The 144,179-nt window shown below is 40.5% G+C and overlaps 1 protein-coding gene across 2 annotated transcripts; it reads left to right on the top strand.

Annotated features, from left to right (window-relative positions):
- The first annotated feature begins 43,187 nt into the window (after positions 1-43,187).
- Positions 43,188-132,031, top strand: CACNG2 (calcium voltage-gated channel auxiliary subunit gamma 2). Of its 2 annotated transcripts, none has more exons than XM_075183046.1 (4): positions 43,188-44,376; positions 114,678-114,761; positions 124,471-124,611; positions 125,828-132,031. In XM_075183046.1, exons 1-4 carry the CDS (start codon positions 44,166-44,168, stop codon positions 126,355-126,357), a joined length of 966 nt encoding a protein of 321 aa, XP_075039147.1. In that variant the 5' UTR covers positions 43,188-44,165; the 3' UTR covers positions 126,358-132,031. The 2 variants fall into 2 exon arrangements, with proteins under 2 accessions (XP_075039147.1, XP_075039148.1); XM_075183047.1 differs by lacking the exon at positions 43,188-44,376 and adding an exon at positions 84,507-84,585.
- The last annotated feature ends 12,148 nt before the right edge of the window (positions 132,032-144,179 follow it).

Below are 144,179 nucleotides of genomic sequence, written 5' to 3'. Positions count from 1 at the left end.
TCTGTGGAGTGTTGAGAGCGAAAGCCTGACTGAAGAGGATCCAATAAGTTGTTTACTGTAAGAAAGTGTGTGAGGTGAGTGTAGGCAATTCTCTCGAGAAGCTTGGAGGTGCATGGGAGCTGGGAGATGGGGCGGTAATTTACGAGAGAGTCAGGGTCAGAATTCTGTTTTTTTAAAATGGGAGTAATCACTGCATGCTTGAATAGTGATGGAAAAATACCAGTAGAAAGAGATAGATTACAGATTTTAGTTAGAGAGGGAATGAGAACAGGAGACAGGGACATACCAGTTTGTGAGGGAATGGGATCAAGAGGACAGGAGGTAGAGTAGGAAGATGAGAAGAGAGTAGAAACTTCCTCTTCATTTGTGGGATCAAATGAAGAGAGAGTGTCAGAGGGTGCTACAAAGGAATTGAGCTGATTGCTTGTCCAGGGAGATGATATCATTTCAAGTCCTTGAAATAGAAAGCAAGATCCTGTGCACTGATGGTAGTTGGAGGATTTGGGGCAGGAGGATTCAGAAGAGATTTAAATGTGTTAAAGAGGTGTTTGGGGTTTTGAAGCCTGAGCATAGTTGAGAGATTGGAAATAGGTTTGTTTAACAGTGTCCAGAGCATTTCTATAGGAGTGGTAGATATCAGTATATGTGATGAAATCATAAGAGGTGCAAGATTTACGCCAGTGACGTTCTGCTTTACGAGAAAGTTTTTGTAGAGTTTGTGTTACTGTAGTGTGCCATGGTTGGCAATGAATTCAACGCAAAGTATGTAGTGTCGCTGGAGCCACTTGATCCAGGACAGTTGCTAGGGGTTGATAAAAATGGGGTACTACCCGATCAGGGGAGGAGAATGTAGAAATTGGGGAGAGAAGGTGTTGGAGAGAGGTGGAAAACTCTTGAAAATCAATAGAGTTGAAAGTCCTGTGGCTGTGAGGAGGCTTGGAAGAGTTTGATACTAGGGAGAGTAAAGAACTATGGGTGAGCGAGTAGCTAATAAGGTGCTCCTGTGCTGATCCGAGAGGGAGAAAGGAGTGTTAAGGAAATGAGAAACTGAGCATAGTCTAGAGAAAACAAGATCAAGACAGTGGCCATCCTGATGAGTAGCAGATTCAATCCCCTGGGAGAGGTCAAGTGGGGATGTTAGAGAGAGTAGTTTGGAAGCAGCATTGGAACGTGGATTAGAAATAGGGATGTTGAAATCACCCATGATGATGGTGGGGATGTCAGTAGATAAGAAGCGAGGGAGCCATGCAGAGAAGTATTCAAGAAATTGTTAATATGGACCAGGGGGGCGATAGATGACAGCAACACGCACAGAGAATGGGTTAAAAATCCTAACAGCATGTACTTCAAAAGATGTGAACGTGAGTGATGGGACATTTGGTAGAACTGTAAATGTGCACTGTGTGGAGAGAAGTAGTCCAACCCCCCCTCCTTGTCTGCCTCCCGGTTTGGGGGTGTGGGTGAAATGGAGACCACCATGTGAAAGGGCTGCAGGTGAGGCAGTGTTTGATTGCGTGAGCCATGTTTCTGTTATTTCTAGAAGGTTGAGGTTGTTTGAGAGGAAGAGATCATGAATGGAGGTAAGTTTGTTACAAACAGAATGTGCATACCAAAGGGCACATTTAAAGGATTTTGGAAGAGAGGGGAGACAGGTGATGCGTTTGAGGTTTGCTGGATTTCTGTAGTGTTCAGACATATGCGTGTTTGAGAATTGAGGGGGACCTGGATTAGGTGATATATCACCAGCTAATAGAAGCAGGGAGAAAGAAAGGTAGGAAAGATGATTGGAAGATGTGTGTCTTTTTAGTTTCTGGCGGCAGGGTGAGGCTGTTAAAGTTATTGAATTTAAATAGGAAAACAGTTCATGAGTGTTCACTAGAGGTGAGTGAAGTAATGAAGGGGCAATGTGGACAGAGGTGTGTGTTGCAGGATGGGTGAGGGATGATATAGTTCTAAAGATAATACCATGAAAAGAGAGAAAGAAAAATATTTTGGCAAGCATTGGGATTTATGAGTCTAATAGCAAAAATGAGGGAATTAAAGGAATTACCTAATTGCAATGTCCAGTGTAATCAGATAAGTAGTGCAGAGCTAAGCTGCAGCAAATATAGTTTATCCATGGATGTCTGGATAGTATAGAGTAATGATGTGGGAGCCATGTGGGGGAATGGGTGGAAGTGTTCAATGGAGAGTAATAAAGAGCAGGTGATTGAATAGCTGAGAAAGGAGAGTGGTTTAAATTCAGTATAATTTCTTCCTACTTGTGATGGCAGACAAAGCATTAAGTAGAATTGAAAGCACAATGATGAGATAGGGGACTGAAATAGCTGTAGCATGGGTATGGAGTGGTTGAGCAAGTAGTATAGCAGGTTGATTAAACATAGTGGATTATGCAGTGAAAACAAACTGACAGATAAAACAAACTTTCATGAGATGAGAAGAAAATAAGATCAGAGTCCTAAACAGTCATCATGCTGCATGGAGCTTGTAGCCAGGGTGAGTTGAAAACATCAGAGGTAGAATATGGAGTTTCAAGTGAATACTGACTGTAATCCATGTGTAGCTGAGTTAATAGTGTTAATGTTCTTTTCCTGTTTGCTCCTGTTTAAGTCTGGTATAACTCAGAATTATGCTATTTAAATTTGTTACACTTGTAACTGACACACTTAGAACTAGACACACTAACTATACAGCCATCACTGGCTTGCAGCCATTCTAGAATGAATATAGAATGATCAGTGTTCTTCAATCAAGCCCTCAATAAACTCCCCCAACAAACACTAGCCATAAAAGGTTTAAACAAACAAACAGTGAAAGGACAACTTGCAATAAGGCTGTAGTAATTACCATTATAAATAAAATTGCACTTTCTTAATTTCAGATCAGACTCTGTTGCAATAAGGCTGTAGTAATTGCCAATACACAACACAACAGAAAGCACATCTACAATAAAGGGCATGCAGACTTACAAGACGACTAGCCTGAATGGTTTCACCAGTGTATATTATAAAATGACCCAGCACAACATCACTCCAGCCAATTTTAGAGATTTATCACGTGATTCACAAACAAAACTTACACCACCCCTCTTTTAATGAGGCACACACCATTTTTCTCCCAAAACTCAACAAGGATCCCTAGTTGGTGTCCTCTTATAGGACAATCACTCTATTAAATATTGATTTCAAAATTCTAGCAAAAATTTTTCAACCTGACCTGCTGACTGGCAACCAGCCTGGATTTGTGGGTGGTCTTTACTTGGTTAGAGGTATCAGGGTGGCGGTAGCAGCTACCGTTATTTCCGCCTAAAATCCAAAATCATCTGTGATACGCTTCAGTCTAGAAGCTAATAAGGCATCCAACACTGTATTATGGACACATTTTTACAAAAAGTTTGACGCATAGGGCATTCAGTACTACCATCATTAGTCTCAACCACTATTTTTACAATACATTGAACTCAACATTTCTTTTGAATGGACTACTGGGAGAGAGAGTATAGATGCACAGGGGAATGTGCCAGGGATGTCCACTATCACCCCTGCTATTTAACCTATCATTGGACTCCCTGTTGTATATACTATAGGAGACAGGTTTCCAAGGTACTTAAGTTGGAAACCGTGAAATTAAGATATGAGACTTCACTGATGACATTTTACTGTATTTATGTGACCCAGCTCTCTCACTACACTTACTAATGGACAAAATTAAGGAATATGGTTCAATCTCAGGTATCTCCATTAACACAGATAAATCAATAAGCTCGAGAAGTGTGATTTCAAAGTCAAAGTTACATTCCTGGGGTATGTCATTTCCTCTAGTGGGTTCTCTATTGATCCTTGCAAGATTCAGACAATCCAGAATTGGGTGATTCCTACAAACATAAAGGCCATTTAAAGATTCCTAGGCTTTTTAAACTATTACTGGAGGTTCATCTGTTCTTTCTCTGTATTGGTGACGCCCATTACAGCCCTTACCTGTAAAGCCGCTGACATGGCTAATTGGTCGCCTGCATCTTTGGTTTCCTTCAAGGCCTTCAAAGACACTTTATTTCTGCTTCTGTCCTCAAGCATCCGAATTCTGACTCCCGTTTGTAATTGAAGTGGATGCTTCAGATGTAGGGGCTTGCACAATTCTTTCCCAAAGGGATCCTGAGACCAAAGAACCCAAACCTGTGCATACCTCTTCCAGAAGTTCTCTACTGCAGAGGCTAATAATGCTGTAGGCAACCATGAATTATTGGCTATCAAATGGGCATTTGAAGAGTGGCGACACTGGCTAAAGGGAGCAACTCATCAGATCTCCATCTTTACGGATCATAAAAACCTCCTATATATCCAGTCCACTAAGACCTTGAACTCTAGACAAGCTCAATGGGCCCTCTTCTTCACCCATTTCAGGTTCCTCACCACTTTCCAATCAGGGTCTAAAAACATCAAGGCTGACACCTTGTCTCAGAGTTTTGTATCTTCTCATTCTTCTACGGTCGAGTCCTGTCCGATAATTCCTGCTTCCTCCGTTGCTTCTGGGCTGACTCAAGATTTGGGAACAACTTTTCTTCAACTTCAGCACCTGGCACCTCCCAAGACTCCTGTTGACAGACTGTTTGTTCCCAATCATGACTACAAAACTTGTGGACATCCTGGAGTTTCTAAAACCATTGAAAGTCTGTCCTGTCCAGTGTGGTGACCCTCCTTGCTTGCTGATACCAGAGAGTTTGTGCTTTCCAGTGAAGTCTGTGCCAGGAGCAAATCGTCTCGCAATTGTTCAATTGGACCACTAATCCATTATCCATTCCGGTAAAAACTTGGACACACCTATCCATGGACTTTATTGTCAACCTACCTCGATCTTCTGGGTGTAACACCATCTGGGTAATTGTGGATAGATTCAGTAAAATGTCTCATTTCATTCCACTGGCTGGATTACGTGCGCTAGAACCTTGACCTCCCTGTACACCCAGCATGTCTTCCGGCTTCATGGACTTCCTGTCAATATTGTGTCGGACTGTGGATCCCAATTTTTCGCCACTTTCTGGAAATCTTTTTGCACCTTACTTGGTATTAATCTCTGATTATCCTCAGCCTACCACCCACAATTAAACGGACAATCCGAGAGGGTGAATCAATCCTTAGAACAATTCTTACCTCTATATGTTTTGAAGTTCCATGACAATTGGGCTAACTCTCCCCTAGCATGGGCACAGTTCGCCTACAACAATGCCTGTCATTCCTGTACATGTGTCTCCCCTTCTTTCTGCAATCTCGGTTTTCATCCTTGTGCCAACTCTTTGTCTTCTCAGATACCTTCAAACTTGCCTGGCACCCATAATACTACTATTCACCTCACTCAAATATGGAGGAGGGTTCACATTGCTCTCAAACAAGCCTCATTTAAGTCCAAGCACTTTGGAGACCTGCATTGTAGGCAGTGTATTCTTAAAGTTGGTGACAGGGTCTGGCTCTCAACACAGAATATCAGACTCCGGAAACTTAGTCCCAGATTCAGTGGACCGTTTGTCATCATTAAACAAGTTAACTCCGTGGCCTTCAGATTGGACCTCCCATGCTCTCTCAGAATTCCAAACACATTTCATTATTCACTCCTCAAACCAGTTGTCTTGTCTCGTAAATTCAGGCCTCATCAAACTCACAGACCTCAAGCTTTCAAAGTCAATGAGCATCAGGAATTGATTGTTGAAAAATTTCTTGACACTAAAAGAGTCCAAGGAAAAGTTCACTTCTTGATACACTGGAATGGTTATGGCCTAGAAGAAAGTTCTTGGAATACTCAGAAACCTCTGCATGCAAATAGACTGCTCAAGCAGTTCTTCAAAAAGTTTCCCAAGAAACCTGGATGTTGGGGTTTCTTAATCCCTCCTCAAGGAAGGAGGGTTACTATTACTAGTTGCCACCAATGTGACGGCTCGCCTGCTGCTCCTGCTGTCCACATTCCAGGATGTTGTCCTGACAGCTGGGACGACACTTCTGGCCCGCTCGTCCTGACCATTTCAGGGTAACGGTCGGGATGCTCTAGTGTTAGTGCCGTCTCCCTGCAACTTCTGACAGCCGACTGTGTGCACAGGGTGTGCCCCATTTTTTTAAGCTACACCTGGGGGATAATTGTAGGGGCTGCTGCACTAGCAACCTAGTGGTCATATGCTGTATTTAAAGCAGGGAGAGTCTAGCCTCCCTGCCGGTTATAACATTGTGTATCACATTAGTTGAACTGCTCTCCTTGTCTTGTTTGTTTGTTGAATGATTCTCGTTGTGACCCCTGGCTTGTTTCTGAACCCTGCTAGTACTTCGATTGCCCTGACCTTTTGCTTTGTTTATCGGATATGCCTGCTTGCTGCCAGCCTGACCCAAGGCCGGATTAACCATAGGGCTAACTGGGCTACAGCCCAGGGGCCTCGGGCATCCAGTGGGTCCTTGAAAGTGCTCAGCAGCAGTATTGATCGGATCGGCGCGATCAATGCTGCTGAGCACTTTCACTGCGGTCCTTCCCCGACACGCTGTAGTCTCCTTACTGAGGAGGTGCATTCTTACTGTCTATTTTGATTAGTTGCTAATAGCCATATCTCCACTTTTTCAGAATTGCAGTTTGATAAATTTACCCCTTGGTCTTGAATTAAAACTGAGTGGCAGCCTGAAATCTTCATCTGTTACTTGACGATTTATTTTCTTATTTAATAAGTTAGTGTGAGTATACACTACATGGTTTTCAGACGAATATCGTGCCAATCACACGATAAACGACCGGCCCGATATCTTGTTCCTCGATGGAACAATGTAATTCGAATTTCTGCAGTGTGTATGCACTCATGACATGCAGTGTCCATAGATCTCTATGGAGGGGCAGAGTGTGCAGAGCAGTGGCAGGCTGGGCAGGGGGGCATCTGCCCCCCAGGCCGGTCCCATAATGGGCTACCTTGGGCTGGGTCACTGGGCCACCTGCATTTTCTTCCTTTAAAATAGGCTGCTGAGTCAAGTCTTTCCCCCCAGGCTGAAATTTGCCAGCCCTCCCCTGGTACAGAGTCACAATCTTTTCAGCTGATGGTTATGACTTATGAAGAGCACAGATCTGAAGGTAAATCTTGTAAAACGTTTATAGTGTGTTTACATGAATTGGCATTGCTGATTGGGATTTTTTTTCTTTCGTTAGTAAAATCTTTAGGGAGAAATTTTCTGTAATGTGTACCCAGCCATAGATATTCGGATCCGAGAATGTAATTAGCAGAAAGATCTGTACAGGTTTATTTTACATCCCATTTTTCAGCAGCCTTAAAGTCTCCCTCCTGGAGGGTCATTCAGTTTGTTTGAAGAAGAGCTTCCCCATAGAAGAACTTTCAAAAGATTTCTCTATTGACTATAATATTTTTCAATATTACACTATAACCACTGTTTGTTAGCCTTCAGTGCCATTGATGAGCTTCATTACTGGTGGGTTGATTCTAAATGGTTTCTCTAATTTTTACTGCTCCATTCAAATCAGCGTGAGGTGCCACTGAACATTGCCTCTTTGTTACGGTAAGAAATCTCTGCTCATTTTTCTGTGCATCTCTATGGTACTTGAGGGAAAATGAGTGGAGATTTCTGTAAAAACTCAGGCACAATATGTCTCCTTGGATTGTTATGGAGACACATCGCTTAACCTCGCACTGGATTGAATCTGCCCCTTAGCGTCATAGATTATCATAAGTAAAAAAAAAATATTTTGCAATTAATAATGATTTAAATGCTCTGTTGCTTTGCATGTCCTGGCCTCAAAATTATGCACACACCTTGGACTGGAATTCCAAATATATCCTTTCCTTTTTATTTCAGTAATTACCGGGCTAATGTGATACCCACCCAAACACATATATACATATATATACAAATATCTTCATCTTCTGCTGTTACAGGGTTCTTTTTTGTTGAGAAACAAAACCACTTTCTGATGTCTTACTTTGGTCATTGCTGCCTTACAAAATCACCATAGAATATTGTTATTTCTTTCACTTGATTTCAGCACTTTCCTTCTAGATCAGTAGTTCCTCCATATCCAGTCGTATATTCACTAAACTGCGGGTTTGAAAAAGTGGAGATGTTGCCTATAGCAAACAATCAGATTCTAGCTGTCATTTTGTAGAATGCACTAAATAATAATATACTATAAATATGTGCATCCTTTCGCTTGCTTCTCTCATTAGGGACCATGGGACCACTCAGTGAACCCTACACAAACCACTTGAAAATACAGCACAACACACAGTTTATTAAAAACCACCTTGGTATATTTATCAAAGTGAACAATTTGGACAATGTGTGGGATGCAAATAAAACAGTGGTTGTCAGCATTAAAGGAATATTCACAGTATAACAAATTCACACGGATAATGCACTTGAACAATGGCAACCATGGATTCACAAAAGAATAAACAATAACAATGTTGTAAATCCATGTGGATTCACTAGCATGCCCATACATAACACTAAATCAAGTGTGCAGAGTCATGCCACACTCCTATGACTAACTTTAATTGCTAAACAGGATTATATCACAGACCTATAATGGGTAGCATTGGTGCATGTGTTTAGTTGGTAACCCAGGTTACAGGTGAACTGCAGAATATGAAGTTATAGAGATAACTTTGGTAGGGAGGGTCAAGGCCATGGTTATAGTCTATAGTCTTACTCCTTTCAATTTATAATGGTAGTCACACTCTGAAAAGTGATGTTCTCCAAGATTCTTCAGTTATATATTTTTTTCTCATTAGGCAAGTATTTGGGGAAAGCAAACATGTGTTTTTGTATAGGCTCTGGTGTGACTCATTCTCTAACCTGTGACACCAGACTATGTATTAATGTAGACTAGAGTACAATAATCTGCCCATTATGACACCAAGAAGGAATGGTGTACTGCAGCAACTTCCCTGGATTTCAGTTCTTTCCGCTACAGTCCGTTCCATTTACATGTAATTCACCAAGGTTAGATGGCTGGGGTTACCACTTGCCTCTCATGTCCTGGTGCTCATGCTCTCCAAATGCCCGTTCTACTTGACCGGTACTTTCATGTGCAGCACCAAGTTTATAAATCTGCCATTGGATGAGGAATCCCTTGGGTATATAAAACAGCAGTTTCACCAAACTGCTGGTTATCCGTATGTCTTATCAGCAGTGGATTGAACCCATGTAGCACTGATACTATTGGGAAGAAATGAATCCAATTTTCGAAGTCTGAAACATTTCCATTCCAACAATATTGCAGCTGTATGTGATGTATCTCTCCAAATCTGTAGCCTGGTTACCAAATTTCTGGCAGTGCCCATGACTCTTTTGTGAAAAAGCTGTCATCATAAGACATTAAATTATCACAGAGGCAAAGTGGAGATGCGTGGCTCTTAGGTAATAATGTTTATTTTCTTAAAAATGTTAAATATGAATTTGCCATGTTGTTTGTATTAACCAGAGCGCGTTATAGATGCCACAATGACGCATGTCTGTCTATATAATTAAGCTATGCGTCTAACCCTTGCTGATTCATGCCAATTTTTAACATAATATCACATATTCTGGTAATATATATACAAGTCAAGTATATGTTACCAGAATATTTTTATACACACATATAAATGTGATTCTTTTAATAGACAGTGCATAACCTTTTCGGCCTTGGCTCCTTACTCCAATATTACAGAGCAAATATTTGCATACAACGAACCACATACTTTCACCAGAACAGTCATATTATGGTCTTTCGTGGCTCTTAATCCCAATTCCATTGTTTTGACCGGTCTGAAGATGCCCTTATGTAGGCTTCAGTGTCTCAGACCATGTCAGCTAGCAATTTGTCCTGGGCTTATTAGTTTGGAATTACATCTAGGGCTAAGAAAGTCTAAGGGCTAGATTTACTAAGCTGCGGGTTTGAAAAAGTGGTGATGTTGCCGATAGCAACCAATCAGAGTCTAGCTGTCATTTTGTAGAAGGTACTAAATAAATGATAGCTAGAATCTGATTGGTTGCTATAGGCAACATCCCCACTTTTTCAAACCCGCAGCTTAGTGAATCTAGGCCTAAGTGTATTGATGAGGAATAATGTCAAGCAGGTGCTGGAGCACATACTTGCAGCTACAAGATCTGGTCAGTGTAAGGGTGTTTGCTGGATTATTGATCAGTGTCTCGCACCTGACCTATTTCCCGTGTGACCACAATATGATATGCACCAGGATGCACTATGGGAATAAGGCAAGCCAGCGGGGAAAGTGTGATGCTCTAGGCAATGTTATGCTGGGAATGCTTGAGCCCTGGCATTCATGTGAATGTTACTTTGACACATACTACCTACCTAAACATTGTTGCAGACCAAGTACATCCCTTCATGGCAACGGTATTCTCTGATGGCAGTGGCCTCTTTCAGTGGGATAATGTGTTCTGCCACACTGCAAAAATTATTCAGAAATGGTTTGAGGAACATGACAAAGAGTTCAAGGTGTTGACTTGGCCTCCAAATTCCCCAGATCTCAATAAGATTGAGCATCAGTCAGATGTGCTGGAAAAACAAGTTAGAGCTATGAAGGCCCCACCTCTCAACTTAAAGGATCTGCTGCTAACATCTTGGTGCCAGATACCAGAGGACACCTCCAGAGGTCTTGTGGAGTCCATGCCTCGATTGATCAGAGCTGTTTTGGCGGCACGAGTTGGACCTACCCAAAATTTGGCAGCTGATTGTAATGTTGTGGCTGATCAGTGTGTGTATATATATTCAATATGGAATTAGTCCCCCTTTTGCAGTGATAACAGCTTTCACTCTTCTTGGAAGGCTTTCAACTAGATGATGGAGTGTTCTTGTGGGAATTTGTGCTCATTCCTTCTGTAGAGCATTTATGAGGTCAGGCACTGATGTTGGATGAGAAGGCCTGGATCGCAATCTCTGTTCCAGTTCATTTCAAAGGTGTTCGATGGGGTTGAGGTCAGGGCTCTGTGCGGGCCAGTCAAGTTCTTTAACACCAAACCATACTTTTGTAGTCCTTGGTTTGTGCACTGGGGCACAGTCATGTTAGAATAGAAAAGGGCCTTACCCAAACTGTTGCCACAAAGTTGAAAGCATAACATTGTCCAAAATGATTTAGTATGTTGAAGCATTAAGATTGCCCTTCACTGGATATAAGGAGCCTAGCCCAAACCCTGAAAACAGCCCCATACCATTATCCCTCCTCCACCAATCTTCACAGTTGGCATAATGCAGTCAGGCAACTAACGTTCTCCTGGCATCCCAAAAACCCACACTTGCCCATCTAATTGCCAAACAGAGAAGCATGTTTCGTCACTCCACAGAACACGTTTCCACTGCTCCACAGTCTAGTGTCGGTGTGACAGGATGGACCGCCTATGCCACCCTTTCTGTTGTTGCTGGGAACTGACTGGGTTTACTTTGCCACCGTTCCCTTTCTTTATCCCAATTGCATACGTGCTGCAGTAGGAGGGGCATCCAGAACCGTGTTCCTTCTGGGTAACTGCCGCTGCTAGTGTATCCCCTTGCTGGTGCACCTGGGCTGGTACCTCCGACCTCTTTCTATAGATGATGGTTGTTGTGGATGGATTTCCCCCTGGCAAAAGCTGCTGGGCAGCCGGCAGAGCCGGGGTACTGGAAAGCTGGGTCCAAACCTTAGAACAGCCGGAAGCGTATTAGAATTGAGTCTAATCTGTAGGTCACAGGAAAACAGCAGGGAAGAAGTTGTCAAATCAGGATGTTGAAGCAAGTGATGTCTATTAGCTCCAGTGTCCTGATAAGGACAGTTCCCACTGGTTGAAGGTACCAGTGGCCAGAGAGTCAGATGGAACAATAATGACACATTTTAGTACAAACCAGTGCTGTTTTATACAGTTTTGGACACAGCCTAGCAGGGAGTAAGCCAGCCCCCTGACCTCTTTGCTGGCCCCAAGAAGTCTGAGTTATTTTTAGTGTCAGGATGCAATATGTTCCCACAAACATGGTGTCAGGTGCCATCCGCACAGTGCTCCCTTGTGCTGGGGACGGACACCTGTCTCCTCCGCTGAGCCGCGTCCCGTTGACTAGCAACGGGATGTACTTCTGACTACGTTGCTCGCGCATGAGCAGTAGGTTCGCGTCCCATTGCTAAGCAACGGGATGCTTTGTTCACCGACTAGTCGGCGGTCAGGTGCATCTAACCGCCAAAATCACTCACCTATCAGGGTCCACATCAAAGTATATAAGCTACCTCCTCCATATAGTCTGTGCCAGAGTATTGATTCTCCAGTCTCCAGCGTTCCTATGTCCTTATTCTAGTTCCTGTTTATTGCTTATCGTTCCTGACTTTGGCTTGTTTCTTGATCACCCCTTGGCTTTGTGATTTGGTAACTCATTTGACCAGCAGTTCCTGACCTCGGCTTACTCTGACTTTTGTTCTGGAATTTCCCCTTGTACTTCGCCTCGGCTGTCTTACACCCGCTTATCCTGTGTACACTCCATTGCATTGGTGACTAGTTGGGAGAACCGTGACCTGCACACCTCACGCAGCGAAGCCCATACCTCCTTGCAGGGGTCCCTGGTGAATAACAGGGGTGCTTTAGACACCGCGCCTCTCAATCTAGCTGTGTCAATACCAGTCAGTGGCTACTTCAGTACTACAACCGTGACAGTATACTCTGGCCATGAGTACACAGGATGAACCGTCGGCCCGGGACCTTCTTTTACACTTGTCTAATGAAGCAGTTCTGTCATTTAAGGCTATCAAAGAAGCTTTTTTCTCGGCTCCTATTTTGACCCAACCTGATCTACATAAACCCTTCTTTTTGGAGGTTTACGCCTCTTCTGTAGGCATAGGGGCTGCCCTGTCCCAAAAGAATTCCTCCAGTACTTTCAGACCCTGTGGTTTTTTTCTCCAAAAACATTTCTTCCACTGAATCTAATTACGGTATTGGAGACAAGGAACTCCTAGCTATTAAACTCGCTTTGGAAGACTGGTACTACTTACTGGAGGGTGCTCGCTTTCTGGTCACTGTATTCACTGATCATAAAAACCTCATCTACTTACAATCCACTCAATGTCTAAATTCCCGACAAGCTCGTTGGTCCCTTTTCTTCAGTTGGTTCCAGCTCATTCTGACCTTCCGCCCAGGTTCCAAGAATTTTAGGGCTGAAGCCCTCTCACAATCCTTCAATCCCTCTGACTCTAAAACTTCCATGCCTGCCAAACCCATCATGAATCCTGTGAATATTTTGGCTTTGACACAATCTTCCTTTAAAACTCCTCCTATCGGACGTTCCTTTGTTGATTTCCATTTGCGCAGCAAATTGTTAAATTTGGTACATAGTCCCAAAATCGCAGGACATGCTGGTGTTAAGAAAACAATGACATTTTTCTCCCTCTCACACTGGTGGCCCTCCTTGATCCCTGATGTACAGAAATTTATTCAGACCTGTGAAGTATGTGCCACACATAAAACTCCTAGACAATCCCCTGCAGGACTCCTGCTTCCGCTTTCTGTTGCAGAACATCCTGGTCCAGCATGAGTATGGACTTTATCACCGACCACCCTAGCAGTTATGGTCACACTTGCATATGGTTAATTGTTGACCGATTCTCCAAATTCGCTCATTTCGTCCCTCTCAAGGATCTACATTCTGCATCAGAATTGGCATTCTTATTCATTTTTCACATCTTTCGTTTGCATGGCTGTCCTCGGGAGATCATCTCTGACCGTGGGATGCAGTTTGTTTTTAATTTTTGGAAGGCCTTCTGCAAACTTTTAGGCATTGATTTAAAATTCTCCTTCGGATATCATCCCCAGACGAATGGCCAAACTGAACGGGTCAACCAGGATTTGGCTTGTTTCTTGACCTCCCCTTGGCTTTGTGATTTGGTACCTCATTTGTCCAGCAGTTCCTGACCTCTGCTTACTCTGACCATTCTTCTGAAATTTCCCCTTGTACTTCGCCTCGGCTGTCTTACACCCGCTAATCCTGTGTACACTCGATTGCACTGCTGACTCGTTGGGAGAACCACGACCTGCGTACCTTACACAGCCAAGCCCATACCTTCTTGTGGGGGTCCTTGGTGAATAACGGGAGTGCCTTAGACTCTGCGCCTCTCAATCTAGTTGTGTCAATACCATTCAGTAGCTACTTCAGTACTACAAATGTGACAGATGGATTTAAATGCAATTTATACCTAACAAATTTTACACTTATCTGTGATAACCTAAATCCCATACTGTTTACAATGTTCAGACAGATTCGAACACACTGGACAAAAGGCCACTCATGAACACCAGTAATGACCTCCTGTGGTGTATTTAGACTAAAAAGGACATGTTGGTTACTCATGCGAAGAGACCTAATTAGCCTTAATGAGGACATCCTCTCGAAGCTACACAACAGACTCCTCAAATGCTTATTGCATCAGACATATACCTCAGGAATGAATGTATTTCCTATACAAAGTGCCACACAATACAACAAAACCAGTACATCTGCAATTATATAAATAAGCGCCCTGCGCTATTTCCTTTAAATAAATTCATACAATAAGTTATTTATAAGTGAACCAGCCACAGTTGGTATGCTTTACACCACTCCATCCGACGCTTGGCATTGGCCTTGGTGATGTGAGGCTTGCATGCAGCTGCTCGTCCATGGAAACCGATTCCATTAAGCTCCTCACAGTTTTTATGCTTATATTAATGGCAGTGGATGTTCAGTACTCTTCAGCTATGGAATCAGCAGAGTGCTGGCGACTTTTACGCACCATGTGCCTTAGAAGTCGTTGACCTTGCTCTGTGATTTTACGTGGTCTTCCGCTTCGTGGCTGAGTTGCTGTTGTTCCTAAACGCTTTCACTTTCTAATAATATCACTTACAGTTGACTGTGGAATATCCAGCAGAAATTTCACAAACTGACTTATTGCAAAGGTGGCATCCTATCACAGTACCACTCTTGAAGTCACTGAGCTCTTCAGAATTACCCATTTTGTATCACAAATGTCTGCAAATGAAGACTGCATGGCTAGGTGCTTGAATTTATACACCTCTGGCAATGGGTTTGATTAAAACGCCTCAATTCAATAATTAAAAGGTGTGGCCAAATACTTTTGTCCATATAGTGTATATCGTGAAGTATTTTGTTGAATGTATTTCTGAGTATAGGAGCTTACCAGTCATTGTGGTATGATCCCATATGTATATATTGTAAAAGTCCTTGCAGCCGTATGTTGTTTGCAACATTTTTGCTCTGTGTGCCATATTTCATAATATAGCTACTAGGAGTAATGTGCCTTTTGAGCAGCAGGGTCAGTTTGCTATCCAGGAGGCAGACAGTGTTGAGCTGGAGCCTGGGGACGCACAAAGATATGCCTCCTTCAGCGATTATGTGCTTCAACAATCTTTAGCTGTAAGTGAAATTTCATCATACATAATATACAAATTAAGATTTGATTACTGTACATGGTCCATATTGTCAATGGACCCTTGAATGCCAAAGATCCGAGGAAGAGTCTTAAATCCATGTGCAGCATTTCGAGTACTCCTATTTTACCAAGAGCTGTTTCTGTAAAACAGATTGTACAATGTTAACATTCAGGTCATGGACAAGTCCTTTCTCTTTGGCCAGCAGGTGGGCAGCTTAAACAGAATTTGGAGTTAGATATGTTCTCAACACACTTTGCACTATGCAGCATATATTTAAAAAAAAAAATCTCAACTAAGATTTTATAGCCTGCTGTCATCTATTTACAAAGTAAGATGAATTGAAAAAGATTATCAAAATATGCTCAATATTGTTTACGTTGTCCCTCTCTATCTTCCACCACTTGCTGCCCCCCTCTCCTCCACCACAAGCTGCCCCCCTCTCCTTCATCACACGCTGTCCCCTCTCTCCTCCATCACATGCTGCCCCTCTCTCCTTTAGCCTTAATAGGAATTGCTTTCAAAAGTTGGATGCCAGCAGTATTTTTTGTTGGTGATTTGGCTACCTGGCTCCTGGAATTTTTCCAGTCCTGTTTTAGTGTGACCCATAAAACCAGGGGGTTCGGGACACTGGGGAGACCCTGACACCAAAAGAATGGTCAAAGATTAGAACTAATGTAGTTAAGACATCAATTTTGGTGAGAATAAAGAAAAATTCATGTAAAATTGATTACAGGTGGTATTTAGTCCCCACCCGTCTACATACTATCTTCCCTGCTTCCAGTGATCGATGTTGGAGAGGTTGCGGACTGCGGGGTACTCTGTTGCACGTTTGGTGGAGTTGCCCTAGACTGTATTTTTACTGGCAGCAAATTCATAAACTAATTAAATCTGTGACACAGGTTAGGATGCCTGATTCCCCTCTTTACTCCCTCCTTCCCAGACGGCTCCTTGACATCACCCAACCCGTACAAAAACTCATTGGTCACATGGTAAATGCAGCTAAATGTTTGATTGCAGCTCACTGGAAAAAATACTGCACCCCCCTTCGCTCTCAGCTACCATTAGCAGAATTTGGTCAATTGAAAGAATGGAAAGCATTACAGCTGTTCTTACAGATAAACCAGAGAATATCCAAAATAGATGGTCTCCTTAGACGAGCCATTTCAATGCTGAACCCCCATTAACAACGGTTTGACACTCATCCGCTCCCATAAACTATGATTAATAGAGGCTTGGAATGTCTCATATTTTTAAGTGGTAGGCATAGACAATCTGATTACACCTCCTTATAGCCAAGCATGTCACTATTCTTCTACTTTACCACCTGATATGAGGAGCAATAGGAGATAAACATTTCTTTCCCCCCCCCCCTCTTTTTCTTCCCCAAATCCCTCTTTCCTCATTGTTTGTCTTCCCCCCATGCAACAAAAATAAGAAAAACAACACTCGTTTCTTTACAGTAACATACCAATTTTCTTTGTGGTGTTCGAGTTTTCTTGAATGTGCATTTCTGTTATTCAAAGTGAAGTTTTTCACATATATGTCATATGATGTCTCACTTTCACACCTATGTTGTTTTAAAAAACTTCAATAAAATGTACTTTTCAAAAAAAAAAAAACAGGGGGTTATGTTTTACAGAGGAGGGTGAACAAGAGTTGTATCATTGCTTCCATGGTCCTTCCAGCATTTGCTAAAAGGGCTGTAAATATAATCGCAGCACTTGCCAAATAGATGAATTGTATGACAACTATTTCACAAGCTCTGATTCTGCATTACCTACAAAAACTATTACACTCCTTAGCCGTGGATGCACACATTACAGTAATATCAGAAGAAGGCAAGGGACCCATTACTGAACCAAGACTATTGCCCTATCTCTCTGATGAATGTTGGTACCAAATTGTATTCAAAAATCCTGCCCAACATGTTGTGTAACATTCTCTAATTCTGGATCACGTTGGATATGTCCCTGATTAAAAAAATAAATACATAAATAAAAACTTGATTGCCATTTTTGCAAAAATGTCAATCAGGTTTTTAAACCCGGTGGATTGATAGAAATGAAGAAAATGTATTCTTTGTAATAAGATTTAAATTTTTGCAAATTAGTTTGGTTGTGCCCCCTCCTTCATCACACAGTACCCCCTTATCACACACTGCCCCCCTCTCCTCCACCACATGCTGCCCCCTCTCCTCCACCACACTCTGCCTCCCTCTTCTCCATCACATGCTGCCCCCTCTCCTTATCTACATCGATACCCCCTCTCCTCATTCACATCAATGCCCCCTTTCCTCATCGCTTCCCACACTCCTTATTGCTGCCCCCCTCCTCCTCCACACCGCTGCCCCCTCTCCTTATTCACATCGCTGTCCCCTCTCTTCATCGCTGCCTCCCTCTCCTTATCCTCATCGCTGCCCCCATTTCCTGCATCACTCGCTGCCCCCCCCTTTCCTTCATCACTTGCTGCCCTCTCTCCTCATCTAAATTGCTGCCCCCCTCTCCTTTTTCAACCTTGCTGTCCATTCTGTTGTTTACTTACCTTTCTACGACCTTCTTTCCTTCTCTTCTCTTCTCTTCAGTCTTCTCTTCTTGGCTCGGTGTCCGGCTCCTCTCTGGATCACGTTGGATGTCTCCCTGATTAAAATAATAAATAAATAAAATCTTAATTGCCATTTTTTTTTAAAAAAATGTCAATCAGGTGTTTTACCCGGTGGATTGATATAAATGAAGAATTCATATTCTTTGTAATAATATTTAAAATTTTTGCCAAATTAGTTTGGTTGTGCCCTCTCCTTCATCACACTCTGCCCCCATCTCCTCCACCACATGCTGCCCCCCTCTTTTCCACAACACACTGCCCCCTCTCCTTCATCACACGCTGCCCCCTCTCCTCATTTATATCGCTGCCTCCTCTCCTCTTCCAAATTGCGGCCGCCCCTCTTCTCATCGCTGCCGTCTCTCCTTATCGCTGCCCTCTCTCCTCATCCACATCATTGCCCCCTCTCCTCATCCTCATCGCTGTCACCCTTTCTTCTTCCATCACTTGCTGGCCCCCTTTCCCCATCTACATGCTGCTCCACCTTTCCTCATCTAAATTGCTGCCTTGCTCTCCTCATCTGTATTGCTGCCCCCTCTCCTTTTTCAACCTTGCTGAGCTTCTTTCTTTCCTTCTCTTCTCCTTCTCTTCAGTCTTCTCTTCTTGGCTCGGTGTGCTGCTCCTCTCTGCGCGCTCCTCACTGACAGTGTCAGAACGTAATGACATCACGCCCGACACTGTCAGTGAGAAGGGAGCAGAGAGGAGGGGGAGGAGCAGGTTTTTTCTCTTTTTTTTTGGGTGGACAAGTAGGGGTGGCAGACGGGGCCCCTCAGTCTTGGCACCCCCCGCCTTGTTTACAGCATTCGCCGGCCCTGTCTCTCATGGCAAAGGGGCACAAATCTTGTGAGATCACGGACTGAGACTGAATCACGATATGCACAGAATGAAATATAACTTTTGGCCTTAGTATTTGCCTGTCACAAGTTCCAAGTACAATAGTTATAATGAAATTAAAACAGAAATATTTATATATATATACCGGTATATGTACCTAAATATGCTGATCTTATTAAACACTACATGTATGAGGTAATTTGTATTGTATTGTAACTTTGTTTGTGAATCCGTGTAAAGATTCTTCAATTCAGTCATTAGACATTAGAGAGAATGCTTTCACATTGCTAAACCATATTGTAGTATTAGGTTAGAATAAAACAATAAATAAGACCACTTAGAAATAACAAAAATAGGGGAGAGTTAATATAATTAAAATGAATCCTCTCTCACAAATTCTTTACCTCCTGTACACTCTTCATATACAAATCACCAACACCTGGTTCAACGACTTCTATCGGGCAATACACAATTGTATATGGAAAGGCAGATGGCCACGCTTTAAGCATGACACTTTACAGACACAAACATCTAGGAGGACTGCAGTTACCACACTTCACCACATACTATGATACAGCTATGTTAAACTGGAGTATGGATTGGACGAGGGTTAGAGATGTCAATCACTGGGTGTTGATAGGGAAAATTACGCCCAAGGCTCCGGCCAAGTACTTTCCCTGGATCTCCACGCCCTCTCTCTATAATCTACCCGACAATAACTCCCAAATTAAAGCATTGGTCCACACTTCAAATGCTAGATCATATATCCTCCCTGACTTCTCCCTTGACTCCAATGTTTGACAATCCAGCTTCTCTCCTGGGCAAACCTGTGACAGCTTCTCACCATTGGTCACGGGTAGGGATCTCAGGGGCTGGCCAGCTGGTGGGAGTGTATGGTGTCCTACCATTTGCGGATATCCAAACAAAATCAAACATACCCAATTCTGCACCGGAGATACTCACAGCTAAACCTGTTCCTGTTAACACCGGGGGTGCGCATGATGGCAGAAAGAGAGTTTACCCCGTTTAAAACATTATGCACTACCCTCTCTTTTATATACAAAACTCTGAATGAATAGACCTTTAGCTCATTGCCAAAATTCACTAGAGAGTGGAAGAGGGACATATGGAACATTGTTTCTGATCAAAACTGGCCTAAACTTTTCTTAACTGCACACATATTTTTTAGAGATGAGCGGGTCCGGAATTAGCTAATCAGAACCCCCCTGAACAGTGCCGATCCGAGCCCGGATCCGAGCACTGTTCGGGGGTTCCCGCCGATCACGAACTTCAGAGCGAGGCAAAACCTCGTCATCAAGCCGTCGGATCTCGCAGTTCTCAAACTTCCGGTCTAGCGGTCTAACGCCACGGCTTCCATTCTGATATCGGATAAACATCTAATAAACAACTACAGGATACGTGAGTACTCACGCTGCAGAGTTTTTAATATTGAATGAAAACTTTTCATTCACAATGACATACCTTTTATAAGTGTCACAATTTGACAATTTGAAGGGACTGTCTCATGTTTGTCAAGACGCTGGGAGCTATGTCCCCGCAAGTGTCTCTGGTACACATGGAAATTGATGGATGGTTTTAGGGAAGCAGCCTAATGCTTCGGAAGTGCTGTGCAGACTCCAAGTGGGACCAAGTCCTTTTTGCATGCAAGCTGTTGATTACCTTAGGAAGATTCTTGGGAGGTTTGCAGTGTGAATGTGTGATTTGCCTACATTTGTATTGAAGATTAAATTGAATGTATAGATCTTTTGGGAAGACTGCATTATTGGCTTAAAAATGTGTCTGTCTATAAATATCATCTACCATGTATACGATTATATATTTTATAGTTTTGTGTTGTCTGTAACTGTATAGTAAGGTATGTTTTATCATTATGTCTGACAGTCTAAAGATGTTAGGTACATGTCTGTTAACTCCTAAAAATGTGAAGTACAGGATAACAGAGGGCAGGGATTTGCCCCGGGACATATAAGCACCCAGGTTGTGTTGAAAAGGGTAAAATTGAGCCCTGTAAGTGTTAATTTTACTGAATTTGTTTGTTATAGATTACTACCATTGTTATTTAAAAAGTATTAAAAAGTAAAAAAAAAAAATTATAAAAAAAGTCTATAGAAATTTCTACTGCAATATATGAATAGGTTCACTGTTCTTGCAGTCAAGAAATATTAGTACTGCAATATATAAAAATACGTTCACTGTTGCTGCTGTACCTAAAAACAATATTGTGAGGTGTGAGGTGTTCAGAATAGACTGGAAATTAGTGGAAATGATTGTTATTGAATGTTATTGAGGTTAATAATAGCGTAGAAGTGAAAAAAAAAACAAAAAACTGGATTTTAGCACTTTTTATGCTTTTCTAAAAATAAATCAGAACCCAAAACCCTAAATCAGAACCAAAACTTTTCGTCGGGTGTTTTGGCAAAACAAATCAGAACCCAAAACATCAAGCTAATCAGAACCCAAAACCCAAAACACTAAAAGTGGCCGGTGCACACCCTTAATATTTTTCCAGTTAGCAATAGAGTAATTGAAACACAATACAAAGTTCTGACACAGATGTATCAGTGATCAGCATGTTGACAAAGATGTATCCGAGCTTTACAGACCAATGCTGGAGGTGTAATCTGCCACCCTGCTTTTCTCTACATATTTGGTGGGAATGCTCCAAAATAATCACAGGAATCGCGTTCTCATATTGTCCAAGTTTTTGGCTTTTCAATATTACTTACATACTCATCACGCAATACAAAAAAATCTATACTGAAGTAGTTTAAATGTGCCACGAAGGCTATGCCACTGATTCACTGGAGGTCTTCACTGCTGCTATCCATAAAGGAATTGCTTGTGAGGCTAGACTTTTACATGTCTATGGATGACTTGATTCTATCCTCTGAAGACAAATTTCGACAATTACTGTGCCAAATGGTACAACTGGATCATATTCAAAGAAACTTCTCAGTTTGCTCTATGGAATAATTGATTTATTTATGCTTGTCCATCGTCCTGTTTTAGTCACCAGGATTAGAGTTCCTCCTCCATCGATTGGTCAACGACCTCATCCAGTTTATCTTCCCGGCTTCCTTTTTCCAACCCACTCCTATACCCCCCCCCCCCCATCCTTGCCCCATTATATAATTTAAGTGGTTTATTGTTATCCAGATACTGATATGCTCTACTTTTTTAATCCTATAATACAATATTTATATATAATCACACAGCTCTGCATACCCTGCAGGCTCACCAGAAATGGAGTCTTTGGTTTATTAATAATAACACTACATAAGACTGCTTGTGGCAAGTATCTGAGGCTATTTTACCATCAAATATTGCAAATATCCATTATAAGCCCTACCATGCCCGAGGGAAGCCAGCCAGTGAAGTCATGCTAGGAGATATGCAAGGGAGGAGCTACTGCGCATGCGCAGCAGCTCCATTTCGCGGATGAGGAATTGGACAGCAGCCACGGCGCTGTCAAAGAAGCGTCCGCGACGGTGCTGTATAAAGAAAATGTTTGGCATGTTTAAAACAGACAGTTTGACTGTCACGCCTGGCGTGTCAGTCAAAATGCCTCGGCGTGTGTCATAGGCTAGTCATCACAGCTCTAGGGGCTTCTCAGCTCCACATTACCTCCATTGCAACAGCTGCTGCAGATTCTCGCTCTGCTACCTTCCTGAATCTAGGGGCTTCCCAGCTCTACAGGATCTCCGTGGCAACTACTGCTACTAAACCACACTCCCACTAACATCATTCTTTTCTTGTTCCGGTGTACCAGGTTCTCCTCTTGGTTTCGTCCGTTACCTTCTGAGAGGGCCGCGACCTGCAGTTAGGGAGCCGTTAAGCCCATACTCCTCTGGAGTCCCTGGGGAAAACCTCCCTCTCCATTAGACTCCTCGCCTCCCTGAGGGTAGCGTCAAATCAGGCAAGCCACTCGGGCATCTCCCAGAATCCTCGTAGTATGAAAGTAAGATCTGACCAAAATTCCGATGGAGAACCTACCACTAAAAATATGTTACAGCATCTGGTTGGCAAAGTTGAGCAGCAAGATGCGACCCAGATTCAACTCCTTTAATGTTTACAAGCATTGGCAGCTCCATCAGACTCCCTCCAAGCTGCTCTTTCCGCTCCTGCAGCCGCAGCAGCCCCCACTCCTCCAGCTCCAGTTATGCCGGCAGCTAACTCTAATCTACGATTGCCCTCTCCACAGAAGTTCGATGGGGATCTAAAAACCTGTCGTGGTTTCCTAAACCAGTGCTCGATTCAGTTTGAGCTTTCAAAGTCACCTATATTATCTCCTTGCTTTCTGGACAGGCCTTGACCTGGGCATCCCAATGGGATGATCCCATCCTCCACGATAGTGTGATCTTCAACTCCTTTTGGAAGATCTTTGATGGTCGGCTTTCCTTAGCCACTGCCAGTATACTGAGACTTCGCCAGGGGTCCCAATCCGTTTCCCAGTATGTGATCCAGTTCCGCACTCCATCATCCAAACTTCGCTGGAACGAAGAGGCCCTCATCGCTGCCTTTTGGCAGGGTCTCTCGGATCGCAAAAAAGATGTTCTAGCCTTAATCTCTCTCTGTCACTGCGTGGATATCCGCTTCAGTGAGAGGGCATCTGAAAAAGATGCTGCCCAACATCCTCCCATCATTCTGAGACAACGTCGTTCTTCATCCTGCCTCAAGCCGCCAACCCACTTATCCTGGGCCTTCCCTGACTCCAACAGCACTCCCCTTCTATTGACTTGTTCTCCTCTCAAATCCTTGCCTGGGGGCCTCTCTGCCATTCCCGCTGTATGCTGTGATGTCAATTTCAGAAGCGACTAAACCTTCTTTACCACCCCAGTATGCCTCCTTTGCGGATGTCTTTGACAAAGTCTGCTCGGAGACCTTGCCTCCTCACATGCAAGAGAACCTTCAACGCGCGTTTATCCGACCTCCTACCTCACCAGCTGGCGCAGAGTTTGTCTTTGTAAAAAAGAAAAACGGTTCCCTACGTCCATGCATAGATTATAGGGGATTGAACGCTATCACCATTAAAAATCGGTATCCCATCCCACTTGTGACGGAGCTCTTTGACCTCATCAGAGGCATTCAAATTTTTGCCAAGTTGGACCTTAGGGGGGCTTACAATTTGATTTGCATCCGCAGGGGTGACGAATGGAAGACCACCTTCAACACCAGGGACGGTCACTATGAGTACCTCCTCATGCCCTTCGGGCCCTGTAATGCTCCGGCGGTCTTCCAAACGAGATCTTCAGAGACCTATTATATTCCTGTGTCATAGTATATCCGGACGACATTCTGGTTTTCTCCCGGGACCTGCCCACTCATCATCATCAAGTGGCCAAAGTACTTTCTAGGTTACAGAAGAATCACTTATTCTGCAAGCTTGACAAGTGGTCTTTTGAGACTAATCAGACAACTTTTCTAGGATTCATAGTGTCAGGATTCGACCTGGAAATGGACCCAGAAAAGATTTGTGCCATCCTGGATTGGCCTCTTCCCAGTGGTATCAAGGCAATCCAACATTTTATTGGTTTTGCCAACTACTACAGGCAGTTTATTCAAGGCTATTCTATGCTGGTCTCTCACATTGTAGCTCTCACTCGTAAAGGCGGTGGTACTCACCATCACAATGAAAGAAACTCCGACACTGGTATGGACGACTTGAACAATCTGAAGATGACCTGTCCAATGATTGTCTAATTGTGACTGTTTAAAAAAATTACGTTTGGTAACCGCGACTATGCAACATCCCGGTGCTAGTGAATTACGTCAGGGAAAAACGCAACGCTACTATGAATACTGTTATGGGGGTATACAACAAAACAGCGCCTGTACAATGTAGAAGTCGTTAAAATAAATACTGTACAGGTGCCGCTTTGTTGTATACCCCCTTAACAGTAGTCATAGTAGCGTCGCGTTTATGCATGCAACTCAATATAGACATGTAAAACGTAAGTATGCATTTTTGCATGCTTATGTGTGTACATACTTGTACATACTTGATGCATCTTTATGCTGGAGTCTGTTAAGCTGTTCAGGGCAAAATCATCTTTGAACCCGCCATGCATCTCAATTGGCACAATGGGTTTAAGGAGCAAGATGGCAGTGTTTGCAGAGGAGCAGAAGTTTGAACAGACAAAAAGCAAGGAGAAGGCATTCCTAAGAAACTAGGTTCAGAATAGGAATACAGATGTTGCTCATTTTGCAGAACACTGTAGGAAAAAGGTTGGACTTTGACATGACTTTACAGTATTCCACAGTGCACCCCTGGAGATTTTTGTGCCTTTGTACAAACAAAGGTGTATGATCACAACACACAAGATGATGAACCCCGCTGAAAGCTATCCACACTGAGCTACGAGCACATAGAGCAGGTTTGGGGAAGCTCAACAAAGACCAAAAGCAATATGGAATGATGAATTTGACTTGCAAATTAGATCAACATAAGAGGAGTAGATTATTTTATTGTTTTATAAATCACTTTGATATACAGTGTGATTGATAAGGTAGTTGACACTGGGGGTAAAATAGCAAACATACACTTAACATTTCCACAGGAAGAGATTGTTACATATCCTGTTTAGGCCCAATGTTAATATACTTTTTTAAGGACATAGAAGCACAGATTCTGCACAACAAGGTACCTAACAAGGTGATAGTGAGGTGTAGGGTTGGGAACACAGGGAGGCCAATGATTGAGGCCAGGAAAATGCCCTCAATCGGAGGTGCTGTGTTTGCATCTTAAACAGTCCTTCACCCCAGAAAAGCCTGATGCCTACACCTGCTCCAAGCTCTATATGTCAGGATTCCCAATATGAAGACCACTGAGAGAGCGTAAAGTGGTTTATTTATAACACAGGTTACACAGGTTTAGGATGCAATAGATGGCAAGCCAGCATATACAAGTCAGCAGGCTATGGCAGTTATAGCATGAATAAGTCATGAAGCACAGATGCAGAGAATGGTCAATAGTAATCCAGTTCAAAGAGTCAGTGTTGAGAAACCGGATAACAAGGTCTGGTTCAGAGGCTGGAAAAGTAGGATAAAACACAGGTGTCAGGATACCTTGTTTACTCAAGAGGCATGAGGCACCAGATGAACCATGGATGACTGGACTCCAGGTTACTTAGGTGGCACAAGGCACTGGATGAGTTACGGATGTCAGGACTCCAGGTTACTCAGGAAGCAGGAGGCACCGGATGATCAGCAGCCAAAGAAAGTGTACTGGTCTGCAGGGCAGAGTACTCGGAGGTCCTGGATCAGAAAGGTATGTGTAACAACTGCAGATATAGGAGCTAGATAGCTGGAGATGCTACAGACTGTAGATGCTGGATTGCTAAAGGAGCAATAAAGACAAAGTAGAACAGGAAGGTCAAACAAGCCAGGGGTCAAAGCCAGACGGTCCACCATGATACAAGGGAGAAAGCAAGAGCGAAGTCACAACAATGCTAGGTCAGCGGTCATAGGAAGAGGTGCCAAAACAGAGGGACAAGCAGAGGTCAATACCAGGAAATCAATCCGGAAAACCAGCAGTAGTTAAGGCAACAGATGAACTGAAAAAGACTGCAGAGAGAGGCAGTCTTTTAAAGGCCACAGACAGGTGCTAAGCATCCCGGAGTAACAAGCTAACTCTAGCAGGTAGGAGAGCAGTCCAAGTACCAAAGTGGAACAGCGGTACTCCAGGCTGGATACATATATGACAGAGTCCAGACATATCCCTTGCAGGCAAGATCAGGGGAAGGCACAGCAGCATCTAGATGCAGGGTTGCAGTCAGAGGCAGATTGTGACACTATACTTCTGCTTCTACTGCCATCCCTTGGATCTGCACATTCCTGTATTTGTACGACATTGTATATCAAACAAAAGGCGCTTTTTGAAAAAATAAATGTTATTAAAACTTCATATTAAAAACAATTAAATAAAAGTTGTTGTCAATCATTTTTCATTACTTTCATCTGTTACCAGTTTTTATAGGTGTCTTAAAAAGGAGCCTGAGTTTTAAAAGGAGCTTTAGTTTAAAATGAATGGTACATTAAATCTAAACTTGTTTTTTGAGTGTCCCATTTTCTCTAACGTTCAGGTACATCAGGTGAGGTCCTGTATCTTTCCAGAACAATTTGTAGGATATAAAATAGTGTTGCTTTCATTACAAATGTCTAAAAAATGTATATGGATATTATAAAAGCATTTTAAAATAATGTTTAAAATATTTTCTAACATAATTTTAAAAATAACTTATCTTGCAAAGGATTCATAAGGCCCAAATTATGAACACATGTGCAAATACTGCTTTATCAAATGCCAGGTTCAAACTTCTGGTGCCAGTGTTCTCAGGTACACACTACAGAAATTCTAGAGCGATGTGGAACGATTTTACCAATGACTGAAGCTCTTCTGATCAGCATGCTGATTCATGCGTAAACACTATACATATATTAAACGAATTATACATGATTTAGCGTCCAAGCTGTGATTTTTGTCTGTTGTAACATCGTCTCAATAGATTGTGACTTTGTACACACTGTGCAGATGTATGTCCTCCCAGCAGCAATATGCTAAATAAATTTAAATAAAAGGCTGAACCTCAGCACACACAAAACGCACAAACAAAGATTCCAGGAAAGGAAATACATCATCACCATTTATTCTTGTGTAAACTGTACGTGCATTAACAGAACATATCAACATATTAAAAACAACACAAACAAAATATATACATTTTACAAGCAGTAAGCACTACCACTGTATGCCAGCATGTAGTAGAAGTATTGATTTGGGACTATGGGCGTTCGGGATATGGAACCCATCTCTGCACATCAGAGATGTGTTAATGATGGGATAGCGAGATGAATATTTATTAGATCTGAGGGCAAACATGCGCTTCCACTGTATGGCAGCAAGCAGTGGAAGTGCTGATTTTGGCCTATAGGTGGTCAGTGTATGTAATTCATCTCTGTACATCAGAGATGGGTTGAAGATGGGAAAGCAAAAAGAATATTTAAGTAAAATAGGACACACATAAAACATATAAAAACTTCAGTATAATATAACCATCACAGTTGTCACAGCTGTTCATAATGGTAATGTTCACTATTTTTCTAGTATGATGGACTTTCTGTATATTGTGCGATACTTGTGCTTCCCATAGGTGTTGAAGTCCTGTAGGCAGAGGGGGTACTTGTTTGGCTTCCCATGACAGGATGTTACCTGTGGAGTGGTAGCAGATGGAATTTTTGAGATTGGACCAGCCGAAAATGCCCATGCTCCTGTGTGTAGGGGACTTGTGTCAAAATAGTGTCTTGTGAGAGATCCCCCTCTTTGCCTTATAAATCATATCATTCACCAAACGTTCCATCACCATTTGCATTTCAACAGGCAACCTTCTCATTTTTTTTGCCAGTGTTGCCCCAAGCAGGTCACATTCATCTGGGTCCTTTGACAGTAACTAGGTCACAGACTCTATAACTTTACTAATAAGCACGTTGCTTGTCCATGGTCTCATGCCCTTTTTTTTTCCCCTCCTTCCAGTTTGATCCCTTTGTGACTGGCTGGCTTAACAGATTGGGTACAGCATATCGTTGCTGACTACCCCAACAACACTTACCCCGAAATCTTCACAGTGAACGTCTCCTTTCCGATGCACTATCAATGACGACGGTTGTGAAATGCGAATTGAACCAATCGCGATGTAGGAAGAAGTCTGCGGCACTTAATGACGTCACTGAGAAACGTGACAGTATTATTACTGCTATTAAGGGGGTAATGTAAGTATAGGGCGATGTACAATGTAGTTTACAAAGGCTTCTACATTGTACATCGCAGTTCATACATATATCATAATGTTGTTCAACATAACATAGTATATCAATATAACATTAACCCTAGGTTCACCACCTTTTTCCTTACACTATCCTTGCTTTACATATATATCCTTGAAAAGAATCAGTATTTATAATATTGATTTAACTATCACATATATCAGACTATAGCTACACGGTTATATGTATATAAATAGTTAAATCCACATTACAAACACACATATAGCTTTATAGATATATATTATCAATGATACTTATCAAGTCCTTGTATCCTGGATCCAATTCTTTACCTGCAGTGTACAGTGGCGCACGCAGGGGGGGGTTTCTGGGTCTCCAGAACCCCTCCCCTCCGCTAAAGAAGTGCCCCTGTACTATCCGGCAACTGCGGCGCTGTCCAAGAAGCACTTCCGCGGACGCTTCTTTGACAGCGCCGCGGCTGCTGAATAGTACAGTGTTGTCAAAACGGAGCTGCTGCGCATGCGCGGGCGCATGTGCAGCAGCTTTTGCTTTTTTTTCTTTCTTTTCTTTTTTGGGGGGGGGACCCCCTTAAAAATCCTGCGTGCGCCCCTGGTGTAGGAAACGTTCCTGTAGTATAGAATTCTTTCCTGTAGCTTACTATATGTTTTCTGTAGTATAATGTATTCCTAATGTAGTATAATATAGATCCTTTGCTGTAAAATATATATTTTCCGTAGTGTAGTGTACTCCCCACCATGTATGTGCCGACTTGAGTCAGCACACACAGTGGGGATTCTACTATGCAACTGAGCAGGCACGACTCTCGCATGCGCAGTTGTACCCGATATGTACCCGCAAGCGCCCGTCACGCGCCCATGTACCCCATACGTGTGAGCACCACGCTCGCGCACGCCTGGAACCCGCGGCTCCCCCTTCACACAAATAAATGAAATGTGCTGTGTAGCTACAGAGAAAATAAAAATGGAAGAAGATGCTGTAGCGACTATAAAAAAGAAATCAGTAACATAGAAATTTCACAATAAAAAGAGGAACCAAAAGAAGGTAATTAAACATCATTAAAAGGGTTAAAAACGTAAGCAGTACCCTTTACCATTATATTAACAAATGGCGTCTATATATCAGTTGGTATGTATGGACTAGTACGGCAGCATAGGAGGGACAACAGCATAAAGTGATTTCAGTGTCCAAAGTGAGCAAATGGTAGTAGTACCACTGGTAAAAACCATGTTATGTTCCGTTTCTTTGTTAAACATAAGTAAAATTATTTTCCTTTTTTCATTTAGATACCATCATCATTTCTGAAGAAAGTTCGGAAGGAGAGAAGGAAGACACAAGCACCAACATTTCTTTCATTTACGGTGAAGGAAAAGATGTGGCCAAGAAGATAGAAAAGCTGAACGAATATTTTAAATAATTGAGGACTAACATAATCTCATTAACATAACCTAACATAGTCTCATTACTTTGTACTCCATGTGCATTCCTACAATTCAGCAAATGATCACAAATAGCATTTTTTTGAAGGCCTTGGGCCTGATTCATTAGAGCATGTATTCTGAGTGAAACCCACGCATTTTGTCTTATTTGTGGGCCTGTTGAATTCGGGAGCAGGGCCACTGTAGTACACAGGCACTGCGAAATTGTACGTACATTAAAGCCGCCTGACCCACCGGCTCTTTACTGTGTGAGAAAAAAATAGATTTTAAAAAAAATGCATTGTGTCCCCCCTCCTATTGCTATTAACTCAAGTGCTACCAGGCTACTACTGGTTGCTGTGAAATCAGGGGACAAAAATGCATGTGATTCCCCTGATTTCACCAAAAATAGCCCGGCTGGTTGGCCCAATAGCAGGGCAACATGCAGCAAGGGTCCCCCTGTCATAATGACAATCCAATCCCAGGCTGCTAAGCACGGGGCTGGATTCCTAGGGACTGGGATCCACCAAAAATATTGTGCTGGGGCCCCCCTCTTGGAAGAACCAGCTCTGTGCTGAAAGCACTAGGGCTCTTCCTACACCCCTGGGGCAGGATGTGTAGGGTAATAAAGTGTGTGTAATGTAAGAATAAGTTCAAAACACCATTTTAGTTTGTAAAACTACAAGTCCCAGCCAGCCCATGGCAGCCAGCGCATGCTGGCACTTGGAGAACCACAAGTGCCTCCATGCTCTAACACCCAGGGTCCGCTGTGACCTGTAGTACCACAAAGTAAAATATAAATAAATCACAACACCCTCTTTCAAACCACATTAGTTTAATTAAAATAATAAAACCCCTTAAATAAAACACAAAACCCTCATTATAACCACATCTATTAAAAATAATAAAACCCCATATACTTACCATCTGATGTCTTCATCTGTATGGGATCCAATCTTCTAAACTTTCAATCCAATAAGACTTGAAACTATACCCAAAAACAAAAGCAATATATTCCAAAAGTCCTGTTGATGTCCTAAAAAAGTAACATAAAAAATATATTCCAAATGTCCATTAAAAATATCTTCTTTCTTCGGTCAAAGAGACCCCATAATATTCCAAACTATCATGGGAAACCCCCTACAGTATAAATAGACCTTGCATCTGTCTATATTTCATTCAGCGTCGCGTGTTCCTCCATAGAGGAACAAAAGTATGATCTGGTTTATTTTTCACCAGGCCTGTTCCTATGGAAATATTATGGGGTCCTTTGGACTGAAGAAAGAGGATGGTTTTCGTGGACATTTGGAATATAACTTGCTTTGAGCTTTAATTTTTTTGAACTATGCCTGGTCCTGGGTGTCAGGACATGGTGGCACTTGTGGTTCTCCAAGTGCAAGCATGCCCTGGCTGCCATGGGTATGGTGCTTGTAGTTCTACAAACTAAAACTGTGTTTTGGACTTATTCTTACATTACACATACATTATTGCCTTACACCCCAGGGGTGTAGGAAGAGTCCTAGTGCTTTCAGCAGTGGGCTGGTTTTTTCTAGAGTGGGGGCCACACAATTATTTTGCAGACCCCATTCTCTAGGAAATCCAGTCCTGTGCTGAACATCCTGAGGTTGGCGGAACTCACCGCCGTGTGTCCTCCTGCTATAGTGCCACTCACCCCAGCTGGTTGGCCTAGTGCTGTACCCCACGCATTTTTTACCCCCGATTTCCCCACAACCAGGAGTAGCCTGGCAGCACTATGGTTAATGGCAATAGGAGGCGAGGGACCCCACGTGCTTTTATTTTTTTAAATCTATTTTTTTCACACAATAAAGAGCCGGAGGGTCGACTGGCTGTCATGTCAGCCGACCCGCCGGCTAAGTTAAACTGGCCCCATACCTGGAGCAAGAGATAGGGTCAAAAAAGGAGCTTACTCCAGTGGCCGTAGAGCTGGCCTAGGCCGTGGCTGTGTGCGCTCAAGTTTGGCACGCTCAAACTGTACAGTACTGCAGACACACGCCACTTCCCTGCCCCAATCACTCCCCTTTATCATAGGCTGTAGCAAGGGCCCTTTCCGTGTGTTATAGCATGGAAAAGTTCTGTTTTACCAGACGTATCTGCCAGTTCTGAGCATGCGCAGAGTGGTTTTAAGTATAATACGCTCAAAATCAGCAGATACGTGCCCTAAAAAATCAAACCCTATATGTGTATGTGTGATTGTAGATCTGAGTGTGTACAATCAGATATCTGTGCTGGTGGTTAGTGTGTCTGTGAGGGAGGGAGCTATGTAACGTGTCTGAATTTGGAGTGGGGCTGTATTTGACAGTGAGCTGTGGAGCTGTGATTGATCTATATATACATGTGTGCGTAAGTTGTTGCATGTAAGCATGCGTGTTTTGTGTGCAATTAAGGGCTATAACTGTTTTATTGAAGGGGTCTGCAGCATTATTACAGGGCTGTGCAAGTATATGCTGGCTCTGTGCACGCTATTATTGGCCCATGCACCTCTGTGCACTATAGGGAGCTCTGTGTGGACAAATACTGTATATTACATATCCGATCATACAAATGACGTGCAAATCAAGCACATTAAACTGTGCACCTCTAAATGCCTATATGTTCTTCTCAGCACACTTCAAGGTGCTCTCATGAGATACCTGTGCAAACTAAAACTGCGCCTAGGTGGCAGTATTTACTATACAGGACATTATTCTACTGTAATGAGAGTATTTACTTTACTGTGATTTATTCATAAGGTTCACTGGGAATTAGCTGGGTTCCTTTTACTAGTTTGTGACCAAAATGAAATAGAGACATATCAATATCATAAATATTTCTGTGTTTTTTTTATTTTTTAGCTGTTTTGTCCTTTTGTTATTTTATTTAGTATGATGCCAGCACACCAACTTGTGTCACATGCCTTGTTTTGTGTCATTGTTTTATGATGGAATGTGTAGTTGTCGGTGATGATAAAACAATATTTGAGGATCATCTCATGTAAGCAAATTGTTTCCATTTGTTATAATATCTGACAATCTTCTGGCATACACTTAGCTAAAGGAGCAGTGTGGACACCATGTATGGAGGTAACATAGTAACATAGTTGATGAGGTTGAAAAAAGACACCAGTTCATCAAGTTCAACCTATTTTGGATCTCCTGCGATCCTGCACTTATATTTGAAATTAATCCAGAGTAAGCAACCGCCAATCTGTTTCAATTGTGAAAATCCCCCCAGACCCAATATTGCAGTCCTATTTTTACCCTATATCCACTACTATCCTTCATTTTAAATTAACGGTCGTATCCCTGGATACACCTTTCCGCTAAAAATTTGTCTAACCCTTTCTTAAACATATCTATTGAATCTGCCATTACAACCTTCCCTGGCAATGAATTCCATATCTTGACTGCCCTTACAGTAAAGAACCCCTTCCTTTGCTGGTTGTGAAATTTCCTCACCTCTAACCTTAGGGGATGACCACGTGTCCTGTGTATGGTCCTTGGGGTAAAAAGTTCCCATGAAAGCTCTATGTATTGACCTCTAATGTATTTGTACATAGTAATCATATCTCCCCTTAGACGTCTCTTTTCTAAAGTAAACATGCCTAAACTGGCTAACCTTTTCTCATAACTTAATGACTCCATACCCTTTATCAATTTTGTCGCCCTTCTCTGAACCCTTTCTAGTTCCAAATTATCTTTTTTATAAGGTCTGATTATAATTGTGGAAATTGGGACTTTTGTTGGGATAAACAAAACACTCTTTTCATCTACATGTCAGGTCTGTAATGCCAAGTAAAAAACACTTAGTATAAAATATTCCTGTACTATGACTTGCATTTTTATCCCTTTATCAGCATACCTGAAAGTCACCTGGCAAACACTGAGACAGTGGAAGGGACAGCACTTTGGACAATAGACAGCAAAAGATTAATTTGTACACATATATTTCTACTTGGATTTCTACTTCATTTCTTAACATCAAAATAGTGTAAAAGCTTAAGCACAATTTATGTAACTGCTACATGATGCAATATTAGATTTTATTAGATTGGTCAGAATGCTAGGATTTCATTTTTCTAAAAAAATTATTTTTTTGGGGTGTGCAGGAATGAATTGGAGGAAACGGGAATGTGAACATTATGTTGGCATCGTTTTTCACACTCCCTCACTCTCCAAAGTGCCCTAAAGCACCGTAGTCTTAAATAATCTGCTTTGCTTGTCATTGTTCGGACCAGCTTTTAATCAAAACATCTTAATTAAAATCCTTATACCTCACAAACATATTAGAGAATACATCTACACTGGTTGGTTATTTATTTATTTGTGTTCTCTGCAAAGGCAATGTCCCATGTGAGTTGTAGAACGCTGCAATTTTCAGACCAGGAAAACATTAAGTAATCTACGCTAAAATACACTCACTCAGCCTAATAGGGAAGTGAATGGGGAACACTGCTCCTACCATACCATAACAATTACGCTGTCAAAATGCTGCATGCATGAGTATGACAGCGAAAACTACGGATGATGGAAACTGAGCGAGTGTATAGGAGCCAACTTTTTAAAATGTTTGGGGGAGTTCCTATTGCCCCTTTTATAAAACATTATGGTTGCTCAAACAACCAAAGTACCCACAAAGTTAGAGTCTATGATTGATCCTTGCTTTAAATCATTGCTTAAATCCGTGCTTTGAATTCCCTTTGAGACTGGACAACCAAGTGCCGCTCAAGTGCTGGCTAGTCAAATTCAGACACTCTTGCAATTGGTACAGAAGCTGACAGTCCATTTGTCTCCTCAGGAAGAGACCTGAAGAGCAATTCAAGCTTCCATAAGTCCAATAGTGAAGCTAAAATTGAACGTCCCTGACCGTTTCTCTGGGGAACGTAAGCTCTTTTTCAACTTCAAGGAGAGCTACAAATGGTATTTCAGACTAAAGAGTCCTAAATCTTCCAGATTTGAACAACAAAAGTGGGAATTGTTATCTCCTTACTCCAGGGAGACCCACAAACATGGGCTTTTGATCTCAGTCCTAACCATCCAGCACTACCCTGAAACTTTGGAGAAATTACAGCAACTGGCTATTAAGATTGATAGGTGCATAAAAGAAAGGAACACGAAGAAGGAACACAGTGCCTTTACTTCATCTCTAACATCCTCTCTTGTTGTGGCCGAACAGGCTGAACACATGCAGTTGAGGGGCTATCAGATGCTCTTTAGGTCTCTGTTTATACTGTGGATGTAAGCGCCATTGGTGGTAGTCAGTTTCATGATGACTACAATAACAGCAAGAAGGACACTGACATAAAAATCACGATGAGCATCAAGGCGACAGTCAATAAATATCTACATACTGTCAAGAGCCGCGGCTCTACTACTGTCTGCCGCGGCTCGCCCCTCTCTGCTGTGGGCATCCCGGCTGTCACCATGACGACTGTGACGTCACATCCGCCTTCCTCGTCCCAGTTGCCTAGGCAACAACTGGGACGCTTGGTGTTCCCTGCCGCCGCACCCGGCCAGCTGTCAAACAGCTCTCGCACAGGTCTTTATAGCTCAGCCTTCCATAGCTGATTGGGGCATTGTTATTACAGCCACCTGGCTGATTATGGCAGCTGGGCACCCTGTGTGTTCCTTGGTCCACATTACTATTTAAGGCAGTGAGGACTGAGCCTCACTGCCGGTTATAGCGTCCAGTTTCCTGTTAGCTAACCTGCTCCTGTGCTGTGTTTGGTGAAAGCCTTTGGATTGGCTTCTGTGTATGATATCTGCCTGTTTCCTGGATCCTGATACCTGCTTGTTGCCCTGACCTTCTGCCTGTTACCTGCATAAGTTATTTGCTTGTGGCCCTTACCTTCTGCCTGTTACCTGGATAAGTTATTTGCTAGTGGTCCTGACCTTCTGCCTGTTACCTGGACTTGAATCCCTGCTTGTGGCCCTGACCCTGCTTCGTATCTTCCCGCCTGTTCTCAGTTAGGCCTGTCTGACATTACCAACTCAGTTTCGGAGTGCAGACTTCTGGCCTCTCCCTATCTCTGTGTTATTACTTTCCACTCCTGTGTGCAAGAGTAAGATCGTAAACTTGTACTACACTGAGTATAAGACCGGGGGGCATCCGAGTACCTGTGAGCATAACCAGTCTATACAGAAAGGTGGCTGCTATAGATGAAGACCTCTACCTCTAGTCCTACAGGTTCATGACGCATTGGTTGCCATAGCACATACCGTTATTTAGATGAACTGTCTCTCCGGCACCCATTATACCCGTCAGCTCTAAATTGCGAATAGAGAAAATCCGGCCACTGCTAACCTCATCATTTACACGGTCACAGTGCAATTGGTGCTTTTAAAGGCGGCAATGGGTGGACCCAAAGCCTCTATAATGTATTCTAGCGCCAGGTCCACCCATTGCCGCCTTAAAAGCGCCAATCGTCGAGGTTAGCAGTGTTCAGATTTTCTCTATTTGCAATTTACAGTTGATGGGTATAATGGGTGCCGGAGACTGTGCTATTGATTTAGTTCCGGGGCTAGACTGCCTAAAGGGAGACTTTATGCTCTATCTTCTCCTGAAATAAGGCTATGAATAAATACATTGAGGAAAACCTCAGTAAAGGCTTCATAAGGCCTTCCAAATCACCTGTTGGAGCAGGTTTTAACTTTGTTTCTAAAAAAGATGGAAGCCTTTGACCCTGTACTGATTTTAGGGGACTAAATAAAAATACCATCAGTAATACCCATTGTTCTCAGTATCATTTGGTCAACTCAAGGGAGCTTCCATTTTTTCTAAAATAGACCTTTGTGGAACTTGTAAATGAATCCACATAAAAGTAGAAGACTGCATTCAATGCTCAATCTGGACATTACAGATATCTGGTTATGCCCTTTGGTCAGTACAGCGCTCCTGTGGTCTTTCAAGAATGACTCAATGACGTCTTTCAAGATTTCCTGGGCAAATTTATCATTGTGTATCTAGCATCAGTTAGTCGCAAAATTAGAAAAATGTGAATTTGAAATTGCCATGGTTGTTGTTTTTGGATGCATTATCTCTCCTTAAGGCTTCTCTATGGATCCTAGTAAGCTTCAGGCCATCCTAGATTAGGTACAACCCACCAACTTAATAGCGATCCAGATATTTCTAGGATTCCCTAACTACTACAGAAGATTTTTTTCGCTCATTCTCGGTCATTATTGCACCCATCACTGCCTTGACCAAAAAAGGGGCTGACACCATGAACTGGACTCCTCAAGCTCTGGAAGCCTTCACTGTCCTAAAAAGAGCATTTATCTCTACTCCGGTGTTTTGTCATCCCAAATCTGAATTACATTTTATTGTGGAAGTGAATGCTTTTGATCTTGATGCTGGAGCCATACTTTCCCAAGTTGATCCTGTGAATATGAGGTCATATCCCTTTGTGTTTCTTTCTCAAAAGTTTTCCTCTGCTCAGTCCAACTATGATTTTGGTCATCTGGAACTCCTTGCCATAAAGCAGGCATTCGAACACTGGGGGCACTGGTTAGAACTTAGGGGCCAGTCATACCATTACAGTTGTTACTGGTCACATAAACGTTTCAGCTAAACTTCAAGACAAGCACATGGGCACTATTCTTTACACTATTCAACTTTATAATTACATTTAGGTCTGACTCTAAAAACCTCAAAGCCGATGCTCTATCCTAAAGTTTTCTTCCATACCATTATCCTAAGTCTGAACAACTGTCTATTATTCCTACTACATCCATTATAGCAGGGCTTACCTAATGTCACTAATGCAAGATCAAGCCCCTCCAGAAACACCCGCTCAGTTGTTACTTGTTCCTGCTGGTCTTATGAAAGCAGTGTTATTGGAGCTCCATTCTCGCAAAACCTCCATTTCACCCTGGAATGGCTAAAGCACGGAAACTACTGTCCCATTCTGTGTGGCGGCTATCTATGAAAATGAATGTGAAAGAATTTGTGAGCTTTGTGCCAGAAATAAGTATCCTAGGAATAGTCCTCCTGTACATGTCATATGTCTATTTGTGTCTAGTAAACTTTGGTCCCATATTTCTATGGATTTCATTGCTGAACTACTCATTACTGCTTGGTTTATACCATCTGGATAATTGTAAATAGTTTTAGCACAATGGCTCATTTTGTTCCACTTGCTAAGTTACCTTATGCCAAATTGATGGCTTCTCTCTTTATTTAACATGTATTTAGAGTCCACGGTCTGCCTTTTATAAAAAAAAAAAAAAATGTCAATGTGTTGTTTAATTTTGGAGGGCGTTTTGTTCTTTGTTAGGTATCAGTTTACGCCTATTCTCTGTTTACCACCAACAATCCAATGGCCAGATGGAGAGGGTGAATCAATCCTTGGAGCAATACCTACATTGTTATGTTTCCAAACTCTGTGATAATTGGGATGAATTTCTACACTGGGCTGAATTTGCATACAACGCCTATCATTCATTCTCCAATACCTCTATGTTCTTTTGTATACTTGGCCAGCATGACCGAGCTAAATCTCATACCCACTAAACTCCCTGAAATGCACAACACTGCTGTACATTTTAAGTCCATTTGGAAGAAAAGTCCATACTGCCTTATTACATACCTTGTTTTGTTAGAAAAAAATATCAGACCACCATCATAAAACTTGCACCTTCACAGTAAGTGATAGGGTCTGGCTATCAAACTATGGAAACCTTTAGAAACCTTGGGCCCAGATATATTGGTCCATTCAGAATCATTAAAAAAGTGAACCCTGTTGCCTTCTGTTTAGATCTTCCTAGATCGCTAAGGATTCCTAGCAGAAAGACATTCAGCAATGTGGACTAACACAGGTGAGAGATCCAGTGAGGATACATACGTTTGGGAATCATCCACATAGAGATGATATTGAAATCCACAGGAGCTTAGTGTTATAGATAGTAGTATAGATAGAGAACAGCAGAGAGTCTAGGAATAAGCTCTGTGGTACTCCAACTGATAAAGGATGCGGAGAGGAGGTCGATCCAGAGAAATGACCACTGAAAAAGTGATTAGATAGGATGAGAACCAGGATAAGACAGTGTCCTTAAGACCTTGGAATTGTATTGTTTGTATGAAAAGAGACTGGTTAACAGTGTTAAATGCAGCAGAGAGATCCAGGAGAATTTGAGGCGAGTAACTAGCTTTAGATTTAGCAGCGATCAAATTATTGACCACCTTAGTCAGTGCAGTCTCCAATAGGTTGTGTGAGGAAAGGAAGCATGTGAGGTCAGTGTAGGCAATTCTCTAAAGAAGATTGAAGGGGCATGGGGGCTGTGAGATGGGGCGGTAATCTGAGAGAGAGTTTGGGTCAGAATTTAGTTTTTTTCTGAATAGGAGTAATCACTGTGTGCTTGAATAATGATGGAAAGACACAAGTAGCGAAAATAGTTACAGATTTTAGTTACTGTTGGGGTGAACACAGAATACAGGGATCAACTGATGTGAGGGTATAGGACCAAGAGTATAGGTAATAGAGTTGGAATATAAAAGGAGAGTAGATACTTCATCTTCATGTGTGGGAGCACAAGAAGAGAAGGTGCCAGAGGGTGCAGGGAAAGAATTGAGCAATGTTGGGGAAGATACAATTTCATGTCAGATCTTATTGATATTTTGCACTGGACATAGGAAGCAAGATCTTGGGCACTGATAATAGTTTGAGAGTTTTGAGTTAATATAATAAAAGTATTAAGAAACCTGAGCAGAGATGAGCAATTAGAAGTATGTTTGTTTGACAGTGTGCAGAGCAATTTGATAGGAGTCGTAGATAGCAGTATATCTGAGGAAATCATTAGAAGTACAATATTTATAAGAAATGGTGTTTATTGTACCATGGCTGCAATTGAAGTTGAAGCAGAATGTTGGAGCCACTTGATCAACAGCTAGGGTTTGGTGAAGATATGGTACTGCCATATCAGGAGAGGAAAATGTTAAAAAATGGGGAGAGAAAGTGTTGGAAAGAAGCGGAAAGCTGTTGAAAATGCATAAAATGTATGCGGGTATGAGGAGGTTTGGTAGAGTTTGACATCAAGGAGGTTGAAGCATTGGAGGAGAGCTTGTAGGTGATGGTCTGAGAGAGGGAAAGGAGTGTTAAGGAAATCATAAACTGAGAATAGTGAAGAGAATATGAGATCAAGGCAGTGGCCATCCTGATGGGGGAGGAGTTAGTCCACTGGGAGAGGTCAAGGAAGGAAGTAGTTTGGAGGCACAAGTAGATTGTGGATTATCAATGGTGATGGTGATGTTGAAGTCACCCATGATGACAGTGGGGATGTTAGAAGCTAGGAAATGAGACAGGCAGATAATAATGGGTTGTAAATCCAGATAACATAGGGTAGCACAGTGGCCTAGTGGTAAGCACTTCTGCCTCAAAGCACTGGGGTCATGAGTTTGATTCCCGACCATGGCCTTAACTGTGTAGAGTTTGTATGTTCTCCCTGTGTTTGCGTGGGTTTCCTCCGGGTGCTCCGGTTTCCTCCCAAACTCCAAAACATACTTGTAGGTTAATTGACTGCTATCAAAAAAATTGACCCTAATCTCTCCCTCTCTGTATGTCTGTCTGTGTGTGAGTGTGTGTCTATAGTAGGGAATTTAGACTGTAAGCTCCAATGGGGCAGGGACTGATGTGAGTGAGTTCTCTGTACAGCTCTGCGGAATTAGTGGCGCTATATAAATAAATGATGATGATGATGATGATGATGATAACATGTACTTAATAAGATGTAAATGTGAGTGATGGGATATTAGTTTGGAAAGGAGTAGTCCCATCTCCTTATCTGCTTCCAGGCCTGGAGATGTAGGTGACATCAAATATGTAAAATAAAAATATATATATTAGTTTACAATCAACAAAAATAGGACCTCATTTAGAGTCGGATGCAAAGTCCATTTTAGGTGCATCCAACAAAAAAAACACTATCACGCATGTGCAGAAAGCACCAAATCCGCCTGCATCTTGGACGCAATTAGCACTTACGACAGCTTGCGACTCACTACGAGAGAATGGGAGGAACACAGATTTGTTAAGGCGTGACCATGTAAATACATCCTAGTCGCAGTGAGGCGCAGACGCAACACACATCAAAACAGGGCTAAAGCTGTGCGGCAGGAATTAGCTTAGCTAGCAGCAGGAACTGCTCGCAGCTCGATAGGGTATTAAGAGTGGGACGCAACTGGGGTTGCTTGCCACTCATAATACCCTACCAAACTGCGGCACACTCCCACTCCTACACTTCTTAAACGGACTATGCGTCCAACTCTAGATGAGGTCCATAGTGTCAAGTTCAAATTAAATCAAATTAATGAAAATACTAAAAATCCATACAAGTGATGTTTCTTCTTAAAAAGAAAATTTGTGAGTGACAACTTTTCCTCTTCTTCTAGTGAATAGGGGAGCACTTAATATCATTATCATTTTTTTCCACCCACATATAACTCTTCTTTTATTTTCAATAATATTGGACGTATAAAAGGGACAGAATATTGCATACTTAAGATACTTTCATTATTTCACATATTTACTTTTTGATGTTTTAATTACATTGGTTTTTGCATATAAATATGTTATCCTAAACAAAAAAGTGCCTAGATGACTCACCAGATGTCCTACAGAAAGTAGTGGCCGGCATATTTCCGCTGCCACTTTGGATGATTGTCAAACTTAAGGACATTTTTCAGTGCCTACCAAAATGCACAGTCGCCACCAATTGGAAGTTAATTAGAATATATTGTCTCCCTAAACTAATCTTGTTTTACTATTTGGGGCAGAATTTGTCTGATTACTGTGGGCATCCTGCATTCAGCAACAAACCCAACGATCCACCAGATTCTTCCAATCGGGGAAAAAACAATTTTGTTGCCCGCAATAGGTACTTTAGACGCGCAAATACCCGAACATCGGTGCTAGAGAAGTCAGCTTGTTGCTGTATATGGAATCTCTGTATGTTGCTCTTTAAGACTCTTAATAATATCTGTACCTATACAAATCAACTTTGTTTTGATTACTGTGCTGTATTTTAATACCACATTCGCTGCAAGACTGTTCCATGTAACTACTACCCTTTCTGTAACGTACTTTTCTCCGCAATAGCTCAATGAGTGGGGAACTAATGATTCATTTTTTGATTAATTTTTTTTTTCATTAAAACCTACTTTGGTCACGTAGTAAAAAAATGGAGATACTTTTCTATTAAACGCATGGTAGTGTTCTCTACTGGTTTGTTAAAAAAAAAAGGCTTAGCCCATTGTGTTACTTAAGTACTTAAAACATTGCATGCGTTCTCCTAGAACGAAGGGTTAATATCCATTTCCTTTATCCACCCCTTCCACCGCTCCAGAAGCATTCAGCGTGCTAGAACTGGGTTGTTAGCAGCCTAGGATGATTATCCCAATTAACTTGGAAATAATTAAGCGGCAGGCATATGAGATCCCGTAATATCTTAACTACCAATGTAGGACAGTGAGAAAGTGCTCTTTTGAGATTGCAACTGAGAAACCTCCCTTGCATAACCCCATACGTTCTAATAGAGAGTGTTTTAGCAGACAGTAGACGGTTAAACATATTTAAACCACTGTATGTGATCTAATGTGCAGAGCTCTAGAGAGTCTTTGGGGGTTAAAAGATTTCTGCTTAAAGTGGCAACCTAAATATAACCCTTTGGGATAGAGAGTATTATTTCAGAGCTAATTCTCATTAACTAAAAAAAAAAGGGGTGGGATAACGCTGCCCCCTTCCCCCCTCTGTTATAGACAGTTGAGAAAGATCATTTTAAAGGTATGAGTTTACCGGATCATTGAATGGATCATCGGATCAAGGGATAAAAATCCCTGATTGAAGTTTTTTCTCATGTTATACTGATTGTATTGAGGGATACAGTTAGGACTTCTAAGTAGGTATTGTTAGGATGTGACCGAATAAATAACTAAAAACAGGGACACAGGGTCTATACAAAGCCTGCAAGTTGACGTTCAGTTATTAATATGGAAGTGGTTGGGATACATTTGGAAGGGGGGAAATGAACAAGAGAAGAGGGGCTGCAGGAATTGACACCCGCTTCTAGAAGCTGAGCAGGGGTGGTGACTTAGGACAGCAAAGAGAGGAGGGACATGAAGGTTTACACCAGCTGGCTGTTCCAGTACAGGAGGTCCTACATGAAAGTGCTCTCCAGCAGCACTGGTGTCTAGGAGCTGACCATTTCAGCACCACGTCCTCAGCTCGGCAGAGGCAAAGGCAAAAGAAATACACATTGAACAGCTGTAGCATCACTTCCATGCAGCAGCAGAAGAAGCCCATCTACCAGCCCACCCTACACAGCAAGCCTGCCTCCCTCCCAGGACATCTAAGTGGGGGCCTCAGAGTGATCTTCAGCTGTAGAACCATGGATTGCAAAACCCGCAGTCCGTCTCAAGCCAAACCTTACAGCATCCAGAGGAGACTTGTGGTGTAATCAACAGCAGGGGAGGAATCCCACACTTCAACAGAGACACACACACACGCCAGACACCAGAAGAAGGGAGAAGAGAAATATCTGTCAAGAGCAGAAAAAAACAAGAAGAAAAAAATATATATTTTTTCCCTTTACATGGCGCAGGCTGCAGATCAAAATAAGGAAAGCAGACCCTGCATTCCTAACCCTATAATCTCCCCCTGTCTTGGTCCAGATGCTGAAGGTTGGTGATGAAAATACTGCATTTTTATTCCTGCAGAAAAGAGCTTCACAATTAGCCATCACTTATGGAAACTGAAGATCAGAATTTTAGGAAAAGGGATTAGAGAGATTATACCATATCTGTGTGTTAGCACTGCTGGTTCCCTGTGTGTTTGTGTCTGTCTGCACTATTTATTTTCTTTTTTTTTTTTCCTTTTTTTTTTTTTTTTTGCAAACCTGCATTTGGACATGATCTGATAGACAAAGAGCTATCCATCAACAAGCCTTCCAGAGCTTTACTTTTGGTATATTTCTATTTGGATACCTCATCTTTTTGGGCAACGTCCAGCATTATTGCTAGCTAAAACCCTTACCTTCCCTCATCTTTAGCTTCTATCACCCCAAAACCAGAAGACTGCTGGATGTCTATAGAATGAAGAATTATGGGTCTGTTTGATAGAGGTGTTCAGATGCTCTTAACCACTGTGGGAGCATTTGCTGCATTCAGTTTAATGACAATTGCTGTGGGCACAGACTACTGGTTATACTCTAGAGGGGTCTGCAAGAGCAAATCTATAAGTGAAAATGAAACCAGCAAAAAGAATGAAGAAGTCATGACCCATTCTGGATTGTGGAGAACATGTTGCCTTGAAGGTATTTTGGTGACTGGATAAGACCCCTTTCCTATCTTACATTTTCACCCTCCTCTTCTGCTCTCCTGCTCCCCTCCCTCTCTCCTGAATCAGAAAACTACATATTCCTCCATCTTAGCATTTCATTTTTTTAAACAAGGGGCGGCTAGACTGAGCTAATAAACTGGAGGGGGGGAGGGAGGAGGGTGATTGGGGAGAGACTGATCCACTTCCAGGCGTTCATTGTGATGATGTGAATGATAGATTTTGTTAAGATGGAAGCAGTGGGGCACAGAGTGTAGTAAAAGGTGTGTAGAATACATTATTATGGGTCCATTGTTTGTATTACTGATCTGCACTGTATATGAGACAAGCGAGAGCCTGCATGCTTAGCTATCAAGCAGAGCAATAAATAGGAGGCTGTAATACCATACCTGTGCTGGCTAAACCCACATATGTACAATGGATATCAAGTATTGCTGATTAAGATACCAGTGACAATAGATTAACTGCCGGAGAGGCCTAAAACATACGTGCAGGTGAATGAATGGATATTGCAAAGTTGTAGTGTATAGTCTAAAGCAGCAAATGGTGAATATTCACTGACATATATATATATATATATATATATATATATATATATATATATATATATTTGTGTTGTGGGCCTTGGTGGCACAGGTAGGGTTAATAAATATATATGGTTTAAAGTGTTGTGAAAAGGTAATTCTATATGTCTACTGTCAGCTCGTTAGTTCATTTGAGTGTTCTAATGTTCTTCATATTGGTATAGATCCATCTTGATCATTATGTTAGAAGTTTTAAGTTTACAAGAGGCCTTTGACTATTCCTTATCCTTGTCTGACTTTTACTGAATGGGTTGCTGGTGGCTGGGTCATCACTGGTAGACTGCAACTCAGTGCAGCCCCATCCACTGCACCTCCTTCAAACATGAGCCATGCCAGAAAGCACTGCAATCCATTGCTGCGTGCGTGAAAGGGTTAAACACAGCCCCGTTGAAGGGGGACGAGGACTGTATGCCAGGCGGAGCGAGGTAACAGTATGATTAGTACAGTGGTATACAGACCACCCACCCCCTCCCCCACAACTCCCCTCTTCAATCACTGCAGGTCAGCAATCCAGCCTTACAACACACAGTATGCACATACATACAGACACACACAAACACGCTCTCTCTCTGTGCCTGGGGCATAGCAGATGTGTGTGTACCCGGGAATCTGTGTGTAAGAGTGAGACATACAGTGTATTTATTTAACATATGGTAAATGCAGTATTGTAATGCAATGTTTAAAACACAATGTTTCCTTATTCCCAAAAATACATATGATGTGAGCAGGATAAGGACAATTGTATAATTAGACAACCTTTGTACATGTGCTTTGGCTATTTGTGTGAGATATTGTGTGTACATGTGTGCCTGTGTGTATATTTATTGCTTTCTCTGGCTGCTTGGGGGACAGATTGCTACCACACATGTCCATGCACATATACTGAGAAACACACTATATAGAGTATGCCAAGCACATACACACTCACACACACACACGCCACACACCATATGCAGGGTCCAGACCTTGCCTAGTTGCAAACACAAAATGTAGTCACATATGTTCACACTCGCTTGGAAAACAACATACCGGTTACACCTCCCACACATATACTCATCCTCACACAGCACACATTCAAATATGGTCACAGAGACTTGACCAAAGCAATATTACGCTCAATGAGCACGGTAAGGCACAATATTCAAGGGATTGGACACAACTGCCATCAGGTAGCAGCAAACCTCTATTATGTCTTCAGATATGTACAAAATCTGAATAATCAGACTGATGTGCATATATATATATATATATATATATATATATATATATTTATATATGCTATGAGACAACATAGACTTTTGAATCATATTGTAATATACACAACATAGATGTAAGTTGCGTGTATTCAGACAGTCGTGCATGTGTTCATAATACCTCCACTAGACAACCACGGTTTTAAGAATGTCATTATCAGCTGTGTACACACAAACACACATAACACAAAAGTTTTATTGCATTGCATAAATACCATAACAACAATAAAATATGATGTATTTGGCACTAACGTGGGATGCTCCACACAAAAATGCACAATAATCACTAATACACAAAACATGCATTAAATCACATTGCTGCACACATACACAGAGCCAATATCACACAAGCAGACTAATTTAAAGAAAAAATGTCTCCCTGAGCCACAACAAATCTAATACACTGCTCACTCAACATGTACATATAGGGAACATACAAGTAGTGCAGACACAAGCTATACACATGAACAGTGGCTCCGTATTTTAAAAAATATACACATATGCACGTACACCCACCTATTAAGAATAAAAACAACCTTGTACACATCACAAACTCATGCTTACGATCCAGTGTTAAACAAACCATAATGTAATTGTAGCACATTTGCTGGAAGTTAAGTAAATACACTCATATACATTTACATATATAAACTCACATACATTTCATTCCTACAGAGCAGTATTTCAAACAAATAAACAACATATTGGTTTGTATATAGAGGAATTATTATACAAAAATCTCACCATCACTAGTGTACACGTTAATAAGTACATAATGATTTACACTGTCAACCTATGCACAAAGATTATGTTTTGTCAAAAAAGACAAAACATGAGAGTTAATTGGCAAAGAAAATTGTAACAACCCATAGACCTACACACACACATATATATAATGTTACTCATAGACATCACAATAAGTTTATTATATTACACACATATTCTTAGTGTAATATCACCTACACAAGACAGACACACACACAGACTCCAGCCCAGGCTGTCAGCCTGTGGGACATGTTGGCCCTTCCTCCTCTGGAGCTGGGCTGTGATGGGACATGCTCTGAATTGCTAAGTGTCTCCATTGAGCGATGAGAACAGTTTGACGCATTAAACACGCATAGCGCATCCGCTGAGCCTCTCCTCAGCCAAGCCTGCCTCTTAACATAATCTGCAGAGGAACATTGCACTGAATAGAATATGCCGTCCCTCCCCAGCCAGGAGAAAATCAATAGCTATGAATTCACCCTGATAGATCTAAGTCCCCCCCTCCCCTTCCCTCACTCCACCGCCGCTACCATCCACAACACCTCATTCCCACCTCCCCTCCTTCCAGGAAACCTTTTCAATTGATGCTCCTATTTATTATGTGTCCCTAAAGTGGCTAGTGGTTACAATTAAACATTTATAAGATGCTTGTAGGAATGGTGTTTAGGCAACCGCCTGTCCCTTTCATTAACCTTTGTCTTGCTAGTGGTTGTGAGCACCTCTGGCAATGACAGAGTTACATCTTTTTTGGAGGGTCGGTGTAGCAGAGGAGACAAATGAACTGCTGGGGCATTGTGAACAGCTTACAATTTTGATTTGCATTAGCTAGTCGGCTGCAAATATGGGATTTAGGCAGCTCATGGTTAATAGAGTGCAGGTGTCTATATTTTAGCAGGAGATGAGGAGTGGAGGGGAGAGGAGCCATGCGCAAAATTCAGTTTAACTGGCTGGTTAATAGGGGATTGTCTAATTTTCAAAGACTGCACAGGGTGTGTGGAAGAGAGCGAGGAAAGAGGAGGGTGAGGGAAAGAGGGGGAGAAGTGGGAAGGAGGAAGGGTGGGTGTGAGACAGGGGGGAGGAAAAGAAGAGGGAAGAGAGAATAAGACCTTTAGAGAGTTGGAGGACCAAGAAAGAGGGGAGGAAGAGAGAGGGGAGACTGAACAGAGGTCCCAATTTTGTGTTCTACATCTCTATTTCTAAACCCTTATTGTGAGGCATGATCCTGGCTCCAAAACCTTTACTGTCAGAAGAGATCATTGGTCAAAGACCTTCATGTTATAGTAAGGTCATTGTACTCAGGTACTATGCTGTAGCCAGTGGACCTACACTTTTATACCTGTGCACTTGTAGGCAGTCAAGTGAGCTATTACCATTGACTGCAGACATTTATTCTTTGGAAGACGGTCAGCCCTGTACCCACACACATACCATTACCATATACTAGACCTTTGGTTTACTTGAAGACCAAGCAAGTCCAATGACACACTATTTGGTAAGAAAATAATAATAATAGATTAATGAGAACGTCAGCCTACTTTAGCACAGAATCTGTGTTTAAAAAATAGACAACACTTTGAATATTCAGATCAATAAATAATGTATATATATATATATATATATATATATGACAGAAAACGTATATTAATTTTTCTCTACGAGGTAGCCTTTAAAATTTGAAATGAGTTTTATAATTCAATATAGGTTGCACCAGAACAGTGGTACAGACAGAATGGGAATAAGAAGTGCTTATGAGATGCTCAGATCACTGACAAAGCAGAGACTATACATTAGCAATTATTTACAGATGAAGACTGGGATGTAAGGTGGTGAAGTTTCATTCAAGGCTTTGAAGGTCAAAGGCAGCTTCGCCTCTTATTCTTCAGGAGATGAAATGTCACTGTGGGTATTTGCATTATTTTAGCAGCTATTGTATAAATTAGCCTGCCAGTGTGTTAGATTAATTGCAATGATGATAATCAATTGTAGGAGCAATCAAGGAAGGATATGACGAGTGAATAAAAATGTTGATTTTGCTTTATATGAACAACAGACAAATTACCTCATTCCATTACTAAATACTGAAGGTGAGCATTAAATATGGAAAGGTCACCTTTAGCCAAGTGGATTTGCATGCTGACAGCATAAAGAGGTTATTAGGTTTTTCATTGTGTTTTTAAAGACGTACACATGTCAGAAAAGACACTATAGCACAATAGGCTGCGTTGGCCTTACCTGCTCTGTATGAAGAGGATTTGTAGAGGCAATGCTAATCACTGGCACTAAGGGCTCATGCCCAGTCTTCAGAACAGGGTCATGTGTCGGTTTATTATAGCTGCGTATTATAACTGTTGCATGACTCCAACACAAGTGTAACCTTTATTAGAGTCACTTGTAATTTTATACTGAGTGGTAGCAGTGACGATGAGCTTAATTTTGGGCCTGACTGTCAGGTCTTTTAAGAACTTGGGGCCTGATTCATTAAGGATCTTAAATGAGGAGGTATCTTATTTCAGTCTCCTGGACAAAACCATGTTACAATGCAAGGGGTGCAAACTAGTTTTCTGCTTTGCACATAAGTTAAATAATGACTGTTTTTTCATGTAGCACACAAATGCTTGATAGCTTATTTGTTCACTGAAATTTAAAGTTGATATTTGTGTGCTACATGAAAAAACAGACAGTATTTAACTTATGTGCAAAACAGAAAACTAGTTTGCACCCCTTGCATTGCAACATGGTTTTGTCCATACCTCTTCATTTAAGATCCTTAATGAATCAGGCCCTTGGATACTTGGAGTTCACACTAAACTGAGATGCTTAATAAGACAAGGTCCTTAAGCAGACATATTAATCCTCCTCGAAATATCTATTTAATAGGAAAAAATCAGAATTGTATATAATCTTAAAACTAGTAGGAACAATAACAGACAAATGCCTTTTCAGATGTTTGCGGTGGAGGAGGGTTGTGGGAAAATACTAATGGGATTGATCCAATAACATCAATTAATTTCTATGAGTAGAAAGTCATTTGGTAACATCTGGCCTTAAAAAAATCTCTTGTGTTTTCCCACCTCATTGTGCCCAGTGCTGTGTTTTGAGGTTTAGTAGCCTAGACTATAATAGATGAAGAGTGCAAAAACTAACGATTATGCATCCCGCATGCTGATGTTGCATTATCCTACTCCACTCAGCCATAGTTTTCACTAGATCAATAGTCAGCTTGTGCAGAACAAATGGAAAAAAGAAAAAAAAACATAAAGAAATATACTATACATAAAATCATTTATGTTTAAATTACAATGCTATCTGTAGACTAGGCCTGTCTAAGCCTTCCTATGTATCTCATGTGTCAGTATAGTCATTCATTCCTTGATAGGCTATGCGCCTTAACACTGGCCACACGTGTTATGGTCCTACTGCCTCTCAGCCCCAGCACTGAGTGACAGGATAAGAGTCTAATTTGGCCATCTACGTAGAGGCCGAATTCAACAAGGATGTTCGTCACTCAGACCAAGCAGCGGGAGATCGTCAGCGTGACTGAGGGATAACTACACTCACAGGGTCAATAGTGGCCCTCTGTGGTCATCTAATGACTGCATTTGATTCAGATTATCATCCGTCATGTGAGTGGTTTTTTTTGGGACCACACATGACACAATATTGGTGGAAACGGATGATATCCCTGAGCGCTGTGTTCTTACAGTATCCAATGATGGTAGCCCTGGCCTAAAAGCTGGATTACAATTAGAGTACAAAGTCAGTGTAATAGGTCTGCGCTACCCAGATTTTTATGGAAAGGAACAGATATATGTTCTAAGTTTCTACAAAGAAGTCTATTATATAATTGATGGCACAAATCATAGGGGCATATTCAATTGTTAGTTTTCCGCGCCGCGGAAAAACTAGTACCGTTAATACGGTAATAGGTAGCTGGATTTCAGCTCGCGGCTCAGAGAGCTGCGAGCGGAAATCCAGCGAGAAAAAATACCGTATTAACTGTTTTTACGAGCACTATAACTGTAGTAACGGTAAAAGTGCAACAAGAGTGAAATTTAAGGCGTTTCCGCCGACAATTGAATATGCCCCTTAGAGTGTCATCATTTATACATCTTTGCTGTAGGTCAGTAAACTCTGTTTTAACTCATTGAGGTGCGGGTTTAATATTTTAGATCATAGGGGTGCCTTTGCCCTCCATGGCCTGTCATTTAGGGGAGGGCTTGGTCTACAAAGCTCCACAAGTGCCTGTATAAGGTAATTAATATTATTGTCTTGTGTCAGCAAAATGTGTTACAATGTGGAGCTAAGGGTGTGCTGAGCTTATTGGACTGCAAAAAGAAACATTGTTCCTTGTACATAATATGTAATAGAAGGGTATATGTTATATATATATATATATATATATATATATATATATATATATATATATATATTATTAGCAATGACAGCAATAGTGCATGCCTCTGGTTAGATCTCAGCTTGAGGATTGGGATCTAATTACTTTTCATGCTAAGTCCATTTTTATATAAACTCTGCTGTAACAGCACAATATGAAGGAATGCCCCCATAGCCCATACTGGTGAATTCTGTATTTACTAAAGACATAAGTGCCACCATATTTTGCTAAGGGCCGCTGTAATTAGGACATGTCTCTACATTTTTCTGGCATACACATTTTAAATATAAAACTAAAATGTATAATGTTGCAGATTTTGTTTTCCTTTGTTATGATATGATGGGTGATATTTTTAAATTACTACTTTATACTATATTAAATAAGGCAGCCAGATACACATAGTTTTGCATTAAAGGTACATTATTAAAGGATCTTATATTCTCTGCAAGGATTTAACTTTGAACTGTTCTGTTGTTATATGTAGAATCTTGTATAGAATAAGAACAAAGATTGTTCAAAACATGTAAAACCAAGATATGCAACACTTGTCTGCTAATGTCATGGCAAACGGTTTGTGAATAGCGGTCTGATATACAAAAGGTTATACACATATGGCTATAAAGCCTATTTAAACCTAAATCTGGACATATCATAGGATAAAGATGAACCATGGCTGTTTTTATTTCGATGTTGCCCCCAGGTCAGTCTTCATTTTGATGAGAAAATCTTGATTGTTGCTGCCCTCATATATGGTAAGACTTCAGTACTTACCTCTGCTGTGAAGCTTAAATCATTTCAGCACAGTCATTATCCTGCTACCTGTTCCTGTCTATGAGCTTAAGGCCTTGTACTTATGGATGTTCTTTTTTTAAGCGTTTAAGAATCTCCCTTAGAGACTATTAAATGCGCTTTGACGCTAAAAGTCCAACAAAATAATATAAGTGAACGTTGACAAGCGTTCACTTCACTTTGCATCAATTTTGACATTGCCTGCAGCAATCGGAAGTATTCAGGTTGGGTAACATACAATGGGGTTCTATGGGAACGCTCATTAAGTACATAGTAGACTAGGCTGCAAGGAAGCTCTGAGATTTAATCACTTATCTGTTAAAGTGATCACAAAGTACAAGGTTTTGTCTGCGCTTTCACTTAGCGTTGTTTTCCAATGCCTGTGTGTACAAACCCTAAGGGGGGTATTCAATTGTTAGCGAGATCCGCTGAACTCCCGCGCTCAAAAAATATTACCGTTAATACGGTAATATCTCATCCAGCGAGTAAATTACCGTATTAACGGTATTTACGCGCAATATTACCGTATTAACAGTAATATCTTTCGAGCGCGGGATTTTAGCGGTTCTCGCTAACAATTGAATACCCCCCTAAGAGTTGAAGTAGCATTAAGCCAACTGAGTTTTTAGCACAAGGGGAAGGTAGTTTATTCAAAGTTGTCTTTAATTCTCTACACACAATTGCAGACCAGAATATATTGAATATGTCTTAACTAAATTGGTCATTGTAATGGAGACAAAACTATACAGCTTTTCTCCTTGTGCCCCAAGGGGACAATTATTCTTCTCTCCAGATGCCCATACCATGGATCACAGCTCCCCTTTCATTATCACCTCCAATATGACTTAAATGAATTGGCATTATTAATATGCATAACATTTAAAGTTAATTGCCAGGTGGGAAGACTGTAATCATTTGGGCACCCACCTATTTATATATTCAGTGACAGCAAAGATGGCACTTTCAATAGACATGCTTTGAGCAAAATTATATAGGCTAGATGGAATAGTTTGAATACAAAACTGTATAAATGTGTGCGGTGGTTGTGCATAATGTCCCTATAAAGGCAACTGTTAATACATGCATGGTGGAAGCTACTTAGAAAAGACTGTGAAATGCACATACCTGTAGTATGTTCCTGGCTGAAGGGAGAGAGTAGGAGAAAACTAATATACCATATTTCTGTAGTATGAATTTAACAACTCAATTCTCAGCAACCTTATCACATGGACAATGGAGGCCTTCCCCTATGGCATCTGGGTCAACTGATCCTGTGGTCTGATGTGCCAGACATTAGCCGTGTGGCAGACGTCCGGATGAGGATGAGGCCTCATGATGAGGCTACTAGTCATGTGTACGTTTGGAATGCTACAATAACATAAAGGCCAGCTGTCCCTAATTTCCCAGGACAGTCCCAAATTTTGAAAATTTGTTCTCTGAAATCTTTGTTTATAAGAATATGTGGTTATTCTCTCCTGACAAACCCAGTGCCAGAGTCTTAAATGGAAATCTCAGTAAGGGTAACAAATATGGGCCCACCCTTCTACTTTATTTGCACAAGAACATTTGAAGGTGCTGCCCAATTCCTTGTCCTTGGAACTGCCCCGGAAATTCAATCTGTTTCTAGCTTTGTAGGTTTTCTGATACATTTCAAATTTTGCATGGTTAATAGAAAGTTTCTGAAACATCACTTCAAACGTCAACCTACTAACACTCTGCGACAACCTCCCATCCTTCTTGATTGAGTTAAATTGATCATGGGATTGAGAGGACATCGGTACTGTCATTATTACATGTGTCACCTTTGTGTATTTGAAGGTCGAAATGCGCTTCCTGCAGAAGAGTAACTGGAAGGTACAAAATGTGTCCCATAACAAGTATAGGATAATAACAAATCTCCACCATCATCATCATCATCATCATCACCATTTATTTATATAGCGCCACTGATTCCGCAGCGCTGTACAGAGAACTCATTCACATCAGTCCCTGCCCCATTGGAGCTTACACTCTAAATTCCCTAACATATACACACACAGCGAGAGAGACAGAGACTAGGGTCAATTTTTGATAGCAGCCAATTAACCTACCAGTATGTTTTTGAAGTGTGGGAGGAAACCGGAGCACCCGGAGGAAACCCACGCAAACACAGGGAGAACATACAAACTCCACACAGATAAGGCCATGGTCGGGAATTGAACTCATGACCCCAGCACTGTGAGGCAGAAGTGCTAACCACTAGGCCACTGCGCTGCCCACCACCTCAAAGGTGGTGGAAGAGTGACGTCCTTTTGCAGGGAAACAAAAAGGCTGTGAACCAACCTAAAAAGCAGGGTCTACCCCCTTAAATGTGCCCTTTCCACTCCTTTATGTCACTTGAATAATCTAGTTCTGCAAAACAAAATTGTATTTTTGTGTTAGTGCAAAACTCCCTTTATGTACCTAATCCGCACTAAGCAAAGAACACTCCCTGGGGGTAAATGTATCAATCAGCGATTATCTAAAACTGCTGATATTCCTTGATTTTCCGCCGGTATTTATAACAGCAATTATATTAAAAGAAAAGCCTGGTGGGTTTGGCCTTTACTATAATTGCCATTTCAAATACCAACGGCAAATTACCGAAAATTTTAGGTTTTAGATAAGTGTCGATTGATACATTTACCACCTGAGCTCTTTTCAATGGGATGTATAAATATTTGAAATCCCTAGATACACACCCACTCTGGCCTGTAATTTCATGCCATTACCCATACAAATGCATTTACACAAAGTTGGTGCGTGACATCACAAAAGACCATTTGTGCTGCAAGTTTACAGTCTCTCATGTTTTTAGAAGAGCCTTTAGTGTCTGTTCATGTTATGTAGGCTAAAAATATGTCTATTACCAGCAACTATTTAGAATATGAGAATAAGAGAATTGTGTTGTAATAATCTCCAGTGCAGAAACTTTTAATAAAGGGGAACTGACCTAGGGCCTAGCAGGAAGTGTGCCCCCATTAGATTACATAATAATGAAACCTGAGTAGGAGAGAGCTTAGAAGAGCTTCTATACCTTTTGTTTTAAAGAGTATCATTATATAATATGAATCTCAGTTTTAAGGGGGGAATTCAATTAGCGCATTACTTGAAAAAGTAACGCGGCCTGCGCACTATTACCGTTATTACGGTAGTTTTAATGCCGGCTTTTTGGCTTTCCCTGAGCTGCGAGCAGAAAGCCGGGTTAATATTACCGTAATAACGGTAATATGTTGTACTTCGGGGGTCATTGAATTCCCCTTTAAGACTTCAGTCTAATCGTAACCATTAAATAGTCCTAACATTAGTCGAAGTCCTGAATGTGAACTTTCTATACCTAGACAAACCACAAACCTTGATGTGTAATCTTCCTGAAGAACACTCTACACTGCTTTTGGGATACAGTTTCAAGTTCTTCATCCTGTACTGCAAAGGTGCATGGGGCTTTGAAGCCCACTAATATGACCTTGGTCTTCAGCCCACTATTGTGTTAATGTACCCAGGCTCTAGAGGTCATGCCAGTTAAAGTGTAAAGTTTAGTTCATGTGTATAAGTCCACCTTCCCAGAAACACAGTGGGCCTGATTCATTAAGGAAAGGAAAGCAAAAAAATGAGTAACTTTGCACCTTGGCCAAACCGTGTTGCATTTGAGGGGGGATGTATATTTAAAATGTTATGCTCTAGACAAAATTTAAATTTCAATGTGCAAATAAAGCTATTAAGTATTTGTGCGCTACATGAAAAAAACAGACTATTTATGTTTTGTGCAAAATAATAAATTAATTTGCACCCCTTGCATTGTAACATGGTTTTGTCCAGGATAAAACTTACTTATTTTTTTGCCTTACTTTCCTTAATGAGTCAGGCCCAGTGTCTTTATATGCCCTAGGCAGACACAACCACCAAGTGACCCTGATTGCTGCCTTTCAGTAAGTGACACCCGATATCACAGGCTCACAGCAGTGATAGGGAGCAGGAGAACGCGCTCTAAAAGGAGATCATTTTATATAATAGACTTGCCAACATTTGAATACAATTTCCATACTTTGCAGATACATCACACAAGTGACACGTGGTTGGGATTAACATATCATACCGGCCGATATGATCCATTTTACATGGGACTCAGTGCTGTGGGTCTGTTTTTCACACTCATTTTACCAACAGATTTAACCTTTATTGAATTGAATGAACCTTTATTCAAGTTAATTAATTATGGAACTATGTTTCAAGAAAGATGGGAACAGGGTAGTCGATCCTGGTATAGATTGCCTGTACCCTTCAGCATGTATGTCCAAATTTACATGGCTGATCTAGTAAATCAGAGCATTAACCAACCACACCCACTCCTTCCTAGCCTGTTAACATGATATGACCTCTGGACTTTAACATATCATTTTATTGTATTCAATTTACCAATCTACAAAAATATATCATATATATTTTATTAATTAAGAACATAACTAAGAAGTAAATGCAGCTACAGAACAGGAGAAGCGGTACTGTGTGGTTGATCAAAACTCAAAATTGGGGCAAAAACTGTATTCCAGGGATATAGCTGGCGACACTGTAATGGGAGAATTTATAAGACGTGGGACACTAGTTGTATAGTTATTGACTTATAGGAAATGTTATATAGAATGATCTTTATGGAGCAGCAGTTAAATTTATAAGCAATTGTTATGTGGAGTTATAGGAAGTGATTAGGGGGCAAAAACATGACTTAATTGAAGCAGTTATATGATACATGGAGCTGTAAGGATGGGCTATAAAGGCAGACAGGAATTATAGCTGGCTGAATTATAGGTATATGTTATAAGAAGCAACTATAAGAGCTATTGGGAGGTGTTATTTTTGTTCCTGCTCACGGCTCATCTCTTCCTTTGCTGATTTTTAATTCTGCATATTGAAAATACATTTTCATTCTCAGCAATCTCCGTTGCCTCTCGCTCACCTCCTCTCTTTCTCCCACTCTCTTCTTCTGTCTTTCCATACCACCCCCTCTGCTTAGACTTCAGTGATCTCCCTTCCTTCTATTGGATCCCCCCGCCTCTCCCTGCCCTTGGTTTCAGACCTGAGATGAATTGAGCTGGGGACCAAGGGATGGATACTTTATTAAAAAAACAAATGCTCCCCGCTGAAACATATTAACACAGTCTTTTACTAAACTCACCCCCTGCGTCCTTCGCAGGCTCTTGATGTCTTACTTTTCAAAACCACCTGTCACACTCCCACTGACATAATGAAGACAGGAATATTGGGGGTTGGGTTAGCCCTAGTAACACTAATCAAATGTCTATACATTGCATCATGCAAAATTCAGCTAATGTTATATTTGTATGTAAACGTGAACTCAAAGCAATGGAGTAACAACACAGATGCAATATCAGGCTATTTTCATTTATATTGTTACATTATTTTGCTGTTAAATGCCAACATATGTATACAAATAAATGAGTTGAGATGTTCCCGCTAGTTTATTATCACAGATCCACTTTTAGAAGGATAGGTCCACATGTGGACCCAAATCCAAACCAGGGGGTAAATGTATCAAGCTACGTGTTTCCGGCCGGTTTGAAAAGTGGAGATGTTGCCTATAGCAACCAATCAGATTCTAGTTGTCATTTTGTCGACTGTACTAAATAAATGATAGCTAGAATCTGATTGGGTGCTATAGGCAACATCTCCACTTTTCAAACCCACCGAAAACTCTCAGCTTGATACATTTACCCCCAGGACTGTGTCTAACCATATCACACCCTAAGACAGCAACTGATATAGGAACCTTCTCTATTTTTCCAAATATGAACATAAAATTGAATCAGTATTAGACCCCAACAAGATGTGTATAATTGTAAGTTCTAAATTACAAATCTGTCTTTGCAGAAAGGTAGATGGATTTTAGAAAGATTTCTTCTTCTTCAAGACAACCACTGGTGTTATTGATATATTGGCCCACAAGTATTTTAATTTAATAACTTAGCCATAATTACAGTTTTGTGTATGCCCAAACAGCACTACACAAATAATCTCTGCACTCAAATATAGGGCAGAATAATAGTCAGATATAGTGGCAGAATATAATAAGTAGATTTAATGTTGTAAGAATCCAATTTGTTGGGGAAAATCAGCCATGTTTATACCCAGTGAGCAAACTCCTACTCTGGCTGTCACTTCCGGAGTTCAGCACTCACATGGTATTTTCAAACAAATCTACTCACATGATAATGTCTACCCAAGTAGACAATATGGCATTGAACACGTAAAAACAGGGCTTTTCCCCCTCATGATCTCTTAAGTGGCTGTACTTCCACTGTCAGATGCTCAGCAGGTTTATTGCAGTCCAGATGGTAAATTTATCAAGCTGCGGGTTTGAAAAAGTGGAGATGTTGGCTATAGCATCCAATCAGATTCTAGTTATCATTTATTTAGTACATTCTACAAAATGACAGCTAGGGTCTGATTGGTTGCTATATAGGCAACATCTCCACTTTTTCAAATCCGCAGCTTGATAAGCAAAGTCTTTCTCTCTCGCTTTAGGGCATAAGAGGAGTATAATAAAAGTCACATCAACCACCACCCCATTTATCATTGAACATGTAATAGATAATGAAGCAGTATGCATATACCATAACATTGAATAATAATAAAACATGAATTACATGAAATATTACATAGCAGTGTTTTTTGTAATTTACCTACAATAAAAACCAATCCAGTAAATAGCTCCTTACTCAAAGTGGTTTAATTAACAACCTTTACCACTTAAAGAGATCCTAAATGGAGCCTCATGTGGATGTCACACCCACAGTGGAACACACACGCTGTGCAGCAGACTGTCGAGACGCAACAACTTTCAAGATTTTGAGGGGGCGAGCAGACCCATTTATATGTGCTCAGTGGCATAATATTGTCTACTTGGGTAGACGTTAGCACGTGACTAGATTTGATTATGTTTTTAATCTGAAGCTGTATCAAATAAAACATTTGATCTATGGAAGCCTCTCTCCTTTATTCACAGTGCCTTCCAAAATTGCTTTGTATTTTATTATGTATTGTCACTTCAAGCTGCCCAATAACATTCAAAATTGTATAGACACTGAACTGTTTAGTATACAGGCTAAAGTATATGTTGTTGCTATTGTTTAAATAAGCCACCCTCCCCCAACTAGCACCATTTCAGATGTCCCACCATTAGGACCCCACCAGTAGTTAGAAGATTGCAATAAACTAAATAAAAAAAAAATATTTAATATATTTAGCATTGGAGGTGCGAGCTCAAGAAACATCACCAGAGGAAAAGTAAAAGTCCAATGACACAGTCCAAATTCTAAAGCACACAATCGTTGAAAGTACTAGGTTAAAATTACAATCTAGACAAGTTCTGTTGTTTGTCTGTTTTTCACTAATCGCATCATCTCATGTATTCCACTCCTTAGGTAGCTCATTGAAATGTATGATTTAGAGCAGATCTGCAGTAACAATATGTCATGGAAGTTTTCTGGAAAAACCATACACATCTGGCAAACAATTTTCCAGGCACTACAGCCTGGAGAGTAGAGCCATGTGCGTAGCCTCCATTGGGCAAAACACCTGTGGACAAGATTAGATTTATTTTCTTCCCTCTCCTAAACTACTTTTGTTGTGCCACCACCACCATCCAAATATTGACCACTACAGAGCTCCATAGCCATCTATGTTTGATACAGAGGAGCCTTGACATTATAATCTTCTAGCGACAGGGGCATAAAACCACTACTTTATACTATTGCTCCTTCAACTAGTTAATTCTCAGCCTGTAGCAGTCTGTAGTCTTGCTCGTTCACTCTGCTTCTCACATCATGACACTACCCATGGTACACCCCGCCCTATCCACACTAATATAAGCACACAAGTGGACAGTGCCTCATACATAATCAGCACTCTCATGCTGTGAACTTTTTGATCTGATAATAAACAGAGTACACACGGACGAGCAGGAGATATAGATTAAATAGATAAAAGTGGGCAGAATAAAGTGGCCTTTTCACAGTTCCAGGCCTGCTTGTGATTTCACTACTTGGGGGTGTAAGGCTTACATTTAGTGTTTGGGCCTCTTGAAATATAGGGAGGTATGTCATCAGTGCATTTATAAAACTATATTTTCAAGATGCAAATTAAACGGAAGCAAAATCAGGAGCTTTATATAACATCAATATTAGTACATGTAAAATCCCTAATGTACATATAAAAGTTTTGTCGCACAAAATAACATACTTACATGTGTATTTTGAGTTGTACATACAGGGCCTGAGTCATTAAGGAGAGCAAAGTATAAAAAAAGAGTAACTTTGCACCTGGTCAAAACCATGTTGCATTGGAGGGGAAGGTAAATTTAAAATGTGGGGACAGATTTATAGTTGGGGTAGGGCATGTCCTAGATCAACTTTAAATTTCAGTGTAAAAACAAAGCTATCAAATATTTGTGTGCTAGATGAAAAACCAGCCAGTATTTAACTTATGTACAAAATGATAAACTAATTTGTACCCCTTGCATTGTACCATGTTTTGTCTCAGAGAACATTTACTCCTTTTTTTTCCTTACTTTCCTTAATGACTCAGACCCACAGTGTATGTCAAGATACGTCCAACTCATAACACAACATTACTTCCACATTAGGTGTACAAATGCATATACTTACTTGCTAATGTATACATAACCCCCAAAACAGTGCAGATATGCAGCTTGAAAGTGCTTTCAGCAAATGCGAAAGCCTCATTTGTATCCAACTACAAGATAATGTAATAAGGTGTCATTACACAAGAGAGAATATTGTCTTGACAGTGTTTTAATAAATGTGAAAGTCACACTTCCCATATAATATGTAATGAAATACAGATAACATCCGTCGTTTAGAACTTAAGAAATCTGCATAAATAGCTGTAGTCAACATGCAAACAGCCAATCAGAAGTAGCTAGTTAGTGTTGGTGTCATCAATATCAAATATCTTTACACTAGGCCACCACTGTCTGTAAAAGATACGTCTCCTAAGAAAAGTATCCTATACTCAACTTAGGCTGGGTACTATAGTTAGGCTGGGTACAGACCAGAATGGAGTCTCTATAGTATAAATATCACATGGAAAACCCTGCAGCTCAAACCACGATTTATCAACTCGTTAACTGGAAACAATATATACAAAAATGTCAAGCGCTGGGAAAACCTGTACTTCTTATTCTCTTCAAATTGAATATATGTTGAATTCAAATGCAATATAAGGCAATATAATAGAAATAGCCTAATATAATACAAAACACATGTTATTTTTATTTTTGTTACATCACATGAATATAAAAGAGGTTAAACAAATAACCAGACAATATTACCCTAATAAACAAGAACATATATGTCCTATCTGTAGAAGGGAGAGGGGGGGGGGGGGGGGAGGGGGAAAAAAATGCCCCCTCCCTCCCCCTCTCCCTTCTACAGATAGAACCTATATGTTCTTGTTTATTAGGGTAGTCTTACATTTGCCCACCCAATTCTGACTCTCCAGGCTTAAGAAGCCACAAGTATATTATATGCAAAAAATCTATATATGGTTATATATTCTATATTGTACGGTACAGATATGCACAATTTTTTTTACACAAAAATGAATGTATGTTCAACTCTAAATGAAGCCCATAATGATTTTGGCCAACTAGCTAAAGAGTCCCATTGAATTTAGTGGAGGGATATTGGTTACCAACGGCAAAAACTGTCTTAACAACTGTCTGTTTTGTAAAGCCAAAGATCTCTACAGAGTGCTGTTATAAAATTAAACTTTGTTGAAGCAGATCTGTGTATTATCAGGTGCATTGCTAGGGATATCCCATCATCCTCTGCAAACATTTGTTCACCCTACAAGTGACCTTAACGTGCCCTGCAAATCTGTGCACTATTTCATAATCACAGCAAGAACTAGGTTCATGATATCACAAAATAGGATGTAAACAGCTTTCACATAGCACCAGTGCATTTTTAATTGTTGCAAATGACCACCAAATTCTTTTTTTCCTATTGTACGCTAAAACAAATATCTGTGGTAGCTTGTGTAAGAGACCGGAATGACTAGGTACACCCCTGGGAATGAGGTATCTACAGTCCACTCTTAAGATCTTCCAATTAACAGCCTACTACAGGCTGGTTGTGTGTGAATTTCTCCGCTGGCAAGCCACAGACACAAAGCCACAGCCAACATCATTTCCTTAGCATTAGCCCAAAGAAGGATTGATCAGGGGAGGAAAAACACAAAGCAATAAAAACATTTAACAAGGCAAGATTCTCCTGAGCGAATGTGAGAGGAGGTGTTGCAGTTTAGTGGTTAAGGTGTTAATGTTTATTTCTCAAATGTGTAGGTTTAATTCCTGCGGGTATCATTCCTGGTGATCTCAGATAAACCTCACTCCTTCACTGTTTCCCAGTCCTTGGAGAGTATTTATCATGATGTAACTTCTGGTCTATGCCCTAACAAGGAGAAAGGCTAGCAGGCTTGTCTGTATTCTTTACAATGTCAGATGTACCAGCACATGGATTATCCATAGAAATACAAAGTGTCTCACTTTAGGGTTTGGATATATATTTACTTTCACTGTAATCAAATATAACATTTTATATATGGTGCTACCCACCATATTATTACTATGTGTGATATATATACATGTGAAAATTGACATGCAGGGTAGAGCTGGCAAATTTTAGCCCGGGGGGCAAGACTCAACTCAGCAGCCTATTGGGAACATTTTAAAGGATAAAAAATGCAGGTGGCCCAGTGACCCAGCCTAAGGTAGCCCACTATGGGACCGGCCCTGGGGGCAGATGCCCCCCTGCCCCAAGCCCAGCCTGCCCCTGTCCACATGGTCCACACAGCAAACACAATGATGTGTGTCTATTCTCTGCTCTTGGAGCAACGTAGAAGTGCAAAGGGCACACTGTGCAAAAGTGTACAAACCAAACAACAAAGTCCAATGTATAAATAAAATAAATGATTCAATTGTTCTCCTAGAATACTACTCAGTTTAACTTCATGTATTGCTTAAATTGATCATAAGAGTCAGGGGATTTTGGCACTGTTTTTACTACAGGTTGCAAATTTGTGTGCGTGAGACTGTTTCCTACATTGCTCAGAGTATGCCTGGAAATGTACTTTTCTGCTAAAGTTTAGCATGGGGGCACAGAATGGGACCCAATAAAAGAATTGGATGAGACCAGCAACTCTGAGCAGGTGCAAAATGCAGGTGCTTTTGAAGAGTGGAAGAGGCCACGCTCCAGTCCATGCAGAATGCCTCTAAAATAGCACCCTCTCCAACCCTTTATCTATCTTCTCTTCAAAGAAACTCTCATTCCTGTGGTCCCCAAAACTAGGCTTCTCGATATGCCTACTACGTATGTCATCACCATCATTGATTTATATAGCGCCACTAATTCCGCAGCACTGTACACTTACTCATATCAGTCCCTGCCACATTAAAGCTTACAGACTAAATTCCCTAACACACATACATACACACACTACAGTTATTTTTGTCAGCAGCCAATTAAGCTACTAGTATGTTTTTTGGACTGTTGGAGGAAACCAGAGGAAAACCACGCAAACACGGGCAGAACATATGTGAGCCATGTAGTTTCTTGGCGAGTATTAGGATTCCACCACTCAGCTTCCCTGTGACAATTTTTTTGTTAAATCAGGGTGAAACCTAATTTTCTATTGCTGCGATAAACAGAGATAGAAAATGTAAGTTATTACCCCGGCATGATAAATAGGCTCCATATTTGCACAGCATAGGGTATGCCTATGTATCATGGGTAGCTTTAGAAGGAACAGTGATATTATTAGGGTTGGTACCTTTTGTACATGTGAAAATTGGATGTGTCTTATACATTACACATACGTGGAGAGATTTTACACTTGTTATGTCAAGCCTTATTATAAATGCATAAGGTTGTTTTAGTATTCCACATCTAATTTACTTTTTCTCACTTCCACTTTCAAAGTGCTAACTCCTTATCTATATAAAACTACAGTACATTTCTCTTAGTTTCTAATAATCTCCTGTGCCCATTTCTCTTTCCTATGTAAGCTGACAGCACAGAAAGCAGCAGTATGTTCAGGTCATTCTCAAGTAGACTCCATAATCAGTCAGCACTGAACAGTGATCTAAAAAACACAGAGACTATCACAAAAACTGACGGTCTCAGGGAAATCAAACCAGGTGGAAATACATCGCCCCAAATGTCAGTCCTTTTGACCCAATCCATCTTTTATATCCTGTACTTATCAATGGGCTCCAAAATGTGCTTGTTTAAATTAATATACTAGCAGCTGCCATATGTACAGTATCTTTGTAGTGTCTGGTGTGTTGTATTGTTCACTGCATATAATACTCTTAGTTTTGTGTTAGATTGTACACAAAAGCCTGATTTATATGTTGGTATATAGAAATCTTATACAAATCTTCCTCTTTCCACTTTTAGGCAATACCCATTACAATTTCTTGGCATCTTAGACAAACCCTTTACCTACTGTACTTGAGCACCTCTAGGTTTTGGTATGATTGGTGTCAGGTCACCTGACAAATCATTACCTTTATATGGTGTTTTTTAAGAATTTTTGTAACACAATGACAAGTGTCAACCCTTCATAACTGCCCTGAAAATCACCCCTTGTTATTGGAAGGATCTTCTCAGTGAACATTTATCATGAATATTGTTTTAGTATATATAATAGCTGCTTCCATGGTATGTAAGGATGCCGAAAGACAGGGTGATCCGGTAGCCTTGTCCGCAGGTGCTGGATGTCTAAGGGTAATTGGGCATACTTGCCTACTTTCAGGCACTACAGTCCGGGAGAGGGGCGTGACTAGAGGGCGCACCCCGCCCCCTCCCGCCCTCTAGTCACGCCTCTCTTGAGAATGCCGTTTTGTCGCAGGGCGTGGCCAAAATGCCGTGATTCACAGCAAATCGAGTTATTTTGGCCAGGAATTTGAGGGATGTGGGAGACTTGCCTGCTCTCCCGGGAGTCAGAGAGACCGACCCGGATTTCGGGAGTCTCCCGGACATTTCGGGAGAGGTGGCAAGCATGTAATTGGGTAACAAACTGCAGTAGTGTAAAACTCCAGCACAAGCGCTCTTTGTGATGTCACGTGGCTTATTTTGTACAATTGCACACATTTTTGTCAAGAATCGGACCCGCCATCTGTATCTATTATACAGGCAATAGGTCATGACATTGCCACCTTAAAATCGTCAATCTCACTCTGGCCATTTTAAGTGATGAGAATCCCACTGGTGGCTGTTTTCTACAGCCGCAATTTATATCAGCCATCTGTCAGGTGTGTCGGACATAGTGTCTATCTGTTATATGGTAAGACTGTATTTATTCAATGTCGTCCTTCAATCAGCATTTTTAGGTCGGTATAACTATTGTCAGAATTATTCTACTCAGAAATCTGACTATCACTGGTTGAAATTAATAAAGGGGATGATTCTGTTGTTGATTGTAGTTATGCAAAAGAGCAACTACACTATTGCTCCCACATAGTATTGACACCCATACTAGTCTGCCACCTACACTACACTTACACAATACTAACACTCACACAATCTACTTTGCACTGTACACAATAGTGGCATCATTGTGCTACAGACTATTTCACAGTACTGATGCTGCAACCTGTAATATAATTTTACTACACACCATACCGATACCCCCACTGTGCTACCAGCTACAGTCATTCTACATACACCCACACTATGTTACAACCTACACTACACTGTCAACCTCATACACTCATACAAAGTACTTAATACACACATGTATTGTACTGATACCTACAGTACAGTACATTGACAGAATCAAACAATACTGACACTCATATAAGGGTACAATGTACACTATATCACGCCCCACACAGTACTGGTAGTCTAAATTATAAACTACACAGAAAATACACTTAATTTCGGCTGCATCTTATGCTACACTGCTTTTTCACATATTATGCACAATGCTGACCACCAACACTACACCAAAATGCCACAGAATAGAGAGACCCACACCATAAAACAACCTACACTACATCCACACTACGCTACAGGCTACAGTACATTGCCACACTACACATTACTAACATATACAATGCAAGCTTGCACTACACTATGTCCACACAATACTGATATATACACTATGTAACAACCAACACTACTGTACATTGCTACCCCACACAATACATTACTCATACAATATAGCTATACAAACTTTGTTTCCACCTACACTACACTGTGTCCACACTATATTACAAACTACACTGCATTGCCACCCTACAATAAACTCCAAATGTATGCCATGCTGGCACTCATAGTATAGTACCAACTACATACCACTCTACCACCCTCATACAATACAGCTACTCAAAATTTGTTTACACCTATATTACGCTGCACCCACACTATATTACAAACTACATTATATTGCCACCCTACAATATACTCAAACTGCATGCTATACTGGCACTCATTGTATTCTACATTACACTAAACATGCACATACAATACCCATACACATACTAATCTAATCCTTATGATATGATACAGCCAAAAATACACTATGCCATATCTTACACAATACTGACACCCACACTAAACTACGTCCTACACTACACTAAAACTTCAAACAATACTGACATTCACACTGCAGTCTACACTGTAGCCCCCCCCCCCCAGCTTAGTATAGACAGACGTGTTATACTACAACCTACACTATATTACAACCTATACAATACTGACACCCAGACTATGCTCTTACGCAAGTAAAAATACCTACAGTTATTTTATTCATCCAATAAGAAATGTTTAATTTGATTGTTACTTTCAATGAGGTCCCCTGAGCAGAAAAACTAATATACAGATATGTGAAAACTAAAGACCACTCTATTTCAAATCTGTGTTTTTACATATTGGGACCTAAGTAACAATTATCTAGATCTGTGCAGTTCCTACAATGTGATATACCTCATCTCATGTGACAAATAACAGATTTAATGTTGCCATTATTTATTCAATGGAAAATAAGCTAACATTAAAAAGCCATGGTAAAAAAGTAAGTACACCCCATGATTCAGTAGCTTATAGCACTACTTTCATCAGCAACAATGTGACGTAATAATTTTCTGTTGAGTTTATCACTCTCTTATAATTGGATGTTGGCCCCCTCCTCTTTACAGCACTGCTTCAGTTCATTGCACAGCTCACTTAGGGGTCTATTTATGACCCTTCGTTTTTTTGACTTGATACTTTTCAATCCTTATCTCCTTGATAAGGATTGAAAAGTAACGGCTATGTATTAAAAAAACTTCTCAGGGACAGCAGTGCCGATAGACTGCTGTCCCTGAGAAGTGACTCACCTGATCATCGCAGTCTTTTCTCATTTTTCAAGGCTGCGATGATCTTCTCTTTTTTTTTTTTTTCTTTTTTTGTTAGTGCGCATGCACCGACTGAATAGTTGGTGCATGCGCAGTAACATCTTGGCCGACAAACTGCAGGATGATTGACAGGGAGGAATCACATGATCCCTCCACACATGCGCTCTTCAGAGCAGAGCTGGACAGCGCGAAAGTTTTCAGATATGTTAATGTACGCCAGCTTCAGAACATGTAAAAAAGAGAACATTTTCTCTAGTTAGCCTTTAATACATAGCGGTTCTGAGCACTTCCCATACACTGTTATGGGGAGTGCTCAGAAAAACGATAGGAAATGCAAAGCAGCAGATATCTGAGATATCTGCTGCGATGCTTCAATAGTACATAGTGATTTCGGGGGTTTACCACAGGAAAAGTGCTTGGTAAATAGACCCCTTAAGGTCTCGTCACAGCATTCCAATGGGGTTGAGATTTGGACTTTCACTCAATTCTTTCCTTTTTCAGCCATTCAGTTGTAGAATTGCTGGTGTGCTTAGAATAATTGTCATTTTGCATAATCCAATTTCTGTGGAGAGGAGTTAATAGTGAACTAAATGAACTAAATGATTGTGAGGTGTCCAAGTTACAGCGCCAAATACCAAATCCTCACCTCCCCCCACTGTGATTGACCGCTGTATGGTGGTATACAGTGTTTGGTTTTAAACATAGCATGGTAATAAGACCAAAACCCTCACTTTGTCTCATCTATCCAGAGGACACCGTTCCAGAGGTATTGTGTTTCGTTCTCAATATGTTTCTCTGATATCATTGCGGATGTCCTTGCCACGGTGTTAACACAAACCTGAATGCTCCAGATAGAATGGTCAGAAGTTCTGCTTTGCAATATAAGTGGTAGTATGATCTGATGATCCAGTAATGTGTGTTTGATTATCATCATCATCATTAATTTATATAGCGCCACTAATTCCGCAGCACTGTACAGAGAACTCATTCACATCAGTCCCTGCCCCATTGGAGCTTACAGTCTAAATTCCCTAAGATATACACAAACACACATACACAGACGGAGACAGACACGGAGACAGACACAGACAGACAGACTAGGGTCATTTTTGTTAGAAGCCAATTAACCTACCAGTATGTTTTTGGAGTGTGGGAGGAAACCCACGCAAACACTGGGAGAACATACAAACTCCACACAGATAAGGCCATGGTCGGGAATTGAACTCATGTCCCCAGTGCTGTAAGGCAGAAGTGCTAACCAGCACAATCTTTATGGAAAAGGGAAGCAGCAAGGGCCTACTCACTTCTTCACACATGGCTTCTTCATGTTGTCTTATTTATTATTGAATAAATACAGATGAAGTAAGATTTATTAAGTGTCATTTGAATGATCAAATTTTAGGACTTGGGGAGTACTAGATGATTATTACTTTATATGATGATACAGATGACCACACATTGAGGTTTTTTTTTCTTTAGCTAAAGTTATTGATTCTAAACTATGTATAAACATTGCACACATAAATACAATTAAATCTAACATGTAGTATATTTTGGCTGCAAAAAAATTCATAATTTGCATGGGGTGTCTTGGAAATGGCCTTGCCCAGTCTTCAATATTTTTGTAATACCTTTGTCTCAGCTATCCTGCTTCTAAAGGACTTTCATAGATGGGGAATTTGGCTATAAGGTCACCTGCATTATAGCGATTGATCACCTTTACCATATTATTTTGTTAAGAAAAAATTAACATATGTTATGTCCAGCGAAAATATTAAATAGTTATGAGTTCCTGCAATAGTACAGGATGTGCCCAGTCAGCGTCTCACTGACCTATCTTCATATGTGTTTTTTACCGTAAACTCACAAAATCATATAGTACTACTCTATTTTCTCCTATTTTGATCATGATTCAAGTTCCAATATTAAATATATATATATTTATATATATATATATATATATATATATATATATATATATATATACACACACATATATATAGCTAAGGGCAACTTTTGTTCTCAAGTTTTCAAGTAGGTGGGGATAGACCATCTTGTAGCCAATCAGATCATCAGAATGCTCATAGGCCCACAGACGGAGATGAGTGCTGACCTTGTGGGAGGTAGTGCATTGACCTTCTTGTGTAACGGAGCCCCAGGCTATATGTGACGGGGTAAGTGTTATAATGCGAGGAGGGCAACGGATTCAAGCCAGAAACCTCAAACTGTGGGTTAGATAGTGGAAGGTGCAGAGTTCACCAGCTGTACAGATCAGTGATACCTGGGAAACTGTAAATGACACTAAGGTTGTCACACTGGGCCTGGAGCAAAACTTTCTTGTGAATAATGCGCATATTACTCTGCGCATGCCCAGAACCGGACCATATGACACGGAACGCAGCAACTTCCAATTCATCTTCGAGCGCAAAGGACACTTACGACTTCATGAAGGGAACAGGGTGGGGGAGGGGTGTATGCCTGTAGTCAATGTAAGGGTGTGCCTAGCTAGAGAGCATGCAGCAGAGTCTGATTCAGGTTTTGGGCATCTCTAAGGTACTTGTTTTGCAGCAGTATCTTTTGCTCCAGCTACAGCTCAGATTACTAGTGATGATGACTGCGTATGTATACAAGAATATGTGTTTGTAATCAGAAGAGACTGTAAAAATGTTTTTTTTATATGTATAGTAGACATTAATTACATCCTAATGTTTTTCTTGTCATTAATGACTATATCATTAACAGGTGCATAGGCAAACCGAGGGGGGGGGGGGGGGGGGGGGGGGGGGTTCCCTAGTGCCTGGAAACACCCCTCCAAGGCTGGGGCACTGTATAATTGAGGTGGCTGGACCCTGCTCCCGCTTCACACAGCTTTGCCTGAAGAGGGAGAGCTGCGTGCACCTAACAGTTGTCCACGCAGCATTGCCCATGTATATTATGGGGATAGGAAGAGTTGAAGAGCAGCCAAGCACTGTCTAAAATTATAGCCACGCCCCCATGCATGCTTGTCACGTCCACTGGCAGCGTGGTGTGGAAACCTTCCACTACAAATCCTGCGTTTTCCCCTGAGGTGACATTAATTGAATAGGTTTCTTTTTTCTGTTCATTCTTTTGTGATTTTATATTGCTCCTATGCACTGGATGTATCCTGCAGTGTCCTGTCTAGTAGAGCAGACCTACACCCGTATTCATCATCACCCGTATCTTCAGATCTGCTCCTTGGTGAATACCCGTTTCACATGCGTCTTTAAAAATATGCACATAATGTTTGTTTTGCGTACCTTAATGAATCAGGCCCATGATTTTTTGTTTCACTTTTAGTTTACTTGTATCCAATGTTTCTATTTAATCATCTTAAGGTATATCTAAAAATGTATTTGTTGCATGGCTCACCTTGTTGAACAAATGTTTTATATTGAAGGACAAGTCCACTCATAAGTACCCCCCCACTTGTATAACTGTGGGGGTCTCATGCCAAAGATATCACAGTTTGTGAGAACTCCCCCCAACAAATCTGACCAATAAGCACCTGTGTCAGAAAGAGACAGGGCGCTGTTTGAAATGTAAATCTTCGGGTTGTCATCATATAGAGCAGATCAGTCCTGGACGGAGAGAGATCTCCCAATCTGTCAGGTCGCTGGTTCCTCCAATATTCTGCTACTTGGGGGAGGGGGGGCATATTGACTAAAAATTATCTTTTGACTAGACATATTTTTACATTCAACGCACACAGTTTATACTCTGGGGCAGCAGTGGGTAACAGAAGGCCTATGAGCCACCAGTGGCCTAACGAGTCTTCACCTGCGGGCATCCCATTTGGCTGATTTCAGTCTTATCAGAATGTGGCCAGCCCACGTCTGTGTCATGTTATCTCCTCCGCACAGTGCATGAGGGTCACGCGGAAAACCTGGAGGAGGGCATGCCTGGTGTTAACTCCTTCCTCTGTGCAGCTATGGCCCTCCACCTCTTTCACTTTACCGCTTACTGCTCTAGGGTATACCTCCCAACTGTCCCAATTTAGGTGGGATTTGAGGGCTCTGTTCCACCATCTTGATTGGGACAAAGTTGGGAGGTATGTCCTGTTCACTGCTGCTCTGCATAGCGGAACAGTGGTGTACAGTGTTTAATGCTGCATTGAATGGCTGCTTTTAGGGGTGAGGGACTGTAGCTGGGGGAAGTCCAGTGTGACCATGTGTCACATGATCATGCCTCTTTCTGGTGCTCACAATTGTCTCCATTACCCAGCTTGGAATGTATGTTATAGCACAAAATGACATGCATGCAATTAAGAAATGAACTAAAGCCTCAAGATATTTTACATCTGTGTAATGGTTATGGTAACAAGTGTCAACTGAGAATTAGTTTCAGAAAAGCTGACTAGTTAAATGTATATTTAGGTTTTTTGATAAAATAGTACAATTTGTTCAATAATACAATTATTAGATAACTACAGATTTAAAATCAGCAGAGCTACTCATTAATTCAGATATGTTGTAGATGAGGGATGCACCAAATCTATATTTTAGGATTTGGAAATATAATAAATCTTTTTTCTGAAAGATTCAGCTGAATTTTAAGCAGAATCTGGACCCATTTGCACGTCAAAATTAATCAGGAGAGGCCTAAAACATTTATAATCTTATCTTTAATTTTAGTTGTGGGATGATATAACCCTACATTCCGCTCACTAAAATGGCAGAATCACCAGGACATTAAGACCTGGGCGTAAATTTATCAAGCTGCAGGTTTAAAAAGGAGGAAATGTTGACTACAGCAACCAATCAGATTCTAGTTATCATTTATTTAGTACATTCTACAAAATAACAGAATGTGATTGGTTGCTATAGGCAACATCTCGACTTTTTCAAACCTGCAGCTTGATAAATTTACCCTGGGACTTGGATGCCTAACCCAACTTTCATTGAAAAACGCTTAGGGGGGTATTCAATTGTTAGCGAGTTCGCTAAAATACTCGCGCTCGAAAAATATTACCGTTAATACGGTAATATCTCGCTGGATTTCAGCTCGCAGCTCAGGGCTGCGAGCTGAAATCCAGTGAGTAAATTACCGTATTAATGGTATTTACGCGCAGATTACCGTATTAACGGTAATATTTTTCGAGCGCGAGTATTTTAGCGAATTCGCTAACAATTGCATACCCCCCTTAGGATTTGATTGATTCCTGAAACGAATCCTGGGTTTGATGTATCCTTGGTGCAAACTAAGATACAACTGATAGTAAGGCTGGGCACACAGTATATAAAACACGCTGCCTGTATAAAGTAATCCAGGCGGCCTTAAACCCTGCAATATCAATTTATATCAGCCATGTATCAGGCATGTCGCCTTTCTCTTATATGGTAAGTCTGTATTTGCTCCTTGTCTCCCTTATAGTAATCAGCATTTTTAGGTCGGTATAACTAGTGTCGGAGTTATTAGCACTGGAAAAACGTACCCCACCCGGCCAAAATGATGTTATTCACCAAGCCCTGCCTCCTCCACTCTTACCCCCCCTCAAAAAGTTTGCAAGTATGCAGATACATAAGCATATCAGGAGTAAAGAAAACATCTCAGTGAACAATAAGAAAAACACTTTCTACATTAGTCCAAGGAAATTCACATCAAAGAGATCCACTCATATATACAGGCAACAGAAGGAATAAAAGACATAGGCATACAATTTACTAGAAAACATAGGAAACCACATATGAATTATAAATCCACATTTAAAGGTTCTAGTCTACCAATCAGCATCGGTACATCTTGGCCAATCTCTGTTCTACACAATTCACTTTCCATCCTGGTTAGGTGTTTGTAAGAGTGATGTAATCACAAATTTTATAAAGTCTTTTAATTGAGGGAAAATATATTTACATGTAAATCAAACACACATAAATATTATCAGATTGTATAAAATGTATCGGCACTTTCCCACAGGGGGAGTTGTTATAGCACTTTCCCACAATGAAAGTCGCTGGATTTATAATATAGGAATCCTTTCCCCTCAAGACTTAAGCTGCACTACCACCTACTGTAAAATGTAACTAACATGCTCCTCCCCCTAGGCGGAGCCCAGGGCAGTGCCACAAAGCAATTTTTCCAGGGCTCCTCTGTTGTCATTGCTCCTCTGCTAGGAAACCCCATTCCACCACCATTTTAAAGTGGCAAAGCCCTAGAAAAGTTAGTAAAATTGTACATTACACAGTAGTGAAAATGTAAGACTTTTTTTTTTTTTTAAATTAAATATCATATATTCATTTGTGTTGCATATTAATGCTGTATTTTTATTTATGGTGGTACATGTTATATAATTTTGTGCTATTGCATCTGCTTTGAGATTTTATTTATAAATAGAATGGGTCCAGAACAATTCAAGGATCATAATAACAATGTTTTTTAGAAAGGGTTGAACATTATACAACCAGCGGGTCCTCGCATTGCCCCCTTAATAGCATCAATGTAACAGTCGCCTTTACAAGTGACGTAAATCTCACTGCCGGTATGTTTCTTTCTCTGAATTCTTGTATGTCAGTTTTTCAACACATCTAGGGGTAAATGTATCAAGATGAGAGTTTTCTGGCGGGTTTGACCAATCAGATCTAGCTATCATTTATTTAGTACATTCTACAAAATGATACCTAGAATCTGATTGGTTGCTATAGGCATCATCTCCACTTTTCAAACCCATCGGAAAACTCTCAGCTTGATACATTTACCCATAATTTCCTCCATGTTGCCAATTACATCAGTCGCAATTAACATGTCATTCTAACTCTTGTCGGAATTTAAGTGTTTGCACACTCGTACCCCATCCGCACCAGCACAAAATAAGGCTTTTTTATGCAACATAAATGAGGATCTATATTTTATGCCTTTCATTTTGGCAGTATATTTGCTTGCAGTCTATTGTGGACTATGGTGGAATATGCGACTCACGATTCACAGGGATGTTTCTATTACCCCAGTACTCTTGTGCCTGTTGTGTACATGATGAGTGTATCCAACAACCATCTTTTTGTGTGTAGCCGACCTTTACTAGTCACAAATACTGGTCCTGGCCTGGGAATCTCTTGGATGAAGTAAAAGGCAAATAATAAGGGATTAATAAATAATAATATCACTGTTATAGGATTTTTAACTAGCTTCTATAAATGTGTTACCAATCTGTGGCAATAAAGTTGATTTTATATCACCATTAATGCAGCTATAGAAAACCACTCATTGCTGCAATTTAGCACTAAAATATCGCCAGAGGCCTTAGTGATGCTGGCGGGTTTGAGCTCTGGCAGATGTAAACTATACGGTTTGATATGTGAGTTTGATACAGCGCACGGTTTACAAGCTGCATATGAGACTGCATGAAATTAGCATCTAAACTAGCATCTAAATTTGGTGCCTTTCACTTTGCAATATTTTTGCATACACTTTTTCACCCAAAACAAGGTTGCAGGCAGCGGTGGATCCACCACCGTTGCAGGTGGTGCAGCGACTATAGGAACCCAGTGGGGGTCAATAGCAATTTGTGCAATGGCGATAGTTCCACCACTGCCTGCACCCACTATCGTGTCAGGGTCTATTGCAATCTCAGAGAAGCAGAGCAGGAGGCAGGGGCAGGGGCAGGTTGGGCAGGTTGGGCAGGGGGGCAGGGGGGCATGTGCCCCCTGGGCCGGTCCAATAATTGGCTACCTTGGGCTGGGTCACTGGGCCACCTGAATTTTTTTGTCTTTAAAATAGGATGCTGAGTTGAGTTCTGGCCCCCAGGCTGAAGTTTGCCAGCCTTCCCCTGGCAGGAGGACAGACTGCATTATCAGGTCTTCCTTAATATTTTGCTATGGGGTTTGACAATGTTGTTTTGTCCCTGGAAGCCCTACAAGGAGTTCAGCGGAGATAGCGAAGGGAAAAGGACAAGCAAAAGCAGCCTGAGGGAATTTAAGCTCAGGCCTATGTGTATAATAGTATGTGTATAATAGTACGTGTATAACAGTACCTCCTTCAGACTGCAGATTATCAGAACAGAGGTTTCTGCTTTTTCTCTTGTTCTTTGGGTAGAATTTGTATTATCTCTAGAAACTAGTTAATAAATGAGCCGAAGTGCTCTGTCTTCCTGTATAACACCTGTCCTGGAAACAACACACACACTGCTATGTGTAGACCAACTATGCTCTCCAGGGTGTAGGATTCCCATTGTCAGCAGATTTCTTATGGGAACAGGGAAGTGAAGTCCTACACACCATCCATCATGATAAGGACCTCTGTCCTCTTCTCTTTATGGTCTCTTCTCAGCATTCTTTATAATACCATCCACCCTTTACATTAGTATGTGTTTTAAGTGCTTTGCGGTATGTGCAGCTGTTTATACTAAGCTGTGCCATAGGATCATATAGATCAGTAGCCTTCCGAGTCACATGTGCCGATGAACAGAAATAATTTCATCTTTTTGCCAAAAAAAAATCTTAATAACTATCTCTATTAATTATTTTTAGCATAATCTTCCCATTAACCTACTGTATCTTGCGTATAACCCCACCTACTAACTAAGTTTCTTATCAAGTTGCATGTATCGATAAGTCAACAATGTAGTGGTCATGTACATTCTTTATTTAAGTATGCAATAGTGGAAAACAGGCAACATTTTAAGAAAATATTGCTATATCAAGCCCTAACAATCATTATAATGCAGGGAGTTTAAAAATGATGTGGAAGTGACGTCATAGGTTGAGTTATAGTAACATCACATACAAACCTAATGTCAACAGTGAATAAACAATTATAAACGGACAAGGGTTATATCTCTGAAACATTGTCTGTCCTCCACTTAAATGAACACATTGTGATATTTACCCCCATAGAGTGTGTGGTACATTGTTGTTGTTGTCATTTTGGGTTCCAAGTACCCATCTACCATTTCAATCACCCATATATTTCATGGATAGTTCTCACTAGAGATCTCACTACCACATTCTTGTTCCATAATGTACCGACACATACCTGTAACAGCTATTTTTAAGCTTCTTGCTGGTTGTCATTGACAACCAGAAAGAAGCTCTTCTCAGCGCAGCTACCTCCCCCCCTGAAACATCATCCCTGACATCAAGAGATTCAAATTGCTATCACGAATACTATTCACACCGACAATTGAGCCGCCCCTTCACCTGATGTTGTGGAATTCGAACTGCCATACCAAACCGAGATTCAGGCTGACACTTCAGCTTCCCTGCACATACATCTTTACATACAAGCATTACTGGTAGTTGTATGTTACAACCAGACAGACTATGCAATAGTTTATGCTGTTATAGGTACCTGTTGTTACCTCTAATTTAATATATAAATAAGTTATGTGGGAGTGGTTCTATTAGACAAAAGATGTTAATGGGGATATCATATTAGAAGTTGGTGACAAGTATTTTGTTTTTACATTTCTGTATTTGGACTCTTGTTTTGTTGTGAGTTATGGTGTAAGGTTCCATTTTTGTTTTTTCTCTAAATACTGTTTATGTTCTTTGTTTTTAAATGTTCTTCCAGTAAATATAAGAACTGAAAAATGTTATTGAATATGGATGTTTGTTTATAGACGATGTGAGTGTCTATATGTCAGAATGACGAGTGTCATAACTGATTATTAGAAGGTTTACGTGTGGCTTGACGCAGACACAGTAAAGATATGCCAGTCAACATAGTCAAAATGATGATAATGACTTGCATTTAAAGTGAGAAAGAACAAATAAATAAATAATATGTAGAAGTGTTAGCAACTTATAGCCTGGGTTGGTTAGTGCTGATGAGGGTTGACAAATAATGTGGAAAAGTTCTAACCATAAGGAGACTATGCCAGGCTGGGCTGGCCACACTATAACAGGGAGGCCTGCAGCATGGGTTCCCCCTATAACGTGTGAGGAGACCGGCAAAGGACAACTGCCCTCCAGGCTGCACCAATTAGAGGCTGTTTGGACTACTATTCCCCTTAGTCTGCGGAACTGGACTGCACAGTACAGGCGCACACTTAGGGGTGGTTTCCAGTTACACAGAAACCCAATTCTCTCCCCCACGCTGCCCGGGAATTGGCTGTTCAAGCACTTTCAGCATGGACACTGTCAGCACAGTTCCTAATTGTTCTACACTGCAGACTTGATGTGGGCACCGCTTCACCTTAAATCACGCCCACTAGGCGGTTCTAAGACTGTTTGACACTCTCTGATTGGGTGCCTGCTTATATCAGCTAATACAGCATCTGTAAGCACTAGAGTGGGATTTGTTTGCAAATCAGTATTTTTTTAGGTAAATATATGAGGAAATTTGATTTTAAATATACAAACATTCATGTATCACACATTTGATTGGTCTAATATCACCATTTAGTTCTGTGTTTGCTTTTGCCTGATGGGCATCAGTGTTTTATGTTTTTTTTTTTACTTTTGATCGAAGTTATTTTTATATTCCTCTTTTACATACCAGCAGTATATTCAAATCTGATGACTATAAGTCTAAGTCGTTTATACAATACATTTAGTTACCACATATAATTGAATTCGGTTTGGTACTTTATTAGCTTACAGTCAGCCCAATACTATATTATTATATTACATTATTGATGTCACTTTCATTTTTTTACTAGTATTTTACATCTTGTGTGTCTCTTTGACCCTGCTTTGGAAGGATTGCTTTGTTTTTGCTTGGGTTATCAATTAATTTGCCTCATGTGACATAAAGTTGAAATTATATGATTACTTATATTATGCAAGATGTATTATGTAATACCTGTATTATGCTTTAGAATTACCATGGACAGAAGAGCATATTTTTAAGTAGGATATTTGTCTTATATGTATTAATTATGTACCATTTGTCATTGTGTGATATAAGAGTATAAAATTGGAAAAGGTCTCTATACGCTGACAGCATATCACTCGTGATCTCCATCCTGGATTGGACTTTATATGGTTCAACCATGCTGGCTGTGTAATCCACCTTGTCTGGTGTACCTGATTTAAAACCAAGAGCTATAATCTGCAAATACTGTATATGTGTCAAATTTAGAGTGCAAAGCACTCAGAAGCAGGGTCGGATTTTCCACTAGGCAACCTAGGCAATTGCCTAAGGCCCAGTGGTCCCCAGAGGGCCCTCCGAGGGCCGGCGGTGAGACAAACCTTTAAAAATGGGCCACTACTTATGGGCCAGTGCTATGTGCTTGCCCCCCTGGGCTAAAGTCTGCCAGCCAGCCCCTGAATAGGGGTATATGTTATGCTAAAAACTATAGTACTATGGATTTTTTCAGGGAGGGGGCCCCAAACCAGTATCTTGCCTAGGGCCCCATGAGGTCTAAATCTGGCTCTGCTCAGAAGTTATGTTAGACTAGCCACAAGTGCCTTGAGGTACATGGTATGCTACTTGCTAAATCAAAACCACTTCCTTCAACAAGTGTGCAAGGCAATAGTTAAGGTCCAGAAAATATCTCTTCTGTGAGAAAAGGGTTCAGCTAAAAATTAAGGAAAGGTTAAGTAGGTTGTTCACTACAAGGGGATAAAACTTTAGGGATGTTCACCTACATATACTTAATTAGTATACAAATTTAACACAATTAAAATTAAGCACATTATTAATTCAAAAACATCCCACTAAAGACTCATACGTGAGTGACAAAGCTAATCTCCACGTCTGTATGGGTCTTGGTAACCCCCCCTCTGTAGTATTATATTTTAGCTATTGATATTCTTAGTAAGTGGTACATTGCACTGCAAAAACAGCTTTTCATATATCATGTACCTATCCCTTTTTCCAAACAGAACCCCAACATTCCAGGATCCAGACAAGCATTTAATGAGTTTAAGACACGGGCAGCAGCATGTACTGTAAGCCGCAAGAACAACTGTACTGATTCTGGTGGGACCGTCCTGATTTTTTCTATGAATGTCCTACTCAGTCAGGACTTTGTCCCCACTGCATGGACAGTCGGGAATTATGTCCCACTGTTTTGCTTATGAAGGGGAAGCTCTGTGCACCAAACAGACAACACACAGCATGCCAGTGTATTTGAAGTGGGTGGGAAGTGGTTGAAGAGTGGCCTAGCACTGGCTAAAATGATAACCATGTCCATTATATGATGGTCATGTCAACTCTGGTGGCGTGGAGTGGAAACCCCCCTCTAGAAATCCTGGGTTTGCCCCTGCAGTAGTTGTAAAGACAAGCCCAGTTAATAGGGTGAGGGAAGAGGTGGAGTCTGAGTAGAGGGGCGGGGCTACATGGGCCTGGACAGTCCTGCAGGCTTCATAGGACATAGGAGGAGTGGAACTGATAACTGATAAATGATAACCACTCAGGCTGCTAGGTGAGACGGAGGGGCGAAAGTTTTTATTTGTATTCATGTGCATAGTTGCCAATTCCGCTTATAACAAGCGGAATTGGGCTTGTTTTTTTTTTCCAAGTTGCGGGTTTCAATTGCTGGTCACGGGTTGCGGGTTTTTGGGCTACAATACACGTGTGTCAGAACCTTCATTATTATGCCTTCCCAGCTATTTCCTCCATTCCACTTCATCCTCCTTCCTAAAAGGAAACTTCCTGTGTCAATCACTCAAACACCTGCCCGCCCCCTAATGGCTGAAAGTCATGTGAGAAGAGATGGGCTGGGCCATATACTAATGCAGATTTTGATTGGCTGCTGTGTTGTCAGTTAGTGGCTCACTAGGAAGACGGATCTGCAACAACCTGCTGAAACAAGTGCTGCAATTATAGCAGGTAACGCCGCAATATAACACCCTCCCCTCCCATTCAGTAAGCTGCTAGATGACTGCTTTCAGAGCCCTTTCTTACACTGTTATATTATGGGGCTATATGGTATAGATATACCACTATCCTTGCATACATTATACTCAATTCACATATGTTGTGGATCTAGCCTTTTTTACTTGCTGGGGCGATACTGTGGTGTAATTATGGTTAATAAGAAATTGTGTGCATTTGGGGATGATTATTGAACCTGCAGCCACATCGGTTTCCCCCATTTTAAAAGGGTAATTTACTGCATTTGCTTCTTCTTTTTCCATAGCAGTGTAGAAATCTGTCCTCTTGTGTTTATAAAGGTTTTCTTAATGTGGATTTTGTGTAGAAATTAGTCTTATAGAAAAGGACGGTCCCCTGTAAGTTGTTTTTTTGGGGGGCTTTTTCAGATTGGTTTGTGCTTGTTTTTCACTAAACGGTTGCTTGTTTTTCATTTCAGCAACCCTGGTCGTGTGTGTGTGTGTGTGTGTGTGCGTGTGAGTGTGTGTGTGTGTGTGTGTGTGTGCGTGTGAGTGTGTGACAATATGTGTGTCTCTGTGTGTCCTTGAGTGTCTCTGGATGCTGGACATCTTAGTGTATCTGTCTATGCTGGGGTAGATATGAATCAAAGGTGCTCGGAGAAATGAACTGAGGCAGAGGGAGGATATATGACGTGAAGGTGCTTTGAATAAAATGAACAGAGGAGTGAGACGACTGGGAGAAATGTATTAAATGGGAGGCTGGTGATCAGAACTGAATGGAGGATGAAGGAGAGCAAGTAATTACATCAAGAGATGGTGATAAATGAATTGACCATGGGGAAGAGGGCATGAATAGATCTGGGGGTAGGATATGGATTGACCTCAGGGTGTATGAATTGACCTGCAGAAAGCCTCACTCTACACATTCTTTAATAGTACCCCCTCCTCCTTCAACGTATCAGAACATGCCTGGGATTCCTGCCATCCAGGGGAGACTCACCCTTCCCCACCTCCTCCACCCCCCATACTTGAATCACCTGCCACCATTTACTATTAAAATTTGTGTCTGGGTTGACATCTCTTTTAAATAATCTGAGTGGTCAAATTGTCCATCTGTGCAATATTTAATGGTTCCTTTCAATCTATTTGCAGCACAGTATTTTGTCTTACACCTTGCAAGGTCTGGACCACTTTTTTTGCTACTGATATTCTCTTATGGCTGTGAAGCAAATAGTCACAAGATTAAATCACAAAGAGACTGTAATTAATCTGTGATGCCGGTTTATTAAATATATTGTCCTGTTTTATTCTCCCTTGCATCATCTGCACAGTGTGGCAGAATAAAGAGCTGAAAACAATATGCTTTATGCATGTTTAGTGCCAAATTACACAATAATGTACAAGATATATATATATATATATATATATTTGGTCAATGGGTTTAAGACATCAAAAGGAGGTAAAGCCTCTTTTTACTATATTTTTGCGGTAGTAATGTCTTAATTTATTCAGAGGTAATTATATTGGCTAGTTCTACTATTGTACTGACGTTTATTAAGAATCATTTATACAAACGTGCAGATCCGTCACACAGATGCCATTTTGTGATATCATGCTCCTATATTTGCATGCGTGTACCCAGTTTTACAAGGAGGTTCATGTATATTCAGGACAAAGGATGCACAGCCTTTTTCTTCACACAAAAGGACATGATTTTTCCGGCGCCTCTGAAAAGCCGGAGATTGGACTTGTCCTATACTTATCTGTAATGGGATGCATTTTGTGGAAAACCATATTTCTAGTTGCAGTCTGTCCAATCTAACACACAAAGTGATAAGAATTATAAAGACAACCCATTGACCCCTTATATTTATGATCAATTTATGAATGAAGCTAAACTAAGCAATATTTTAGGAGAAAATTGTAAAAGTCTAAATTAATAAATTAAATGGGACGGTCCTAAGTTGGTAGTAGGTTGAAATTGGAAGTAATGGTTCTCCACCACATGCATTTGTAGGTGTATTCGCAAACTGTGCAGGTTGTTTTTCTTGGGGCAGTTCCAGGGACAAAGAAGTGGGCGTGTATCTTAAAATGTGATAGTTCTCTGTTTTGTACCCTTGAAACATTTCAAAAAACATTATTGATGGGGAAAAAAAATGTGACAGACAAAAAAGAAGTTGGACTTGCGTACATATAAAAAAGGTGTTGAATCTGCGAGTGTTGAGGTCCCTAAATCACCCTTATTGCATTCTTACCTTTACTAATAAAAATAATTAAAAGTGATAATAGTAATCCAGATGGCACAGACGTTATTATAAAGGTATTCCAAAGTAAGGGTTATTATAAGTTGCAGTAAGTGTATGTTCACAATCTAAAAGCTGAGTACATAACTTGATACTGTATTGTTTTGCACTTGCCTTAAAAAATGTAGACATTTTCATTCATTTGCTCATAGCAGCCATTTTTATGAAGTCCAATGCCTTAATACATTGTTTCACTATGGGTTGTCACCTATAATTTTTATTCTCAGACTGTCAGGTTTTGGAATGTTTCGATATAGGGAATCCTAAATATAGATGGAGTATTAGTTATTCTATATAATAACAGCATAACTTGAGCATATTCCCAGAAAAGCAGGCCTCTCTCCCGGATCTCATCCACTTCCCTATTAAAGTAGGTGGGTGGAGGCGGGGCTTGATGATGGGATTCACATCATGATAGCCACACCGGGAATCACAGCATTCCACAGCAGGGGGCGGTAATAAGATAGCTATTATGCTTCACAATATACTGGGCTTATTGTTGGTATTCTTTTTTTCACCACTCCAAAAGGGGGCGGAGGGGTCACACTGGCACTGGAGCCAGATAAGGAGGATTGACACAAGTACACAGGCAGCAGTAAGGGGGGGGACGTGCATGGAGGCATGTTCCTCTTTCACATCTAGGGACTAAGAAGGCCAGTGAGAGACTTACCAGGAAAAACAAGTGGCGAGGTTAAGATCTTGCAGGGACAGGAAGAGAAGGCATAGTATATCGAGTGGAGATTGATTGCAGCAGCAGCCATTGCCATTGCTGATCATAAAAAGCACAACTACTTGAATTGAAGCAGTAGACATGCCTGCAAATTAACAAGGAAAACACTGCAGGCAGCCTTCCGACAAGGCAGAGGAACCCATCCAGGCGTTTGATCGTGTCGGCTGAGATTCAGGAACCCAGCCAGGCACGAACATTACACAGCAATGTATATGGGTCACATGTGAGCAGGAGAATGAGTGCAGCTTCAGGCAGAGCAAAAGGTTAGAGAGCAGCCAAGAAGGAATAAAACGGCAAGGACTTCCCGGAAATCTTGTTGGGTGCAAAGGCAGGACAAACCCAGTAAGCAGCAGAAAATATCACAGACCAGCAGCACATTGTGAGCGAACTGTCCACCTTTCCGCAACCTACAGCACATGGTCAAGGGGCTGAAGATGACGAGGACTCAGGGGAAGAAGGCAGATTAATTGGGTAACTGCTGAAATGGGTACATAATATACCCTTATCACAGCATTCATCTCAGACATATAAGGAAGTCCCAGTTAATATGATAGAAGCAGAGGAAGGAGAAATCCAGCAAGCAGCAGAAAAGACTAACTATTTTATATGCACAAGGGGCAGATTATGCTGAGGAGCTGCAGACCAGATAAGGAAGACCCAGCTGAAATGATAGAAGCAGCTGAAGGAGAAACCCAGCATGCAGAAGAAGGGATCACAGAAGCACATGATACCAGCATGAAAGAGGGCGCAGTCAAGACCACCAAAGGAGCAGACATGGAAGCCCACAACAGAGAAAGCAGCGACATGAGAGCTTCAGAATGACAAAGGACCACAGTCACCACTCCTCACCTCACCACCAGATCAACAGAGCATGGGCATCATCTAGATGTTAGGAAGGTAGATCTCATCAGGCCAGCCATCAGCGCACATCGAATCAAGATAAGAGTTCACACAGGGGAACTGACGGTGCAGCGTCCAGCACCGCAGCAGGAGAAGGATATCGCCAAGTCCACGTCAATCCCAGCGGGACTCCAGCAGCTCAAAGCTGCTCACCAGGTGCCACATCCAGCCCGGTCAGCGGTACAACAGCTGTCAGCAGCTATCATCAGGGCCAGTGCGGAAAAATGTCAAGACATCTGTCACCAGTACCAGTGCAGAGATGAGCGTCTCATCAGAGGCCGGTGAGTATTCTAATGATTATGCTAACGTTAATAATATGTATATGGGTGATCACTGTAATGAACAATAAGTAGCCCAGGGCTAAATAGTTCTACTGAATCTGATGGTGAAGCAGCGTATAAGGCTTTTAAGGAGCATTGGTGGGTGCTGAGGAGGGCGAGAAAGCTGTGTAGGTTAACAGGTCTTGGGGTGGATGCAGCTATAAATCAATTGGGTTAGGCTTCGAAAATAAATAAATAAATCTACAGCTTTTGAGCAGGCTGGGGTAACCTTAGGCTGCAATCTGGCGCAATTGCAGCTCATGTGCCAAAACAAACAAGGAGGGACATTGAGAAAGGCACATTTATAGATATATACTCCTGACAGAAGCAGGGCTAAAGGATAAAGAAAACGTTAGTGAGAGAGGAGTGGCGCAGGCTGATACATATGAAGCGATGGGTAATTGGCTAAGCGGGAAGCTTGTCTACACAGGATATTACTTAGAGGCTTTCCCAGGGATGGCTATGAGTAAGGTAAATTGCACAAATTTTATCCACTCAACCTATAAGTAGTTCCAGGGGACCATCTTGAGGGAATACAATGAGGCCTTTCGGCTGAAGTCGCAGGGTCAGAAACCAATTAAGATTTGGTCAGGGACATAGAGCTCAGGTTAAATGCCCAAGGCAGCGTAGCTATGGAAAGAGGGGGTGAGTCAGCAAAGCCAGGGGTAGGGAGACTTAGTTTACAAAGGTAGTAAAGACTCAAGTGTTGGGTATTTAACAAAGCTCAGTGTGCAATGGTACACTGCAGGTTCAGGTATGCGTGCACATTTTGAAAGCCACTCTGCAAAAGAGTGCGTAAAAGGAAATAGAAGGCCGCTTCTTCACCCGGTGCAAGCGAGCCTAGCAAAGGCAACTAGTGCAATAAGGCTGGACAGCATGCAGACGGGCTGGACATATATCCTAAGCGTACGAAGCAAGCTTACTTGTGCGGGATTTAAGGAAGGGTTTAAAATTCTTGTTAGGGGGTCAGTTTCTCGAATGATAGCGAGTAAAAACCTGAAGTCTATCAATGCGCAGACAACAGTGTTTAGAGATAAAATTGCAAAGAGGCTAGGAAGGTCACTCTATGCTGGGGTTGCCGGGTGATACCAATGGGCCGCATATTTTAAGAGCAGGCTGGAGGAAGCTACAACAGGATTCGCATTAGCAGGGAGATCATAATGGATATGTTGGTATGGGATCATTTCCTACACAAGTTTAATTGGGTGCATTTATAGCAGCAACAGAGCAGCCTAACTGTGAGCTGCAGCTGTTCACAGAAGCATCAGGGGCAATAGGTTTTTTTGGAGCGTATATGCAGGGGGAATGGTGCGCACAATTGTGGCCAGACAAGTGCGTTGCTAGCGGTCTCACTAAGAACCTAGCTGCACTGGAATTGTTTCCAGTAGTGGTGGCGTTTTAAAAATTTGGGGGAAGAGGTTAGAGAACAGGCACATCAGGTTCTGGTGCAACAACCTGGGGGTGGTGCAAGCCATTAACAATCGGTCAGCATCATCCCCCTGCCGCTTAGGTGGTTAGTTGCAAAGTGCCTGCATCAAAACATTACATTCAGAGCAAAGCATGTTCTGGGTGAGCATAATACCATAGCTGATGCGCTCTCGAAACAGAAGTAGGAGATCTTCAAGGAGGAAACGAGCAGGCTTACCATTGGCAACCCGGTCTAGGCGAGCTGGTGGCAAAAGACATGCAGAACTTGGTATAGATGGCAGCAGTTTATAGCCAGAAGATCATAAGGGGGCAAGCCCTACAGATATTATTCGCATTCCTGGGTGAGCTACACACAGCCAGGGCTTCGAAGGCCAGTGTTAGCAACATACTAGCCGGCATTGCCTTTTTCTTGAGGCTGAGGGGAGAAGCAGATATAACCAAAGCATTCATAGTGCAACCAATAATGAGGGGCTGGGCCAGGAACGAGACTCGGAACCTGGATCCCTGGGAACCAGTGACAGCAGAGAGGCTGAGGGGGTTCGTAGGGATATCACACACAGTATGCAGGGATGAACAGAAAACAACACTGTTTACCACTGTATTTATTTTGGCATACAGTGGGGCTTTCAGCGATTTGACAGCACAGTCCAATCACTCAGGTCAGGCTTTTTGTGTAAGAATGTGGTAATGTCCGTTAACACAGTGTTGTGTAAGATACACCGGTATAAGATGGCCAGTTAGGAAAAGGAAGGTGGGTCCAGACGTGGCGCCAGTGGAGCAATATCTCAAGACTGAAGGGAGGGGAAGTCTTCGGGGTGCACGGGGACGCAAAGTTCAAGTTCACAGCGTTTTTTTAAGAGATGCATACAAGCCTTAGGTTGGGATGTAGCAAGATTCAGGACACACTCATTTAGGATAGGCACGGCAAGATCAGCAGCGAGGGGCGATGTGTCGATTATATCAAGAGGCTGGGTGGCTGGAGGTCAGACAGTTACAAATCTTATGCCAGGCTGGCAAAGAGAAACAGCAGGTCAGCCCCCCATGTGTGTGAATGAGAAGTTGGTACCCTCATGTCCACCCACCCAGCACACACCACCAGGGGTTTTTTTCTTCTTTTTTCTTTTTCTGCCACCTCACGCATGCAGTCTCAATCTTTTCACAGCTATCCAGGGTAGGAGGACACTCCTATGTCCATTAGGCGATGAAGTGGGCATCAACAAGGCCATACGAGCAGCGGCTAGGCCTGCCGAAGGAAGAAATTACTGTTAGTTGGCTGGAAAAAGAGGAATGCTATGGGGAAGTTGCTAGAGGCAGACAAAAAAGGACGCCAATCTGATGTGGTAGTTTTACACCACGGGGCAATGCAACTTTTTTTAAAAACCAAACAAAACACATTTCCAGTATAATATCTTGCAGTAAAAATAGCTGCTACACAAAATTCCTCCACAACTAGGAAAGGAGGCGTATATGGTAAGGATACAGCATTCAAATGATGAGAAGGAGTTGGCGTTAGAAAATATGTAGTTGGACATAATATATACAGGATAGGGGAAAACTTTATTCAAAAAAAATCAAAGTTTAAAATATACCCATCCTTTATACAGACTGGAGGCAGCAGATATAAGGGTGAACCAGGAAAGAAGAAGTCTTTAGATTTAGTACAAGGTATCTGGGAGGATTTGGTGTGGATCAAAGACCGCTGGAGTGACGTTACATTGGTATGGTCATATATTATCCCAAGGCTGTCCTCGATAGGTGCGAGGAAGGGAGCGGGCATTGACAGAGCTCGTAAGAGGGTTAATTCAGCCATAAGTAAACTCATTTCCATGTGTGGCGGCATCAGCATACGGCATGAAGACATTAGCATGAAATGCATTGGTTTTTATAGGAGAGATGGGGTACACCTGTCAAAGGTCGTGCTGGACTTTTTCAATAACGTGATACAGGAAGAGTTGGAAGTGTTGGGCGGGTAGTGTCACAGCATGGTGGTGGGGGCTTCGGCCTCATGAAGGGTTCTCGAAGGCCGCGTGTGGCGGGGGCAAGCGGCGCGCAAGGTATAGCTATGGGGGAGCCAGCATCGGTGCATAATCGCCCCGGAAAGGCGGCCGTCTGCCCGGCTCCAGCTTCAACAGTCGGGCCTCTACGGAGGCGTGCCAAGGGAAAAGAGGGTGTGTGGGCACATGATGCAGGCTTTAGGGGGCGAGCTTGCGGTGCCCACATGGTGGGCAGAACACGCACCTCAAAAGCTTGAGGAAAAAGAACCTTGCGCACTGCTTTCCCTGCATTTTTGTTGATTTTAAATAAAACTGTGACCGGTATTTATGCCAACACCAGCTTGTGCATTTTTATTTCAGAAAAAGGGTTTGTTTCTTCCTGTGGGATGCCAACAGGTAGGAATATCCTCCCTTAAAGGTAGCAGCCTTAGTTTCATTTGTCTGTCACGCACACAATCTTACTCACTTAGCTTGATATGCAGGTGTCTTTGATTAATCAACATGACAGGGTCGTTTTTAGGTTGGGGGATTTCAACCAAGTTTACAAAAATGATCTTTAGCCTATTGAAAATCAGGTTTATTATTAATAAGGAGACCTGGTACTTTTCATACCACAAATCCAGACCTGCAATGTATTTTAATTGCTGGGTTTGCCCTAGATATACAGGGCCTGTTTCATTAAGGCAAGCAAAATTAATGTAATATGTGTTTTATAAAAACGCATGTGAAACTGATATATGCACGCCCGTATTCAACAAGGAGTGGATGTGTAGAGGATACGTCCAATACATATGTGGCATATAAATTCACAAAAGATTGCAGAGAAAAATAAACCTATTCCATCAATGTCACCAGGTAATAATATAGGCATTAATGACAGAACATTGAAAAAAAAAAAGTGGGTTTTTTTTTCCAAGCGATAGAACTAAAAAACAAGTACTCTAGAGATGCCCAGAGCTTGAAACGGATACTGCTGCGTCCGCTCGAGCTTGGCATGCTCTTGCTGGTCAGTGGCTACGGGTATACACCCAGTGCCCATCCCTGAAATTGTAAGCTGCGTAAGTGTCTTTTGCGATTGAAGTTGAATTGTACGCTGCTGTGTTCTCGGCATGCGCAGAGTAATTGTGCACATTATACGCAAAGAAACGCCAGTTATGCTCCTTTATGAATTAGACCCACATTGAGTTACACTAATTTGACAAGTTAAGCTTTTTGCACTGCTCATAATTGTACCTTTCTGTCTCTCTTTTACTCAATGGGACTGATTTAGATTTGAAGGCAGAGATGCACCATTTGAGTATACGCAAAGAAAAGTCTGCACACTCCTGATTTCACGTCTGTATATTGAGTCACACAAGATATGTGCAAACTTAAATCTCGGGTATAGATGCATCTGGAGCAATATGTGACAGTCATCATTATCAACTCTAAAACTTGCACCTAGTTTATGTGAGTGCACAGTTATTGTAGTTCAAGAACCATATAACTCAAAGTAAGGTCAATCTCAAAGGAGTGTGCTTAACTGTTCTCAGTATGTCCTTACTACACTGCACTAGCTTGTTAACTCACCTGATCTTCCTCCAAGCACAAGATACGTGCAAGCTCTAAAGACGGATGCAAGTTATGTACCCGCGCAGTGAGTACATAGTTCACCAAGACATATCTTTATGTCATGCAAATGCATTAACGCTCAACTTTAAATATATATATGTATATGCATATGTATATATGTATATCACAATAACAAAGCCAAGTACACATGCAATGTCATGGGCATAGCTTTGGTCATGACAGTGCTCCCCCAAACACGTGCCTCTTCAGAATAAGCAACCAAGCACAACACACAATATCATATCTATAGCCACACTTACACATAGTATTCAGAACTGTATGCCATCCTTCTTTCAAAACTAATGTATCAGACCATGTTATACCTACTGCTTCTCACCCCTTTCTCTTTGCTCTCTCAACTGCTCTCCTGTCAGTCCGCTAACTTAAATGTGGGCAGTACTGTGGCTCAGTGGTTAGCACTGCTGCCTTACAGCACTGGGGTCATAAGTTTTATTCCTGGCCATGGCCTTATCTGTGTGGAGTTTGTTTGCTCTCCCTGCGTTTGTGTGGGTTTCCTCCGGGTGCTTCAATTTCTGCCCACACTTCAATTGGCTGCTGATAAAATTGTCCTTGGTGTGTGTGCGTTAGGGAATTTAGACTGTAAGCTGTAATGGAGCAGAGACTGATGTAACAACTGTTCCCCACACCTATAAGCTCATTCAGGCAGGGACATTTTTATCTTCAGTTTCATGTCATTATTTATTTGTATCGTGGTCCCTTCAATGTACAGAGCTTGCGTAATATGTTGGCCCTTTATAAATAAAAGATAATGAATGACAAAACTGTACAGCGCTGTATAAATAAATGATGATTATGAATGTTGCCTCTGTACCACGTGTCACTGCTCTGTACAGCCTCCTCTATACTTTCACCAATGTCTTTGAGTCCTTCCCTGAGAGAAGGAGATTGTGTGGAGCAAAGGAAGCAAGAGTTGGAAGAAGGGAGTTGGGCAGCATAGTGTGAGCCTTGAAGGAAGTGTTGGCGTGAAGGCTGCCGTCTAGCTTGTAGACAGCAGCACAAAGGAGAGCCAGGGAGTAGGACTGAGATGCCAAGTGAAGCACAAATGCAGCAGTGAAAGTAGGGAGGATGGGGGCATCAATTAGTTAATGACAGTAAGGGGCAGAGGAGAGAGAATCCTGTGAGAGGGGGTCATTGGCGACTCAAGGTACTGAGGGAACATTAACCTGTCACCTCCTAGAAAAACCTACTTTGGCCTCCTATACTTTACTGTCACAAAATTAGAGGCAGATTGGGTACAATCTAGTAGATTATTTTAATATCATACTTGCAGATATAGTAACCCCTATACACAGTTTCATATAGACTTTTATATATACTATTGACATTTCTGTCTGCTTTCATACCACATGCACAGCCCACTCTATTTCAGATACCTTTCTTTACATCTTACAAGTACTTTATATTCCCTAACAGAAAAAATAGTTATGTTTTACTATAAGACTCCGTCAGATTCATACCTAAATATACATGACTTACATGTCTTATATGTGTAGCTTTAGACTTTTATTTTATTGGACATTATAGCCACAAGTCACTGTTTTAACTTTTTCAGTGTATACGCTTTTCATCAATAGATTTCTGCCTTGCCCATATTTTCCACTAACATTTCCTTCACTGTTCAAAGAATGGGTCAAATTTACTGGTGCATATAAAGACATACAAACACGCATTTTGCTTTCTCTTTTCGCCTGCTCTTTTTCTTTACCATTGCTTGATTTTCCTCTCGCTTCCTCCTCCGTGACTTCGGAAGAGCCCCCAATCAGCCCTGCTGCTAAATTCTATGTATTACCAATCTCTCCTGCTGCTGACCCCAGTGGGATACCAAGGAACTGTGACTGAGACTCTGAACCACTAAGCAATTAATCACCACCCTCTGGAATTATTATAATAGCAGCTACATTTATTGTAATTATTGATTTGAAAGCTCAGACTGCTATCCATTCAAATATGGGTCTTGGGATCGAACACACTAACTGGCCTTTTAGGTTGTTAGGAGAAGGGGGAGAATGAGGTTATCCAACACCTGCATTGCAGCCTTCTGTTAGTAAGAGCTCAAGCTCAGTAAAGTCTCAAAATTAACATGTGTGAGATGAAATACACAAGCCCATTCCATGAGCATTTATGCTTAATAATATGTGTGAGTGTGTTTGTGTGTGTGTGTGTGTGTGTGTGTGTGTGCGTGCGTGCGTGCGTGCGTGCGTGCGTGCGTGCGTGCGTGCGTGTATATATATATATATAATGGGCACCATTAAACAATGGAACGCTTTAAAGTCCATTTAAAGTGACAACATTTATTAAGCAGCAAATAGCAAAGTACTGAATGCGTACCAAACGGTCTGTAAACTAAAGCTTGTATACAATAAGAAGCTTCTGCAGAATCATTACAAAGGAAAACTTTTCAGCAGGATTAGCAGCAATATGCAGCATACAATACCACTATGATTCCTTCAACTAGAGGTGTCAGGTCACATTCCTGCGCATTTCATTATCAGGATTTCAACAGAGGGATATATATATATCTATCTACTATATAAATGCCTAGTGGCGTGTGTGGGAAAAAAAAAACCAAGCTGCAGCGCCACCTGCTGGGCAGAGTTATACACTGACCTATATATTTCTTGAAGGAGAAGTGACAGTTGGGAGTGGTTGGTGGTTGCCGGGGGTGACAGTGGGGAGTTTTTAACACCTTAAGTAGCTTGATAAAGGATGTGGCGATGAAGATGAAGGATGAGGTGATGGAGAAAAATGATGAGGTGGTGACATGTGGAGAAAACCACGTTAAAAAAGGGCGCTTGCGTCGGGAAGTAACGCTCTTCCCCTGAGGAGGCCTGGGCTAGGCCCAAATGCATGTCAAGATAAGTAGCTTGATTTGACTAGAATGCATGAGTATCATGCACGGGTTAACTTGTATATATATATATATATATATATATATATATATATATATATATATATACATACACCGATCAGTCACTACATTGAAACATTAAAACCACTGACAAGTGAACTGAATAACATTGATTATTTTGTAACAATGGCACCTGTTGTATTGGAAGCAGGAAAAAGGGACAGACGTAAGGATCTGAGTGACTTTGACAAGGGCCATATTATGGTGGCTAAACAACTGGGTCAGAGCATCTACAAAATGGCAGATTTTGTGGGGTATGCAGTGCTTAGTATCCACCAAAAGTGGTCCAAGGAAGAACAACAGTTGAACGGGAGACAGGGTCATGGTTGTCCAATGGCTGATTGATAAACATTGGGCGCGAAGGCTAGCCCGTGTGGTCCAATCCCATAGAAGAGCTGCTGTAGCACAAATTGCTGAAAAAGTTATTGCTGGCTATGATAAAAAAGGTGTCAGAACACACAGTCCATCACAGCTTGCTGCGTATAGGGCTGCGTATCCACTGACTGGTCAGAGTGCCCATGCTGATCACTGTCCAGCGCTGAAAGCGCCTGCAATGGACATGTGGGCACCAGAACTGGGCCATGGACCAATGGAAGAAAGTGACCTGGTCTGATGAATCACATTTTCTTTTACACTATGTGGGTGGCCAGGTGCGTGTGCGTCATTTACCTAGGGAAGAGATGGCCCCAGTATGCACTATGGGAATAAGGCAAGCCAGCGGAGGCAGTGTGATGCTCTGGGCAATGTTCTGCTGGGAAACTTTGGGTCCTGACATTCATGTGGATGTTACTTTGACATGTACGAGCTACTAAAACATCATTGCAGACCAAGTACACACCTTTATGGCAACAGTATTCCCTGATAGCAGTGGCCTCTTTCAGCAGCATAAAGCGCCCTGCAACACTGCAAAAAATGCTCAGGAATGGTTTGAGGAATATGACGAAGAGTTCAAGGTATTGACTTGGGCTCCATATTCCCCAGAACTCATTCTGATCTAGCACCTGTGAGATGTGCTGGAAAAGCAAGTCTGAGCCCTGTAGGCCCCACCTGGCAACTTACAGGACTCAAAGGATCTGCTGTTAACGTCTTGGTTGATAAGAAGCACAAACTCATCAACTTTCATATTCTTATTGTGTTGATCTAGAAGAAGGCAAAACAAACCTTCTTGTGTGACAATTTAGAAAAACCCCAATCCCATCAATGAGCTCCCTGGATCATTCATCCCCATAAAGTCTTCTACACATTATAGCTACATTGTGGCACCCAACAAATAAAGGATAATAATAATAATAATAATAATAATAATAATAATAATAATAATAATAATAATAATACTACAGATAACAAGAATTGTAAGAAATGCATCCAATTCCCTTTCTTATTCTGTGAATTTGCCAATATGGACCTCATTTGTTAGAGAATTCCACAGATAACCACCCTTATAGTGAAGTTACTATGCTGTTAGGGAAACCTTTCTTTTATTCACAACTGATTTGTATGGACATAGGATAGGCCTATACATATTAATGGTATATTCAGGGTGAAAAAGTATGTCGCTGGTGTAAATGAGGGTTTTGTCAGGAATAGGGCTTTTTATCGCTTCATCTTATAGATCAAGGGGATACCGCCGGCGATAGCATGTCTTTGCATGGGCAAGCCTGTTTAACAAGGAACACAGCGGCACATGTACTACCACAATACTTAAGGAAATACAGAGGATAATAATTGACAAAAAAATGTTTTATTATTTTCAATGTATTATGCTTTTTAAATTCAAATTTTTTGTTCATTTTTTATCTATTTGTTTACAATGTAACATTTTTTATTTGTTAATTCTTTATTTGCACATACTGGTTCATGCAGAGATTGGTTCAGATGCCTCAATGATATTTTGTCGAAAAATTTCAGTGAAAACAGATTTAATCCTTTTATTTAATTTATTAAAAAGGTTGCCCACCTCTGAACCCTCTAGAGTTCTCCTATGTCCTTCTTATAGTGAGATGCCCAAAACTGTGAGACATATTCAAGATATGGGGGTCTATTTATTAATGGGAAAAACAGGTGTTTTAGCTTTTTTGTGTGTATTCCAGTGAACATGCAAATCTGTGAATTAGCAGCTCCACCATTGTGTGAGTGACAGCAATCTCACTCCATTGTAGTGCTGAATCTGCAGCTAACCGCAGAATGTGATGGCATATCATGTCGGTATTGTGCAAGGAGCACGTCCATTAAGGCTTCTGCCTTAATCATAGTAATTTCATTGCTTTTTGGAGTTTGAGTGGAAGACTTTCAATAGTTTTTTAACATTTTAGATGGTGTGTAAGTGTAACAAGCCTTAATCTAACATGTTAAACAGTAAGGTTTTTTGACGTGTGGCATATATATCAATGTGTCACCTCTGATGATACCCCATTGCCGGTGGTAAGTTTTTCCCAGTCTCGTGGGGAATAGCTTCCTTGTGCAAAGCATGGGAAAGCCCATTTGGCATGAATTTAATTTTTACGTATTTGTTTTAATTAACTTAAAGTCCAAGAGCTAGATTTTGAAAAAGTGGAGATGTTGCCTATAGCAACCAATCAGATTCTAGCTATCATTTATTTAGTACATTCTACAAAATGACAGCTAGAATCTTATTGGTTGCTTTAGGCAACATCTCCACTTTCTCAAACCTGCAGTTTAGTAAATCTAGCCCCAAGTCAGTTCCACCACACATATCGATTAAGATATAGATAAAAGTCAACTTCCTTTGGCATGACCAAATGTTTCATTGTCCCATTTTTTCTCTGTTTATCAACCTTGATGAGAACCACATTTTCTTTGCTTACCTTCCAATTTGAAATATTCATTGAATTTCAGTACAATAATTTCTGCTACATTTCTGTATGTTTCACTCTGCGGCTATCTTCAGCCCTCTATCAGTTTGTAGTTTTAAATTTCCAACAGCACAACCATATAACTATCTTCTCTCCGAACACAGATGCATCTTCCACATATAGGTGCAGCCCGTTCTTACTGTAGAGCTTGTAGCTGTTCTCTAATAGCGTCACGTTTTCCTTGCCAGTTCCCACCACTGGTTCTCTCTGCATGTTTATGTAACACGCCCAACACACCGATAGTGCCTGATACAGAGCAATCATAAAAACATTACATAAAATGTTAGTTGTGCTCTATATACAATATTTCTTTAGACCTGTGCCTCCCCTCCTGTCGGCCACACACTACCTCCAAAAGTTGGGACTATTGACAGGTCTGTACCTGAAGATGGGAGTGTACACAAAAGACAATATGGCCTGGACAGTTATTAATAAAAGCTGAATTTTTAATCTGAAATGTAATTAAATACAAACATCTGTTGTTTTCCCTTTCAAAAATCTTCTTTCCTTCTGTAGTCCGAATGGAAATGTTATTTAAGTAATTATTATCAATTATTTATATTGCACCAATCATATTACACAGCTCTGTACAGTGAATATGTATTTGATTTATGCTTGTCCATCCCTGTTCTACTTCTCTAGGCGTAAGGAGACAAAAGTCAATGATATGCAAAACATTATTGGCCTAATTCATCAAGGCACATACCTGCCGATTTTGAGTGTATCGTACGCAAAATCACTCTGCGCATGCTCAGAACTGGGACATACACCAAAAAACGCATGTTTGCTCTGTCTTCATACACAAAGGACACGTACTCCAACCTATGTTTTCAGGAAGAAAGCGGGGCAGAGAAGGGGAGTTCAACCGCAGCCAATTTACAGTTAGGACATGCTGCACTCAAGCACACACAGCCACGTCCGAATCATCTCTGGGCATCACAGAGTTACTTGTTTTCCTGCCGTATCTCTTGCTCCAGCTACAGGGCTAGTCTAAGTCCTGAGTACTAGTGGTGACAGTCTCGTATGCACGCTATAACCTGTCTGCAATCAAGAGAAACTGTAAAATGTATTTTATGTTCAGTAGACATTAAGAACATTCTTAGCAATGTATTTCATTGGGGGAATAAAAACAACTTCCTTATTTTATTTTATATTGCTTTATAATTATTGCCTATATTATTTACTTTTGTCATTAATTCTATTTTTTTATTCTGTGCGTTCTTTTACCAATTTATTATACACATAGGTATTGGACATATCCTGCAGTGTGTTGTGTAATAGAGCACAGCAGACCTACACCAAATTCATCAGCGCACGTAACTTTAGATCCGTTCCTTGCCGAGTCTGGAATTGCGCAGAGCTGATTTACGTGCTTTTTAAAACAAAAGATGAGAATTAGCAATGGAGCTCTCCTCTCTGTGTGTTACCTATATAACACAGGAGAATGTTACTGCGGAATTACACCAAGCCTGCCAGCACTTGTATTTGTATTTTTCTGCAATGAGAATTAGTAATGGAGAAATGGAGCTCTCCTGAATGTCATTGTAGACTTTTTTGAACACTGCTACCCCTTCCTCTTTCAATTCTATCTATGTTGCTGCCCAACTGCTCTACACACTGTGCTACCCCTTCTGTGTCCCTCTTTCAAATGGCGGTAGATTGCAATGGAGGGCGGTATTCATAGATTTCAAAACTCCCAAGATCTGAGATCCGACGATGTAACAATGACGTTTTGCCTCATTTTCGATTCTGAAAAAGCGCGAAAGTGTACTCTGACATGCTAAGTTCGGGTGTGTTAGCTTCTCGAGGAACCGAGCCTGAGCATCTATTCTCTACTTAAAACCCGGTTAGGAGAACATCTTAGGAACATTAAGAAAGGGTTTGACAAACACCATCTTTCAAGTCACTTCAAGACAACACACAATTGCGACCCCATAGGACTCAGCTTCTTAGGTATTTAACAAGTACACAACAACTGGAGAGGAGGAGATACAATGAAAAATATCAATAGAGAAGAAGCTAAGATGATTTTTACTTTCAAAAACCCTTGCATCGCAAGGATAAAGTTAATATTGAACTTGACCTCTCTCTATGAAACCTAGTCAGTAGGTAGAACTATTAACAGATTATACCAAATATCATATTCCACTCTATATATTGGATGTGTGATGGTGATGAAACTGGTTCTTCACGTCCAATTTGGACCCCTTGAGGGGAGCACCATTGCATCAACTACGGTCATACCATCCTGGGAATGCCCAACCACAACTGACCTTGGAAGCCAAGCAGAGTGGAGCCAGTCTAGTACCAGGATGGGCGACCACCTGAGAACATCTGATACAGTAGTAAGTATGCACACAGGTGCTGCCTTGGAGACACATTTAGGGACTAGAACCAACAACCCCCATCGTACACAACTCCACCTAGCTCAACATGTGCTTATCCACCGATTTAAAAGAAGCCTTATCAGAGAGGTTGAGGAGAAGACCATTCCCCTCCTCTCATGTCCTTCATCCATTCTTACTCACAAGTTTTCAGGTTAATCCATTAGTATAAGCACAATACTTACCCCCTGATAGATCCTCACCAGCTTTTCGATCCAAAGACCTCTTTGGCATATGGTATAGGAAATCGGTTAGATATGCTTCCAACTACTATAACCAATCAGGAGCTAGTGTGTACTAATATCACAATACACTAGGATTCCAATTGTGGTATCTAATTTTACACATACTCACACATGGCCAAATGTAAGCCATGTGAATCACATACATAAGAAATTAATCTGGCTCTACATTTTGTCAAGAAACATACAGTATTTTTGTATACACCCAACAACGATACAGTCTATTTCAAATCCATACTTTTTATTGTTATGCATGCCTTTAACATGACTTATTGACACATATACTGTTATAATTGTGTATGCTATGTTTATTACTATACAAATGATGTATTTTATTGAAATGACTGACATCCAGCTGTAACCCACCAATCACAGCCTTTAATTGTTTTAGATAATATCACTGATTGGCTACATAGACAAACAAATATGCATAAATATCCACCTCCTATAACGGAATACACAACCCCCTGAGGAAATCTGCTAGACAGATGAAACGCGTTGGGAACGTCCCATTGATGTCATACAGGAATTAACAGTTGCTGCGTTTCTCTGTGGAACACATGCTACACGTTGGATCTTACATCCTCCATCCCCTCACATGTCCGACTATTCTCCTCTGATGATCCGCTTCCACAGATTGCCTGGATATATTGATATTTTTACAGCGCATCACCGCTCACCACATCGGGATCCAGTACAGTACAACAAATAGTGAGTTCACTCAGGGCCGAATACCCGCAGTCTTATTTCACCTGACTTTTTTCACCAGACTCAAAATTCAACACAGTATATTATTGACATGTATTGGTAACGTAGATCATTTGGACACCATTACAATTTGGATAGGTGTTAGGCTAGATTGATGCTTTTTGTGATATGGGATTTTAACATCAAACACTTAGCAACATATTGATGCTATTTTAACTTTCTTGCTTTTCATATTTCTTTAATTTTTCATATTTTTATATTTGTATTTATCTCATTATTGTGTTGAAGGTTATTTATTGATACAAGATTGTCATGTAATAAATGGAATATATTTATATCAATTGGTTTTAGTGACATTATAGTGATTGACCACCCCAACCCCTCATTTCATCCATACAATTCACAAGATTCATTGAAGGCAATTGAGTGCAAAATTAATGTGTTATTCATATCTTCATATATATCACACATTCTCCATATACTTATATATAATCACACAGTCTTCATATCCTCCTATATATCACCACAGTCTCCATATCTTCATATTTATCACACAGTCTCCATATCATCATATATATCACACAGTCTCCATATCCTCATATAAATTACACAGTCTTCATATCCTCATATATATCACAGTCTCCACATCCTTATATATATTACACAGTCTTCATATCCTTATATATATTACACAGTCTTCATATCCTCATAAATATATATATGACTGTGCATGAGGTGGAGACAAGGAGTTTCTCCTGATGACTGTGCATGAGGTGGAGACGAGGAGTTTGTCCTGATGACTGTGTATGAAGAGAGGATGAGGAGTTTGTCCTGATGACTGTGTATGAAGAGAGGATGAGGAGTTTGTCCTGATGACTGTGCATGAGGAGAGGATGAGGAGTTTGTCCTGGTGACTGTGTATGAAGAGAGGATGAGGAGTTTGTCCTGATGACTGTGCATGAGGAGAGGATGAGGAGTTTGTCCTGGTGACTGTGCATGAGGTGGAGACGAGGAGTTTGTCCTGATGACTGTGTATGAGGAGAGGATGAGGAGTTTGTCAAGATGACTGTATATGAGGAGGGAATGAGGAGTTTCTCCTGATGACTGTGCATGAGGAGGGGATGAGGAGTTTCTCCTGATGACTGTGCATGAGGAGGGGATGAGGAGTTTGTCCTGATGACTGTGTATGAAGAGAGGATGAGGAGTTTGTCCTGATGACTGAGCATGAGGAGGGGATGAGGAGTTTCTCCTGATGACTGTGCATGAGGAGGGGATGAGGAGCTTGTCCTGATGACTGTGCATGAGGTGGAGACGAGGAGTTTGTCCTGATGACTGTGTATGAGGAGGGAATGAGGAGTTTCACCTGATGACTGTGAATGAGGAGGGGATGAGGAGTTTCTCCTGATGACTGTGTATGAAGAGAGGATGAGGAGTTTCTCCTGATGACTGTGCATGAAGAGGGGATGAGGAGTTTGTCCTGATGACTGTGCATGAGGTAGAGACAAGGAGTTTGTCCTGATGACTGTGCATGAGGAGGAAATGAGGAGTTTGTCCTGATGACTGTGTATGAGGAGGGGATGAGGAGTTTGTCCTGATGACTGTGCATGAGGAGGGGATGAGGAGTTTGTCCTGATGACTGTGCATGAGGTGGAGACGAGGAGTTTGTCCTGATGACTGTGCATGAGGAGGGGATGAGGAGTTTGTCCTGATGACTGTGCATGAGGTGGAGATGAGGAGTTTGTCCTGATGACTGTGTATGAAGAGAGGATAAGGAGTTTGTCCTGATGACTGTGTATGAGGAGGGGATGAGGAGTTTCACCTGATGACTGTGAATGAGGAGGGGATGAGGAGTTTCTCCTGATGACTGTGTATGAAGAGGGAATGAGGAGTTTCTCCTAATGACTGTGTATGAAGAGAGGATAAGGAGTTTCTCCTGATGACTGTGTATGAAGAGAGGATGAGGAGTTTGTCCTGATGACTGTGCATGAAGAGGGGATGAGGAATTTGTCCTGATGACTGTGCATGAGGAGGGGATGAGGAGTTTGTCCTGATGACTGTGCATGAGGTAGAGAAGAGGAGTTTGTCCTGATGACTGTGCATGAGGAGGGGATGAGGAGTTTGTCCTGATGACTGTGTATGAGGAGGGGATGAGGAGTTTCTCCTGATGACTGTGCATGAGGAGGGGATGAGGAGTTTCACCTGATGACTGTGAATGAGGAGGGGATGAGGAGTTTCTCCTGATGACTGTGTATGAAGAGAGGATGAGGAGTTTCTCCTGATGATTGTGCATGAAGAGGGGATGAGGAGTTTGTCCTGATGACTGTGCATGAGGAGGGGATGAGGAGTTTGTCCTGATGACTGTGCATGAGGTAGAGAAGAGGAGTCTGTCCTGATGACTGTGCATGAGGAGGGGATGAGGAGTTTGTCCTGATGACTGTGTATGAGGAGGGGATGAGGAGTTTCTCCTGATGACTGTGTATGAAGAGAGGATGAGGAGTTTCTTCTGATAACTGTGCATGAAGAGAGGATGAGGAGTTTGTCCTGATGACTGTGCATGAGGAGGGGATGAGGAGTTTCTCCTGATGACTGTGAATAAGGAGGGGATGAGGAGTTTCTCCTGATGACTGTGCATGAAGAGGGGATGAGGAGTTTGTCCTGATGACTGTGCATGAGGAGTGTATGAGGAGTATGTAAAGATGATAGCATAAGGAGGAGAAGAGGGACTATGTCAGAAGGGGGGATTTGGAGTATGTCTGCATCACTGTGAATGAAGAGTATTTCCTAATGACTGTGCATTAGGATGACTGTGTGCTTAGAACTGATGAGAAGAATGTTTCCTAATAATTGTGTGATTACTGTGTATTAGGATGAGTATGTATTCTTATGTAGTTAGTGGTCGCTGACATCATCACTGTATAGTAGGATAATCATTACAGCGGTGCAAGAGTTCTGTGGAGAAGTGTTGGACAGAAATAATATGAACATGAGTGCATACTCTAGTTTATGTCATATTGATTTACAATGCCTATGTCAGAATCAACAGTAAATAAGGCACTGGGAAGAGGTGAGAGGCAGGTCTATATATTAGCAGGATCTATGTAATACTCATCCAGTAGTCTATAAGGAGATAAGCATTAAGTAACTGTAGTAAATGATAATGCACTGTACTCAGTATGACCTGTCCAAATATCTTGTAGGCTCTGCTCACAGTGACAGTTAGCTAGGGTTGTGGGTGTACTAGAAGCAGGCGATCGTTTTGTTTCACTTATGATGGTTTATTGAGAAGTGAGAGAAATAAAAAAAACAGCACTAGTGTACTGAAAAGGTGAGAAATACATATCTGTATGTGGTGAAAGGAGAGATGTGCCCATAATTTCTCTCTATTAAAAGTAATCAAAGCTAGCCTCTGGACAAGGCTGTATACCAGGATTGGGGAAACCAGAGGTTTGCTAGCTGCTATTAACCTAAAAATGCCTGCATGCTCTGACAACTGGACGTTCATAGGGTATGCTGGGATCTGTAGTTCCAAAGTCGCTGTTGTGCTACATTGGCATCGGTCATATTGCGAGTTTTGTTTTCTTTCTGTAACAAAATCTCAATTCATGGCATGTGAACTCAGTGGACATTTTTTCAGCCTTATAGACACAGGTTGTCCATCACTGATGTGATCTGTAAAGAGAGTGCTGCGTCTAATGTTTGTGTACAGTCAAGGCCAAAAGTTTTGAGAATGACACAAGTATTGGTTTTCACAAAGTTTGCTGCTACAGTGTTTTTAGACATTTTTGTCAGATGTTGCTATGGTATACTGAGGTAAATTACAAGCATTTCATAAGTGTCAAAGGCTTTTATTGGCAATTACATTAAGTTTATGCAAAGAGTCAATAGTTTTTTGAAGACCTCTGCAATTCGCCCTGGCATGCTGTCAAGCAACTTCTGGGCCACATACTGACTCATGGCTACCCATGTTTGCCTAATCAATGCTTAGAGTTTGTCAGAATTTGTGGGGTTTTGTTTGTCGACTCGCCTGTTTAGGATTGACCACAAGTTCTCATTGGAATGAAGGTCTGGGGAGTTTTGATTAGGTGAGAATGGGCGGCCATGAGTCAATATGTGGCCCAGAAGTTGATTGACAGCATGCCAGGGCGAATTGCAGTGGTCTTCAAAAAGAAGGGTCAACACTGCATATATGGACTCTTTGCATAAACTTAATGTAATTGTCAATATAAAACTTTGACACTTATGAAATGCTTGCTTCAGTATACCATAGCAACATCTGACAAAGAAGTCTAAAAACACTGAAGCAGCAGACTTTGTGAAAAACAATATTTGTGTCAAAACTTTTGGTCATGACTGTATACTATGAAAATAATGGTATATCTCTAGGTATTGGGAAGAAAATCAACTATGTAGAAACCAAAAATTTAGACTTTTTAAGCAAAATAGGGCAATGGCAATTTTAATGAATTCCTTGCATTACGTGGCTCCTCAAAACCTCCTTCCTGAGACAGAGCCTCAGATTTACTCAGCATAGACACCCTGAAGACACAGATAGCATGGTTCTCGCACACAGTGCACTGTGTAAAATAAATAATTAAAAATGAATAGTGTGAGCAAGAATGGTGCTGGGGGACAGCGTGTCTACAGACCTTGCTGTTTTTTGGGTGGACCATCAAAGGGCCTGGTGCAAAAACAAAGTATTTTGTGGTGCTCCACTGGTGCACGTTGGTAATAATCACTATGGACATTTCAGAACATATTAAACATACAGGTCTATATTTTCAGATCCAAAACATGATGCTCTTCTGAAATACCCAATGGCTTTGGGAGCTTATTAAGCTTACAATTCTAGATACATTTTGAAACTCAAAAGAGAATTCAAAAATTACAAATTTCTATGGACAGTCCCAGGTTTTGAACCTGTTACTCTGAAAATGTCCCTTTTTTTAATACTAATGAAACACCCAGTTTATTGAATGCAATTAGCATTATCTATTCTTATTTTCTGCGCTTTATGCATTAACATTTACTGCATAAAAGTTTTTTAAAGCACAAAAATTTCATTATAACAGTATACAAATTATGACAGCCACTGTAGGTCACCAATGCATGCATAGAATGAGCCACAAGTAATTATTTTAAAATGTTAACAAATATGGTGTTATATGGGGGATTTAGTCTGCAGCCCCAAATTTGTCAATTGTTGGGAAGGTGCATCACCACTGTGATTGACTCTGCATTATGGGCTTGATTCATTCAGGAACGTAAACAGCGATACGTTGCGTATGATGCACACAGGTACTCTGCACATGTTTAGAGCATACACCATAGAACACAGCAACGTCCATTTCATCATTGAGTGCAAAGGACCGTTACTACAGCCTACAACTTCAGGGGTGGAACGGGGAAAGGAATGGGCGTAACATATGCACGTAGTCAATGTACGGTAAGGGCATGCCAAGCTTGAGCGCATGCGGTAGTGTCCGAAGCTTTAGGCAACTCAAAGGCACGTGGTTTTCAGTCGTATCATTTGCACCAGCTACAAGTCTAGTGTAAGCTCCGATTACTAGTGATGACGGAAGTGTATGTATGCTAGAACATGTGTTTGCAATCAGGACCAACTGTAAAAATTTATTTTACGTGCAGTAGACATTAATAGCATCCTAATAAATTTATTTTATGGAGATTTTTTATTTTTTTTTAATTACTGTAAATTCACAGTAATGTGTATGAGATTAAAAGGACAGACATACACAGACCGGCCAACTAGAACAATCTTAGCACACCGTGGACCTCATAAAGGAAGGTTTAAAAAATCCCACTGGGTAAAAAGATATGCTTAGTACACTGTGCACCGTGAAACAGTATGTCTCTGAAATGTATAGTATAGCGGAAAAAAAAAGATAGATATATTGCTCAGTAAAAGATAATAACATATACAGGTGTATGACCAGCTAAACAGCCTATGCCTACAATATACAGCAGCATGCCACCGTAGTGCCTCAGAGCCAGTCTCACAAATAGGGATTTCTAACACCCATGGCAAAGATACCAAACAGAGTAGTGCTCATTCTTCTGTTAATTAGCTACTACTTATATTTTTGGTATTGAATAGTAAATAAATGTTACCAAAAATGTATAAAATTGTGGGTAAACTATACTCTGTGTAATGAATAATCCTATTGATAACAACTGGTGTTGATTAACAAAATGGCAAACTGGTCAGATAAATAGCAGATAAAGTTTAATGTACAGAAACCTACAGTTATTTACTTAAGCAACTATACTACTTATATATTAAGTGGGGCACAAGTGAATAAATGTGGGATGGAAAGTCTTTAGGAATACTAATTGACACATAGCGGCAGCACTCAGTGGCATCTGGTGGCTGCAAAAGTAACTAAAATCCTGGGATGCATAAAAAGAGACAAGTACATGTGATGTGAGCATTGTTTTACAGTTCTATAAGTCAATGGTGAGAGCACATCTTGGATAGGGTAATGCTTTATGTACCTCACAACAAGAAGGAAATAGAGGCACTCGAGATGGTTCGAAAGTGGTTAATGTTGTTAATAAACAGAAAGCGTCATTTATAAAGAGAGGTTATAAAATTAAGTTTGTTTACCTTGGTAAAAAGATGCCTTGGAGGAGGCCTATTTAATATGTATAAATATATCCAAGGTCAATATAAGGGTTTATCTAATGACTTGTTCATATCCAGGACCATACAGTGGACAAGGGGTCATATCTATACTGTAAGGGTGGCTAAGATGTGCAGTTTCTAACTACACGAGATGGTGATGTCAAATTCAAAACAGAATTTAAAAATAGATTGGATGCCTTACTTACAATAAATTGTATATGTAGGTATAATTAGTAGAGACCATTATAGGGGTGTTTATTCACCCCCTCCATTTTTGAGGTCAGAAATGTTATTTTATTTTTGCCGTCCTCTGGATCAACCTGATCAGAATTTATGAACGATTGAAGCTGATAGGATTGTTCCTATTTAACCTTACTAAACATGTAAGTATCTATGTTAGGCAGGGGAGGGCTGGCAAATTTTTGCCTGGGGGGCAAGACCAGTCTCAGCAGCTTATTAGGAACATTTTAATGGAAAACAACTGCAGGTGGCCCAGTGACCCAGCCCATGGTAGCCGACTATGGGACCAGACCAGGGGGCAGCCTGCCCCTTATGTTAGGTGTTTGGGTGAGTGTGGATGCAATCATTTAATGATATATGGTGTTGTAAGGTTATCTGGTACATGCAGGTGGTGGCAGTGGGATGCCTTATGCCAGTGGTTATAGTGACAGTTTATCTAAAGCGGGTGATGCAGATGGTGAGATCAGATGCTGTATGCAGATGTAACGGAGCTGAGGTCATATCTGGGAATTAGCTGACTCTGAAAATGCAGAATTCAGTTACAATATCATATGAAAGATCAATATTTTCTTGAAGATGTTACCCTAAAATCGTAATATATATTATGATATAACCAGTAAAGTTAGACTCTGTGCAATCTTAGACCATGTACTTACACCATGTACACCTCTGTGTTCCCAGAAAAGGAAATGTTCATTTGTGTAAAAATGTGCATTATTTATATAGGTGATGTGGTTAGGTGATCTATAGTGGCAGCTCTTTCTTCATTATTTTATTATTATACTACCAGACCTCACCAGACAAATAGGCTGAATGGATCATTTTTGCAGGGTTTGCAGCATATATGCTGGTTGGAAGCTTTTACTGCATCAAAGGGCTTGTTGTTAACCTTGATCCATGAAGATGTCATACTCAATCCCATTATGTGCTGCCTCCTCTCCTTTGTCTCACATGTCAGTGCAGTGAACTATCAGTGCAGTGAACTAGGAGCTTGCTGATGTCACTAGCACACAGGCGCGGGCTGGGATGCTGCAGGCAGGGGGGCACACAGGCGGCCGCATCTCATTACAGGGGATACGGCCGCGTCAATGATGACACGGCTGCATCCCCTGTCATGTGATGCGGCCGCCTGTGCGCTGACACGGCCGCATCTGATGACATCAGATGCGGCCGCAGAAAAAAATCAGAAGAAATTGCATCGGGGGGCGGCAGGCCGGCCTACCCCCCGGCCCTAAAAGCGCAAAATCTGAGCGGCCCGGGGGGCCAATGCCCCCCGCCCCAGCCCGCCCCTGCTAGCACAGGAGGCTTTTCCCAACACCTAAACTCCTTGGGGTAAATGTATCAAGCTCCGATTTTGAAAATCCAGCAATTTTCTTGCGGGTATTTCATGTTGCAGATGTATTAAAGTGAGATTTGATGTAAAATTGCCAGAGATGCGTTTCTGTCAAAATCGCTATTTACAAAATCGATAGAGATCAAACTCCTGACTGTTTGCCAGTCTAACTAAACAAGTCTCAAATATATGAAGCTGCGATTTAGCAAACTCTCTCGCAAGAGCCCTAGTGCTTTCAGCACTGGGCTGGTTATTCCTAGAGGGGGGGCACGCTCGTTTTTTAGGCGGACCTCACTCCCTAGGGAATCCAGCCCAGAGATGGGGTTGGTTTGTCATTATGGCAGGGGGACCCCTCCCCTGTGTGCACCTGCTATAGTGCTATCCATCCTGGTTGGTTAGTGCTGGTTGTGTGAAAATCGGGGGGGTGTACCCCATGCAAAGTTTTCCCTGATTTTTCAGTAGGCTGGCAGCACTAGGGTTAATAGTGGTCGGGTGGGGGGACCCCACGCTTTTGTTTTGTTTTTTTGAACATTTATCTATTTTTACACTTTTTTACAGCTGCCGGACCTCCAGCTCTATAGACAGGCAGTGTAACAGTTTACTAATATCGCAGTTAGGAAGCAGCGTGTTCTCTATGGGATTTTTAACTTAAACACAGGAGAGTTAGCTAAACACGGGAGTGTTTTACATCGCAGTAAATCACCAGAGATGACCAGCGATCAGAGATCAGAGTAAAAATCAGAGTAAATCAGAGTAAAAATCGCAGTTTAATACATCTGGCGTCTTGGGGACTAAAATCTCCGGTTATCACCCGCGATTTGCCGCGATTTTAAAACACTGAAAAAAACGGACCTTGATACATTTACCCATTTAAGTTACATCATGAGCGTGGCAACAATTTAATTACTGTTAGTGAACTGTCAACCAGTCAGAGTCTACCCTTCTACAACTATCTCAGAAGTTTACTACTTGCCCATTACTATATTAATAAAGCCACCATAGAATTCAGAATGCAGCTATATTATATGGTGGCATTCTGAGGCTAGAATGCTACAATACATAGCCTCATCATGTCACCATTGCCCTATGTCCGGAATACTACACCCATTGAAGTCTAAAGTGTTTCTGCACTTCCAGGTGTGGTTGTTCATATGCAATCTTAACCAGGGGTGCTAGACATTTGTGAGCCCCATAGCAAAACTTTTTAAGCACCCCCAAGTATAGTACCCTCCAATGGTGATAAACTCACATATACACATGGAATGCCCCCCCTCTCCTCATCTGTGGACCCCCATAGCATGCCCTGCACCTATGGTAGATGCTCCTTTGATCTTAGCACTGTGATTGGTTATAGAGCTATGGTTGTACTTTGTATAATGAAGTCTAGCCAACTGGAGTTCAATATAGTTTATATAATTCATCTGGCTGTTCACTAAAGAAAGTACAGCCTCAGTGTGGTAACCAGGGATGGCGTTCTGAAAAGTATGGTGCATTACAGGTAGAATGGTATGTTACTGGGTATTAGGAATTTGTACAAGGCCTTTTGTCCCGTTGATTAGTCTGTGCTGGATTCTAAGATGTTACAGCACTACAAAATGCATTAATATGAGTACAAAACTTTGTATAAAGCATTATAGGATATTTGCGCACACAAATCACAAGATAAGACATGATAGATCTTTGATGGGAGAACGTAGAGCTTGTAAAACATACATTATCCAGCATACATTACCTTACAACACTTGTATGCATGTACGTTTCTCCATGAGGAAAGCCCCTTTCTGCAACGCTCTTCACCATTTGCATAAGCTCTGTCACTACACGTGGATGAGGTACACTAACCCATTAGATATTTATTTCCTGATAATTGAATACAAACATGTATGTGTAATGAATGATGGCTATGTATATGTATATAAATAATTAGTCACAATGTTTTTCAAACCATCATTTTATTCTAAAACATACTTTATTAAACAATATAAATACATTATTTGCCACTTTACATATAGTGATGGCCAGTCACTATCCACCTCTTCCTCCTGTGAGTGTATTGAGGACCAGGAGGACATAATCTGGTAGCGGTCACATTATGCCACAAGAGTCAACAAAGACATTGGAGGGTACTGTACATGGGGGACATACCAATGTGACCCATCATGGAAGTGAAAATAAGTTTGTATTTATTATTTTCCTAGGACTACTGTCAGGCGTCGTCCCTGTGCCGCGTCCTCCGCACAGGGACGGACGCCTGTCTCTGCCCATAGACGTCCGGTTGTTAGGCAACCGGACATCCCTTCCAGGTCACGGCAGCCGCGCGTCCCATTGCTTAGCAGTTCCACAGTCTCCGGCGGTGGTGTTCAGCGTCACCACCGCCGTAGGTAGCCTTGCCCCCTTCTCCTATAAATTCCAGACTCTGGCACCTAATGAGTGCCAGAGTATTAGGTCTCCTGAGTTCCAGCGTTACTTGTATATTTCCTGTGCCTTCCTGTGTATTGACCCGGCTACGTTCCTGACTACCTCTGTTTCTGGATTCCACGTGTATCGACCCGGCTACATTTGACCACTCTCCATCCTTCGTGTTCCTGGTACCTGACCCGGCTTGTTTGACCACGATTCAGACTACCCTACAGTTCCTTAGATACACACGGCTTGTTCCGGACCGCCGGACTCCTCTTCCATCTTGCACGCTTCACTGGGTGCTCCCTCTGAGGACCGCGACCTGCGTGTCTCTCGCAGCGAAGTCCAAACTCCCTTGCGGGGGTCCCTGGCGAAGACCTGGGACACGTTAGACTCCGCGCCTCTTTGGTGAGTTGTGCTGAACCCAGTAAACTACGCACTCCTAGTTCTGTGACAACTACATTACGCATGTGAGCTACTTATACTGCAGTCAAGCAGCAAAGTGTACTTCAAACGTGTGGGTTTATATTGCTGTCTGGTAACCCCGCACATAAGTTATGTGGAGGGCTTGGTCCAAAATGCAACGGCACTCAAAGGGCATCTAAAACTGAATATAACGTTGGAAAGACATAAGAATACAGTTGCTCCTACAACTTTCTGAATGAATGCACAAGCAAACCGAGGGGGGGGGGGGTTTCTAGTGCCTGGAAACCCCCCTCCATGCCTGGGGCACTGTATAATTGAGGGGGCTGGACCCTGCCCCCGCTTCACACGGCTCTGCTTGAAAAGGGAGAGCTGTGTGCACCTAACAGTAGTCCATGCAGCATTGCCTATGTATATTATGGGGATAGGAAGAGTTGGAGAGCAGCCTAGCACTGTCTAAAATTATAGCTACGCCCCCATGCATTCTGGTCACGCCCACTGGCAGCGTGGTGTGGAAACCCCCGTATACAAATCCTGCGTTTGCCCATGGAATGAATAACTCAACAGTTGAATAAATAAAATCTGATACAATATATAGTGGTAAACCATAATACTCCTCAATGTTTTTTGTCCAGCAGAGTAGTGATGATTGGTTTCATATCAGGGCTGATCTCTTCCAGAAATAAAAGCTACACCTATACCGCCTACATGTTACATTTTACTAACCTCGCCCCTCCACTAGCCAGAACCCTGTGGGCTGCTCCATGCAGCCGCTTACCCTGGTGCTGTATGGATTCTGTAAGATAGAATGGACAAATTAATTCCATTTACCACTTTAAGATGGCAGAGGGGGCTGTGAGTGCGAGGACCAATCACAAGACATTGTGGCTTGCAAATGCACCTCCCACTCTCACCTTGCTCCCCGTCTTTTTCCGTTTTTTTGGCCGAGGAACTAAGAACTGGAGGAATCCTGAGGAAAATGGTAACACAGAGCAGTACCCAGAGCAGCCACCTAAGAATACTTTTTTCTCAAAAGAGTTAGCAATAAGCTATACTGGTCAATAGTAACTGATAGACGTCACTCACTTGCTATGAAAGAACAACTAGTATAATGTTCTGCCTGATTCATGGGAAACAATGACACTTAATTTTGCTACACAAGTACAAAACAGTCCATTTGATATAGCCATTGAAGGGATTTTATACTCCCTTTGTGTTTAATGGCAATTGCCGCTTTTGACAATGGTCGGCCAGGGAGAAATTCGAAAGAGGGAGGCGACATCTAATTGGTTGTGAGCTGGAGCAGGCAGCTGAAACCAATTATGTACCGCTCTCTGAATGCCTCATCCTTTCTCATATTTCTCCAGAATGATCACAGTCAAAAGCAAAATATAACCCCTTCAAAGTTGAACGAATGCTAACAACAGGGATGTACAAACTTTTTTTATATAGAGGTGCGTTTGACACCACAATTTTGCCACATCGGTTTGACAGGAGCCTTGCATCACTACTTTGTGTTATCGGAGGGCCCTGGTCCTTCCACTGTCTAGCTCTCAGTCTGAGGTTTCTGCTCAGTGTTTGACACGGCCATTGTCACAAAAAGTCCTGCCCTCATCAACATGACCAGAAGAATAGATACATTAATTCTTAGTATGTGCTGCTGTGAATATTCCAATAATCGGATTGGCTATGTGTTGTTCTACACATGCACTTTGTGTGCAAGGCACGGTGCTGTATCTCCTTTCAAGTTATTGCCTTGAATATAGTAATATGGTTATGCTATGGCGGTTATTTATCCATTGTCACCATTTCACTTATCCATTTTTAATTTTTTTTAAATAGTAATTTAATTTTAAAGTAATTTTTATTGAATTTTAAGCAAACAGAGATAAACATAAAAATCACAGTGAACACAGAATGCATATTAAATCTTAAATTGTATACATGAGATATTACGCGGACAGGCGATCGGGAGAAGGCAATCCAGGAGTACAGCAGAAGATACAGTGGAAAATATTAGGAGAGTGACTAGAATCAGAATCCTCAGTGTGAAATCTATTACACAAAGAATACCAATGAGACCATATATATGTAATATATTTTTCCTAGTATACATATATAGTTCATAGTTCTTTGTGTCGTTTACCAATACCCTCCATTTATGAAAATCAGGACCTTTTTTTTTTACTTATCCATTTTTTAGTGGAGGAAGTAGACAATGTTAGTGTATTAACTATCAGTTCGTAAATAAAAAAAGTGGTGGTAAACTACGGTCAAAAGTGTTGGTATTTTATTAAAATACAGAGATAATTTACCACCATTTTAGGGACAGTTTATCTCCACATTCAGCTTATTACATTACGTATTACGAAAAATGCAAAACTGTGGGCCATCAGCGTCAATGTTGTTCTGTCGCGTCATGTGCCTATTTTTTTACCACACAATTGTGCACAATATTACGTATGACTTACACACCAAATTGCAGTGTGCAAACATTTCTGTGTGGTTGTTTTATGCCTTAAGACAAAATAATATTAAGCATCATATTGATTCTATATATTAAATGATCATCACATAGATGAAACACAAAAATATGTACAAAATATACAATGCTGTGTGTTAGTAAGCGTCCAATAACTCCTCATGTACTGTGTGACTGGTGGGCGGAGCTTCCTTCTGGGCCGTAGTTAGCGCACTCGACAGTGGTTCATGTTACTGACATTTAGTAGAGTTCATCACAAGATTTTAGGAGTGGGGATAACTATTGCCATGCTTATTCCAGGGAAGTTAGGGTTGTCTACTTATTGTAGGTTTTTACCTTTTACTTAGTTAAGTCACTAAGACACAGTACCTCGGTAATGTCATGGTTCCTGGTGATTTTATAGACTACATTCTCCTGGGTATTTTTTCATCTGACAAAATGGCTGCCTGCATTGTAGGCATGTTACAACTCCACAGCTAACGCTGTAAATATGTTACACTTTGTTCTCATTTTCCATATTCAACTGCATGTCCACTCTTAGAGATAGTCAATAACTAAGAGATGGAGGATAAATACTCTCTGGGCCTTGTATGTCGGGGCAGTTGCACAGTAATTACATTATGTAACACAATATAATTCCTTCTTTGGTGAGAGCATGAGGAGTGGATGTACTGGAGACGGGAATGACACAAGATGAGACGTTTTCAAAATTGTTCTGCCATAGATTTGCCTCATCCTGCGTTTGACAGCAAAATATTGCATGTTTTTCTGTCAGAATTTGGCCTTAAGTGTTCCCAGTTTACCTCAAACTCATCACAAATAACTGACTGTCGACGTCCCACCTCTATTCCTAGAATATCAATTTTGTAAGATACAAATTTAAACCTACAGGTTTGAATGGCATCTTGCAAGATGACGAAGCACAAGCGGAAATCAAAGATTATATTGCCAGAAATTGGCACCTCTGCCACAAAATGTGATTTGCCGTAAAGATGATTGCAATGATTTCGTTCATCGCTACACAGGGGGTACAATTCAACAAACAAATGGGGCAATGCTTCTGTTGACACAGTGGGTTTTCCAGATGTATGGGTTTGTATAAAATGGAACTGCTATTCAGGAGGACAATAGTAACACAATACTATAAGGGCTCCATGTTTAATCCATAATATTCTAGATTATTAAATAGTTATTTTGACTAAAACCAACAATCTGACTTGAGGAAAATTATCCTTACCAGTGATGAGTAATATTACAGTTCTTTATTTCATGGGACACCCTGACTAAAAACATGTCAATGTATTCAATTGTAAAACAACCGAAGATGCTGCTTACATGTAAGGTTTAATAGTAACAGCAAATCTCTGTCATAAGAGGTAGTCTGTATAAATTAATAAAAATATTAAAACAATTAATTAGAGATTGCACATAATCTATTTAAGCAATAATTCCACCCAAAAGTTATTTTTCTTACTACCAGGACCAATCTCACAACATATTTGGGTGTATGTCAGGGAGCGCCTATGCCAGGGACCACTGCATTCAAAAAAATTCCTTTAGCAGAGTTCTGACTCTGACTGTTTCAACCAGCTTTGTGACCATTAACAAACATGGGTGTTATTTCTAACACAGGTGCTGATTGGACAAAGTCACCACTCTGCTCAGCCAACATCTGAGTACGATGGGGTGTGTTCTCTTTTGCTAGTTGGAGTGGGATATTAGTTCAAATTTATTTTTGGGTGGAATTATCCTTTAAGAACAGGGCTGGCTGTGGTAAAACAAAGATAATTCTACTGAGAGTTTCTTTCTTCTGCTCTGCTAAAAAAATGCTCTCACCATGGAAAACTGGACTATATAAGTGTCCTGTGTGCAGTGCCAGCATTACATCAAATAAACCTATATACAGTTTAAAATATGTTTTTGGTTTTGTGTAATTGATCTTATTAGAGACATGTGACTTTTTGTATGCATGGAATCCTGGGAGGCATATCGGTCCAATGACCATTATTGAGGTCAGTTCATGAGTTTTCCACCTGCTTTTCAACCCTGTTTACCTCTAAGCTGAGTAATCTGAACATGATAGCGTTATAAAATGAAAGTATTAGGAGGAATCCATTGTGCAAGGTTGTACTGAACAGCAGATTCCCAAAAGCTCTCTTTATGGCATAATTCTCATCTACCAATCAGCAGTAACATGTTTTTTCTTTACGGATTATTTAAAGAAAAGAAAAAAAATCAAGATGGAAATCGACATTTAGTAATTGAAATACCTGTCTTGATCTCTATCTGGTGAATGTGAACGTATGAGGAAATGGGCCAGGATGGAGGCAGTCAATTCTGAAACATTCTTCAATTTTTCTCTCCAGGTAATTTTAAGGGCGTGTGCAAACAGATCGACCACTTTCCAGAGGATGCAGATTATGAAGCAGACACTGCTGAATATTTTCTCCGTAAGTCCTGTGCCTTTATCTCTTTTTGTCCAATGACATTTCCACCTTATTTCGGTTAGAAACATATTTTGTATAAGTCTGAACCACTTTATTGTTAGTGACTGACAAAATGTATTGTGGAATATGCTTATTAATTAAGTGTGATTGACAGACTGTTCACCATCAGCTTCCTTTACAATTTCCCAAATATTTTCCTTAGAGTTTCACAGTTATAGGCTCTCATCCAAATAAGTCCATATTTTACCATTTCACACAGACACAAGTGTTTCCTCTTAACTCAGCTAATAATACTAAAGTGATTGCTATATCCTATTCATTTATATGAGCCATACTAGTGCATAACACCCAATAGTCCTGACTTTCAGATATTAAAAAGGGTGTAACCCTGTGGGAAATTGTATTTGGCATCAGAGGGTAAGGCTTACTTTGGGCAGATCTGGCTGTGGCCTGATTTCAGGACAACTTTGGCAGGCGTGATAGTAAAGTACAAGGCATTCTATTATGTTTGAAGGACTCACATAGGTGACCACATATTAATTCCTAGAACAATTACCATAATTTGTCGCATTTACTAATTACAGTGGCTCATACCATTTTTTGGAAGATATGTATCCAACCCATTTTTAAACCTAGTCAGTGAATTTGCTATCACCAGCTCCCATAGGTTAAAATATTAGCAGCTGACCACTCTTACAGTGAAGAATGCTTTTCTATGATGCATCTGCTACGGCTAATGATGACAACGCCAATCCATTATTTACGTTTCACATGGCTCCTGTGGTAAAGATTATGTCAGTATGGAACATGTTCTCTTTTTGTCTGTGATACTTTTGCTAAGAATTAATAACCTTGTGAGTAAAAGTTACCCAGTTCTGCCATTATATCTCTTATTCATTGCTTGTAAAACACAAATCTGACACTGCTTTCTATTGTTTTTGTGACTCTCATTTACCAGTAGAAAAATACAAAATCCCGATTACTGCGTTTTAAAGAATTCTGCGCACTGTAGGATTCTATGGAGAGCCAACTCGTGTGATGCTCTCCTTGGCCTTCTGATAGAAGTGTTATTCAGCCACCTGTGACTCTATTCTAGTAGAAAGTAACCATACATACAGCCATCCCGATACATTGGCTATTGGAATCTTTAGCTCTTTCGTAGGCATCCTGTAAACAAAAAAATGGTAAACCACTTCTTAAAGTGAAAATAATACACATAAAATATATTAAAACTCAATTTGAGGTATCTATACAAATTGTTGTATAAATTCCCTGTATATAACTTACATACTGGCATAGCATGCTGGATGAGTGCTGCCATCATGATTGCTCTCAAAGTAGGCAGTATTGTCATAGTAAATTCTATGGTTATGGAAATGATTTGCACTTATTGTGCGGCATTTATGATCACAAATCTCAGTGTTAATGAGCACTAAGCATTTTTCCTCTGCTGTGACATCGGACAGTTGCTTTTGTCTATTTTTGGCAAGGTTTTATACTTGGCAATGATAGCTGCTTGTTCTAGATGATGGCTGAATTGGAGAGTCCCAATTTATAACACTCTAGTCTGAACTGATTACCGATCTGAGCACCAAATAAAAAATATATACTTTGGTAAGCACGAAACTTACTTACACTAACACAATACTTTTTTAGCTTGTAAAAGGCCTTAATTTTTAATATAAGAGAGCTGGTGTTAACCATTACTCAATGGGGTGCTGTAAGATGTGCATACTAAACCGGGGCGAACAGTTGCAGGTCAGTAGGATATTAGAAACAAAGTTAGTCCCAAAGACATTTCATTTCACCCACTTAAATAATAGCTAAATCAGGTAGCAAAAATAAAAGTGTAGTGATCTCCCCAAAACATCTGAGTAAACACATTGCATTTTGGGATGCAAACCTAAGTGCATGCAGCGTGTAATACCTGGAAATGTATAGTTAGGTTGTAAAACAACACACACTGAGGGGAAATTTGCGTTGTTGCGGTACATTTGTGCATTTTTTTCTGGTACTAAGGTACTATGTATCCTGGTCCAATAATGTGGCCCAGGATGCAAAGTTTCCAGCTCTTGAAGCTCATTTAGATATCTTGCCCCATAACACCAAAGGGTAGATTTATCAAACTTTCTAAAAAGGAAAAGTGAAGGTGTTGCCCACAGTAATGAACCTTCACCTTTGGTCCCCAGCCGACTTCCACATCATGTGACCTCCTCTGCACAATGCATGGATGTCATGGACTCATGCAGCACAGTGGTGGATGAGGAGGTAGTACAGTCAGTGTGCTCTCTCCCTCCTTCCTCTGTGGTCATTTCGAGCAACCTAGAGCTTCTCAGAAAACTCTGCTCTCTCTCTGGAAACGAGAGAGAAAAAGCAGAGAGAATGAAAGGCAGAGTTGAGCCATAGGAATATAGTAAAAGGGAGTATCAATGAAGAAATTGAAACAATAGCAGATGTAGAGCACATAATAAGGATCAGAGACACGAGAAAGCTGTTCCAAAAAGGGAGGGGGATAAGCATTAAATATAATCACATATGGACAGAATGGCACCGAGAAGGAAATACACAGTAGAAGTATGGTCAGTAGATTATCCACTGAGTGGGACACGTGTGAGGGGCATGTGGGGCCATGCACAGAAGTCTGAGTGGCTTGTGGAAAAGATTTGGAGAACATGTGAAGGACTTTGGCAAGTAGGATTCTGAGGGCATGTGGGAATATTTTGGAGCAAGTGGTAAGTCTGAGTGACATGTGGTGGAACATTGGAGCAAGTATGGGGCACATAAGGGCATTTTGGGATGAATAATGTGGCCATACCAAGGTGATTTGGGGGCTGTTTTTTAATTCTTGAAATTAAGTGTAGTGTGCAGCCCTTTTGAAGGTTGGAGGGCCGCTCATTCGACCCTTAAAGTACAGGGTGATTCAAAAGTCGCAGTACACCCTTTTATTTCAAAAACTCTACAGGAAATTGGGAAACCTGAATACTCCAGTAAGGTATGGGTGACGTGGTCTATCTTTTACGGTATGTACCAAACATGGGCGCCATCTTGAAATCGGCCCAATTCCGGTAGAGTTTTTGAAATAAAAGGGTGTACTGCGACTTTTGAATCACCCTGTATATCGGGTTACCCATCACTGTACTAGATAAATGATAACTAGAATCTAATTAGTTGCTATGGGCAGCTCCTCCAATTTTACTTTTTAGAAGATTTGAAAACCTTCCCCCAAATCTCATTTATTTATATGGGCCAAAACTGAGGCTCATGAGTATGTTTAACAAGCTTTCACCAAGGAGCTGAGCACTACAGAAGATGATGGCACTTTATTATATAGTAATAGGAGGGACATCTGATTCATCTAGCATCTCCCATCAGGAGAAAAATTGTGCACCTCACATTTGCTGCCCTCTTGATTCATTAAGACATGCGCCTTCTTGTATAAACAGACACAGTATTCCAAAAATAAATAAACTTTATTGCTAGACCTCATTTACTAAGCACACCTGACATACACTATCAAACACTTTGGCTAATAAATGCCCAACTGCCTCCATTCCACACTTGGGAGCCTCCACAAACTGAAATTACAGCCTGTAATCTTTAAAAGGGCATAAATATACACCACATGCCATTAGATTATTATTATTATTATAATTATTATTGTAGATCTGTAAGGCGCCACAGTGCTCCGCGCGCTGTACAGTAGGAAAAACAGTACATACATAAAACAGAGATATACAAGGTAGACAAAATAAACACAGACATGAAAACAAAGGGTATGGAAGACCCTGCTCATTAGAGCTTACATTCTGAGTGCAAGAGGTCACAGCTGAAACAAGAGGAGCGAATGTGGCTCAGAGTTGAGATTGGGACAGTTGTGAGGGTGCTTTAAAATGAATAGATTTATCGAGTATAAGGTCACCTCTAAAAAAGAGATGAATAGATCTCACATGCCACTCAAACTTCCCTGTCACCCCAAACACCCCTCAGACCAATCACCTTCATGTACCCTTTACAGTCCCATTTGACCCAAAACACCTCTCAGACCTCAAACTTTCCTGAAAACACCCCTCAGCCTTCCCACCCATTCAATAAGAGCTTCAGCTGACAGGGCATAAAGTAAAGAAAATGGCTGATGACAAGTAATAAAGCAGAAAGGAAGTGAAGACTCAACGGGCCATCTGCTGCCCATCACTGCCCTAGGACGTTTCCTGGTCAATAATAGACATACATTAAGGTGATTTAAATTATCCAGAGATTCCTTTGGTAAGAATACAGGAGAGTTATTTAGAATGTAAGTCAGTTTTGGGAGTATTATTATTTTAAATATATTCTCTTGCATGATAAGACTATAACAACCCCATTCCATCTTCTGACCAAACGCTAAGCCCTGGATGAGAGGAGATATCAATGGCCACGGCAAACCAAGAGACGTGATATTGGGCAGCCCTGTATGGTGTTCCTAGCCAGCTGAAAGGGATCTGACGATGGCATTAGTTCTGACCCTGGCCACCTGGCTATTATAAAGAAGTTGTATCCATGTAATAGGACCAGACCCAAACCAAATCAACAACAAATACCTCCACGAGTGAACGGCTTTACATGTATTGAGAGTGGCCACAATCCTTGAGCCATCAAGAAGAAACATCTTATCTAAATATTTGTTGCTGTCCCTGGCTTGAAGCCAGTTTGATCTGGATGGACTATTTCATAAATGACTGCATCAAATGTTATCGCAAGTACGTTTATTAGTATTTTAGCATCTCAACTTATTAATGACATTGGCCGACATGATTCATATTTCTTAAGACTCTTCCCCAGTTTTAGAATTAATACTGTTACAGCCTCAGTAATGGATTTGGAAAGTTCTTTACCCTAAAGGCTACATTAAGCATTGAAAGGCGGTGGGTGACCAAAATACCCTAATAAGCAACATACCATTCTATAGGAAAAATAAACAAATGTAATGACTTCTGTCAAGGGAAAGAAAATTATAGAGGCTTAAAGCGCTTAATCTGAAAAAGGGGCCACTAAGAATTCTCTACTGGTAATGTGCAATTTGGGGAAGGAATTGTTTCCCCCAAAAAAACACCAGATCCTAATATAAATAGTTGGCTCTAGAAAAGTATAAATCTTCCAAAATAGCTGCAAAAACAGCTAAAATTAATATCAACTGGAATTCCAGTGCCAATTGAGATCACTATCCTAAGGATTCTCATTAAGGACGCTTCTCAGTGGGCCAAGAACGTCATCATATACCCATTTTTATTTTAAGATTCAAACATTCTTTGAGAGGCATGTAACAGCTTCTTCCTAGATTTTTGATGGATAGTAAAACTGTGTACCTTTGAATTCTAAGTAACCTTAGACTCACATGTGTCAGCTTTAAACTCTGCCTTCTCCGAACTGGATGTTAATTTATCAATGTCAGACCGTGAAACTTGATAAATGACTTATAAATGTCTCATGGCTTTAACACCATGCCAACACACTGGGAAGGCTACACAACACACTTTCAAGGCCCAGGACAGTTGCACTGAGCTAGCAGTAAAAATAATTCAGCATCCAGTCACAACAAGATCATTAGATAAAGGGAACAGATAGAGGATATTGTAAGACATAATGATAGATGATTTGAGAGAGTTCAAGGTAACTATGCTGTGTTTAGTGCCTTTTGCAAAAGGTCAGGACTTGTTTAAGCCAGTTTTATCCTAAGCTGAGATTTCTGTGTTTGGCATTGCAGTATAGTACCCAAGTGGTGCCAACATCAGCCTTCCATAAGGTTACATGACTACAGTCCAGTGTAACAATTCAGTGTCTGAAGGGATGGTGGAGGTCTATCCAGGGCACGGTCAACAGCATTAAGGTCGCCCCAGGCATACATTTGGGGCTGTAGATAAAGCAGCCAATCTGGAGGTGACAATGTAAAATGAATGTCACCTAAATGGGGGCATAGCCTCCATGTAAACAAGTATGAGTGGGACTAGCTAAATCATGCAGTATATTATATCAACCAAAATGATCAGTGTCAATCAAAATCAGTTCAAAATGCCCATTCTTTCTGACCTAGAGAGACGCCCATCTAGAATGATTAAAATAGGTGATTTGGGATGCATGGGCCTCTCAGAGACTGGTGAAAGGCTTTCCGGCCCTCCAGATGAGTTTCTTGCAAAAGCAGCATGTGTAGGCTATGCCTCTTAACATACCGAAACATCAAGGCAACCTAACTTTCCATTAGGCTATTTGTAAAGGAGACATAATTGAATATAAGTAAACAGGCAGGACTTAAGACACAGTGAGTAGCACAGCGTGCTTTGCATAACAAAATAATTTCAGCAGTTAACATTTGCATGACATATATCGAAATGTCATTAAACATTAAAACAAATCACAATAACATATACAGCAACAAACCTCAACTGACCCTTTCCTTCCCTGCGCATTAACCTAAACTCTGATGAGCCTATAACAACTAAATGTGATAACACAGACTAACTAAACTATATTAAAAACAAGTCTAACCATCTGAAGCTCACGCTAAGGGAATTTAAGTAATATGGTTAGTTCCTAAAACTAATACATTTTAGAGGTGCTGAGAGAGTCAACTTTGCTCACGGTAGGCACTACAGGATCAGTGGTAAATAATGCCTCCTAGTGACAAGGCTTGTCTCTCTTCCAGGGTAGAAAGGAAATTTGCTGTTTATCAGCTAAAACATGGAGGCGGGCAGGACAGACCATAGCATATGGGATTATAATTTCTCGCAGACTACGTTTAATGAGAAGTAAAGTGGCCTACTGCCTCTATAATTATATGAATAATCGGGTGAATGAAGATCATGTTATTGTCGGTCAAGATATCCCCAGTTTGTTGAGGATTATCCCTGTCTCTGAAATTCAGTATATTAGAAATGAAGAGCCTCCCAGAGCTAGAGGTCTTACAGGAAGACTGACTATACAGACTTTTGTTTGCCACAGTATGTTTGTGGAGGTCTTGGTGGAACAGTGATAAGTCCATGTTGACTTAGGGGTAAATTTATGAAGCTGCGGAGATGTTGCCTATAGCAACCAATCAGATTCTAGCTGTCATTTTGTAGAATGTACTAAATAAATGATAACTAGAATGTGATTGGTTGCTTTTTCAAACCCGCAGCTTGATAAATTTACTCCTTAGTCTATTTTAGAGTGGCTTATTGCAATCTGGAGACTTTCCGAACATCGTCTGGTGAGACAGCCTGGCTGGGGTCTGAGAGTGCAACTTGCACGTCACTTGGTGATCAGGCGCCATTTACCTCAACAGGGCACATCTTTCTTAGTAGAAGCAGGTGTCAGGAAGGTCTGGGGAGCAGCAAATAGGCCAGTGAGAGATCAGTGTTAGCCCACATCAGCTGGTGTGAAGACACAGGATTCGTGATTAAAGGCGATATTTTCTTTTTAGGCTACAAATTACATTGAGGTAGTTATCTGCTTCTTCCTCATGGGCAGGTCTGCAGCCAAAAATGTGATAGGCATTAGCAAGACAATAGTCTCTTGTGGTACTTCGGCGACAGGGTTGCAGGTGAAAAGAAGCAGGATCAGATACAGGATAATTAAAATCCCTTGGTTGATGTATAGACCTGTGTCCACTTACATCTCTTTGCTAACCAAAACCCCTAAAAGTGTTGCCTATGGTGTTTACACAGGCGCACTTCAAAATGTGGCATCAGTGTTTAATCACAGTGTGTTAAATTATATGTTTGCACAAAAAAATAGGCACAGGGCCTCTACATTTTTTATAGTTTGTAAATGCCACCATCGTTTAGCAATAATACTACTACAACAAGATTGTGAAAACCTATTGATTCCAACCATGGGTAATTGTTTTGTATTTCAGGTACAATCAACCAAAATTGATTTCTTAAACAATGCAAAGCATTTGCTACTCCACAATTATGTTTCAATAGGCTGAATTAAGTTGAAATACAAATTTCAAATTGATATTGAATTTCAAGAACCAGATGGATGCAAACTATGATATGTTAATAAAGATTGTTTTTGTTTTAATTCTGTAATAAAACTGTATTATATTACTATATACTATATTTTTTTAGTGTGTTCACACACTTCAACAGTCTTTTCGCACATTACACATGTAAAAAGAAATAATGATCCTTGCAGTGAATTTGAAAAGTTTTCACCCCCTTTGACAGTTTTCAAATTTGTTTTCTTACATCATGGAATCAAATTTGATTTATTTGTGAATTCTTGCCACTGATTTACAAAAATGATGTGTAATATCTAGTAGCGAAAAAACTTTAAAAAACTCTAAAGCGTTTTCTTAAGTACAAATAAAAACAAACAGTAATTGATTACAAGTATTCTTTGCCTCAAGGTCACATAAATAATTGATTGGAGTCCATTTGTATATGATAAGGTGTGTCAATTGATTTTAAAAAAATGCACCAATCTGTGAGAGATCCTGGAGCTGGTCAATTGATTCTCAAACAGAAAGAACAAATAACATTCAAATTAAAAAAAAAAAGGTTAGCATTAATAATGGGAAGTATATAACAATATTTCAAAGACGTTTAGGGGTATATTTACTAAACTGCGGGTTTGAAAAAGTGGAGATGTTGCCTATAGCAACCAATCAGATTCTAGCTGTATTTTTGTAGAATGTACTAAATAAATGATAACTAGAATCTGATTGGTTGCTATAGGCAACATTTCCACTTATTCAAACCCACAGTTTAGTAAACTTACCCCTTAGTATCCCCCGGAGTACTGTCAAGTGTATCATAGAGAAATGGAGATAACATGACACAACAGTCAATTTGTCTCTAACAGGCAACCTCCAAAACTAAGCATAGGAAGGCCAACAAGAAAACTAAGGCATCTCAGAGAGACTACCATGGGAGAAATTGTCCATATTACAATAGCCCAGGCACTTCTCAAATATGTGCTTTATCGTTTGGGGGGCAAAAAGAAACCTCTTGAGTGAAAAAACTCACCTACAGTTTGTATGACTGTGGGAGATCTTCATACCAAGTGGAGGAAGATTCACTGGTCTAATGAAGCCAAGATTGAACTTTTTGGCCTCAACGCTAGCTGCCATGCTTAGCTCAAAGCCTAAATACTGCTTATCATCCCAAGAGCACCCAAAAACACCAAAAACAAAGGATAATGCATAAATACAGTTTTTTTAAAATTTGTAATTAACAGGTTTTTTTATTCGACATTACAAACTACTTTCAGTTGATCACTGGTAAGAATTCCTATATTAGTCTACTTTGATTCCATGATCTAGGAAAATAAAATGTGAAAAAAATGTCAATATTTTTTAGCCTCTTTCCAAAATAGTTTGCATAGATCTCATTACAACCAACTCTACAGTTCTTTAATTGATATTGCCACTCACTTTACAAATCTTTCCCCACCCCGTTCCATAGACATTCCTCAGCCAGCCTCTTGCCACATCCCCTTCACTGCACCAACATCTCAGTGCACAGAATCCTCCAATGCCAGTCACACTGCACCGATCCTATGTTCAGCCATATTTTGCAGAATCTATTGCAAGCCAGTTAGCACAGCCCCCTAATTGCAGAAACCTTGCCCAATGCCAGATGATTTGGAGAAACCCCTCATTGCACTAGAGTAATATTGTGCCTTAGTATTGTATGGATGTTCAAAGCTTAAACAGGCATATGCTCTTTGTGATCCTGTCACTCTCTTTCTACAGGAGCTGTGAGGGCTTCCAGTATATTCCCTATCCTCAGTGTGATCCTGCTCTTCATGGGAGGGCTTTGCATTGCTGCCAGCGAGTTCTACAAAACTCGACACAATATCATATTAAGCGCTGGCATCTTCTTTGTGTCTGCAGGTAATAGAAGTTAGTCTTCAATGTAAAGAATGCTATCCTCTAAATGCCTATTGAATGAGCTTTTACATTAACAATGTTCAAAGCAGTGTGTTACAATATAATATCATTACACTATTTTAAATATTATGTTTTAGGTGTATAAAAATGGTAGAGAAATAACACTAGTAATCAGTGCACCAGTGTACAGAATATTCCACCATATAATTGGGTCATATCTTGTGACACTGATTCCTAGGGAATTTCATTTGACACTTTAATGCAACCTGTCACATTCTGTAACCATATTAGGTGAAAAGTTCATATATATATATATATATATATATATATATATATATATATATATATATATATATATATATTACATTTATTGTCTGTTGGTAGTTTCTTTAATATGTATGTGACAATATGGAGATGCTGTGGTAAGAAACATTTTGGGTTTTATATCAAGGATTCATGGAGGTGTTTAATATTCTTTGCAACTATTGTTACTTATAATTTAATTTCTTAACCCATGCTTCCATGGAAAGCGTACCGATTGCCTACTGACAATGACGGCAGACATTTTGTGGGCTGAACCCATATTGTATAAAATGCAGCCTCTCCATTCACTAGGAACCAGTGACTTAACTGAAGTATGAGGTACTTTGTGCCCAGGGGTGTAACTCCCTTTGTGCCTCCCAAATAGACTGCTGTAATGAGAACACTCCAAATCTCTGGCAGAAGAAGAGACCCAAGTCATCCCTCAACTTCTTATTTGAACCATGGTTGCTGGCAACATTAGTAGAGTAGTAGTTAGGACAAGGGACAGTGATACATCGTGACCCCAGTAAACTGATTACAGGGAATAGAGAAGGAGATTCATGCCACTTGGTGTCCAAAATGTCTAAGGAGAGGGAAGAACCAAGTTTTGCAAGGTGAGAACCTCTTCTCTACCATCACTAAGATGGTGTCACCTGAGACACGGTCCTCACCTTGAATCAAGGAAGCAATAACCCTGATTGTGTCTCAAACCCCAGCGATGTCACTAGGTCTTAGTGAATTGATGGGTTCAATGTTAATACAAAGGCATACAAATCACTTTAACTATTTCTTACTCACAGTTATGTACTTAAAGTCATCCCTTTCATGTTCAAGCTCTGAATTACTTTATTTTGATTTTTTATGTGGTTTTGACTCCTTGTTCTCACCTTTTCTCTCTCCTATACATGATCCACAGGCCTGAGCAACATCATCGGGATCATTGTCTACATATCAGCCAATGCAGGTGACCCTTCCAAAAGCGACTCAAAGAAGAACAGCTACTCATATGGCTGGTCCTTTTACTTTGGGGCTCTTTCCTTCATTATTGCCGAAATGGTGGGGGTGCTTGCTGTTCACATGTTCATTGACCGCCACAAACAGCTGAGGGCCACAGCACGGGCCACAGACTACCTCCAGTCCTCTGCAATCACTCGCATTCCAAGCTATCGCTACCGTTATCAGAGGCGCAGCCGCTCCAGCTCCCGGTCCACGGAGCCATCCCACTCCCGAGATGCCTCTCCTGTGGGCCTCAAGGGCTTCAACACCCTTCCCTCCACCGAGATCTCCATGTACACGCTGAGCCGCGACCCTCTGAAGTCGGCCGGTACCCCAACGGCCACTTATAACTCGGATAACAGCTTCCTCCAAGTTCATAACTGTATACCCAAAGATAATAAGGACTCTGCGCACACCAACACAGCCAATCGCAGGACCACCCCAGTATGAAACAGGATGGAGGAAGACAAGAAAGACACAGAGGGATAGAACACAGAGGGTCAGAAAGCTAAAGTAGTGTGGTCCAGAACAAGGGATCTGTGTATCAAGCTTTTGGCTGTAAAATAAACTTAACAAATGACCCCTTTTGGTTCTAAACTAAGTTCCAAAACTGGTCTTTTTAGTTATGATTCAGACGCAAAAAACTAAAAACAAACGTTTCAAATTATCTTTTGGTTTTAAATATTGAACAAACTCTTCTTATATTGTGTAGTGATAACAAAATGTGGACCTAACTCAAGCTGAAACTGCAGCAGACTCGTACCCCAAACCCTCAGGATAAATCTGTTCACACATAAAACCCAGACTCTCAGCACTGTGGGTTATAATTTTACATGTATAGATATTGACTACACATTTTCAGAATCTATATGGGTTAAAAACCAGAACTACTAAAGAGCATCAAGCTATCTCAAAAACACAATGTCAGTGGAAAACTATGTTTCCTCCAGCTGAGCTGGATTCAAGTAAATTGTACAAGGCCATTAGACCGAGTCTGATACACAGATCCACATGTGTAAAAGACAGCGTTCATCCTTTAGAAAATATCCTTAAAATGTTTACATGTTTACAGGTGTTTCCGCTTTGCAGTAGTATGCAACTCCGCATCTTGTCTAATGTTCCACATGGGCTCTACCAGGTCTGTCTGAAATCTAAAACAGACTACTAAGATGTGACATTTATTTTGAGTGTTTAGAACCAGACCGCAATCACCTGACATCTAGAAATATACTTACATAATATATGTATTGTGAAACACCATTACGATTTGGAAACAAGTTGAGGTTGTTCCAAACGTCTGCCATTAATGCTAGTATATAACATTTTGAGGTTACATTTTACTGAGGATGTAGACTGTCTCAAAAACAGCCTTGCTTGTATGGGGCGAGAAAAATATTTTCCATTATACCCCACTACGTGCCCCCATCCCATACCCCCCCCCACACACACAATATATTGTGCTTCTCAATGATAGGGGGTATCCTTGTTAAAACATTACTGTTAAAAATACATTATATAATGCAGCATATTAAGTATTGGGAACATGATGAAGTGTAGTGATACATAGGTATTTCATACAGATTCTTATTTCCCATGCAATGAAAAAATATTTTTCCCTGTACAAGCAATCTGTACCATTTAACCCTTTCATTATACGCAGTGTGTGACAGTGAAAGGGTTAAATAAGGAAGCAATGGTGGAATGCAGAGACAGAAAGGGCTACAGACCCAAACCGAACAAGAACAAGCAAGTACAGAGAACAAAGTACTGAAACAAGTGAAAGGAAAAAACAAACAAACAGATTTCTTAAAAAAAGACAAAAAAAAATCAAAACACATTAAAAAAAAAATTCCCGAAAAGGATAGAATGAACCAAACGAAAAAAAAAAATGCATGAATCCCTCTATGTACCCGTTCATTTTACCAATTCATTTAAATAACAAAAAAAAAAATCGAAGCAAAAGGACGAGAATATTTGGGGCTACAAATGCGGGAGGGGGTAAGAAAAAATACATAAATGGGAAGAGATTTTCAGGAACAAAAATGTTGGGTTCGTGGGGTGGGAAGAAGTGGGTGGGGAATAGGGTTTGTTTAAAAAAAAAAAACATTTTGTTTTTTTTTGTTTTAAATTATTTTTTTATCATTTTATTGTTTTATTTTTTCTTTTACACAAATTCAGTAGGGGCTGTATAGGAATGGATGCAGAAAATGCCAAGCCAGGTTTTTAAACCACTTCTATAAATAATTGCACTGTGACAAGAATAAATCCCACATCAGAGTCTTGGAAACAAAAACATGAAAATACTTTTTTTTTTCTTCAGAAAATACAGTATCAGTCCCTTGCTCTCCAAGTATCAGATATGTAAACACATACATATAGATGTTTATACATATAAATATATAGGTATAACTATATCTATATATAAATGTATATATTTATATTGTTCTCTATATAAATATATGTATGTGTATATAGATTTTAAAATATATATATTTATTTTTCTATGCGTCGGTCATATAGTGTTAAGTCGATATATTTAATTTAACGAAACTGTATCTTTAGTGAGATTTTTTTTACATCTCTCTTAATATATATAGGGAGCAATATTTTTTTTATATAAATATATATAACATTTATTTTCTTTCTTTTTTCATCAACAAAGGAGGGGGTAGATACTGTATTGTTTACGTGCAGTGCTCTGGAGAGGTGTTAAAAATATGTGATATATATCTATATATAGACTGGTTTATACCCATTACATGTTTAGTGTATGGCGACAATATCATATTAAATTTATATGGATTGTTAAAAATCCCCAAACTTTTGAAATTGCAAATGTGACAGTACTGCATATAGGGGTATTTGCAGTCCACTCTTATGGGAAAGATCAGGCTAGCACATTGCTAGCAAAATTCTTACAGACCTGGACAAATTCCGATTCTGAAAAAAGAAAAAAAGTAGAAACAAAAAGTTGCTTTATATTTAAAAATAGTATTTCCATTAAAAATTTAAATAAAACTAAAATAATATTCAGCAGCTTAGTTTTTTGACAGCAGATCTCTATAATAAATATCATGAATAGAGCAGATCAAGCAGATCAAATATAATTGTGGCAAATCTGCAGCTATTACCTGCAGCTTCATCTGAAAATATAAGCATTTTAACATGATACAGCAAGTCAGATATCCACAGCATATCAGCACTAAAATCTGTATGGTGCATGATCATTTTTACTGGGAAGACTTGCAAGGAATGAGTATAGAGCGCAACAAATTTGAATACTTACTTGTCTTAAACTACGCTAGTGAAATAGTTTGTAAGAGATATAGGAAAGTATTGTATAGAGCAGTTGGGAAGATTAGGCAACCAAAGGAGAGTACCAATGAAACATAAGTAAGAAGGTCAACCCATTATATAATAATGTCACAAATGAGCTGTAACGTATAGTAACCAACCAGGTATAAGCTTTGATACTTCTAGTGCAAGCTAGACTAATGAAAACACATTTCTGATAGGTTAATACAAATTACAGCTATACATACTGTGTTATTACGGGCACACCAACATCAATATATGTTACAACTTTAATAAACATATTTAAATATGCTATTATTGGACGGCATTGTTGAAAATTTCATCTCTATTTAAATTACTTTATATTTACTTATTTACAGTTATCACAGAACAGAGTCATAATATTCAGATAGGCTATATAAAATACAATGGAAGACATTTGACCTCTGTCTATACAGAAAACCTGTTTTTATCAATAAAGCCTTGTTGGGGATCTAAATGGGCTAATTGTGTTTGCTACTCAGAGCAGGATCTAGAGTATTATGTGTCAATTATGTGATTACTTTCAGTGTATTCAGAAAAAAAATGGAGTTTCTGAACCAAAGATGGAAAGATGGAACTGTAGACAATGCAATCTGAGGGAACAGCATATTTAAATGTGGCTAAAATCATTTCATTTTTTTCATATTAGTGGGTCTGTAAATACATCTCTATAATGGAAATTAAGCTACATGATTGTGTAGCCAAATGGTATAGCCACAATTCCTATGGTAATCTTCAAAAGTGGTTGTTTTTCTGACTTGTAGTCATGCAAGGTTTTTCACTTTCCATCTGCTATGGAAAGTGAGCAACATTTGACAGTTACAACACATAGTAGAGAAACAATGTTGCGGAATACAAAAAAGTTGAACAATAAAATACAGAATAATAATTAAACACAGGCTTTGGTTCTCATAATTAACACGAAAAAGTGCAGTTGGAGGTTATTGTTAGGATGCACAAGCCTGATGCATAGGGTAAAAAGTGGTTAATTATCCATTCTGACAAACCATGACATACAAGATAGGAGATGTATTTACTTAAATTAAAGTGAACAATGCAGTAACCTTAAGCAACCAATCAGACATATGCTTTATGGTCTAGATCATTCAAATATAATGTCTAACAGGTTGCTATTGGTTACTGCAGATGGGAACTTTATAAGTAGGAATGTTGAGTGCCATTTAAGGTTGTATCTAGACCAGCTGCACTGTATGCAATACAGTTCTTATCCGATGCTCAACAATCATGCCTATAAATCCCGCCAGTCTGCCTGAGACAAGTGACAGGTTCATAGTCCAGCGTGGTCGCACACATGGATGAGGTCTGGACGTCATGTACTCAGTCCGAGTAGCTTTATTGCTTCTGCCATATAGGAGGCTGTTAGTGCATACATACAGACTTATAGTGGACATCTTACAACCAGACTTCCATGCATGACCAATCCGAATAATTACTATTGGGCCATTATCAGCATTGTCCTTGTTTTGGCATGACACATAGGGGTAGATTTAACAAACCAACTGGCCAAGATTGCTGGCGATATTGTCTCGTGTGTGTCCAGCATTAGGCTTTACCAAACTCTCTGCCATGATGCTCAGTATGGTACCCGTATTGTACAGAGTACTCGAAAATGTCATTTACAGTCCAGATAATATCATTTAGCATTCATGGGCATGCTATACTATGTAACCTGGGCTGTAGTATGCAGTGCCTTTAAAATAATATAACCATAGCACATTTCACTATAAAATGTTATATATAAATGCAGGCTACAAGGAATAATGCAATATTTAAAAGTAAAGGGGTAATTAGAGCAATAGCTGAGATTTTACAAAGATTGTGTAATGATCAATGCAAGGGGTTAAAGATAGCAACACAAATATTTATTGTTTGCAATTACAGATATAGGATTATTAAGGGACAGTTTATTCGGAAGTTAAAGGGAAGAGTTATGCGCAGTAGTAAGAGGAATTATATGGGAGGATTATGTGGCATAAATAAGAGGATTATAGGGAGAAGTTTAATTTGAGTAATAAGAGTTATAAAGAGTGGAATATGAAACAATAGAATGCATTATATAACAACACGTGTGGATTATAATTGGGAGAAACCAATTCTGTGTTTTTGTGTGCAATTTGTTTCTTTATATATTTATTTGTTGTATTATAATTTCCACCTGAACCTCCCTTATTAATATTGTGCCTCAAATATTTATTTTTAACTGCTGGGGCCCTAGGGAGCATTTGAAAAACATTTTATGACCGTCTACATGAAATTCATTTGGAATCTGTGTTATTTTCTTGCAATACTTTTTTTTTTTTTTTTTTTATTTATACAATTTACTATTATTTATTTATTACGATTCATTCATGTGGTTTTAAAAGCCTGGCCTGGCAGTGTCTGTATTTGTGTATTGTTTGTATAAACAAAGGATGTGCTTGCAAACCTCCATTGCGGAAAGAGGTTGACACAGTAGGCAACAGTCCCACAACAAAACCTGGGGAAGAAAGTAGGGATTTTCCGACTACATTTAATTTATAATAATAATTAAACAAAAAAAAAGTCTTTTTTTTTTTTTATTTCTTTTTTGTTCTTTTTTAATAAAAAAAACGACAAAAAAAAACTCAGATATAAATAAATGTAAATATGTAACTGACGTCCTGAAGAGAAGATGGATATGGTGAATTATTTCATTATGGGATCTTGGGATATAACATGATTGTTATTTATTTATTTTTTGTCTCCGCTAAACACTGTGACATCCAAACAAGAGATGAGTTTAAAAGTTGTCCTTGCTGTACCTGTGATGTATATACCTGTCATGGTGTAGCAATGTCTTTGAGAGAAAGAGAAAGTGTGAGAGACAGAGCGAAAGAGACTGAATTGAGAAAAAGTGAGAGAGAGACCCCAAAACCTGTGTTGTGCGTATCAGTTGTAATGTTTTGGTGTGATAACAAAAAGGCTGGCATTTGTACCGCGGTCCCTTCACGTACATGTGCTATGCACATCTTCTATTAACTTATTATATAAGTTAAATATCCACAATTAATGATAAAATTGTCTTTACCAAGGGATTCATTTTACAAGCTGTGCAGAATACATTTACACAGGGAGTTAGGACTGTTGTGGGAATAGCAAATGGAATATTTCCCAAGTTACCCCTTCAACTACTTGGATGAAGACTATACCAGCAACTGTAGGTCTTTTCTTAGAAATAATTAAAAAAATGTAATTTAATGCAGATTCCATTTCCAACTTAGCCACACGTCAGTTTGCAAACACCTCCAGTTTACAAATCACCTCCAGCATCACCATAACACAATAGTGCTCTCAGCTCATGTGGGGACTTCCTCTATTCGAATTATTGTATGGCATCAGGCTCATTTTGGTGCACACGTATTGTCATATCAAGTCACTGCTGATATCGCATAGTGTTTTTTTACAGAAGACCTGGACCAGGATTACTATGAAGAATAAGCAAATTACTATGAAATTATATGGTAATTTCATCGTGTGCCATGGCACTTTTTGTAAAGGTGAGGAGACAGCCATTTATTTGAGCGGAACCAATATTCATGAGAATACAGCCTATATATTTGCTAGAAATAAGCAAATTTGTGCCTCAGGCCTCAGTGATGTCAATAGTTCCTAGAGAATTGATAGGTTGAATATTGGTTCAGTCCACTGAATGGCTGCATTCTATGCAGATGATAGGTCCACTTTAATATCTTAAGTGCCATGACTGTTGTTGTTCTGAAATACCACAAATTCCAGCTCGTTTGGCGAGATGTAAATCTAAACCAGCTGAAAATATTCTCTAAGCAAATTGGATGCATGAAGCGGCACATGTGTGTGATTATATTAACAATAGCCAAATTGCAGGCATCATACAGTGGCATATGGCAATGTACATTTCAGGGTATGAGTGTGAGGAAGCTTGGTCTTGTTGTGAAGGTCCCGGAGCTTGTGCTGAACCAATGAATAGATGCGTGTCATGATGTAGCGTCCTGTGTGCAGACTAGCATTGCTGTGGTCTGTGTCTACCTGTCATGACTCATGATGTAGTTGTGTGTGCTGAGTTAAGTCTGGGTAGTCATGGTGCTGGAGCTTACCTGTGGAGATAAAGGGGGTGGCAATGTTATTGCTGTCTACAGCCTGGCATACCGCTTTAGCGATGTGTATGTGAGGGGAACTGGTGCTGAGCTTGGCTGTTCAGTTGCTTTAAAGGGGACTCTGCTTCTGCTGCTTACATACAAATGACGTTGTGGCCTTCCTGCGTCTGAGAAGACACACTCCATCAAATTCCTTAAAGGCCTACTATGTCAGTGTATGAAAAGGTAAACAGAAGGCCATATGTAGCTGTTCAGTGATGGACGCTTTAAAATATACTTCTATATGTCTACCACTAGTATTTATTAACCTTTTGATATTCAAAAATGGAGTACAGTAACACTTTGAGTTGCACACAAGCGGTTAAACCCCTCTCACTGCCTTTTACTTACATATGTCTCACTCAATCACAGCCTATCCTCCCCTCCCCGCTCCTTCAATCCCAGCTCATCAGCCCCTATGTCTACTCCACTGTCTCTGTCCTTTCTCTCTCCTTTCTCTTCCTTCTGTTTCTTTGCTTCCTTTCTCTCTTCCCCCCTCCCCTTCTGTCTCTTCCCCCCCTCCTTCTCACTTTATCTCCCTCCTCCCTCTCCCCTTGTGCTCTGCCTCTCTCTCCCGCACTGCAGGCCTGTTTATCCCCTGCAGTCCACTATCACAGTGAGGAATGTTCTGCACCTAGCATCTCATGTCAGGCTGCAGCAGGAGCTGAGTGGGGGCAACTCAGCGTCCACCCACCTGCAGCATCTACTGCCATCAGGACTATGCGTACTCTAACAAACATTCACTGCTACAACATCTATATAAACCTACATAGACAAGTCACAGATATGTTGTAGCTGCAGTCTACTTTACATACTACCCACAAATGCAATACTTTTCTCATTTATCTATCTATCTACATATATATATATATATATATATATATATATATATATATATAGATATATATATATATATATATATATATATATATATATAGATATATATATATATATATATAGATATATATATATATATATATATATATATATATATATATATATATATTTATTACACATACACAGACACACACACATATTTTATGAACAGTGGAAATATATGCAAGTTTGACCTCTTCTCTGCTGGATTACTACATCTCCACTGACGTCCACTTACATTACATACACCAAGGTATATATCTTACTAGAAGCTCTTTAGAGTAATATAATACATAGTTTCACACATGCCTTTCTGTGCCACTGACATAAGAGTGCACTAAGTACTGTTGCTTTTTATCATATTAATTGGTATAAAGTAGATATACATCATTTATTGTAATATATATATATATATATATATATATATATATATATATATATATATATATATATATACTCCATGAAGAATAAAGTGGTCCCCTATAGGTACATCAGAATATTTCACAGATGCTCTTCAGGGCAAATAAATCACTTCTCAGTTTACTTTATTTAATATGTGTTTGACAAGATAAAGCCTTTATTTGTAAGTTTGCACCATATTTGCACTGAGAACACTTGAAGCCTGACAGCTGCAGGTCTTTCTGGATTCCTCTGATTCAGTCTGTGCCACTGGCAACTTGTGCACGCAGGAACTGGAAGCACACATTGTAGGTATAGGCTGTATAATATTAAACATACATATAAAGTACATATTGCACACAGTCCAAAGCACTATTAATGGATTATAATTTATTTTTTCTGTATTTATTTTTCTTCACTGTTTCTTAAGTATAAACTATAGCACTAATTCATGCATAACAGCAGGACTTTCTCTGTGGAAAAAATGTATTTGCTTATGCTACCTAAATCTATTAACAATGTAGTAATTGAAAACATTTGCCAATTTTACAACCAATACCACTCCAGGCAGCAGGACTGCCATTAGAAATGGCTGGGCTCATCATCAAATGATACACCTTTTACACTCTTCCTATGACTGATGAAGGAGAAGAGCTTATATTATTCAGTTTACATCAGTGGTCGAAGTGGACATTTAGAAGTGCTGGTATGAATATTTAGAATTAGCGATATGGAAAATGTAATGGGAATGCAAATTAATGGAATTTGATGGTTTTACAATGAAGGCAGTAGGAGAAGTGGCGGTATGGCAAACCACCCACCATATACCATACTTGCCAACTTTTAAAACCTGTCCTCCGGGAGATCCCAGTCATGTGACAATTGTAGGTGGGGCATGATTTCATCACTATAGCCCTGCCCACTATTATATATATATTTTTAAAAAAGCCAAAATTCACAGCACTGAATAGCAAGGGATGGGGCTTAATGGGGTTACTGCGTCATTAAGCCCCGCCTCCACATGTGTCTGGGAGGTTGCCTACTCTTCCGGGAGAGTAGGCAAGTATGCCGTATACACCTCCACTTCGACTACTGGTATAAATTATCAGTACACATTAAGGGACATTCTAAAAACCAGCTCTCTCCAGAACACGTCCAGGCAGAATTCCGAAGGTAAATTGTTCTGTGGTTCCACTTAATATTTATACATATTTTGCAAAGCTTTATCTGTATCTTTTATTGGTGCTGATATTTATAAAAATCCTTTAAGTCTCTCCCACATGCTGTAATATCGCAGCTGATAAATTTGTCTAATATTGCAGCATGTGTGGGCTGAAAACTACAGTGATCTTTGATATTGATCCCCTGGAAAGTTGATTATCATCGGGGAAGGCAGAAAATGCAGAAGGAAGCTGACCGCCACACTAACAGACTGCAATGGAGCCAGAAGTGATCCGGATGATCGGCCAAGGGGCCGTACGACCAAATGTCATCAGATTTGGCCACATTGAATAATAAACCTATCACTCTGCCCTCAGAAGTGACCCATGAGTGAACAACATTATTTTTTCCTGTTTATGCATACAAAAAATAGGTTTTGTTTGAATGATGTAACACATCCGCAACACATTCATACTATTAAATAACTTGCAGCTGATACATTAAAACCGATCACCAGCAATTAATAAAATCCACAAACATTAATATATTACATAAAGCTGTAGGAAAAATGTATATACCCTGCCTCCAAAAAAACAACATGGAAAGAATCCATGACATATTATATTTTTTTAAACCCCTTTCCCCTATTACACTGGAACCCCTGTTATTCAGAAAGAAGTCAGCCCTTGCAATTCCATTTACATCTCTGCAGCTGAATATAAAACAGATGCCAATGGAAGTAGTCGACAACCTCTATTTGCCAGTTAAATTCTGCCCCCCGCCCTCTCACACACACATACACACACACACACACACATATAGGGAATTGCTATATCTAGATAGCTGGTGGACTCAGTTTCTTTGTGGTATCGATGAACAGCAAAATGGTGAAGCGGACTCTAATTCAGGTAATGGGAGATCCTGGGAGTGTTGGGCTGTTACTATACATTTGGGGGCAACCCCTTTAACATTCAATGTACATGCTGTTAGCTTGGTGCACTGTGGCACTGAAGGCACAGGTGGGGATGTCTTTCTCACAGCAGTTTTGCCAGTTGAAGAAGGGAGGGGTTTCACTACAAAAATAAAGATTTTTCTTGAACTTCTCAATTCTTTTATCCAATAACTGAACCTACTTTGCTCTTGAGTTTAACAAATTATTTTTTAAAAAAACAAACAAAAAACCAACACAGTTCGTTATAAGAAACACCACTGGGTGGATGCTATTGTTCTTAGGAGTAAAACCAACACTATTGGGTGGTAGTGAGGGAGTTTATCCACAGCAGATAAAAACTCCATACCTAAAAGTGAGAAAATTTGGAAAGAAGAAGGGCCAAAGAGAGGGACAGTACAACCGTATATATTTCCAATGTAGTACCTCTTACTCCCTCTACCTTCCTCCTTGAGACCAGTTAGCTGTTGTTATTTATATACAATGGTCCTGGATGAAAATAGACAGTTAGAGAGAAATCAGAAACCAACACAGAACCCTTTACAGGAGTCCTAGATGAGGAATTGTGAGGCTGACACACCAGTTGAACTTATCTGTAGAGCTTAGAAGCACATTCATATCTCACTGACTTTAATTGCTGTCCCCAGCAGTAATTTTGAAGAACCTGCTGTCTGTAACTCAGGACAGTCATTTGCTTTATCTTTATGAATTGTTGCCAAAATAATCAAGCAACTAAACCAGTAGAAGTGATCTACAGTTGAGTGTTATATATAACTACCTACAACATAAAAATAGAAGATTATGTATTGGTAGGTGTAAATTACAGATTCCAAGGATAATATCATTCAGTGGGCCTCACAGCACTGGGGTCATGAGTTTGATTCCCAACCATAGCGTTATCTGTTTGGAGTTTGTATGTTCTCCCCGTGTTTGCGTGGGTTTCTTTCGGGTCCTCTGGTTTCCTCCCACACCCCAAAAACATACTGGTGGGTTAATTGGCCCTAGTCTTTTTCTGTTTGTGTGTGTGTATGTTAGGGAATTTAGGCTGTGAGCTTCAATTGGGCAGGGAGTGATGTGAGTGAGTTCTCTGTACAGTGCTGCGGAGGTAGTGGCTCTATATAAACAGATGATGATGGTGATGATTCAGCATTTTAAAACAGTTAATATATTGAAATTTATAGAAAGTTTATTTCTATAATTAAGACAGTTCATTGACAAAATAGATAAACGTTTAGGGCTATATGAACAACACTACTATTTCAATGAGACAGCTAAGACACAAAAATATCTACTAAACACTGACAATAATTTCCCAGATTCAAAGTAGGTTTGAAATTATAATTCCTTTGAATTTGAACTAAAACCATGAAAACAATGTGATCTGAAGTTTGCTGAGGCCATAAAAGTCACCCCATGCTTACTTTTCGGCATACTTGCCAACTTATGGGAGTCAACGTCCGGGAGCTGCCGGTGGGGGAAGGTGGGCTTGCGGGGGGAGGGGCTCAGAAAATTGCGGCATTTTGGCCCCGCCCCATGACGCAGTGACGCAAACTATTCATTTTACAGTGGTGCCAAATGCGAGAATGATGTATTTGTGTCTCCCGGAGTTGACAAGTGTGCTTCTGGGTGACAAATAAGGTAACTACTATAGAAATTATAGGTTTAGCCAGTGAATAATGAAAAACTTAGAGAGCCTGAGTCATCAATGAGAGCAAAGCAAAAATAAAGTAGTAACTTTGCACCTTGGCAAAAAAATGTTGCATTGGAGGGGGAAATAAATTTAAAATATGGGGACAGATTTTTAGTTGGGGTAGGGTATGTCCAAGATCAACGTTAAATTTCAGTGCAAAAATAAAGCTATCAAGTCTTTGTAAGCTAGAAGAAAAAGCAGCCAGTATTTAACTTATGTGCAAAATAATACACTAATTTGCATCCCTTGCATTGTAACATGGTTTGTCCAGGATCAAAATTACTTCATTTTTTGCGAAATTAGTGGCGCTATATAAATAAATGATGATGATGATGATGATGATGACTTTAGGCCCAGAGTGTAAAACTGCACTATTGCTAAAAACAAAATGTATATAGTATACTATATTTTGCTTGTGTGTGTTCTGTATATGTGTATGTATGCTACATATATAGTTTTATAATCACATACACATATATGCTTATAAACCCAAAAGGTACATTGAATGTATACACATCAATTTACAATCCAGACAATATTTGATGTGAAGGTTCTACCAACAAGGCTGCCTTCTAGTGGTTACAGCTGGAACTGCAAGATAGGCAGCCACAATTCTGCCCAGCAGCCAGATCCCTTATCCTATTAGTCTGTTACAATTAGCTTCAATCCGCTACTGCCAATAAGACTCACACAACACCACATTGCAGTGACTGTAAAGCCTCTGATTATAAAGTGGTTTATAGCACATTGGAAAGTGAAACATAGGCTGTGTTTCAGTTCTAAGTAAAGCAGGTTTTTTTAATCACACATCCTCTTTTACTATCCGTTTAAAAAAAAAGAAAAATAAAGGAAATAGATTTTCACAACTCAACGATATGATAAAGCTTGTTAGATGCAAAGCCAGGTAACTAATATGGCCTTACAAATTGAAATTGGAATCTTCGTATATAAAGGAAAATACCTTTTCCAGTCATTCCTTGGTTTTCAACTATACATTTATTTATTTTAAAAAGTAATGGTTAATTATTCCAAACTCCCCCTCCTTCACCTAAAGCCACACCCCGCAGGTCCCCCCAATGTTTTACACAGGGAATCTGATAGAGGACAAAAAGCTCAAGAAGGTAAAGCATAGCAGGTCAGTTTGTCAATCATCACTGGGAAGCCAAGCTCTGATTTGTTTAATTTTTTTTACTGCATTTGAGTGATCCAAAAGATCAAGAAGTACCATTTTAATCAGTGTCTGCTTTGTGTAACCAATAGGATATACTGGACGGATTTAATGAAGTATAAACACATAAGTTATTGTAAGAATATTGCACAGACTGATATTTTTTAAAGAGGATTCTCACATGGGACAGTGGAGGCTTTACATAGTCGCCTCACCGTACATTATTATTTACTTGAAACTCTCTTCCCAAGGACCCCCACAGCTTACTCGATTCATCTGTGCTTTGAAATCCATTAGGTGAAGGCAGAAAGCAGATGTTAGTCAGCCCTGGGATCTGAAATATTGTTAGACAATCAGCTCCTAAGGGGAGGATTGCACGTCCATCCAATCAGGATCTGGCTATCATTTCTAGCAGTATATGGGATCCATACACTGCCAGACCCATTCCTCTCCAGCAACGCCTAAATCCATGCAGCTATCTAAATCCAACGTTCGGAAACACTGCTGAGAAGGGAAGGGTCCTCTGTTGGAAGGGACAGCTTGGCTCTAAAGGAAAAACCTTCTAACAAAGTTCATCAGCGGCTTTACTAATGCTTTAAGAGCAGAATTCTGCTGCCTTAGCGCAAAACATGCCTGCAACAAAAGTCATTTCCAATAACTATCAGGATTTCAGTGACTGTCGTATGTTTAAATGAATACCCACCCTGCACAATAATGTAAATGCTGACATTTTCAATATGAAATATAGTGGCTATGAAATTGCAGCACAGTGATGAATGTTTTCAAAGTTTAAACGCCCTAAAAAGTAATTTCTCTGGAAAGACATATTTCACTGCAACAAAATGAGATTGGATGGCAGGGTGGTGGTCTGTAACAAAAAGAGCTGATTTTTAGTTTAAATGAGACAGACCTGGAAAATTGATGGTAAGACAACCAAATGTTAGATTGATGATGGACGGCAAGCATGTCTGCTGATGGCACAAATTGAAAAGAAGAAGTGGCGGTGTTTGCACCGACACGGTACTTCAGCCCAGAAAAGACTCAATTAACTCCAAAGACACCTCTGTTCCTGAGATGTCAGAAACATAATCAATTATGGGTGATAAATACCAAAATAAGTGACTTTAGAATATGAAACGAAACAGAGTCACTTTATAATTACCTATAAAATCTGACTTTAAATGGTCTTTTGGGCAATTATGTAAACTAGTGCTAAGTTGTCAGCCATGCATGACTTCAGTAGGATTCTGTCCTAAACATTCACTGTCCTCATCTTAAAGATATTGATCAACTGTACATGATGGGTTGTTGGGTCTGTTGTACCCAATACTTTGTCATACATTGCACACTAAATACATACATTGCACACTAAATACAGGATCTTTATCCAGAATGCTTGGAACAAAGCGTTTTCCAGATAAGCTTTTTTTGCTGTAATTTGGCATAAAATATAGTAAATTACAAATAAAAACTGCCCCTATTTTCCCCACAGGTGCCCCTATTCCCCTTTAATTATATTTTTACAATACCAGAAAAAATGTACGTCTATCTTTTGTACCATAGAGCCTGCATGCTATGTACTCACATTTATGCTTCGATTGGTATATCATTTTTAGCCATACTACAATTTTTTCATTGTGTATGGCACTATGCTATGTTTGTTGCTGTAAGAGCTTATTAATTAAACCTTTTTGTGTGCCCCACTTATTTAACACATAAATGTGCACTGCAAGTTACTTATTATTATTATTTAGTCAAATAAAATCAATTCAAGTTGTTAGGTCTGCTAATACAGTTTAAAATACCAATCTGTCCCTAAAATGAACCCCAAATTAAAGAACTCGCCTCGTCAAATCACTGCCCCATATGATCCAGAGAATTTTGTAATAGTCTATTATAACTGTAAATATTTTTTTACAAGGACTTAAACTTGCAGCACAGTGGTTAGCACTGCTGCCTCACAGCACTGGGATCATAGGTTCAATCCCTACCATGGCCTTATCTGTGCATCTCTGTGGAGTTTGTATGTTCTACCTTTGTTTCTTCATACAAAGTAAGTTAATTGGTGTCTGATAAAAATGGATCCTAATGTGTGTGTGGCAGGGAACTTAGACTGTAAGCTCCACAGCGAAGGATGTGAATGGAGAATATCAGCTGAGTCTGCCCAAGATGGCTGCCTCACCACAAAGTGCTTTGAGTTCTATTTTCCCATAAAACACCCCCAAATTCCCTAGTAGCTAATCCATGGCGCGAATTGTCAATTTACAGAAATACAAAAAACATTGATATTTATTTAATAGGCAGTAGCAAAGAAATAGAGGTTCACAAGGTCAGGAAAATGAGCTGTTTGGCTGATCTAACTATCACAGACACAGGGTCTATTTATCAAATGCACAAAAGCTCTAAACTGCAGGATTTACTGTATTTGTCAAAGCCCCCCTCCTGGCGATGGATATTGCCACTACAAGGAGAAAAATTAGCATTTCTTTTTAAATAAGTTTATTTTATTTTATTTTGCTATGTTCATTTTTTTTTTCCACAGAAACATTTTTTCTTCCGTATAATGGAATCTGGAACAGTTACAGCATACTTGCACACTCTCTCAAACTGTGGGTAGGTCTCCTGGACTTCAGGGAGAGCAAGCCATTAACCCACTTCCTAGTGAAGTAATCAGGATGTGGCCTCTATGATGCGATTCTTGGCGCTCGTCTTCCCTCTGCACTTGTACCTCCCCTCCCCTCGGAGATCACCCGGAGGAGAGGAAAGACAAGTTGGTTAGTATGAATTATAGTGCGAATGTGTGAGCCAGTATGTCGGCTCACGCACGTGCAGAGGCTTCTTGCTCTGGCCTAGCAAGTGGTAACAGTACTCATCGCTCTGCTGACAATTTATTGATAAAATGCTCAATAAAATATGTGCAGGGATAGAAAATCTTGTTATCGGTGGGGGTGGGGGGGTCTTGATAAATAGAGCCCATTGAGAGAACGAGGCAGGTGCATTCAGTAATGTACTAGGTGAAACACAGTTCCCTCAAGTGTATCCCAAAACAAATCAATAACAGGTACAGCATGTGAAACAACTAGCTGATCAACCCATCATAGTGGAATAGTACTGTAGGTATTTTCCTGTGTAAAGCACAATAGGTTTCTCCTATATAAAGACAAGTCTGTCACCTATATGTATATATACCATACCAATTTGGGTGGTCCTTGAAAGGGGTAGGGTGTACACAAATGCAGAGAAGTTACGCCCAATGTTGGGAGATATGTACATATATAGTCTCACAAGGCAGGACTAAAAATACTTAAAATTGACTCAGGATACCATGTCATTGTTACCTATGGAATAAAACAAAATGGAGGGATAGAAGAAAACATAAAAGACAGCCACAATGGATGAGATGCAAGATCTATAAAAACATAAAGTATTTGTGCATACAATTGTACTAACAGTCCCTTCACCTTTACCTTCCAACAGTCCCGATTTTGGCGTTACAGTGTAGGAAAAACGAACTTGTCCTTAATTTAAAATCCACCTTCCTTCCCCCTTCCCCCTATTGGCAGAAACCTATTATCAGAATTCTTGGTAAGATGCCTGTGATAGGTGTCAGCCGCGCTGGTGGTGGATGTTAAGCCACAAAACACTTCTAACTTAACCAAGTCAGTCAGACAGTAATACAATTATGCAGATGGTATAAGCACTTTGGTTATATACTACATGCCCGTGCAGTATAATTATATTGGTATATTTATATAAACAGTATAGGTAACAGGTCCCTTATGAGATATAAACTTAGAGATCCTCCGGTTACAGATTATATTGCAGCTAAATAGAAATATATACAGTTGTGGACACTGAAAAGACACAGCAGTTGCTGTCACGTCTTCCCTCATCAGCGGTCACTGGAAGAACGGCACAATAGCCAAACTTCAAGTCCGGGCATGTGGAGTAGCGTGATGCAGTCAGACGGGCTTTACCCCCACTTCCTGTTACCACTAGACCACCAGGGATTAACACTAAAGGTAAGAGGCGGAGCGTAGCGCTCCTTGTCAACACTCTCCACTACCACCAATGTTTATGTTCCCATGTTTTCTAAACGCAGCTCTATTTGGCTTTTTAAAAGGGCAATCTTTACCACTCATTTAGTTTTCATTAAAATCAGAAATTTATAGCAGAACGGAGGCATGACAGAGCGCGCCAGAAGCTGAAGATGTAGGGGGAGGTGGCAGTCACGTCTGCACCTGGCGCCATACTTGTCTCTCCTACTCACTTATCCTCACCCACCCAGGGATAAAGCTGGGTAACACACTATTGCATTTTACTTCAGATGTGATTTCTGTAACGATTTTACCAACTGAAAGTCCCGATGAGCATACAGATATGTATGTGTACACACCTACACAATTTACCTTCAGATCTGTGCTCTTCATCTGTCATAACCATCTGCTGAACAAATCGTGACTATGTACACACTCTACAGATATTTATCTGCCTACATTACTGGTCGTGAGCGTGTACACACTTCCACATATGCCCGACATC

Source organism: Mixophyes fleayi, chromosome 8 (genome assembly GCF_038048845.1).
Source record: "Mixophyes fleayi isolate aMixFle1 chromosome 8, aMixFle1.hap1, whole genome shotgun sequence".
Classification (NCBI taxonomy): Eukaryota; Metazoa; Chordata; class Amphibia; order Anura; family Limnodynastidae; genus Mixophyes; species Mixophyes fleayi.
The sequence above is the reverse complement of the archived record's forward strand: the minus strand, read 5'-3'. Positions and strand labels throughout refer to the sequence as shown.

Bases quoted from the DNA above. Each gene is read 5' to 3' on its own strand.
- CACNG2 (XM_075183046.1), top strand. From the start codon at position 44,166: ATGGGTCTGTTTGATAGAGGTGTTCAGATGCTCTTAACCACTGTGGGA. The intron at 44,377-114,677 runs GTATTTTGGTGA...TTTTCTCTCCAG, and splicing joins GAGAACATGTTGCCTTGAAG to GTAATTTTAAGGGCGTGTGC. The intron at 124,612-125,827 runs GTAATAGAAGTT...CATGATCCACAG, and splicing joins CATCTTCTTTGTGTCTGCAG to GCCTGAGCAACATCATCGGG.